The 142,326-nt window shown below is 49.4% G+C and overlaps 3 protein-coding genes across 5 annotated transcripts; 1 reads left to right on the top strand and 2 right to left on the bottom strand.

The window, feature by feature from the left end:
- The first annotated feature begins 3,651 nt into the window (after positions 1 to 3,651).
- RASGEF1A (RasGEF domain family member 1A) lies at positions 3,652 to 14,673 on the top strand. Its single transcript, XM_004432421.3, has 12 exons — positions 3,652 to 3,849; positions 6,351 to 6,473; positions 8,469 to 8,606; positions 9,483 to 9,704; positions 10,379 to 10,453; positions 10,890 to 10,982; positions 11,437 to 11,539; positions 11,626 to 11,705; positions 12,478 to 12,669; positions 13,531 to 13,654; positions 14,181 to 14,253; positions 14,583 to 14,673. Exons 1-12 carry the CDS (start codon positions 3,655 to 3,657, stop codon positions 14,605 to 14,607), a joined length of 1,443 nt encoding a protein of 480 aa, XP_004432478.2. The 5' UTR covers positions 3,652 to 3,654; the 3' UTR covers positions 14,608 to 14,673.
- Positions 14,674 to 22,835: 8,162 nt separating this feature from the next.
- Positions 22,836 to 65,853, bottom strand: CSGALNACT2 (chondroitin sulfate N-acetylgalactosaminyltransferase 2). Of its 2 annotated transcripts, XM_087431865.1 has the most exons (9): positions 65,762 to 65,853; positions 55,742 to 55,790; positions 52,645 to 53,580; positions 50,818 to 51,034; positions 49,338 to 49,439; positions 45,639 to 45,817; positions 43,965 to 44,059; positions 34,179 to 34,260; positions 22,836 to 26,114 (listed from the first exon to the last, which is right to left on the bottom strand). In XM_087431865.1, the coding sequence occupies exons 3-9, from the start codon at positions 53,303 to 53,305 to the stop codon at positions 25,822 to 25,824; spliced, it is 1,629 nt and encodes a 542-aa protein (XP_087287991.1). In that variant the 5' UTR covers positions 53,306 to 53,580; positions 55,742 to 55,790; positions 65,762 to 65,853; the 3' UTR covers positions 22,836 to 25,821. The 2 variants fall into 2 exon arrangements, with proteins under 2 accessions (XP_087287991.1, XP_004432480.1); XM_004432423.3 differs by lacking the exon at positions 55,742 to 55,790.
- Positions 65,854 to 77,498: 11,645 nt separating this feature from the next.
- Positions 77,499 to 134,538, bottom strand: RET (ret proto-oncogene). Of its 2 annotated transcripts, XM_014788968.2 has the most exons (20): positions 134,287 to 134,538; positions 107,155 to 107,418; positions 105,012 to 105,299; positions 102,553 to 102,794; positions 101,073 to 101,268; positions 99,600 to 99,799; positions 97,254 to 97,512; positions 96,375 to 96,500; positions 95,706 to 95,816; positions 94,996 to 95,118; positions 93,784 to 94,040; positions 90,903 to 91,050; positions 89,081 to 89,188; positions 87,754 to 87,968; positions 87,549 to 87,671; positions 85,322 to 85,392; positions 83,854 to 83,991; positions 82,631 to 82,730; positions 80,888 to 81,035; positions 77,499 to 79,537 (listed from the first exon to the last, which is right to left on the bottom strand). In XM_014788968.2, exons 1-20 carry the CDS (start codon positions 134,351 to 134,353, stop codon positions 79,380 to 79,382), a joined length of 3,342 nt encoding a protein of 1,113 aa, XP_014644454.2. In that variant the 5' UTR covers positions 134,354 to 134,538; the 3' UTR covers positions 77,499 to 79,379. The 2 variants fall into 2 exon arrangements, with proteins under 2 accessions (XP_014644454.2, XP_004432481.2); XM_004432424.3 differs by lacking the exon at positions 77,499 to 79,537 and having other exon boundaries at positions 80,145 to 81,035.
- Positions 134,539 to 142,326: the final 7,788 nt, after the last annotated feature.

Below are 142,326 nucleotides of genomic sequence, written 5' to 3'. Positions count from 1 at the left end.
ACCCCGAGCCAGTTAAATCAGAATCATTGGAGTGGGAGGTGGGCAAAGTGGTTTTTTAAGACTCCCCAGGTGATTCTGGTGTGCAGCCACAGCCGAGCGGCACTGACCGAGGGGAAGCTGGCTCTCCTCACCTGCAGGCCGAAACTCGCAACGGGACGAGCATGTTTGGTGAGGACACGGGCCTGACCCAGAAGGCCTGGGCTGGACCTCAGGGGCCTGCATTTTAATGACCGACCAGGTGATGGCGCTGCTGGTCCGGCCCGCACTCAGCAGCGAAGCTTTAGGAGAAGATCTAAAAGCCCTGAGAACGGGTGAGTTCTGACTCAGGAGAAGGGGACCTGCTGACAGATTTCCTCATGATGCTGATGCTGCGGCTGCGGCCCTGCGCTTTAGAGCATCTGCACAGGGTCTGGCTCTCTGGGGCCTCTGGGGCCAGTATGTCTAGAATAATCCAGTGCTTCTGTGTCCTGGGCACCCACGTGGCCTTTGGGGGCATGGAGCAGGCACGTCTGTGGGAGTTGGGTCCTCGGGGGGAGGTGATACCATGTCTAGTGAGCAGTGCTGTACACAGGGGGCTCATTTAATCCTTCCAGCAAATCTCTGAAGGGGCGCTCCCTGTGCCCATTTTACAGATGAGGAAATTCAGGTTCCGAGAGGTTGAGGATCCTGATAAAGCCACAAGTGGCTGAGCCTGGCTCAGACTCAGGCCTCCCTGCCTGCCTTTGCTGCCATCCTGGCACTGCTGCAGTCTAGCTGTGTGACCCGGGGCTTACTTAGCCTCTCTGTGCTTGCCCTCATCTGCAGCCTGCAGAGAATAACAGTTTCTCTCATGGGTTATTGTGAGGATTAAGCAGATGATCCAGCTCTAGCATTAGTGTTGCTGATGGTGCATACCAGGTGCTCAGGGTCTTAGCTGCTGTTTTCTTATTGTGATTGCTCTTGCTGTGTGTTTTCTCCCAAGATGGGAGCCCGGATTTCTGCTCTGACTGGCCAGAGAAGGGGGCCAGTTGTGGGCAATGGACACACAGGTGTGTGGCCAGAAGTCACTGTTCCTGCTTTTGCTGAGATGGAAGAAGAGGACCCTGCATGCAAGGACAGAGGGACCACAGGGCTGGGTGGGGTGGCAGCAGAGATGCCAGGCAGAGGGCTCAGAGGAGTGGTCCTGTCATCATCCCATTTAACAGCTGGGGAAATTGAGGCTGCTTAGACTTGTCCAGGAACAAGGAGCTAACCCATTGCAGAGCTGGGATTTGAACAGAGGGTGCTCTAGATTCCTGCTCAGGACGACCCACTTGGGGAACCTGCCGCCTCCCGCTTGGCCCTGAGCCTGGAGACCCTCCCCACAGTGCTCGTGGCTGGGCAGGGGTGGGCTCTGCTAGGGACTGAATGGGGGGCAAGGAAGGGGCTTGGGGGGTCCCCAGGACCCCGGGGGGCCTCAGTGCACAGAGGAGGGTGGAGAGGAGTGACATGTGGGCAGGAGACCTGGTCAGGGAGACCCAGCCCCGGGCAGCATCCCTGGGTGGGTCCTGTGGCCAGGGAGAGGCTGGGGTGGTCCTGTATGGTCCATGTGGGCCCTGCCCATTCTCCAAGGGGGTTCTGGGCCCCTGCCTTGAAGCCCACACTCACAGGTGACCCGCTAAATGGTGGTTGTGCTTCCGTCTGCAGGCCCAGCCCTGGGGCCTCTTTAACATGCTTTTGTATATAAAAAGTGCTGATTTCAAAACAGCCTCTGCGCTAAAAAACAGTTATTTAAAAAATGACAAAATAGAACCCCCGCAGGGCTTGTTAAAGCACAGGCGGAGGGCCCGCCCAAGTTTCTGACGCGGTTCTGACACGGTGGGGCCTGAGAGAGTGCAGAGGGCAGTGTTCTGTGGGTCTGAGCCCCGTCCTGGAGTGAGGGCAGCAGAGCCTGGGGCCGCCGACATTCCAACCCGGCGGTGTCCCGGGACTTGCCTTGAGCTCCTGTCCTTCTTGCAAAGGGTTTCCCGAGGATTCTACGGCAACCTTCTGGTGTGTGGCAGGGAAGCCAATGTCGTTTGGGCCGGGTGCCCTTTCCCCCTGGTGTGAGGCTCCATTGACGTGCTGTGGGTGGGAGTCAGCTCTGCTGTGAAGCTGCTGGAGGTCAGCGGCCCGGGGCCCTCTCGTGGCAGTGAAATCATCGTGGCTACCATTTGGTCTTCTGCAGAGTGGGGAAACTGAGGCCAGAATGGCTCAGAGGCTCACTCCAGTCAGGTCAGAGAGCAGACTGGGCTGAGAGCGGGGGTATCAATGCAAGGTCAGCACTGAGGGCCGTGGGAGTCCTCAGAGGGAGGGTGTGTGCACTTTCTAGGCCCCCAGGCATGAGGAGGCAGCCCCCGCCCCAAGAGGGAGGGCAGCATGGCTGCCAGGGGAGGCAGGTGCTGGGGCCATGGCACCTGCTGGCCGGTGACCTGAGAGGGCGCAGCCTGGCCGTGGCCCCACCAAGGCAGGGAGGCCCAGCCCCTCCAGCCCAACCTCAGCCAGCCTGCCCTCAGGGGTGGGACTAGCCGAACAAGTGGGGTGTCCACTGGCAGATAGCATCACGCCGATCCCCACGCAGCCCCTCCTGGGCGGCTGGCTGCCTTGGGCAATAGGAGGCCCGGAGGGCTGCAGACTCTCCCAGGCCTCCTGAGAGCTTCCAGGAGGGGCCCGCTGCAGTGTGAGTTAGAGACCCTCAGCCCCCCATCACAGCGGGCCAGGCCACCTTGGGCACCCCAGCTGTGGGAGCACCGGGCCGCCCAGACTGCTGTCTGACCTCTGTGGCTAGTAGGCATTTCAAATTCAGTATGTCCAAAGCAAGTTCCAGATCTTTCCTCAAACCCCACCCTCATGCTCTTCCCCATGCTGGTTAGTTGCTCAGGCCAGAGACCATCCTTCACAAAATTCAGAGTTGACCCTGCTCCCCGCCTCCTCTGCTACCACCTGACCTGAGCAATCTCTCCTTGGGTTATGGCAAAACCCACCAATTGGTTTTCACATCCCTCCCTTGCTGGTCTCCCCACGGCAGCCACAGTGACCGTCACCCTGAGTCAGGTGCTCAGAGCCCCCACACCTCCTGTCTCAGTTGAGACACAGCAGGCCACACCGTGGCCCTGGGTGGGCATGGCCCAGCCCATTACTCCTCAGACCACTCTGTCTGCTCATCCCCTCCACATACACTGGCCTCAGGACCTTGGCATCTGCTGTCCCTTACGCCTAGAATGTCCCTTTCTTATCCCAAGAAGCTGCACGGCTAACAACGTCAGTCTGTCCCAATGCCACCTACCTGAGGCTGCCTTGACCACCACCCTCGGGCTCCATGTCTTCCTCCTGGGCATTGTTTTTCTCTGTAGTTTCTCTTCTCCCACTGAGATATAACCCCAGGAGGCAGGGCTCTGTGTGTCCAGGCCTCTGGAACGAGGTCTGGTATGCATGGAGCAGGTGCTAAAGAAACATTTATCAGACACCCAGTGGCTGAGGGGCCACCGAGGAGCCTGCCCGCCCACCTGAGCTGCTGTCTAATGACGCCCCTCCTGGCCCTCGGGGGGCTCTCTCCATGCACCTGTGTGCATGCACATGGGCTGCAGGCCGGCCTGGGAGGAGGGCCTGATGGAGGCACCTTTGACGCCACATGGCCTTGTTCTGTCCCAGGAAACTATGCCCCAGACGTCCGTCGTCTTCTCCAGCATACTCGGGCCCAGCTGTAGTGGACAGGTGCAGCCCGGCATGGGGGAGCGTGGAGGCGGGGCCGGCGGCTCCGGGGACCTCATCTTTCAAGACGGACGCCTCATCTCTGGGTCGCTGGAGGCCTTGATGGAGCACCTGGTCCCCACAGTGGACTATTACCCCGATGTGAGTGCCTGGGGCCTGGAGAGGGGTGTGACTGGTGGGAGTGACCTGTGCTCCAGGGGAAACTGCTTCTGGGATGGGGAGGGAGGCCCAGACGGAGCTAGAGGGAGCAGCGGGGGAGGGCAGAGCAGCGGGGAGCCCCAGCCCCACCTCCCGTCCTCGCCTCCTGCTCTGCTCCCTGCCCCCAGCCTAGCTGAGAGGAACTGCAGTGACTTCCCTGCTGCCCCAGGCTGGTGGGAGGTGTCCCTTGTGGCACAAGGAAACAGACACACGAAGGGCAGAAGCAGGGGCCTGAGTTCTGGGCAGGACCCTAGGGGAGGAACAGGAGTCTCAAGGGCAAGGCCAGTGAGGGTCCTGGTGAGGGTCCACCCAGCACGTGTCCTGTCCCTGTACTGGGAAACTGCCATAGTCCAGGACCAAGAGGAGACAGCCCTGCCGGCATGCAGACCCCAGGGCACATGCCCACAGGCAGGACTGGCCTTCAACCACAATCCAGATCCTCCCTCGTCACCTCAGGATGGCATTGGTACAGACTTAGAAAGAGTTCCCTTGTTACGTGTGGCTTCCCTAATGTCTCCCGTAGGTGACGGCTCTTAGCAGCAGTGGCGTTGGGCCTGCTGTTCCCTTTGGAAAGTCGGGCTGCGCCAGCCCCCTCCTGGTGTCCCCTCCCTCCTGAGGGCAGAGCCATGAGGAATTGCCCTCCTCCACCCTCCAGCTTTTATCTGATGGCGCTGGAGTCAACTCAGCTTCCTAGGGTTCCTGGCCCACCCAACGTGTCAGGCTGCCTCCCTCCCTCCTGGGGCTCTGTCTGTCCTTTGTCTGTCCTTCTATCCATCCCGTAAACCCTCTCAGGACCTGTCTGGGGCTGGTGTTGGTGGTGTAGACATGGCAGCTGAGGGCCCAGTTGGCAGAGCCAGGAAGAGGAGACCCAAGGCCCTGAAGAAGCCCAGGGCAGGGCCCTCTCACCCCAGTGCTGGTCTTGGGGCAGTGGCCTTGTGGGAGGAGCCTCCCCTCTTTTAGGTGTGTCCCAGAGGGGCCTCCTAGCCAACTGTCACCCAGTATCATCCCCAAAACACTGTGCCCTGGGACCCTGCTTCCCAGGAGAGAACAAAGTGGTAGCAGGGGCCGACAGGTGGGGCCCGGAGAGTCCAGCTGGGTGTTGGCTCCTCCGCCAGCTCCTGGGTTTCCTGCCCTCCCTCACTGGTCCCCCCTGCTTACATGGGCAGCTGGGGACACAAGCACAGGGGTCAGTGTCCGTGCTTCTCCTGGGAAACTCATGGCTCCTCCCTGGGTTTTCTTCTTGTCTTTGGCTAAGAACTCCGAAGTGTGACACCTGGGTGCCTTTCTTCACATGGCTCAGCCGTCTGCTAGAAGGGGGACCACTGGCCAGCCGAGACCCCTGAGCACCCATGCGACACAGCCTGGGGACAGGGCTTGGGAAGTTTCGGGGTGTTAGAGGAACTGCTGCTGTTCCCGGGAGAGCCTCCCCCCATGGCCTCTGAGGGCTGCATGAGGGTAGTGAGGCCCTGAGTTCTGCTCCACGAGGCCTGTGCTCCCAGCAAACACGGCCCAGCTTGCTTCAGGCTGGAGCAAGGAAGACCTGCTCCTTTGGGCCTGGAGTCAGGGTGGAGGGTCCTGAGCCCACAGCCTGCAGCAGCCATGTGGGGGCAGAGCCCCCAGGAGAGCCCCAAGCAGCCTCCCCAGCCCCCAAGTCCACCCTGTCTGCAGGCAGGGCCCAGTGTGGAGATCCCACCAGCACTGACCCATATCTGACAAAAGGCTTCGGAGAACCCTCGGCCCTGGGCCCTGCTCTCTGCCACCTTTCATTCAGATCATGAGGAGCCCCCAGAGCCTGTGCCGTACAGCCCGGTGACGAGGGGCATGTGGACGTGGGACAGAGGGGCCCTGGTGTGGCAGGTGGGGACAAGACCCACAGCTGGGTAGCGACTGCACCAAGGCTTGCAACAGCCCCTGATGCTGGGTGCTGGGGCCAAGGAGGTCCTGCCCGCCCCACAGGTGAAGCCCCATCCCACTGGCCCTGGGGAGGCCAGTGAGGATCTGCAGAAGAAGTGGGCTTGGAGCCTGGCCCAGGGAGCACCCCTGCCCCAGTTGGGTTGAGCAGCGGGCTCACACAGGCCCAGAGTCCCGCCAACGTCCAAGACTGGGTTCAACTCCCATCATGTGGTAGGACTGAGGGCAGGGGAGAATCCTAGCAGAGAAAGACTGCTGGGAGCCCAGCTTGTCAGGGGAGGCCTCTTGAGAGCTGCTGCGAAGTGGGGTTTGCTCTGTGCCTTGCACGGTGGGCAGGATTTGGGAAGCAGTGAGAAAGAAGGAAGGGCATTCAAGGGGCAGTAAACCATGCAGGAGAAGGCATGGCCACTGGATGCTGATGTTGGGCCTGGGAGGTGGCTGGACCAGGTCGAGGAGTAGGCTATGACTATACCTGGGGGGCCACGTCAGGCCTGACCCAATCTTTGCCCTCTCTCCCTGTCTCTTTCCTTCAGAGGACGTACATCTTCACGTTTCTCTTGAGCTCCCGGGTCTTCATTCCCCCTCATGACCTGCTGGCCCGTGTGGGGCAGATCTGCCTGGAGCAGAGGCAGCAGCTGGAGGCTGGCTCTGAGAAGGTAAGGGCTGCTGATGGGAAGCTGCCCATCTCTGTGCCCCTGGCTACCCCTCTGGCTCATGCTGGGGAGAGAAGCATACTCAGAGAAAACTGGCAGGACAGGGTCTGGCTGAGCTGGCCCCAGGGCCCTCCATGGTGGAAGCAGGTCGGCTTGTCTCTGGCCTTGTGGCACACCTGGGGCATGGCTCCCCCGGGGTCTGGAGGGCTGCACACATAGCTGAGCACCCCTCCTGGGAGGCTGGAAGTAACTGCTGTTGGTGGGTACTGGCACCATCCCCACCCTCCAGCAGACAGCTCTGCCAGCTCTCCTGGTCTGTGCCAGGACCCCCAGAATGGAGGGTCTGGCTACAGCTGGTGGAAAAGAAGCCAGTGGGGCCTGGATCACTGCCCCTCTAAGCCAGATCAGGTGGCAGCATCCTTAGGCTGGCACCTGCTTATAAGAGGAGTTTTCAGTGACTCAGATAGGGCTGTTTGCCATTGTTGTCTCTTCTGATTGAGCCAGGCTTTGGGCAGTCAGGATGGTCAGGAAACCACAGCTCATCCCTGAGGCCCTGGGGGCCGGGGCTTGGGGTGAGGCTTTTAGAAGCCCAGGGTCTGGTGCAGAGGCAGGGGTGGTAGGCCTGCTGTCAAAGAGCTGGCAGGGCCTAGTCTGGGTTGAGGCTGAGCAGGGCCTGTCCTGGTTTGCTGATGACCTTCCCCTCCACCTTCCCTCCACCAGGCTGGGCCTCCTGCCCCTGGAAGTTTGCAGCAAAGGCTTGTGAACGCCCGTGCCCGCCTCAGAGTCTCCTCTCCAGAGGGGCCTGGCCAGGGTGCCACTGGGCAGGGATGAAGACAGGCACTGTCTGCAGCCTCGGGGTCAGGAAGGGCTCCTGAAGGGACGGGAGGAAATAAGCCAGAGCAGAGTGAGTGGGGAGATGAAATTCTAGGCAGAGGGTCAGTGTGGGGACAGTAGAAGCCTGAGAGGAGCTTGGGGTGAGCCGCCATCCTCTGTTCTGTGGTAACAGGCATTGAGGAGGGAGTGCTGGTCTCTGGCTCCTGCTCATTTGGGGGTACTGTGGCATCTGGGGCAAGTGTCAGGGCGGCCGCCTGGAATGGCGCGTGCACTGGACTCTGGCCAGGAGGACTGGCTGCAGGGAGCGAGGGGGCCATCTGGGAGAGGCTCCACAAGGCGTGGGAAGCCAACACTAGGGGACTCACGGGGGCGTGGGGCGGGGTCTGGGCTGGGGGCGTGGCCAGGCGGGAAGATGCAGGGATGGGGAGCTGTGTGGTGCGGGAGCCGGACCCTGAAGGCAGTCAAGGTCACCCCCGGGACCAGAACAGTCCAGGTCCAGCAGGCACGGGTGGGCAGAGAGCTGGTCAGGGCCGAGGAGGAGCCGCGGCGGGCACAGGAGGGATTTAGGCCCGCGTGGGCGTTTGGCGGGACAGTGCGGGGCTGGGCACTGAGCGTCCAGCTCCCCCTCCTCGGGCTGTATGTGCGTGTGGACCCGGGGCGACGGCGGGGGCGCCCGGACCGCCTTCCATGACGAAGTCTGGAGGAGGACGCCTCCGCTTCCGCGCCCTTCCCAGCACTTGCCAAGCTGCTTTTAACCGAGAGGGGGCAGGCGAGATTCTCGTTTAACGTTAATGATTTTGCTTGGTTTTTATTGTGTTCTTTTTTGTGGGTAACTTATAATTACAGCAAATGAAACTTGTTTTCTATGTCATGGTAGCGATAGGATAGGTTTTTTGAAAATGAATTTAAGTGAAAAAGAGAGCCGCCTTAAGGGGAATATGAAACAAAGCAGGTATGACAAAACCGCAGGTGGACAGGGTGGGGGCATGTCCCTACCCAGCGACCCTCACCCCAGCTTAGGGGGAATGGTGCAGGTCCTGCGGGGGGGATGAGTGGAGGGTGTTGCTGACGGGGGCGGAGGGGGGGATGACGACGAGGACTTGAACCACTTGTCATTTTGCCACCCACTCTGGAGGGTCACACCTCTATCCTCCGCTGCCCCAGGCCAAGCTGAAGTCCTTCTCAGCCAAGATCGTGCAGCTGCTAAAGGAGTGGACAGAGGTCTTCCCCTATGACTTCCAGGATGAGAAGGCCATGGCGGAACTGAAGGCCATCACCCACCGGGTCACACAGTGTGACGAGGTGAGGTCCTCCCTCCTTGGAGCCTGGCAGAGCTCCTTAGGGGTATGTCCGAGGGAGGGTCTACCCTCAGAGGAGGGTGGGTCTTCAGGGACAGCTCTGTATGTGGTCCCCTTTGCTCTTACTCCCCCAAGAGGAGTGCTGGGTGGCTCCATTTGGCCACCTTCCCCAGCCCCCCAAGAAAACAGCTCAGCTGGCCAGCAATGGGCCAGACTGGCCCTTGGTGCCCTCTGCAAGTGGGAGACCTTGTGGCCTGAGTGGTGGGCTGGAATGAGCCCAGGCTCCACCCTCTCCTGGCCTTTGGGTGGGTGGAGTGTGGGCCTCCTGAGAGGTTCTAAGAGCCTGCCTGCCTTTTTCTGGCTCCCACCTCACTCTTGGCCTTCAGTGGAGACAAGAAACTTGGAGAGCTGAGGGAGCCTCAGCTGGCTGGGCCTCCACAATGGAAGTGCTCCGTGTGCTCAGCAGCTGCTTCTGTGTGCCCAGAGGGCTCAGAAAGCCCAGGGAGAGCTTGAGAGAGGCCAGGGCTGCGTGCCACGGCCCCCCGCCCGCCCCCGGGGCAAAGGCTCCTGGTCTCAGAGGAAGCCCTTCCAGATGCTCTCATCCTACGGTGGGAAGGCCACAAGAAGTACCTCAATTGGCTGTTACTGGGAAAGCCACGCTTTTCAAACCCAAAAGCCTACCTCTGGCCCTCAGCTCCCTTCCCTCCACACTGTACCCCACTCTGTGTCATCAAAGGTCCAAGCACCCATGGCAGGTTTGGGTAGGGGATGTGGGTTCAAAGTTAGGCACATCCCTGGAGATGAGATGGGTCCCTCCAGAGAAGTGGCGGTCTTACTGCCAGCCCACGCAGGTGCCTTCATCACCCCCTGACCCCCACAGGAGAATGGCACAGTGAAGAAGGCCATCGCCCAAATGACGCAGAGCCTGCTGCTGTCCCTGGCTGCACGGAGCCAGCTTCAGGAGCTGCGGGAGAAGCTCCGCTCACCGGCCATGGACAAAGGGCCTGTCCTCAAGGCCAAGCCGCCAGCTGCTCAGAAGGACATCCTGGGCGTGTGCTGCGACCCCCTGGTGCTGGCCCAGCAGCTGACTCATATTGAGCTGGTCAGTGCTGCAGTGTGCCCTTCTCGGGACAGGGCTGGTGGTGCGTTCACTGATGCTGCAGGCCACTGGACCCTGGGCATGTTTCTCAACGTAGTGCTGCGGGGCGTCTCCTGCCAGTCAGACTGGGGTGTCAGGTGAAGCCCACTTGCCAGCTCCAACCACTGCCTCTGGCAGAGTGTGTCTACTTGAGCAATGTGTTTCTCTGTGCCTGGTGCCTCGGTCCCCAGGATCAAGGCAGTCCTGTATTAATGGGAGGGTCTGGGGTAATGGGGACCACAGTGGTCCCAGGATGAAGGACCAGCCTGGGAGGAGGTGAAGGGCTTCAAGAGGGAAGGCCACTTCCCCCGCCCTGTCACCTCATCCTGCCTGTGTCCTGGGCTGGGAAGGTACCCTGCACATAGCAGCCACTGCCTGGAGGCTTCCCCTTCACTCTCACACAGCCCTATCCCCTCTCTTCCCAGGGGAGGGTGTTCCAGACGCCTGGGGTACATTTGGGGGGTCCTGGGTAGGTCATACCCACTGGATGGGTGCTCTGATCAAGGAGCAGCTGTGGTGCATGTCTGCAGGGAGGTCCTGCCTGCTGCTCTGAACATGCCCTACACCCCGAGTGTGGGGCCTGCCTGAGGGTGGCAGGCTTGTCACCCCTCCTATGCTGTCTCCCCACTTCACCCCAGGAGAGGGTTGGCAGTATTCACCCTGAGGACCTGATGCAGATCGTCAGCCACATGGACTCTCGGGACAAGCACAGGGTGAGGGGCTGTGGTTGTTCTGGGTGGCCTGAGGGTGGGCCTGGCACCTACACCCCATGCAGGGTGGGTGGGGGCCTCATCTAGCATGCCCGAGCACCTCTAGAGTGTCGGGCCCACAACTTGATGGACGTGGGTTTGGCCTCCTGGCTCCTGCTTCAGGGGGTCAGTGGATGGCCATGCAGGGTGATGCATGCTTGGAGGGGGCCCAGCATTCCCAGGGGCCTGGGGAGCCAGCCTGGCCTCTAAGCCTAGCCCTGGGGGACCAGGAGGGCAGGCATCCTGGGAGACCTGGGCCAGCCAAGGGCGTCTGTCCCACTGCCCCCACTCCATCTCCTCCTCTGGCCACAGCTCCTGTTCCTTGGTTCTGGGGTTGGGGCTGGGACAGCACCTGCCGGCAGGGTCCTTGGGCTCCCCGTAATCTGCCGTGTTCCCCCAGTGCCGAGGGGACCTGACCAAGACCTACAGCCTGGAGGCCTATGACAACTGGTTCAACTGCCTCAGCATGCTAGTGGCCACTGAGGTGTGCCGGGTAAGCGCTGCACGGCAGACATGGGTCCGGGGATGCTGTCTCCTCCTCGACCCCACTGTGCTCCCCGAGGCTCCAACTCCTGCATGCCTCAGATGACTCTCAAAGTGGAGACAGGATGTCTCCATTGCCAGGGCCAACTCCCCACCTGCACGTCCAACATTGATGCCTTAAATTACAACAGAGACCCATCCATGGAGTGCACCTTGTGCCTAGCGTGGTCTACGAGCTCGTTCAGGGCTCCCTCGGTCCTCTCAGCCCACCCTCCTGCCTCTCTGCCCTGCATCGAAAATGCCACAGCTGCATTTCCTGTCTCTGCAGCCAGTGAGCATCCCCCACCCTGGGTCTGACAGCTCTGTGGGCCCAGGGCAGCTCCTGTCCAGGCTGCCCTTCAGGGACTGGTGCTGGGGGGGAGGAACCCCTGGTGGGGCTCACGCCAGGTCTGGCTGCCCTGTAGGTGGTGAAGAAGAAGCACCGGACCCGCATGCTGGAGTTCTTCATTGATGTGGCCCGGGAGTGTTTCAACATTGGGAACTTCAACTCCATGATGGCCATCATCTGTGAGTGTCTGGGCCCCAGAGGCTTCCCATCCAGTTTCTGCATGGCCTGCCTCCCCCGCCCTGACCCTATCTGCCATCCTCTGCAGCTGGCATGAACCTCAGTCCTGTGGCGAGGCTGAAGAAAACGTGGTCCAAAGTCAAGACAGCCAAGTTCGACGTCTTGGAGGTAGGTACCTCAGCCTCGTTCTGCACTGGCCTGAGGAGGGTGGGCCTCCCATCACGCTCTGCCCCCTTGCTCAGGACCCGCTGCCCACAGTGTGGTCTGGTGTCAGCTATGTCGAGCTGGCCCGGCCACCCTCAGGAGGCAGGTAGCTTAAGATGTCCTCGGGCCTTGGGACTTCAGTCAGAACCAGCATCGCCTAGAGCAAGTTCTGGGGAGGGGTTAATAAAGAGTCGACTAAATGGGCCCATGAGCCTCCCGTTGGGTGATGCTGACTAAGCAGAGACTGGCCTTCTCCTGGCCCAACTTCCCGTGGTGCTGGATTGTCTGGGTGGCCCAGGGACTGACAGGCATGTTCACGCTCAGATGTATTTGATCATAGAATCCATTTTTTGCCCAACTGTGTCTTGTGGTCAGGTTTGGGAGGTGTCAGTCTAAGCAGAGGGGCAAAGGAAGGTTTCGAAATGAAGGAGGTGAGACCCAGGCTTGGCAGGGCAGAGAAGAGGTGTGTGAGCTGTGAGACTTCTCTACAGCTTTCCCCGTGATGCTCAGACCCAAGCCTGGAAGGTCCTGGGCCTGGTGCTTGGCCAGGCGCCTCTGGGCTTCCCTCCCTGTGCTCACTCCTGGAAAGGAGGCCTCTTCTGGTGACAGTTTGGGACCACCCAGAGGGGAAGTACCTTCCCCATCAGCTGTTTCCCGCTCTGCAAAGGGGCGTCCTGAGCAGGTCTGAGAGGCACAGGGGGCGCGCAGCCCACCACATCCTACCATCTGCCCACAGCATCATATGGACCCATCCAGCAACTTCTGCAACTACCGCACGGCCCTGCAGGGGGCCACGCAGAGGTCCCAGATGGCCAACAGCAGCCGAGAGAAGATCGTCATCCCTGTGTTCAACCTTTTTGTTAAGGACATCTACTTCCTGCACAAAATCCACACCAACCACCTGCCCAACGGGCATATCAACTTCAAGGTGAGCTCAGCCCCCTTGTGGTCTGAGGGGAAGGACCAGGCTGTCCTAGCACAGGGCGGGCAGACCTCCTGGTCTCGCCTCAGGGCAGGCAGAATCCGTGCAAGCTGCAAGGCCATGGCCCTGTGGCACAAGGGCCTTTAGAACTGAAAGCTCCAGGTGGGTCATGGGTGCCATCTGAGGGGTGAGGGCAGCCTCAGCCCTTCTGGGTGGGTGATCTGGTTACAGGGCTGGGAGCCCTGTCCCAGTGCTAACCCCACCAGGTAGACAGAAAAGGGACCCCCCCCCGCTCCGGGGGTTTGGGGGTCAGGAAGGTTTGAAGCAAGAAGGCACATGGGCGTAGAGGAAGAGGCAGCAGAATTCCGGATGGAAGCTGAGGGAACCTGGCCAGGGCCGGGAGGGTAGGACAAAGGTGACTGCAGAGATGTGGGGGGAGCTGGGCTGCCCAGTGTTCACCTCACATAGGTGAGGGGTGGGAGGGAGTTAGATTCTTACACAGAGTGAGATCATGACGTGTTCTGGTTGGTGGTGCTGTGCTGGGCATGGCTGGGACGCCTGCCTCAGCCTGGAGTCGCCGATGGGGCCCTCTTGGGGTCCCTGCACAAGGGAGGCACAGACCGTCCTGCAGCCTTTTGGCCCAGGCAGAGGGCAGGACAGAGTGGCCTTGGGGACATCTGCTGGTTCTGATGCTGCACAAAGTGCTTCCATGGCCACGAAGTCAGCTATGCAGGGCCCCTGTCCCATCTCGTTGAGACCAGGGAAGTGAGCAGCAGACTGAAACCAGACTCTATGTCCCCTGCCCTAACCAAGAAGTTCAAGCTTAAGGTGATAAATGAACATCCAGTTGGTCTTCTGCCCCTTCAGAAATTTTGGGAGATCTCCAGACAGATCCACGAGTTCATGACATGGACACAAGTAGAGTGTCCCTTCGAGAAGGACAAGAAGATTCAGAGTTACCTGCTCACAGCACCCATCTACAGCGAAGAAGGTGAGGGCTGCCTCTCCACGGCAGTGTGCCCACCTCCCCACGCTGTACACGTCACCCTGATGCCCCCGAGTCCAGGGCCCGTGTAGCTCTTGTGGCTGCCCTTGGAGGCAGGCCTGATCATTATCCCCATGCTACACAGGGGAAGCTCAGCTCGTAGGAGTGCATGGGGAGGGGTGGGGGGGAGTGGGGTCGTGGGCAGATGACAGATGAAGAATAAGGACAAGAAGAGATGAGGCTCCAGAGGCCATTTGAGAGAGCCAGAACAGGGGTCAGTGCTGCAGAACTAGGAAACTTCTCAGAGTCCCCAGACAGGCAGCTGGGAGCTTTGGGCCGCATGGGGCCTGGAACCCCATACAGCAGAGACCTGTGGACGAGCTCAGGCCAGAGGTCACTGTCCCCTAGTCTGGGAGTTCCTTCCCGGGCCTAGCTGCACCCCAAGAAGGGATAGTTTGAGAAGGGATAACCGGTGCAGTAGGCAGACTGACTGCATGTGGACATGGGTTCTGAGGGGCTTCCCATCTCTCAGCTCTCTTCATCGCCTCCTTTGAAAGCGAAGGTCCGGAGAACCACATGGAAAAGGACAGCTGGAAGACCCTCAGGTAGGAGAACTCCAGGGACAGTCCTGTGAGCCCCCAAGACCAGCCCCATGCCTGAGTCTTCAAGGAAGGGAAAGGACTGAGGGCAGGGGAAGCATGATCTGCCCTCGTCAAAGGCGGTGAGGGCACCTCCGCACAGACCACGTGGGGGAAGGCATTCCCGGTGCAGGCTGCCAGTCAGTTGGATTGGGGGTTGAACGTCCCTGACTCCTCCCCTGGGTGGCCGGTTCTGGTCTGGGCATCCAAGCCCTCCCATAAAAGCACAGGCCTGCCCTCTGCCTGCTCAGGGAAAGGGCCTGCCAGCCACTTGACCATTTCCTGTGGTCCTTTAGGACCACTCTCCTTAACAGAGCCTGAAGGCACAGATGCATCCTGCAGACGCTGGATGAAGCACACACATGCACCGAGTTTTAATCTTGATTGATATGGGTTGAGATGAGGAGGCCTCACTGGTTGGGGTCCATTTTGTATATAACTTTTATGAAAAAAAAAAAAAGTAATTATTTCATGCATCAACCTTTGGCACTTATAAAGTTTTTTTTGTTTATTTTAAATAACAGGGCAGGGCCCTGCTTCGGGGAGGGGTGGGAAAAGAGTATCATGGGAGATGGCATCCATGATAACATCTTATTCTAATGAAATGTAGATTTTTATTTTCTACTTTTGATTATTAACATCTTAAAAAAATATTTTAAAAAAACCCAACCAAAACCAACGTGAGCCCTGCCTGCTCGGACGCCCTTCCAGCCAGTGTCTCTGATGTCGGGGTTAGTGCCTTAGAGGGTGCTGGAGGGCTGGTCCCGCTCCATTCTTCTAGCCAGCGGCCAGCCCATACTGCCGGGAGGCGCCGGGAAGGCTCTGTCCTGGGCCCACAAGGTGCCTGCCCTCAAAGCCTAGGCCAGAGAGGTTCCAGCAAGAAGGGCAGGGTGGCCAGGAGGTCTCATTTGCATACTTCTGAAGTGAACCTTGAGTGCGGCCTTTCCAAAGTTTACATTTTCATTTTCCTTTATCAGGGATTGAGGGGGTTGGGGAGGGGCAGGGGGACACCTGGCAGCATACTTTCTGTTGGAATAGGTCTGGCAAATGGTTCTTCAACTACATTTTAGGAAAAGAGAAAATTTAAAATAATGTAAGGGGGAGATGTGGAACTGTCATTTTTCCAAGCTGTAACTGAAAGACACACTTAGCTGTAATGAAGAGAATACAAAGCAGACTTGAGGATGGGGACATTTAAAGCCATTTTTGAAACCCAAGTACAAAGTGAAAAGAAACAACTCAGAAATCAGTATTCTAGTGGACTGCCACCTCCTTCCCTCTGGGTGAGGGGTTCCTCTTATGGAATCTGAAACACAGAAAATTAGCCAGGCCAGTAACTGCTGGAGCCCACTCACATAAAACTGCCCAACATGTGGAGGTATTTTCCACGCCTCAACTCGAGGAATACACTCTATTTTGTCTGACTTCCTGATTGTGGGAGGTGACAGCCCTGCTCCCTCGAAAGTCGGAGGTGGGCAATCCACGCTGACTCTCCCTCCCTCATAGTGGGGCTTTCGGTCTGCACAAGCAGATCTACTCAACCTTGTCTCTCTCTGCATGCCTGGCTTCCACAGGAGCCTCCAGTTGGGAGGCCTAGGTGAGGACGGGTCAGTTAGTTGCTAATTCCCAAAGCTCCTAGGGGAGCCTGCAGATGTGGAGGTGAGGCTCAGGAAGGAGGTGGCTCCGTGATCCGCCGCTGAAGTTGCCCTCAGCCCTGGGTGGAGCGAGAATATTTACACTGTATTGTCACAGTGTTTTTGCACTTTTCAGACGTTCTAGATAGTACATATTGTATATTGATAGTACATATTGCTTTGTTTACGTATTTGAGATAAAGGCTTAAAACTTGAGAATATATATTTGGAATACAATGTTAGAACACTTTCTGCACATGTGTTAAGGAGCTTTCACATCAGTGTGCACTTCACTGGGTCATCAGTTCTAGCACACAGTGTCTACATTTGCTACTTTATTTTCCCAATTTGATACGTACCCGATGATGTTTCGGTATTTGAAGATGAACGGTATTTGAAGATGAACTCGAGTATAAAGCTGTATCATAATGCAGGATGTCACTTGTTGGTGTGACTGGATGTACCTACATCAATAAAAGAACATGTTGCTCCCCTCGAGTGCCTGTTCTCTATGCGCAGCCAGCGAGGCTGGACGGCTCTGCTGCTGGCAGGAGGCGTGGGGCTGCCTGGGCCAGGGAGGAGGAGATTGCCAGGGCCCACCACGGCCTTTCAAACAAGGAGCAAGAAACTCGCATCTACATAACACATTCTGACAAAGGGCTTTTGAAATAAATAATGCAAAACAAGAGAAAGTTGTATAAGAGGTGTGTTCTAGGCCTGCTTTCCTCAAAGTAAGATCCAAGACGATGTTGCTAGCTGCTTGTATTACATGATCATGTAAGTTTGGGAAACCTAAAAAACAAGATTGTAAGGGTTCCTTCACTGCAGGACTAATCAGAACCTGCAGTATCCATGGGCACTGTGGGTCTCTCCTGGGGCGGGGGAGATTGGGGAGCACCTGCTGACATCTTTCTGCAGAGCAGTTTGCAGAATGCAGTTCTAGATGGGGCTCCTGTTGTAACAAGTCACACGCAAGAGCACTAAAGAAAAGAGATTTGTTGCGGGGCACATGACAGCTTGTGGAATTGAAGGAAAAAAGAACTGAGACACTAGAATGGAAGGCAAACTCCCACCTGCTTCTCTCCGGTCTGTCTCACCACCACCCTGTCAACAATGCCCAGGCCGGATGAGGTTCACTTGCTACAGCTCACTGAACCTTACACTGCTCTTTCAGAGCTAACTCAGCCCATTTTAATGTGTTCAGTGTCTGTCATGCCTACTAGATCAGCACTGTCCAACAGAAAACTTTCTGCAGTGATGGAATGTTCTGTATCTGCAGTGTCCAGTATGGTAGCTGCTAGTTACATATAGGTACTGAGCACTGACATGTGGCCAGTGTGACTGAGGATATAAGTTTAAATAGCTAGTGGCCACTGTACTGGACAGAAGGCTGGCCCTGCAGGGCCTTGTCACCTGCTGCTTCTCCAGGGCCTCATGGGGTGGAAGACACACAATAGGTGCTCAGGTGTTTGTGGAGCAAATGAGGACACCTGTGAGGGTGTGTGAGTTTTGCGTAAATGACAGCATCTGGTCTTTAAATTCAATGGCATCCTTAATTTCCTGGTCAAGTTAATTTTGGAAGTTTCTCCCTACCTCATCTGAAGAAGGGGCACCACATTATGTGGTCTATGCCTTGGACACAGAGCTTGAACTGGGAGCAGGAGGCGGGCTTGCTTGGCTAGCTGTGGCACTCTCCTTCACCCAGGGGATAGTCCCTCCAGTGCAGTGCTTCTCAAGGTATGGGACCTAGATCAGCAGCGGTGGCAGCAGCAGCAGCACTGGGAACTTGTTTGAAATGTACGCTCTCAGGGCCCCACTGCAGACCTGCTGAATGGGAAACACGTGGGAGCCCAGGTAAGTTTGAGAAGCTCTCCTGGCAGGTGAGGTTCTGCAGGAGTTGGCGCCTGCCTACCCTCACAGCCTTCCCCTCCCAGATGCACTCTACTTCTCAGGCGTACTAAACTCACACGCCACGCTCTGTGTACCTCCTTTAATATGTGTCTGATCCCATTCTCACACACTCATTCCTTGAGCCTCCTAATATCTTCCTGGTGAGTGATGCTCTGTGCTCCTCTCAGCCCTGCCCCTCCTTCCACATCACACTGCTGGCCTGTCTCATGCACTGAAGTCTCGGCTCTTTGTGTGTAGGAGCCACTTGTGTAGCTGTGTGGCCAGCGACCAGCATGGTGTGCCGTTGCTAAGAGCACCATATGATGACTGAATGCTACCTTTCTCTTCACACACATTTGTTTCAGGAACAAATCTATGTTAGAGCAGCAGAAGTGACAGGGAGGTAAGCTAAGGATCTCTACTAAGGTCATAGAGACTTCTGTGACAAAACCAAGATTATTTGTGAAATATACACCTATTACACCTATTTGTCAAATGTATGTCATGTTCCCAGGGAGGCAAGACAGGATAAGCATAAGAGTCCTAGTGTCCAATTCCCAGCTAGGTACACTTGGACAAGTTGTTTACCTTCTTAAGCCTCCATTTTCTCATGATTAAGATGGAATCACAATACTCTATCTCATGGGGCTGTTGCAATGTTACATGGCAGAAAGCACAGCACCTGGGTCATTAGAAGCAGCGTTAGCCGTGTCCTTGCAGTGGCACCCTGATGAAACTAAATGCCACTTCTGCAGAGAGCGGAATCGTCTGGGAAAAGTGAAACAAAGGATTATAAGTGCCCGTCTCAAAGGAAAAACTGAAGTCCTGGTCAGTACAAATATATGCTAACATTACCAAAGAATCATGTGTTAAATTTAACTAGCATGTAAACATATATGGGGGAAAATTCCCACAAATTTGGGATTCAAAACTACTTTCTAAATGAAAAACTTACTATCCACCTATAGGCTAGTCACTTTAGATCATTTTTTTCTATCTTTATTCTCATAAACGAAGTCATGATACTGTGAGGAAGGTGAGGGGCTGCCAAAACCCCCTACAAATACCCACCCCCAACACACCCAGGACTCACAGGTATGCGTCTTCAGCAACAATGCTGAGGAAACAATGCCATCAAGAATATAGGAAAGTAAGTTAGGCACCTGTCCATTTCTGGCAGCATGAAAGAATGAGTGCCTGCCTGCTGAAATCAATTGAAAAAGTTATGCAAAATTTAAAAACCCAAGTGAAGGCAGGAACCCACAGAGTCAGGGACGGTCTGAAGCCAGCTTTTGCCCTGAGGGCAGGGACCTTGAGCTTCCATTTTCACGGCCACAACCAAGACAGATAGAGAAGAAAGTTCAGGGCCTGCTCAAGAAGAGAGGTCAAATAGGAGATCCTAACCCATAAAGCCAGCATCCCAAAGAACCACCCCTCTGCATAACAGTTAACTTGAAATAAAATGCTCTGTCCCCAACCCCACCAAGGGGGTTAAGGAAAACTGCCGGTTTTGAACCTTGGCACTGCAGGTGGAAAAAATGTACCCCTGATAATTTGCAACCACAAGTCAGTGAGTTTCACCAAGTCTTGCAGCACAAATCACACTGGTCAAAAAAACTTAAGCTGAGGACTTCATGGCCCTGAATTGGTACTGCCCCTAAGTTACCCAGAAGCAAACCTTCTGACCTATATTACAGTTTTAAAAAACTCTCCTTACCTATGTCTCATCTTCTGATAAAGACATCTGCTGGATTTTAAAATTCATTTGCATTTCTAGATGCTCTATTTGGTTCTTTCCCAAATCCGTTTGGTCAAAATTCTGAAGAAATTACCAGAATGCAACACAGAGAGACAAAGATTGGAAAAGGTGAAACAGGTTAAGAGACGTGGAGGAAACAACAACAGGTTTAACTTGTTATGAGAGTTATAGAAGGAAAGAGAGAGAATGAAGCAGAAACAATGAAACTCTGACAGCTGAGAATCTTTCAGAATTGATAAAAGACAACAATCCACAGAGCCCAAAGATTCTCAAGCAGCACCAAAATAAAAGAAATCTGCACAGACACCTATCACGGTGATAGAGAACAGAGATAAAGAGATCTTAAAGACAGCCAGGGAAAAGAGAGTTGATTACTTTCAAAGAGTATCAACTGTTAAGCTGATAGCTCACTTCACAACAGAAATAACTGAGGCCAGAAGACAGTGGAATAACAACATCAATGTGCCAAAAGAACACTTCTCAACCTAGAATTCTACACCCTTCAAAAACATTTTTTAAATGAGATAAAATTTAGATTTACAAACTAAAATGGAGTTTGCTATCTGCAGACCTTCGCTAAATGAAGGATGAATCTCGACTCCTACTGCACACAATACACAAAAATTATTTCCAGATGCATCGTAGATCTAAATACAAAAGGCAATACAACAAAGTATCTAAAAGAAAATATGAAAATTTCTTCATTACTTTGGAGTAGGGAAAGGTTTCTTAAATTGGACACCAAAATCACTAGCCATAAAAGAAAGAAAATTGATAAACTGGACTTTATTAAAATTAAGAACTTCTGTGTATTAACAGATAACATTAAGAGAATGAAGAATAGTCCCCTGCCTGGGAGAAGATATTTGCAACATATAAATCTGACAAAACACGCACATTTGAGATACAGAACTCCTACAAATCAATTTTTTTAAAGCCAATTAAAAAAACGGCAAAAATTTTTAGTCATTTCACAAAAGAAGACATCCAAGTGCGCAATGAGCATATAAAAAGATACTCAACATCATTTCCCTGATGATAAACTAAACTAAAACCAAAATGAGATAGCTGCACACATCCAACAGAAATTAAAGAGTCTAAATTAAAGACACTGAAAATACTGTGTTAGGGAGGATGTGAAGCAACTGGATCTCTCATATGTGGCTGTAGGTGTCAGTTATTTGAAAGGACTGAAAAAAATCTGCCAATCTCTGGCAAGGCTAATCAAGAAAGAACAAAAGGCACAAATAATGTCAGGAATGAAAGAAGCAACTGGATCTCTCATATGTGGCTGTAGGTGTCAGTTATTTGAAAGGACTGAAAAAAATCTGCCAATCTCTGGCAAGGCTAATCAAGAAAGAACAAAAGGCACAAATAATGTCAGGAATGAAAGAAGGACTATCACTATAGATCCTCTACATATTACACAGATAACAAAAGGAGACTGCAAACAACTTTGTACATTTCATCTAAATTTTAAAATTTATCAGTATAAATTCCTAGAAATTTGCACCTTACCTGAAATAATCAAAACTGACTCTAGAAAAAATAGAAAATCTGAATAGTTATATGATCGTTAAACAAATTGAACCAGTGATAAGAAACCCTCACATATAGAAAAGTTCATGCCCAGGTAGCTTACAGGTAGTTCTGCCAAATATTCAAGGAAGAAATAATTCCAGTCTTAGAAAACTTTCCTAGAAACCAGAATAAGAGGGAACACCTATAACTTACGTTATAAGCTAGTATAACCTTAATAGAAAAGTCCAACAAGGAAGAGAAAGTTATATGCAATCTTACTCAGGAACATAGATGAAAAATACCTGAAATATACACATACCGCCCCCCCACATACCCCCCCCCCATACATACACAGGTCTTTAAATGAATGTGTGGGGGGGGAGGGGGGAGGGGGGAGAGAAGGGGAGAGAGGGGGAGAAACTGAATCCACCAATGTATAATAAGGATAATACATCATGACAAATGTATAATAAGGATAATACATTACAGATTGGAGTTTACTCTAGGAATGCAAAGGTACTTCAGAAAATCAGTCAACTCAATTCATCAATTTAACATATTAAAGATGGAAAAAAAATCATATGATCATTTCAACACATATAGTAAAGGTACTTGATAAACGCTCTTGAGGATAACAACTCAGCAAGTACTAATAGATGGTAACTTTGTTAACCTGATAAAGGGTATTTAAAAAACACCTCCAGCAAATACCATACTCACTGATGAAACACTGAGAGTGCTCCCCTTGAGATCAGAAAAATGAGCAGGAAGCCCACTCTTATCACTTCCAGTCAACACTGCACAACAAATCCTAACAAGCATAGGAAGATAAGAAAAATAAAGATACAAAAACTGAAAAGAAACAAAACTTTCACACTCATAAATATGTGATATAACAGAAAACATGCAAAAGAAACTAGAAATACATTACTGAAGTGTTTTTGCAAGTTTGTTGAACACAAAAAAGAACACACAAAAATCAATTTGATTTCTAAACACCAGCAATAGATAATAAAAATAAATAAAAGACAGTTCCAATGGCATTGAAAATGCAAAGTATCTAGGGAAAATCTAAAAAATAATACATGTCAGTCCACTGTGTGAAAAAAGTATAAAACTTAATTGAAAGACAATAAAGACCTAAATAATTATGTCATGTTCAAGCACTGGAAGACTCCATATCATAAAGATGTAAATTTTCCCCAAAGTGATCTTATAGATTCAATGAGATTCCAATCAAATTTATAAGGGTTCCTGTGAACCCTTAGAGCTTATTCTAAAATTTATATGACAGTACAAAGGCTATGAATAGCACAGCAATCTTGAAGAACAGGGTGAGTGGATTAGCTCTCAGAGATATCAACTTGTATAAAGGTACAGTAATTTAGACTGTGATGCAATGGCATGGTAACAGACAGAAAGCCTAATTGAACAGATGAGAGCCCAGAATCAGACCTGTGGCTGTATGGACACCTGAGGATGACAGAGTGGTTTTGCAGATCAGTGGGTAAAATATGGACTTATAGGTGACGCTGGAAAACAGTTAAATGCAATCCTTACCTCATGTCATACACAAAAATCTCTTCTACTTAGGTTAAAGACCTAATTGGGAAAAGCAAAGTTATGTATGAGGTATTCAGAAGATAACACAGAACAACAGCTTTAAGACATCCTTCCTTATTATGAGGTCATAAATCAATAATAAAAAGTAGAATACATGAAGGAAGACTAATTAATCACATTAAAGTTAATTTTTATTCATCAAAAAGTACCATCAAGAATGAGAAAAGACAAGCCATATTCTAGAAGATATTTGCAGACATTTAACCTACAAGAATTGGTATCCTGCACATATGAAGAATTGCTATGAACTGATAAAAATGGGCAAAAAGACTGGAAATGCAAATTATAACTACAATTCATGCCTAGAGCCCACTAGATAAGAATTAATAAGCCTGACAAAATTAAGTATTGCCAAGGGTACAAAGTAAACTTTCTCAGAGTGTTGGAGGTGGTCCTCTTCAGAAAGTTGAACATGCACACAACTGATGACTTAGCATTATTACTCCTAGAGAAATTCTCACACACTTAAGAGACATGTACAGGAGTATTCATGATAACACTGCTTCTGATGGCAAAAACAAACAAGCACACAACAAAAAATCACAAACAACTCAATCTATAAACAGTAGAATGAATAAATATCGTAGTATATTCATACAGTGAAAGACTAGTCAGTAATAGAAGTGAATTACTTTTGAGATTAACATCTCAAGTTGTTTTGAGGTGAACCTCAAAAATGATACTGAATGAAAAGTTACAGAATATATAATAAAATAATATGTATATGAATTCAAAAATAGGCAAAACTAAACCATCTATTGGGTAGAGATACATAGACAGTTGGGAAAACTGGGAAGAAAAATAAGTGAATTTATCACAAAAATCAGGATATTGGGGCTGGCCCAGTGGTGTAGTGGTTAAGTGTGTGTGCTCCACTTTGGCAGCCCGGGGTTCACGGGTTTGGATCCCACGCGCAGAACTACGCACTGCTCATCAAGCCGTGCTGCAGCAGCATCCCATATGTAAAGTAGAGGAAGATGGGCACGGATGTTAGCTCAGTGACAATCTTCCTCAAACAAAAAGAGGAGGATTGGCAACAGGTGTTAGCTCAGGGCCAATCTTCCTCACCAAGAAAATAAATAAATAAATAAATAAAAATCAGGATAGTGACTCTTATGGGGAGAGTGAGGGTATGTGACTGAGCAGGGCCACAGAGGCCTTTCACTGGTCAAGTTCTATATCTTAATCTGGGTAGCTGGTGCACTTGTGTTGGCTTTATTATTATTTAAAGTACACAACTGCATGTTATACACTTTTCTGTATTTATGATATTTTATAACAGAAAGAATTTATCACATTTTCGTTTAAGTTTTGGTAATAAAATACTTTATTGGTACCGTTTAACGTCAAAAACATAGTAATGTTTCCATTGCTTAGCTTCCATCTTTAAATTAAAAGCTAGTTTAAAAAAACAGGAGAAAAGGTCGTCATTTGATTTTGTCAAAGAACAAGCTGCAACTTACCTTTGCAAATAATTAGGTTCTCTCTCTCTTTAAATACCACAATTCACTGGTCTTCCTAATAAATAATTGTATATAAAAGGAGCCAATGGCCTGAATAATTTTGCAAAGAACATTTTACACATGTTTAAAATACAAGCCTAAATGCTACCCCAACTTAAAACTTGTAAGAATAATTAGTAAGAGTCATTGTAAAATTGAATTCATGTAGCACCAAGAAATTTGAGATTTGTAATATTTCAGATGGTATGATTTACTGAGCAAAAAGACTAACAATTTCTGTGATTTTTCAGGTGTTTATATACAAATAGAATTCAATATAGGTCCCTTTTAAAAGCCAAAGGTTCAAAAATCTATGCATGCCTTTCACCATATCTCCAATTTCTGGATAATTGACCCTATGGTAAAGATCCATGTGTGATAAATAACATAGGACAGTCCTATCTGAATATAATTATTCATCTTGTCTCATTAATATAATTTATATCTCAATTAAAACATCATTCTATCTGCAAGCAATATAATATATTTCTCTAAAATATTCTGTAATTCAGATTTCCATTCAGACTATCTTCCCTCCTCCTTTCTCAAATCAGTATGATCTTATGGTACGTCTCATGAAATTGTTTTTTCTCCCTTCAGTGAAACTCTCTTTCAACTCAAAGTATTATAATAATGCAAATATAGATGTAGCACACATTAACATATTAGGAAAAAGAGGATAATAAATACATATGGATCCATGCTAAATGAGACAATACAAAGCAAAAAAAATACACCACCACGCTATGCTCATCTATTCTGAATCACCACAAGAAGGCCCTGATAAGGCCCTGGCTCACGTAAACTAATGTTCCCAGACACCCCGAGTGTCCTGTACTCCAACATAATTAAGTGTTCTGTTAAAGATGTTTCCATGTTTGATTTCTGTTTATTCAAAACTGTCTACAGCAACTTTAACTACTAATCCTGAACATGATGATAAAGCAATAACACTGTATTTTTAATCAAGTCATAGATTCTAACCTAAGTATTTCCTATTATTACCCATTTGTTTAAAAACAGACATTTATGGGGCTAAGCAACATCAAGTTAAAGGGTTTTTATCTCTGCCTTCTCTTTGTTGGTTGAGGATTTCAGATGTGTCATTTAATTATCCTCTGCTTCAGTGAAAAAGGATTCTTCAAGCAATTGACCAAAGATCTTCATTTTAAAACCAAGCAGACTGACTCAGTGGTCGGCCAGTGAAGAACCCTTGTCCACACACTTCATCCTTACACTCCGTCCTCTCTGCAGGAACGGGGTGCTCCTGACCCGCCATCTGCATAGCACAATCCATCCCTCAGCCCACGTGCAACCAGGACACATCAGAACACGGGTGCTGGGTAGAAACTAACTCAAAACTACTTTTGGGACAACGCCAGATTTCAATCTGTCAATGATTCCATAACACAGTATTCTCACAAGACAGAGACTCTGCATTGAAGCACTTGCTTTGTCTTCAGTTCAACTGCTAAAGTAAAGTAATGTTAGAAAGAACACAAAAGATAAGCATGTCTTCTCTGAAAGAGGCACTGCATCTGGAATGGGAATTAAGGCTAAATAAATAGTGCTGGTTTCAGTTCAGACTAACGTGTCAATGAGTATGTTAGCCAACAGCTTCGCTATTTGTCCTGTACGCCTGTTTGTGAAGATGCGTCTCTATCTCCTCCCTGAAGACCAGCATTCCCAGGTGCGAGTGAGAGGCCTCATTCATGGCTTTGGACTGGATACACATGCGGTACTGCTCGGGGGTCAGCTCATCCGCACAGCGCTTCTCGTGCCAGAGGTGGAAAAGACCAGGAACTGGAGTCCGAATCACAATCAGGTCACCATGTAAGTATTTTCGATAAAGATGAACATCTTCTCCACCCCAACCTTTTACTTCCATGTCAAATCCACCTGCAGGATCAAAATTGACACTATAAGTAACTGCCTGGCGGCCAGAGCACAGTGAAACCTCATAAAGATTTAAACGTTCTGCTTCAAATCAGATGGTATGGTACAGCCCAAAGACACCTGACACAGAGGACTGACGTCCTGGTTTGGAAGTCCAGTTACCAGCTGACATCTAGGAGCTCAAGGTCTCTGCTGTTGAGAGTATTGAAATGAGATTAAATATTTGAGAATGCTTTGTAAACTTCAAGGTTCTATAGAAAATCTACAGAAAGTCAAATAAAAGAGAAGGAAATATAAATCAGCCACAATCTCACCACCACTAATATTTTGTTTTCTTTTTATCCTGTGAGATGCAAGTTTTACTGGGTCTAAGAAAATTTTCCAGAGGGGAAAAAAAAGAAATGATGAACCTGGAAATACAAATTTGAGAATGGACACACAGGTGATTTAAAGCCATAAGAATAGATGAAATTACCGAAGCAGTTCAGAAGAAACACAGGGCCCAGGTCTAAATGCTAAGAAAGGCCGATATCTAGAGGTTAAACAGAGGCAGAGAAAGTTAAGTAGCAAGAGACTTAGAAACGGCCCCAGAGAAGGGAGAAAATTCTGGAGAATGTGCTATCACAGTAGTCAAGTGAAGAAAGCATCTTAAGGAAGAAATGGTCAAGTATGTACTGCTCAATTAAGAACTTTAAAAGAACCAAGTAGACCTGGCAACATAAATGTCACTTACAACCTTACCTAGAACAAATATGATGGAACAATGGGGCAGAAGGCTAACTGAAGTGGGCAGACACATGAAATGGGAGATAAAGTTGAGAGTATTTTCAAACTGGTTTAAGTTGAACAACTAACTTTTTAAAGAAGCATGAACATAAACCATTTGGAATTTTTTTAAGAGCTAGAAAAGGGATTCTTAAAAACTGAGAAAAAATTACTTCTTTTATTAAGAGCTAGATTTCCAAATAATGTATTCTGTCAAATAATTCTATGCCACTTAATTTCACACATATAGGATGACAATAATCCTGAGATCTCTGAAAAGTATTACTTTAAATATTCACAGCTTTATTAAATGCTATGGCTGATATATGTTGGCTTTTCTTTCTGTAAACACAAATAAGCTCGTCTAATATTACAGATGATGTAGATACTTAAAGTAAATGGGGGACTTCCAGTTTCTGGTCCTGGAAGTTGTTACTCTGTCCTAACAAGTAAAAGCTGAACGGATTGAAAAATCAACAACTCTTCTCAGCTCCCTCAGAGAAGGTCACAGGGTAAATTGCTGCCCCTAAAATTGGAGAGACAGACAGGTGGGTAAGAGAGAATTACAACTTACTAGAGCAGAAACTCACAAGTAGAACTCTCTGGGGCAACCAGTACCATGGGTAGGAAAATCTGAACTGTAATTGACAAATGAAGGCTCAGCAGAAAAGTCTGAGAGTTAAAAACTCCAGTGGGGGTCAGTCACAGGGGATCTGCTACAGGTTTGTGAGTTTTACCTCTAGTAGCTCTACCAGGTTCTCACAGTGAAGATTGGAGAAAAATCCCCTAGTGCTTCTAGGAAGGGGAGGGGGAAAGTAACCATTTTGAAATATGCCAGAGCATTCTGCTCTTCTTAACAAGGCCTGCCCTCAGGAGAAATTATTTTACCAGAGTCTAACCTACCTGGGGGAAGGGATATAACCAACTCTAGCCCACTCCAACCATCCTGTCTCAATTAAGGTGGGGGCAGTGTCTGAGAAACATTTTTGAAAGTCACTGTCTAGACGCACAGGGTCCCTAAAGACTGAAACCTAATCGCAGGGCTAGAGCGTGCTTCCTGCCCTCCCACACCTCACCTCCATGTCATTAAAGGCCTTAGCGGCAGTTTCCTTTTACCTAGTACATCATGTTCAGCTATGAAGAAAAAATTAGGCATACTAAAAGGCCAAAAATACAGTTTGAAGAGAACCAGACTCAGACATGGCAGGGATGTTGGAATTACAGGCACACCTCAGATATTGCAGGTTCTGTCCAGACCACTGCAATAAAGCGAACATCGCAATAAAGCAAGTTGCACACATTTTTTGGTTTCTCAGCGAATATAAAAGTAATGTTTACACTATACTGTAGTCTATAAAGTATGCAATAGCATTATGTCTAGAAAACCATGTACTTAATTAGAAACACTCTATTACTAAAAATTGCTAACCATCATCTGAGCCTTCAGCGAGTTGTAACCTTTTTGCCCTCAATGTTGATGGCTGCTGACTGATCAGGGTGGTGGTTGCTGAAGATTGGAGTGGCTGTGGCAATTTCATTTTTTCTTTTTTTGTGTGTGAGGAAGACCAGCCCTGAGCTAACATCCAATGCCAATCTTCCTCTTTTTCGCTGAGGAAGACTGGCCCTGGGCTAACATCCATGCCCATCTTCCTCTACTTTATAATATGGGACGCCGCCACAGCATGGCTTGACAAGCAGTGCATCAGTGCGCGCCCAGGGTCCAACCCTGCGAACCCAGGCCACCAAAGTGGAGTGCGTGCACTTAACCACTGCACCACTGGGCCGGCTCCCATGGCAATTTCTTAAAATAAGACAACAATGAAGTTTGTCCCATCGATTGACTCTTCCATTCATGAATTTTTCTGTAGCATGCAATGCTGTTTGATAGCATTTTACTCACAATAGAACTGCTTTCAAAATTGGACTCAATCTTCTCAAGCCCTGTGACTGCTTTATCAACTAAGTTTATGTAATATTCTAAATCCTTTGTTGTCATTTTTATGATCTTCACAGCTTCTTCACCAGGAGTAGATTCCATCTCAAGAAACCACTTTCTTTGCTCATCCATAAGAAGTAACTCCTCATCCATTAAAGTTTTATCATGAGATTTCAGCAATGCAGTCACATCTTCAGGCTCCACTTCTAATTCTAGTTTCCACCACATCTGCAGTTACTTCTTCCACTGAAGTCTTAAACCCATCAAAGTCATCCATAGGAGTTGGAATCAACTTCTTCCAAACTTCTGTTAATGTTGATATTTTGACCTCTTCCCATGAATCATGAACGTTCTTAATGACATCTAGAATGGTAAATCCTTTCCAGAAGATTTTCAATTTACTTTGTCCATATCCATCAGAGGAATCACTACCTACGGCAGCTATAGTCTTACAAAATCCATTTCTTAAATAATAAGACTTGAAAGTTGAAATTACTCCTTGATCCATGGGCTGCAGAATGGATGTCATGTTAGTAGGCAAGAAAACAACATTAATCTTATTGTACATCAGACCAGGTGCATTGTCAATGAACAGTAATATTTTGAAAGGAATCTTTTTTTGAGCAGTAGCTCTCAACAGTGGGCTTTGCGGCCAGCCCGGTGGCACAAGCAGTTAAGTGTGCACGCTCCACTGCAGCAGCCCAGGGTTCGCCGGTTCACATCCTGGGCGCGCACCAACGCAACACCTGTTAAGCCATGCTGTGGCGGCGTCCCATATAAAGTAGAGGAAGATGGGCACAGATGTTAGCCCAGGGCCAGTCTTTCTCAGCAAAAAAGAGGAGGATTGGCATCGGATGTTAGCTCAGGGCTGGTATTCCTCAAAAAAAAAAAAGCAGTGGGCTTAAAATACTCAGTAAACCATGTTGTAAACAGACCTGCTGTCACCCAGGCTTTGTTGTTCCATTTATAGAGCACAGGCAGAGTAGATTTAACATAATTCTTAAGGGCTCTAGGATTTTAGAATGGTAAATGAGCCTTGGCTTCAACTTTAAGTCACCAGCTGCACTAGCCCCTAACAAGCGAGTCAGCCTGTCCTTTGAAGCTTTGAAGCCAGGCATTGACTTCTCCTCTCTAGCTATGAAAGTTCTAGATGGCATCTCCTCCCAATATAAGACTGTTTTCGTCTGCCTTGAAAATCTGTCATTTAGTGTGGCCTCCTTCATTAGTTATCTTAGCTAGAGCTTCTGGATAACTTGCTGCAGCTTCTACATCAGCACTTTTTGCTTCATCTTGCACTTTTATGTTATGGAGACAGCGTCTTTCCTTAAACCTCATGAACCAATCTTTGCTAGGTTCAAACTTTTCTTCTGCAGCTTCCTCACCTCTTAGAACTCACCTTCATAGAACTGAAGAGAGTTACGGCCTTGCTCTGGATTAGGCTTTGGTTTAAGGGAATGTTGTAGATGATTTGATCTTCTATCCAAACTGCTAAAACTTTCTCCATATCAGCAATAAGGCCATTTCACTTTCTTATCATTTGTGTGTTCACTGGAGTAGCACTTTTAATTTCTTTTAAGAACTTTCCCTTTGCATTCACAAGGTAGCTAACTGCTGCACATGAGGCCTAGCTTTCGGACTATCTCAGTTTTCAACATGTCTTCCTCACTAAGCTTAATCATTTCTAGCTTTTGATTTAAAGTGAGAGACATGCAACTCTTCCTTTCACTTGACTACTTAGAGGCCATTGTAGGGTTATTAATTGGCCTAATTTCAATACTGTTGTGTTTCAGGGAATAGGGAGGACTGAGGAGAGGGAGAGAGACAGGGGAACGGCCAGTTGGTGGAGGAGTCAGAACACATACAACATTTATTGATTAAGTTTGCCATCTTTACGTGGGCAGCGTCGTGGAACCCCAAAACAATTATAATAGAAACACCAAAGATCACTGATCACAGATCACCATAACAAAGATAATAATAATGAAAAAGTTTGAAATATTGCGAGAATTACCAAAACGTGAGACAGAGACACTAAGTGAGCCAATGCTGTTGGAAAAATGGCGCCAATAGACTTGCTTGACACAGGGTTGCCACAAACCTTTAATTTGTAAACAATGCAATATCTGCGAAGTGCAATAAAGTGAAGCACAATAAAACGAGGCATGCCTGTATCAGATCAGGAATTTAAAACAACTATGATTAATATGCTAAGGGCTTTAATGGAAAAAGTAGCATGCAAGAACAGATGGATAATGTGAGCAGAGAGAGAGATTCTAAGAAAGAAGAAAAAATAAATGTTAAAGATAAAAAACAATGTAACAAAAATGAGAAATGTCTTTGAGGCTCACTAGTAGACTGAACCTGAATGAGGAAAGAATCTCTGAGCTAGAGGACATGTCAATAGAAACTTCCAAAACTGAAAGCAAAGAGAAAGAAGACAAAAAAAACCAAAAACAGACAGAGTATCCAAGAACTACAGGATAACTACAAAAGGTGTAACATGTGTGTAATGGGAATATGAGAAAGAGACGAAAGAGAGAAAGGAATAGAATTTCCAGATGAAAGAAGCTCAATTCCAAACAAGTGCTGATGAGAGGGCAGGGGCTCCCTTTCTCACTAAGCCCCCGTTCATAGGGTAGAGGCTCCACTCTGGATGTGGCAGGACAATAATACTGGAGGCCCTTCTACCCCCACCCAGCACCCTGCTCATAAAGCAGGGGTGTCACTCTGAGAGAACTGTGCCACTGTCTCCACCCCCAGCACTGGAGCAGAGGCTCAGAGATTTTTTCCAGGAGAAGAGGAAGTCCATAAGAACAAACTGCTCCAAAGCTCTTCCCAAATAAACTGACTTTATTTGAAACAGAGTGTACAGAAGTTCAAGCCTAAGGGGCTCTTGAAAATAATGGAGATTTTGGGCCATCCCTGGTGGCCTAGTGGTTAAGTTTGGCGTGGTTCCCAGGTGTGGACCTACACTGCTCTGTTAGCAGCAGTGCTGTGCTGGCGGCCCACATACTAAAAAATGGAGCAAGACTGGCACAGATGTTAGCTCAGGGTGAATCTTCCTCAGCAAAAAAAAAAAGAAAATAATGAAGATTTTGATGGTAAGCAATTAAGAAGAGGCTGATAGCCCCAGCAGAGGACAAGCTAAAATACAGGCCAGCTAGTTTACCAGAGACAAACAGGGAAAGACACAGCTAAGAAGAGCCCTCCTGGGGTCAGAACAAACCTCAAAGACTTGCCTCAAAAACTACCTGCAAAAGGGCTCAATTTAATTGAGTCAGACTGTGGAGCAATTTATGCCCCAGAGGATTGTCAAAAGCAAGAGAGCTATTAGTGGAGCCTTAACAGGTGGCAGTGATACCAAGAGAGGCATGGAAAGAGACAAAGAGGGCCCTGCTAAATCCAGTGTCATCCCAGGATGACTGTGCACATGCCCTGAGGAGTGACATGAGAGGCTTCATACTGCTAAGGGATGGAGGGTGGGGAGATAGAATTCACTAAAACAGTAAAGTCAAGTCAATAAGTAAATAAACAAGCAAACAGAAAACAGAAAACAAGCCCTGGAGATAAGGGTAATCAATATCCAAAACTGACACAATATATTACCTAAAATTTTTACAAAAAAGAAATTATGAGGTATTAAAGAAACAGAAAAGTGTCATTTATATATCAGAAACAAAGCAGCAACAGAAACTCCCTGTGAGAGGGCCCAGATGTCATTTTAAAAAAGATTTCAAAACCACCATTATAAATATGTTCAAAGAATTAAAAGAAATCATGCTTAAAGAAGTAACAGAAGGTAAGATGACAATGTCTCATCAAATAGAGAATATTAATAAAGAGTCAGAAATTACATATGAAAAAAGAACCAAATGGGGGCCGGCCTCGTGGCGTAGCAGTTAAGAGCATGCACTCCGCTGCTGGCGGCCTGGGTTCGGATCCCGGGTGCGCACCAACACACCGCTTGTCAAGCCACGCTGTGGCGGTGTCCCATATAAAGTAGAGGCAGATGGGCATGGATGTTAGCTCAGGGCCAGTCTTCCTCAGCAAAAAGAGGAGAATTGGCATGGATGTTAGCTCAGGGCTGATCTTCCTCAAAAAAAAAAAAAAAGAACCAAATGGAAATTTTGGAGTTAAAAAAATACAATAACTCAAATGAAAAATTAATTAGTGCAGCTTAACAGTAGATCTGAACTAACAAAACAAAGAATTGGCAAACTTGAAGACAGATCCATGGAGATTATATAATCTGAAGAACAGAGGGAAAAAGAGTGAAGAAAAATGAACAGTCTCAGAGAAATGTGGGACATCATTAACTGCACCAACATATGTCTAATAGGAGTATGAGGAGAAAACAATGAGAAAGAAGCAGTGAGAAATAACAGAGGCCAGAAGGCAGTGATGTATCCTTACTGTTTTATTAAGCAAGAAATCAGGGAAAAGGACATTAGTTTAATTTAATAGTTCTTTTATTGCTATTTGCTGATTTTCTATTACTCAAGTGTTACAATGATAGAGACAAGGTAGAGGAATTTCCAAAACAAATGGCTGAGTATAAAAATCAACGTAAGATGGACCTAAAAAGTACATAAAATATGTTCTATCACCAAATATAAAAAAATATATACAAGTATATATATAAAATATTTCTAATATGCTGTGGAAACGTAGCTACTGAATGAAGCAGGAGACGTGGAATCAGGTTTCGGCCTCTTAAACTATGCTCTCACACTTTATTTTTTTGCTGGGTAATACTGAAGATGGGGTGGGGCAGGAAGCTTAGACCAGATTCTTCATGGTCATCTTTGGCTCAGAAGTGTGGATGACTAAGCCTGTGACTCCAAGTCCCCCACTCCAACTTCAACCACAGCTAGAAAGAGCAACTGTTTTTTCATTTGTTTTAAATACTGGGATTTTGCATAACAGTTCAATAGACAAAGGGGGTTTCATCTCTAAATAAAATGAAAGCCCACAGACTAGATAATCCAACATTACTTGCAGCTGTAACAATCTATGAGTACACCACCAAAGTTATGTAGAGACTTTTTACAAAAGTACTTGAAACAATTGCAAATATGGGTAACAAGCCAAACAGATGTTTTTAAAAACTACTGTTTTGATTTTAAAGAAACAAGTAAATATTATATTGCACTTTTATTTTATCTTTATGACCTCATTTTTGCTATTCAAAGACATTAATGATAAACTCACTTTGGCTTTCATATTTCCAAACTCCTCTTTTCAGGTAATCTCAGACATTCATAATTTAATAGGAAAACACTCAAATCTGAGACATTTTAGGAAAATGCCATAAGGTGTTATAGTAAATATGTCAAGTCCTATCCTTAAATGTCAGGTATACTTACCAATGGTCAAGAAATCTGATCGATACTGACAAGTCATTCCAAAGCCAAAATCTCGCCAAAAGCCAGAATCCTTTTTGTGAACCTTAAGTTAAAAAAAAATTCAATTTAATCCCTCAAGAACTAGAAGTTGTTTTCATCAACAATGAAACAAATTAAAATACTTTACATATAATACCTTTTCCTGTCATTTATGTGTCTGATAATGGATCACATGCATTTATATTATTAAATCCTTACAAAACCAACAAAAATACAGTAATTACCATGAGCAAAGAATTCTTGCCACTTTCAATTTAATTGAATTCAAGTCCTGTACAAGGTGCAAGCTAAGGCTACTAATAAGCAAACAGGACAACAGTTGCACAAACACATACTGTAATACACTGTGATCAGTTCTACACAGGAGACCTTATTTGGTGCCTACCCAGCATCCATTCCCCTGCCCCTTCCTGACTGTGTACAGTTTTGCTCTGGTAATTACCTGGCCCTAGGCAGCCCATGAGCCTTTCACCTGGAGCTTCAGATTGGGCTATGAGTACTCTATACCTCACTTACTATAGGAATTGGTTCACTAACAGCCATTAGACAAAATTCAGGCCAACATGCTAAAAGAGGGGAGTCATTGGGAACTTGGGAAAACAAAGCCCCCTCATTCTTCTGAGAGAGCTACTAGAAAAGACACTTGTACTTTTTGGATGGTGTAGGATAGGAATAAGCAAACTACAGCCTCCGGGCTAAATCTGGCCTGCCACTTGTTTTTTTTAATAATTTCAGTGAAACACAGCCACACTCATTTGTCTACAAATGGTCTGTGGGTGCTTTCATGGTACAATGGCAGAGGGGAGTAGCTGCAACAGGGACTGTACGGCCCGCAAAGCCTAAAATAGTTTCCATGCGGCTCTTTACAGAGTAAGTTTGCCAACCCCTGGTGTAGGGTATAGATGTGAAGCTTGGAACTGCTGCAGTCCTTTTCCACCCTGAGGGAAAACAGCTTTAAAACGAAGCTGTCACCACTGAAGTCCAAGCAGAGAAAGAAAAAGAAAATCAAGGCTTTGATGATATGGAGCCTCCAGAATCAAGTAAAAGTTGAGGCCTGATAAACCTCCTTTATCTTATTCACACATTCAACAAGTGTTTAATCAGTTGGACATGGTTCTGGGAGCTGGGACCCAGCAGTGAACAGAGGTGACAAAGTCCCTACCATCACAGAGCCTCCATTTTGATGGGAAAATAGCAAATAAATAAATATACACCTCAGGTGGTGATACATGCAGTAAGACAAGGGGAGAGCATGATAAAGAGAAAGCCTATCTTGGATATAATGGCCACAAAAGGCCTCTCTGAGGAGGTAACATTGGAGCAGGGACCCAATGAAACCAGGGAGTGAGCTGTGCAAATATCTGGAGGAGATCACTCCAGGCAAAGAGGCCAGCACGCACAATGGCTTGAGGCAGAAGCGTGCTTGCAGTGTGTGACAAACACTAAGAAACAACTGTGGCAAGAGCAGAGAAAGCAAGGGCAAGAGCAGAAGACTGAAGCCCCAGGGTCAAAAAAGGGCTATTGTATTTTTTAAAGATGAGTGATATTATAGTATTTTTGTATGCTTATAGTAACGATCTAGAAGAGGCAAAATGTTAGGATAGGAGAGAATGAAGAATGGCAGGAGGGGTGTCCTTGTTTAGGCACAAGGGATGAGCTCTATCTAGTTCACTACAAAAGGACAGGCTGGCCTTACGAAGGGACATGGAGATGGAGAGAGGCCAAGGATGTGGTACAGAGGCAGTGAGGATCTCACGATAGAATGAGGAAGTGAACATCTGACTGCTTCTCTTTTCTAAGTGAAATACGAAGCAGGATATATGGAGAGTGAGGAGTGGTGACAGGTACTGGGAGGTGCGAGAAGACGGACAGCGTGGCTGGCTTGGAGGACAGAGAGTGGGGAGATTAGGGTAAGGCGCAGGACTTCAGGGCAGCCCGGGACCCCTGAGGCCCGTGGTCATATATTTAACGCAATGTCACATAGTGGGGCTGTGTGCTTCTTACTCTCCATACTCTGCTGCTCTGGGGCCTTAACCAGGCCCCAGACAGAATTGCTCTTAATCAGGTTGGAGTTCTAAGAGAAAACACCAGAAGGAGTGAGGGATGAAGAAGGTGAGCATATAGCAAAGAGGCTGTGGATAATGACTGACCACGGAGTCTGAGTTGTGTAGGGAGGGAAGTGAGGAAAGTGCCAGACAGGAGAAAGACGCACCTCATCCAAACAGCAGCATCCTGAGATAGCTCCCTTGAAGAAATGAAGTTGGAGCTGGGATCTGAGAGATTAGTAGGAGTTAGCCAAGTGAAAGAAAATGTGCTGGGAGAAAGTTCCAGGCAGAAGAACAGTTTGTGCGAAGGCCTGGAGATGGGAGAGAGAACTGTGGGTGAAGGATGGTGGGACTAAACATTGGAGTCAGAAGTAGAGGCGCCCACAAATGTAGACCAGGGCTCAGCAAACTTCTCCTATAAAAGACTAGGTAGTAAATATTTTAGGCTCTGTGGAACATAGGGTCTCTGTCTCAACTACTCAACTCTGCCATTGTAGTGTGAAAGCAGTCATTAACAACAAATAATCAAATGAACACACTGTGTTCCAATAAACTTTACTTATGGACACTGAAATTTGAATTTCATGTAACTTTTAAGTGCCATGAAATATTATTTTTTTAAAAGTATTTTTCAACCATTCTGAACTTGTGGGCCATACAAAACTAGGCAGCAGGCTGGATATGGCCTGCAGGCCACAGACTGCTGACCTCTGGCCTAGAGGGATCTACAGGGCCACAGAGAGAACCAGGTGTGGCTGGTCATGTGGTTTGGGTTTTATCCTAATGGCAATGAGAATTCTCTGAAGAGTCAGAGCAGAAGGAGTAACGTGATCAGATGATGTTTTTGGAAGATCACTCTGGCTGGAGTATAGAGAAGAGATAAGAAGGGAGGAGGGAGGCTGATTAAGAGGCAACAGTTATAAAAAAAATAAATAAATATAACAGAATGGCAAGCTAGCAGTGTAGATTACCATACGTACAGAAAGAAAAAATGGATGGATGTAAAGAAGATTTAGCACACAGAATTGACAGAAGTCAGCAAGTGACTGAACGGGCAGAAATGGGGGATGAGAGGGAAGGATCACCCAAGGATGACAGCAGGCTGCCACCCTGAACAACAGGTATGTGATGGTGCCATCCTGCGAGAGTAGGGGCACAGAGGAAAGGAATGATGCAGAGCTGGGTTCTGGACATAAGGAATTTCAGGGATGCGTAGGGCAACCACATGGAAATTCCTATGGAGAGCAGGAATATAGGGAATATTCAGGTCTGTAGAGGAGGCAAATTTTCAGAAGAGTGGGAACAGTTTGAAAAAGCTGCTTTGCAGAATGGGAGAACTGACTGGAAAACAGAATGAACCAAGCAGCACTGAGGACTTGGCTCAAGTTGGAGCTAATAAATGAGATACGGATTTTCCTTTTCTTTTTTTTTTTTTGTGGGGGGGAGGGCTTCTTCCCTTCTAGAATGTAAAGTTCCCTGAGGGCAGGACTTTTTGCTGATTTTGATCACTGGTCTATCCCAAGCACCTAGAACCATGCCACGCACAGGGTAAGCTTTCAATAAATATTGGTTGAATGAATAAATAAGTTTATAGAGGCATAATTTTTGTGGCAAAACCAAGACTAGACTCTAATATTCTGATCTCCTTAGTCAAAATATAACCCTGGTGCAAAGCATTAAAACAAAACACTCATTCTGACATTTCTACCCCATGACAATTCTGACTTTACAAATATTATGACTTCATTTATAACTTAGTTTCTTTAAAAATTCTTCAAATATTATCAGACTCAGGGAAGGGAGTCATTGGTTTGGTTTGATTTTTGAAGCCACACATTTTCACTGAGGAAAGTAGAGGGAAATTCAGATTGTCTATAATCCTTGAATGTTAGTATTTATACTGCATTTCTATCAGTCCTTTCCTAAGCATGTGGGGGCCACAGCTGTCTACACCTTACCTACATCTCCAGCCCTCAGCCCCTCACAGAGACCAGGTTCACAAATCCCACTGGCAAGCTGGCACCTTTCCTCGGATGTCTAATAAACAATACACGCCCACCATGCTCAAGTTGAAGTCCTGATCTCTCCTCTTGCCACTGTCTTTCCCTCACTTTCCACATCTAATCCTCTAGCAAGCTGTGTCAGCTCTGTCTCCAAATCATACCCAACCTTTCTCCACAATCACCACCCTCACCCAAGCCGTAGTCACCTCCCCTGGTCTACTGCAAAAGCCGAACTGGCGACTTGCAGCTGGAGCCACACACAATCCATTCTTCACCGAATCAAAACTCTCCGAAGGCTTTCTATCACACTTAGCACAAAGTTCAAACTCCTTATAGGGGTGTAACAAGCTCTACATGACCTGGCCCAGCTTTTTGCCCCTTGCCTGCTGTGCTTTTAGGAAACCCACTAGCTGTTCCTTCTGCCTGGAACTGCCCTTCCCCAGCCACTGCGCAGCAAGTTCCTTCCCATCATTCAGACGGCCCCTCCAACAGCCCATCTCAGAAAGGCCTTTCTGACCAAACACATGGAAACCACCTAATTACTCTTCACAATTCAGCCTATTTTAATGATCTGCATGAGATTTTTTAATTGATTTTATTTTCTCTCTTCCTACCAGAATAAAGACTCCTGTGAAGAATAACTCTGCCTGTATGATTTTATAGTGGTGAATAGTGGCTGGCATAGAACAGACCCTTACCATTTGATGAATTAATATAACAGAGGCAGTCTATGCAGTGGACAAGAGGTGGAGACATGGAGCCACACTACCCAGGCTCCTGGCCCCACCCTGGCCAGCCGTGCATTTGGCGGGCACTCAACCACTGCACAGCTGTGTCCTCATTTGTAAAATAGGGGTAATAATAGCACCCACCTCAGAGGTTGTTACAAGGATTACATGAGTTAACATGTATGAAAAACAGAATAATACTTCACACATAGAAAAGGGTACATGAAAATATTAGTTGTTATTAGCACTGTAGTATCTAAAATACATATATACCATTTCCCATTTTATCTTTACATTTTCACTGCTGTATTTATTTATATTTCATGAACATTTTCTTCTTGATACATAATATTCATCACAGCATATACTATAATTCAATTTATTATTTTATTATTAGAGTTTTGCTTGCTTTTAATGTTGTCAATATTATGCATATTGCTACTCTACAGTTCTGATTATTTCCTCAAGAGAGACTCCTGGGAGTGGAAATTACATCAGAGGGATGAATGTGTTTGAAAACTCCTGACCCAAAAAGCTGGCCTGCCATGTCCACACCACCAGCAGGGATGGAAAAGCCCCATCCCACCAGCTTCACTCGCATGGTCATTTTTAAAAACAGCGATTGTACAGCAGAAAAAAGTACTGTCACTGCTGTTTTAATTTATTCTTAGTAAGACTGACTATGTAAATACGTTTATTGTTATTATCAATTTTACCTATTTTTTTCTATTACGTGTATTTCCTATTTACTTTTAATATATCTTTAAATATTAAAGAGAGCAAACTTTTGTCTTGTGTTTTAAGTGAGGACACTGAAGCTTAGAAAGGCTGAGTAATTCACAAAGGTTACAAAATGTTGAAACTAGCACTTGAAGTGGAAGTACTTATTTTTCTACACAATATCTAGAATAAATCTGCATTCAAATCATTCTTTGCCCACATCCTCCCAAACCAGACAAGAATATTAGCATGCTTTTACATTCCCCTTTTCACTCTCATATGGTGAGTCCATTTGGCACTTTTTTTTGGTTTGTTTTTCAAGAATTTTTTTTAATAAACTTTTAATTTGAAATAATTTTAGAGTTACAGAAAAGGTACAAAATACTAAAGAGTTCCCATATATCTCTCACCTAGTTTTAGCTTCCCCTAAATGCTATTATCTTACATTGTTGTGGTACATTTATCAAAACTAAGAAACCAATACTAGTACATTACTGTTAACTAAACTCCAGACTTTATTTGGATTCCACCAGTTTTTCCTTTAATGTCCTTTTTTCTGTTCTAGGATCCAGCCCAGGGCACCACATTGCATTTAGATGTTATGTCTTAGTCTCCTGAGAAACTGTGACAATTTCTCAGTCTTCTGGTTTTTGTTGATCTTGACAGTTTTGAGGAGTACTGGTCAGGCATTTTGTAGAATGTCCCCCAATTTGGGTTTATCTCAAGTTTTTATCATAATTAGGTTGGGGTTATAGGTTCTTGGAAGACCACAGAGGTGAAATGTTCTTGTTACATCATATCAGGGATGCATGACAACACTGGTGATGTTAATCTTCATTACTTGGCTTAAGGTGGTGTTTCCCAGGTTTCTCTGTTGAAAAGTTAGTTTTTCTTTTTCCATACTCATTTCTCTGGAAGTGAGTCACCTAGCTCCACCTTTTGGAAAAGGGAGTATCTAGAAAAGTTACTTAGAATTCTATAAGGAAGATGTCTCTTTCCCCCTATCTAATCTATCTCATCTAATCGAATCAATCTATCTATCCATTCATTTATTATTATTTATCTATTTACTCACTCATTTATTTATATCAATATGGATTCATGGATATTTCATGCTTGGGGTTATAATCCAGTACTATGTTATTTATTCTGTTGCTCAGGTTGGTCCAGCTTTGCCACTGGGAGCTCTTTCATGCTCCTGTTTCCCTTTGACATACCCCCATCCTTTTGTTGTTTGAGTATTTCCCTACTTTCTGGAGCTACAAGATGCTCCAGGCTCCTCTATTTCCTGTCCCAGCACTAAGGTCTGGGAGCTGGGTATGCTTGTTACTCTTGGGATATCACTGCTCCTGGGCCCTCTCAGCAGACAGAGCTAGGTAATACATGTATGTATACCATGTATATGACTTTTTAATCGCTAATTGCTATTAATTTCTTGTTTATTATGTGTTTCATCAACAACTGTTTAAACAAAAGTTTTACTGGGTTTTTGTTGTTTTTGTTGACCACTCTTTTATTCTCAGGTCTTCCTCTTTCAATGCGTTCATTTCTCATTCTGCTGAACTAGAAAAGGTCTGTGAGAAATAAACTTTCAGTCCTTGAATGTTCAAAAATATCTATTTTGCCCTCAAATAGTAGATCAAATATAGATTCTAGAATCAAAGTTATTTTTCTTCAGAGTGTTTAAAGTATTGCGTTATTGTTTCCTAGCACCAGTATTATCAAAAAGAACGTGAATGCCAATCTGATTCTTAACCCTTTGTAGACAAGCTAGGTTTTGCTATTTTTGATGTCTCTGCAAGCTATTAGGATTGTCCCTTAACTGCTGTTCTCGAATGCCAGAAGACTTGTTTTCCGTAGTTCTTTGAAGTTTTCTTCCATTTCCTCCCCTCTCCATTCTATTCTCTTCTCTCCCTTCTGGAACTTCTATCAAACAAATTGGGAGCTTCTGGATTGATTTCCCGTGTCTCAATTTTTCTCTCATTATCTCATTATCTCTTGGTCTTTACGTGCCCAGTTGGCTTGTCTTCTAGTTTACAAATCTGTTTCAACTGTGACCATGCTGCTATTCAGCCATTTACTGAGTTTTATATTTTCTCAATATCTAAGTTCTGACTCTTTTTTAACAATGAATATTGTTTTATGAATTTAATTTTTTCTCTAATCTCCCTAAAGATATATTTATTTTAAAGTTGCGTTCTATCTGTATTCATATTATCATGTGTTGATTTTCGTTTATTAAAATTTGGTGCTTCTCTTTCACACTGTTGGTTTACCTCAAATGTTTGACTAGTTTTGGTTAACTGCTACTCATTTTTGTTTCAAAAATCATTGTTCAAACACCCACGGCTGTTAACTATGATTACGGGGCTTATCCCCAGTAATTGCGGAGGAAGGGCCAGACGTAGTCTCAGGCAGAAAGTGCCAACAGCAGCTCATCCTTGGAGTCTGGGGCTCCCTATCCACCTTACAACTCAATATTCCCAGGACCTTACCCTGCCCCTCTAGCTCCAGGGACCACCCATACTGCCTCAGCATGTGGGTCAATCCCTGTGATGACTGCTGCTCAACACACCCCCAGAGAAGCACATATACTCCACCACTCCCTGTCTTCTATGAACTCAGAGGATGCAAGGCAGCCTCAGAGAAGCACATATACTCCACCACTCCCTGTCTTCTATGAACTCAGAGGATGCAAGTCAGCCTCATCTTCAGTGTTGTCCTGAATACGTTCCAGACAGTTCTCTCTTCCATTAATCCTATGCCAACTACTGCCACCTTACAGAAATTTCTCAAAATTCAGATCTACTAATGGCACTTCTCTCACTTTCCAACACTAATATAACTTTTTCTTTTTAATAATTCATTTTTACAAAGGATTTAGTCAGATAAGGTAGATGAGGGTGCTTGGTTTGTCACTTGATCCCATTTGGTAGAGGGCATCTTTTTGGTAGAGATAAGGTAGAGGGGTATGTGTGTAGGTGCTCTGCCACAGGTTGGTATGAAGATAATGCTGGCCTCAGAAAATATATTAAGTAGATCATATGGCACTAATATTACTGTTCTTTGAAAGTTTGGAAAAACTCACCATTGAAATATCGTATCTATGCACCTGCAGGGTAATTTTTTGTAACTGTTCTTTTTAAACAGCTCTTGGTCTCTCCAGAGCTTCTATCTTTTATTTATAAAATACTAACATGAGCTTTTATAAAATACTAACATAAACTTAGCTCATGTTAGTATTTCATAAATTCTCAAATCTTTCCTTTTATTTAGAATTTTTAAAACTTATTATATAAAATTGATTTCTCTCAATGTTTTCTTATTCTAATTTCCAATGTCATGTTTTCCTTTTCACCCTGAATCTGCCCACTTTATGATTAAAAAAATTTTTTTGCACATAAAGAAGAAGCTCCTATATTTGTCAACCTATTATTTTTGGTTCATTAATTTCTGCCTTCATTTTTATTTCTTTCCTTGGAGTTATTTTTTTTAACATCTTAAATTAACTTCTTAGTTCATTTGTTCCCATTTTTTCTTAATGTTAACAATAAAGATCAGGCTAAACACAATATACTATCCTGGACTGGATCCTGGAACAGAAAAAAGGCATTAGTAGAAAAACTGGTGAAATCCTAATAAAATCTATAGTGTAGTTAGTAGCAACTTACCAATGTTAATTTCTTAATTTTGAAAAATGTACCACGGTCATGTAAGATGTTAACATTAGGGGAAACTGGATGGAGTATAGGAACTCTCTGTACTATCTTTCCAACTTTTCTGTAAATCTAAATTATTCCAACATAATAAGTTCATTTAAAATTTTTTAAAGACTTATATAAGCATAACTTTGTCAATATACGGCCCCCCAATGCCATGACTTTCTAAGTAATTTCCTATAGTATGTTATTCCTTCTTAGTTATTTAGTAGTTTTAATTTCTAGCTGGTTAAGGCTTTTAAAATTTATTTTTAGCATTACTAAAAATAAGTTAGCAGAAATGACTGTACAATTTTCATGTTCTGAAACATGAAGTTTTTCTCTGCAGCCTAAACTTTTCTTTTACCCCCCAGAATGACACTTAATTCTAAAACAATAAATGTGAAAGCATTTGGGGTGGGGAGAGACTATGAAAATGTGTTTATAATAACTACAGTTATTTTACTGAAACTTTGTTTTCTACTTGTGAAACACACAAAGGCACCTAGCAAGGATCTTTGAGGCCTTTTACAACTGACAGTAAGAGTCTTACCAGCTGCTGTTCCACAGGCGGTGGCACATCCTGATTGGCGTAAACAATGGCAGGGTTGTAAAGACTGAACACCACAGGGTAAAACACCTTCTTACCTAGAAATTAAAATATGTGTTTACATCACACAAAGAAGTCATAAAATGAAGAACTGATCTTTGCTGCAATATCTACTAAGACTTTATATTAAAGTCTCTTTGTCACATATGATTTTATCAATATTCAAGCTACTGAATATCATGTTGATTTGATGAACATGATGATTTTATAACATATCAGTAAGTAGCTATGAAACTAAAACTTTGCAGAAGAACAGAAAAAAATAGACTAAAGGGTGCTACACATGTTTATTCCCTTTGACTTGGGGGAGATGCACAAAGGTATTCTCTCAGCTACTCATTAGGTGAGCCATTTATTACTCATTATTTCACTAATTAGCAGTAATAGATATAGGTTAACTTCTGATAATCACCAAGAAACTTAGAAACTTCCGTTAAACATGCTCTTCAAAATGAATCACAGAAACAGTAAATCCAAAGAATACTGTACAATGAATAGATATATAGAGAATAATTAAAATATAGAACTGCAGACAGATTTGAACAAGATCTGAAAGAGTTGGGAGATTAAGAGGTAAAAATACTTGATGTAAGGCCCCTGCAGAAGGCCTTGTCATCAGCTTTCAAATTGTTAGCACTGAAGGTCCTATAAAGGCTAACTAGTCCATCTCCCCTCAATAGAGAACCTTTGCTAAGATTGGCCTCAATCCGAAGTGATAATGTGAAATGTTCAGTAATTGTCAAGGACCCTGTAAGTAATGTGGCAGCCTTTTGATTACAAGATCCCTAGCAGATGTTCATCTTACCTTCCTTAAAACATACTTAAGGATGGGGAGATCAATTTCCCAGAGGCAGATCTATTTCTGGATATAAAAATTTTCTTTTACATTGAGCAAATATGCCTCCTTCAACTTCCACATTCTGAACTTTATGCTGTCTGGTGTAACAAAGGTAAACTTAACCCTCATTTACTCACTAGGCTCTCAGCGAGTTCCTGACAACTATTCCTACCAAACTGATTAATAAGAAGATAATAATTTGCATGATATGAATAGTTCTACATAAAAGACACTTACTATGAGATTTTTCAATACAGAAAACTTCCTTTTCACATTTAAAATAAGATTTTATTTATAAAAATGTCATTTGCTCTTACATTTTCAAAAAATATCTACAACATAAAGCAAAGTATAGTAAATCATCCCAAAATGTATAGTCTGGAGACCAAGCACCATCTGTATCTAGACCTCTGCGAGCGTGCGTGCGTGTGCTGGCTCCATCTGCCTGAGGTAGGGTGCTTCTGACTCGCACACATCACCAGGCCATTCTGCTTGGCTCTTTTTCTGACAGCTGCTGCTTCCTCCTTGTCAATTTCAAGACTTTTTATTTCTTTGCATTTGTTTACTTGGATTCAAATACAGACATTGGAATTTGGCCACAAGAGAACAAAGGGTATGAACTTCAGAGGCACAAGTTTTCACTTTTCTATTTAATATCCCAGTTAAATTACGCCTACTATAACTTTAAAAACAAACATAATTAACTTGACTCAAAATATGGGATGTGCTGACACTGTTCTAAATTCTACACTCAGCTCATCTACCAATATTTTACGCACCTGGTTCAGCATTTAACCGGCAGCTGTTAAGGAATTCGGCTGAGAAATATATATCAACATCACAGAAAAACATCAAGACCTCTCCCTTGTCCCAAGCTCGGGCACCCACATTTAGTCCTCGTCCACGATTAAATTCTTCATTCAATGAGACCAAGGTGTAATTGTGAAAATTAGACTCACTATGAGGAAAGCACATACAACAAATGATAAGTCCCACTTAAAGATTAACAACTCTCTTCCTTCAACACAACTTACAAAATATGTTTTATACTTCAGATATTTTATTATGCTGGTTCTGTATTCATACAGGGAAAGCAAACCATCAGCTTCATGTGTATGATTGTCATCAGGGAAACATATTAACTAAATGCCCACATTTGAGGCAACACATGCTGGTGGTGTGAGGTTAATAAATGTTGAGGGGCCACTGCCCTTCACGATCTTAAAAACCTATTGGGGAGATAAAAAATACACATAAAAAATATACATATGGGAAAAATAGCCATAATGTCTGGTAATAAATAATGCATTCCACATGAATGATACATACAAAGAGCGCTCTTCTCTAGAGTTCTTCAGATCTTTGCTCAAATGTCCTCTTATCAGAGAGACTCCTCTCATACCATATGTGAAGCGACCCCAACCTCCCCTCTCATTAATCTCTATCCCCTTGCCTGGCTTTGTTTTCCTCAGTACCACCAGACCTGTTTGTTTGAGTGTCTCCCCCACTGGAATGTAAGCTCCATGAGGGCAGGGATGTTGTTTTGTTCATTATTGTGGACACAGTGTCCCTCATAGACTAGGAGTTCAGTAAATATTTGCTGAATGAACGAATGAACAGCAGTTCTGAGAAAAAAAGATTGTCTTTATCTGGAGTAGTTAGAGAAGATGTTAGAAGCGGAATTAAGTTATGCCTTGGTTAAAGTCTTGAATTCAGTGGCAAGTGTGAAGGTCATTCCAATTAATTATTCTTAAAGGAAAAGAGGTAAGAAGGTAGAATGCATTTTAGAGAACAGGGATCAGACAAATCAGAGAAAACAGAGGGATCCTAAAATGGGAACAATGAGAGAAGACCATAAAAGCATCAGACTGAGGATCACCTTCCATGAGAAGTTAAAGAACTTGGTCAGTGTCCTAAAGACGAGGAGGAGTCAGGGTTTTCTGGCCAGGGCAGTGGTTCTCACAGTGAAGTCCCTGTACCCACAGCATCAGCTTCCCCTGGGAACTTGTCAGAAATGCAAATTCTCGGACCCCACCCGACCCCTGAATCAGATACTAGGGGTGGAGCTGAGCATCTGTGTCTCTCTTAGGACAAGTCACTCCAGGTGACTCTGACGTTAAAGCTGGAGAACCGCTGCACTAGGGTATAGCCGGATCAAAAAAGGAACATTTTAGGAAGATTACTCTTTTTTTTTTTTTTTTTTAAAGATTTTATTTATTTATTTTTCCCCCAAAGCCCCAGTACATAGTTGTCTGTCATAGCTGCACATCCTTCTAGTTGCTGTATGTGGGACACGGCCTCAGCATGGCTGGAGGAGTGGTGCCTCGGTGCGCACCCGGGATCCGAACCCGGGCCGCCAGCAGCGGAGCGCACGCACTTAACCACTAAGCCACGGGGCCGGCCCGGAAGATTACTCTTAAAATAGTATAGAATGGGAAATGGAGAGATGGAAGCAAAGGCTCAAATAGCGCACGGAGTGCCCTCCAAGGACTCTGAGTGCCCACACTCCCCTTCTTATGGGATATAAATCTCTCTCTTCTTTTGGGGAAACTGCCAATTCATCTCACACTCCCAGCACCAAGTGGAAGAATAATCATAGAATACCCCAACCACAGTAATTTCCTAGGGGCATGGACCAGACTCAAGCTGGGCCAATCACAATACTCCCACCCCACCTGGCCAAAGTCACTGGCTCAAGAGTGGGCAAAAGTCCTTCCCTGGGATTTTCTCAACTGGATATGGGAGAAAGCTCTTTCCTCTCTGATAGCAAAGTCGAGAAGATGTAAGCCCACAGACGCCAACAGCCACATACCTCACATGTGGAAGAAGCTAATCTGCAATAGGAGAATGAAGTCAACATGCAGAGAAAAACAGACAAGAAGACAACAAGAGAATTTTGATGGTATTCAAGTCTCTGGTTTCAGTCCCTAAGATACCAAAGCTGTTTTGGTTTTCTTCCTCAAATTTGCTTGTAATAATCCCTTTAATTTTGGGAGTTATCCAAGATTCTTCAATAATACTCCCATTTTCCTTAAGCAAGTTCAAGATAGGTTTCCATCATTTGCCACAGAGGAGTCTTGATTAATGCAGGGACAACCTCAGTAATACTAATGTGCGTGCTTAGCACTTAGTAGGTGACCTGAAAATGGTAAAGAGGGAAGAGAAGAAGGGAAGAAAAGGAGGGAGGGAGAACCTGGGTTAGGGTGGTGGCAGCAGCAAGGAACAGACAGAAAAGAGGTCCTGTGCAGCAAGCAGGAACTGACTAATTAGACGTAAAGAATGAGGGAAAGAGGCTGGCTCTCAGTCATCAAGTCCAGGGGATCACAGGAATGGTCTTAGTCTGAACTGAAAAGAAGGCCATCAGGAGGAGGAACTGGCGTAGGGGGAGCAGAAGACAATGTTTGTTTTTTATACACCAGTGCTGTGAGAGTCCCTTCGGGGTAGGGACTGCAACTCCCTCCTCTGTGCCCAGTCCTATTTCAACCACCCCAGTCAGAACCCGAGCAGTGTACCTGGAACAGAGTCGGTGGGACTCGAATGTTAGTTGAACGATTCAAGAAGAATGGCCGGCCAAATCTGGACTCTTAGGGAATGGCCACCACTAGCAGAAAGGTAAAGAAGCAAGTAAAGGATACAGAGTTGGTGTGGTCAGAAAAGACAATCAACCTAGTATCTTACATCATAACATATTTACATTTACAAAATATTTACATTTTACAAACATCAGAGGAAAGTTTCAAGAAGTAAGTACTGGTTAGGTGTCAAATGTAAAAAAAGTGATCAAAGAGGACGACAGAGAAAAGGCTGTCAGTTAGGCAGTTAGATCATACCTTTGGGCCAAAAACTTAGAGATGAAAAGGCTGAGAAGCTACAGAATTAATAATGGAGTATTAAGGAATTACTAATTCATTCATTCAAACCTCTGAGCACCTACTATGTGCCAGGTACTACATGAGTTGCTTGGTTAGAGAACTACTGTTCTGTGAGGTTTAGCTGTGAAAGGACAGAAACCTAACAGTAGCTACTGGGTACTGTAGAGTCAGGTGGGAGTTTCTTTAGGATAGGGGAGACTTAAGCATCATTTGCAAGGCAAGAAGGAACTTGGGGAAATGGAAGGAAAGAAAGGTGACAAGAGACAAGCTCAGGAGATGATATCAAAGTGAAGGGATTAGATTTAGAAAAAGGGAAAGAGTTCAACAGAATGAAGAAATGGAGGCAAATACATAGAAGGTGAATGGGCCACAGAGCGAGTGCCCTGATCATGCCAGGCTGTCTGCTAAGAGGTTAAGGGAAGACAAGTCATTTAGAGTTGCATGAGCGAACCCAGGGGTAAAATGAACTTCTGATCACCACCACTCACATGGTCAGCCAACTTTTAAATAGCAGCTATTCAAAATTATTAACTCATTAAATATCTGAAATTCTCATTCTTCTAATGTTATATATTAAGGACTTCAATGTAGACATGGTTCACCAACCTTGTGACAGATTCTAGGATAGACTTGACTTTAGATAGTCCTTCTTTACCAAAATACACCACTGTGAGATGAATTCTCTTGTCCTGATGAATACATACATCCCTAACAGAATTGAGAAACAAAGTTCGTTCAAGAAAATACATAAAGCACTATTCATTCAGAAAGCAATCACACGAAGCTTTAACAAGAGAACAAATGAGACATTACTCACTTAGAAGGAAATCACATGAAGCTTTAAGTAAATACAAAAGTGGCAATATTGTTAAATTATTAAAGGCATCACAGCAAACACATAACGTATATGTCTAAATGAATGCAACCCTTGGAGGGCCATAGAAGCAGTCCAAGAAGTTACCATATTTCAAAACATTTTTGGAACTTTTGCTTTGGTATTGCCTTCAGAAGTAAATTATAAGCTACTTAAGGAAATAAGTCCAATCAGTTCAAAACCAAGTAAATAAATATTCAAGTTTTGGGTCAAAAGTTATTTTGTCTTCAGACTGGCTAATTCCAGAAATCACAACTATCATCAAGGAATAAATCTTTGCCATGACTGAGGTTACTTAGTATAAAGAATAAGGAAGCATCTGAAGGCAATTCCAAGAAAGGCAATAAAAAAATGATTTAGGAAATCAGATCTCAAGTGAGCTATTTTAAACAGGCAAAACTCATTTGGAAGCATGACTTCTAGATATTCTGCTACAGGACAGTGTTAACTAACTTTTAAATCCAACAATTTTAATATGAAAATAAAGATTGAGATTACAAAGCATTAAAACTAGCATATCAAAGTATTAAAAACATGGCAATTGTTAAAACAAAAAAGCAAAACTTTCCTTAGACACTCTAATATGTAGTTGTTAATTCTTCAACACTTCAGTATTTTAAAACATCCAAATTTAATGACAAAAAAAGAAAAAATTCCTCTAAAAACTGTTATTAAAGTCTCTGCTTCCCAAGATGAAATAACTTTCTCTCATTTTTAGTTGAATGTGTGTATTTCTAAAATTTATCTCAATTCTAAAGTTCAAATTGTTCTCGAAGGAATTTTCTGAGGAGATAGCAATGCTCTATATCTTGATCGGGGAGGCAGTTACATGAGTATATACATTTGTCAAATGATATGAAATCTCCATCCTTAGAATATGTAGATTTTATTGTATGCAAATTATGCCTCAATAAAGTTATTTTTAAAAAATTCAACTTATCCTAAAATGAATTCACACACAATTATAAAGGTCATCAAATTTAGTTTCTAATAGTTGTCACCTTCAATTTACTTCATAGTTCAAATGATCAATAATACAATATACTGAACATGCTTTAAGAAAAAAGAGAATATCAAAAAATAAAGTTCCCCAAAGCCTATAAAATTATTCTGTAATTCTAAATAATCATACTCAGTGAAGATAAATCAAGTAAATCTGCATGAATGTGATTTTTTTAGGAGCACTTAGCTAAATTAAGCCCTGACAGTTACCTGAAGTTCTGCATAAACTGTGCAAAGGCTTCAGTTCTTTCAGCAAGTGGCACAATGATGTTAATAATTGATCTTGTAATGTCAATCATCTCACTCTTCACTTTCATGAGAGGTCCAAAAGGGCGGAAGAGGGTCACGTGTCTATATTCCATAAGGTCTGCTTTCTTAAAAAAGAGTTCATACTGTGTGCCTTTATCTCTTTCGGTGCGATAATAACCTAAAGGAAAGAGTTAGCAACAAAGATGTCTCCATGGCAAAGTTTACAAATTCAATGTGAATAATGATTTTACTCAAAGATCAAAAGTATGAAACCAGACTTGTAGTGTTTTTATTTATTTCTGAAAATATTTATCCCCATTGTACAGTCAGTAACAAATACTTCTTTAAAAGAAAAGGAGAGCTTAAAAAAAATGTTTACCGCTCTGCTATATTAGTATTCAAGACATAAAATATGCTCCAAATGACAATTATTCCTTTCTACATATGACTTTTTTAATAGTAGAGCCTATCAACACTGTAACCATAGGATGAAAATAAAGAAATAGTTTCTAGCAATACTAAATTCTAGACCTGAGAGTAAAGACTTCTGTTGCTCGGTTCAGCTCAACAAAAATGAATTGAGTGCCTTTGTGTCAGTCACTGGTGTATAAAGAGGGCTACATGGTCCCAGTTTTGAGGAAGGGTCAGTCTAGTGAGGGAGACAGAAAAATAAAGAAATAATACAGTGATATATACACACACACACACACACACACACTCTCTCTCTGAATAGAGTGAATTCAGACAAAAAAATTTAGTACAGATTTAAACACAGTGATTTGAGATGTCTTTGAAAGAAAAGTATGGAAGTTTGCAGAAAAATTAGAAGAGTTTTGAGAGAAACAATCCATCAAAAATTGCAGGAAGTGACAGCAGAAAAAAGAGGTGGCTACAGGGAGAAGACAGCTGAAATGCCACAGAGAAGCACAATGCCCTCCCTGATGGCCCCCAAAGGCCTCAAAGTATTATATTATAGTACAGCAAGTGATATCCAAGATGAATTAGGGTCAAAAAAACTACATGTAGTATACTGTTGATAGACTCAAGCAAAGAGAACTTTCAAGAAATACTTATATCCAAAATGGTTTTAAGCTGCAATTAAATATCTATCAGGAGGTATTAAGATGGAGATGAGTGGGGATCTACAATCATTCCTGTTTATATCAATCAACAAATATCCTAAATTTATAGATATGTTCCTCAATTTCTGAGTCATGTCCCATCTTGATATAAAAATCCCATGCCCTTTCTGCAGTCTATATTAGGAAAATAGGTTTATTTCTTTACTTTTTCAAATGCCAAATATGCTTTTCAAACTATGTATGCCTCCTTGATGTTGTGACATGTGCTTCTCCTCCCCCCAAAATAGAGAATAACCACTAATCTACTAAATTAGATTCTTTGTCTTCCCTTTATTAAATGGTTTTCAAATCTTGAGCCTTAGTTCACACATTTTAAAAAATATAAAAAAAGAACATCAAGATTACTTAAGAGAAGAATGCAAATACCTATACAGGCAAATACACACACAGCCCTAAGAGCCCTTCAACTGGAGTAGTATTCTATATAAGCTTAGATTTATTCTATTTCCCTCGTCCTTACTCTCTATTTTATTACGATCACATTATAACTTTTTCTAAAAAGCCACTTCAAATTCTTGGTGGAATGAAGTGGATAAAAACTTATATGTTTTAAACTGTGGACAACGACTAACTTATATTACCAGCATACAATAATAGCATTTTGTCACACTAACACAACTATGGACCAACACATTTTTCACATTACCTTCTATGAAGTCATTTTCATTAAATATCAGTTTCTCTCCAAGGGGACCATCCTCATCTTCCTGTTCATCATCTTCATCAGGATTATTAATGACCTCCAAGCCGGCTTCAATAACTTCTACCAATTCATCTCGCTTGTCTTTTCTAACTGGCTTTTCCTCAGGATGGCGAGTAAGACCCATTTCCAACTGGAATACTTTCATTAAGGTAAAACTTTCAAAGGGAATGACTCCATACTCACTGGGTAGTTTGGCTCCTATGCTAACTTCAGCTTTGTCAATTTGGGAATGAAGAAACTCTAAAAGATCGCTAGGTGCTTGTTCTTTGTTGCCTTGATAGCCTATGCCGTTACCCCCCACATTCTTTCTCTCTTGCAATGACCTCATCTTCTCACTCATTTCTTGTAATTCTTGTTTTAGTTGGGCAATTTGGCGTTTCAGACTAGTTGCTCTGGTTTGATAATGTTCTTCTTGCTCCTGTAGCAGGGCTTGATAATACTCTTTACCATAATTCTCCCCAATGACACCAGGAAGAGACGCATTTCCATCAGTCTGGGGGGCACATTCCAGAAGGTACAAAAATAATACCAAACTGCAGAGTAAAGCGAGACCCAACAGCAGCCAGTGGGTCCGGGTCTGAAGAATCAATCCTCTTCTAGGCATTCTTATAAATGTGGACTTGCCTAACAAGGTAAGTTCTTTGCTTGCTCATACCTTTAGCAAAATGTTATCAAAAACTGAAAACAAAATCAGGATTTCCATAAAAGGCACGAAAACGAAATCTGCTGTAGCTTAAAAAATTTCTTCCTTCAGCAGTGAAGACTACTTGCAGAAATAAGAAATAATGTGTATTTCCTGTATTGTTACCATGAAATCCGGAATAAAGAAATCTGATCTACAGAATCAGATAAAATTCCATTATATGGGTGGTGACTTTTCTGAAAGAAACAGATCAGAATCAATCAGAATTTTGTTTCCTTCAGTATTATCAAATTGTTGGCAGCTTCAGTAAACTTAGCTACGTGACTACTATATGTAGAGCACCATGAGAGGTGCTAATGTAATTCAGAATATTCAGTAAATGCTGGGAGAAAGTATTAAGAAAAATACCTTACAAAACACTAAAATATGATATGTAATACTTTTAACCAGAATGTCTACAAATCTATAACCTACTGAATGAATCAAAGAAATACTAAAATTACGTTGTAGTTTGTGTTACATAGATTCTACTGTCTCTAATTATTTGAAAATTATGTCACTTATAACTCTTTATTAACATAATATTTGATTAACACACCATTTCCCACCTACAGCATATCACCATTTGGGAAATGAGTTTCTATAAATTATTTTTCTTATAGTGATAATGGTTTACTAGAGAGAGATATTTTCTTCCAGTTTATTCAATTCAAGCATTCTACTTCATTAATTTCTATGGCTCAACTCAGTCAATCTAAGAGCCTTAAAATTAAGTTGGGGCGGGGGGGGGGGAAACAATTTCAAAAAGTCACAGACATCTGGAAAACACATTAAGAAACATTTTTATATCCAGAGTCCTCCAGTAGATTATTTGAGCATTACATCACATAATTCTTTCCACTGTATTACACAGCAACAGATTTCCTACAAGTCTAGAAAGGTCTGGAGTCTACATGAAGAAAAAACGTGAACATTTTAACGTTTATCTGCAAGGAAAAAAATTCAAAAACCATTTATAAATTTATAAAATTACATGCTATCGTTCATACTACAACCAGTTGTGTGAGCTCTTCTGTGTTTCTTTCTAAACTGAGGACCTTTATTTCTAGAAATAGAGAAGGTTAAACTTAGGAGACAGGAGGCAGAGGAGGCCTCTACTGCAGAGAGAACTTCCACTCTAACAAAGTGTTTGTCAAGAAGTATATGTGATACCACAAAAGGCTTTTAACCAAGATGGTTTCCACCAGTGCAGCAGAACCTACAGAAGACAATCACGAGGGCACATCAGGCTAGTCACTTTCTTAGTGATTAGGAACGCCTGGATGCCTTCTGTGAAAAATGCTGCACTGTGCGTTTTCTGTGGCACACATCTATATAAAATGTAGGACAGATTCAAACTTCTTATGGTTAGTAGACCACAATGGACTTAACTACCTTTAGCCATTTATTACTTTAGTTAACCAAATGATAACCAAGTATCCTGAAAAATTTAATTCACAAGGAAGTTTTACTATGATGGCATCTGTTTTACTGACTGTAAATCTTGTTCTATTTTAAGTGATGTAGAAAAAAATTTTTGTATTATGAAAACGATCTAATTAAAAAATAAGGATGCAAAGCTAATATTACTTCCAGGACTTTACCATGCTGCAACACCGTAACTCTTAGCAAAAAAAACCACTTCATTATTTAAAAGATAAAACTTAGAGGTATCTCTTTTAACTATTTCTAAGCTATTACTAGCCCATTTATTAGGGAAAAGAAAGGCTAAAACTGAAAATGTGGAGACAATCTTGTATAAATTATTAATAAAGTTATACATATTTAACTATACTATACTCAAACTGTTTTGAAGTGAAACTTGATAACAGAACTAACAGTATGTAATCTAAGTACCTATACCTTTTATTAATATGGTACCTCATAGTTTTTTTCTTTATACAGACAAAATATTTTAAACTGTGAGATATGACCCATTAACGGATCACTAGCAAAGGTTTATTTTTCAGTGAAACAGAACAGGAAGTATCAGCGTATACCACATAAAGTAGTAAGTTTTGTGTTGCAATTGTGTGTGTGTGTGTGTGTGTGTGTGTGTGTGTGTGTGTGTGTGTGTGTACGTATGAGATCTCCACATAAGATGTATTTATAAGTGGGTTATGGTCCAAAAATCCTAAAAAATACTGATTTATAAAGTATTTTTATGTATTTCCCATGCCATCTTTTCAGAGTAGTGTTGATATTATCTTCATTTTGTATAGGAAAAATAGGCTGAGAAACTTAAAAATTTAAATAAGGTTACATAACTATTACACAGTAGAATTAAAAAGAATTTAATTTAAAAATTAAATTCTTTCTCCTTCCTTTAAGCAAAATATAGGTTTTGAGATATCTTACATGTTTTGAATATCTTATAGTTGAATATCTTGCAGTTAAATAGTATCCACTGAAATGAAAGAAAAGTTGCTGTAATTACTTCAGAACATGAATGTTAGTTGCATAGTTCTGCGGTTATTAAAAATATAAGATTCCAATTAAAGTCTTACTTGCCTAGTTCCTGAAGGAACTCTTTAACCACATTCTAGAACATTAGATTATAACAACTCTAAATATGTTAAGAATATTAGAAAAAAAACATCCATTTTCTGCTGTTACACCTTAATTGCCATCATTCTATGTAATATGTTTGTATCATAAACAAGGTTCATTCATAAACCTGAGTTAATCTCATGCAACCTTCTAAGCACCAACAGCAGATAGTTAAGTGTTCTGAGGAGAATGGGATACTGTAGAGATGGGAAAATGAGCTGTTAAAGGTATGGAATACAAAATCAAAGATCTCAAAGTTGAAAGAAACCTTAGAAGCCATCAATTCTTACTCTTTAAAAAAGAGACTAAAGGGACCTCCTCTTACAGCCAAGATGGAATAACAGGGACCAGATTTACCCGTGAACTTAAAACAACCAAAAACAAACAAACAAAATCCAAAAAAACACCACTCCAAAATACGACAACAGTTTTCAAGATACCGAACATTAGGCAATAAAGGACAGGGATCCCTGGAAAAACAAGAAACAAATGATTGCCCAGCTTACTACCTTAGTTTCCAGGCCATAGCACAGGGAGTTCCCTCCTAACCAGGGCCCAGCTGACTCCCACAGTTGATGACATAAAGCTGACAGCCTGAGGAGACTAAGGCAGCTAGGTTCAAAGTATACAGAGGAGAGAGCTGCACAGACAGGGATCTGAAGAGGACACTCTTTGGATATTCAGCAGAGCACTGATCAGTTCAGGCATATGAAGAAACTAAGGCTAAGGAAAGAACCACACAAAAAATTAGAAGACAGAACTCAGCATGTTCCCACCAGACAGACTGGAAAACCTCAAAATTCATGGGGCATTGGGTAGAGTACTCAAAAAGGTCCTGCCTCAGTAGTGGGAAATACTTAGCTCTAGACTAAACATGGCTCTGGGTCCTGTCTAACAAATCTTAAAAGCAAGACCTGAAAAGATCAAACTGTTTCCAAGTAACTGCACAAGCCTCAAAAATATTTATAGGAATATAAAAATATTCAGCACCCAGTAAAATAAAAAAAAAAAAAAATTGACAACGTCTGACATCCAAACAAAAATGATCAGGCATACAAAGAAAAAGAAAAATACAACCATTAATGAGAAAAATCAATGATTGAAACTGACCTAGAACTGACACAGATGCTGGAATTCACAGAATATTAAAACAGTTATTATAATTATATTTAAAAAGATGTTCACATTGAAAAAACTGAGTAGAGACATGGATGACATAAAAAAGATTCACACTGAACTTCAGGAGACAAAAGCTTCAATATCTGAGATGAAGAATACACTAAATGGGATTATCAGCAGATTAGATATCTTAGAACAAAATATTAATGAATTGAAGACATAGAAATAGAAATTATGCAAAATGCAGAAGGAAAAAAGAATGAAAAACATGAATAGAGCACCTGGTAAGCTGTGTGACAACTTCAAGTAGCCTAATATATATGTAATTAGAGTCTTCAAAGAAAAAGGAGGGAGCTAGGAGAAACATTTCAAGAAATAAGGCTGAAAATTTTCCAATTTGATGAAAACTATCAACATATAGATTGAAGAAGCTCAACAAATACCAAATACAAGAGCCACAAAGAGAACTAAAGCAAGGCATATGATAATCAAATTGCTCAAAGCCCATGATAAATAGAAAATCTTACAAGTGGCCAGAGGAAACCCACATATCACATAGAAGAAACAAAGATTGTAGAGTGATATCTTTACAGAACTAAAAAGAAGAATATGTCAACCTAGAATTCTATACTCAGAAAAAGTATCTTTTAAGAACAAAGGCAAAATACTTTTTTTAGACATTAAAAAGCCAGAAGACTTCATCACCATCAGATCTGCACTACAAGTCCTTTAGGCAGAAGGAAAATGATACCAAATGGAAATGTGGATCTACACAAAGCAGTGAAGAAACCAGAAATGATAACTACATGGATAATTACAAGGTTTTTGTTATTATTTAAATCCCAAAGACAAAATAAATAAATTGGACTTCATTAACATTAAAACTTTTGTGCTGCAAAGGATATCATCAAGAAGTGAAAAGACAACAACAGAATTGGAGAAAATACTTGTAGATCATATATCTCTGATAGGGATCTGCATCTAGAATGCACAAAGAACTCTTACAACCCAATATTAAAAAGATAATGCAGTGGGCAAAAGATCTGAATAGACATTTCTCTAAAGAAGATGAAGAGCAATCTATAAGTCCATGGAAAGATGCTCAACATCACTAGCCAATAGGGAAATGCAAATCAAAACCACAATGAGATACCACTTCACATCCACTAGAATATAATTCAAAATGAATCACAGATCTAAATGAAAAACCTAAAGCTATAAAACTAGAAGAAAGCATAGGAGAAACTCTTTGTGGCCTTGAGTTAGGTAAAGATTTCTTTGATATGATGCGAACAGCATAACTGATAAATTGGACTTCATAAAAATTTGTAACTTGTGCTCCTTGAAAGACACTGTTAAGAGAAAGAAAAGGCAAGTCACAGACCTGGAGAAAATATGTGCAAAGCATATATCTGATGAAGGACTTGTATTCAGAATAATTTTAAAAACTGTGAAAATACAATAACAAAATAAATACAACTCAATTAAAAATTGGCAAAAGATTTGAACAAACACTTCAAATAAGCACATGAAAAAAATGCTCCACGTTGTTAGTCATTAGGAAAATGCAAATTCAAACCACAAGGAGATACTATTACACCAAATGGCTAATTTTAGAAAGGCTAAAATTAAAAAATCTAACACGTTGGTAACAATGTGGAGGAACTAGAACTTTCATACAGTGCTGGTGGGAATCTAAGATGGTTTTGCAGTTTCGTAACAAGTTAAACACAAGCCTACCATATGATCAAGTCATTCCATTCCCAGATATTTATTCAAGAGAAATGAAAGCATATGTCCATACAAAGACTTGTACACAAACGTTCATAGCAGCTTTATATGTAACAGCCAAAAACTGGAAACAACTCAAAGGTCCATTAACAGGTGAATGGATAAACAAACTGTAGTACAGCCACACAATGGAACACTGCTCAGCAATAAAAAGGAATAAACTACTGATATATGCTTCACATGGTGTATCTCATTAACTACTCTGAGTGATAGAAGCCCAACAACAAAAGAGTAAGATTCCATTTATATAAAACTAGAAAATGTAAGGTAATCTGTAGTGACAGAAAGCAGTTGAGTCAATGGTTGCCTGGGGCAGGGTGGGGGTGGAGGAGGTGGTACCAGGAAGGAATTATAAAAGGGAACAAGGAAACTTTTGGGAGTGGATCTGTCCATCATTTTGATTGTGGTGATGATTTCACAGGTGTATACATATGTTCAAATTATCAAATTGTACACTTTAAATATGCGTAGTTTACTGTACGTCAATTATACCTCAATGAAGCTATTTAAAAAATAAAACCAAATCAGATTTAGTTCCAGTAGTAGCTCCAAAGAAAACTTCATTTTGTTCACTAAGACAAGCATGAAAATTTGTGGACTGCAAGTTTGGATTTAAAAAACAAAACTAAGCATCCTCCCCACTCCCCCCAAAAAAGGAGAACTCAGATTACTCTGAAGGTCTCATTACATCTCTTCTATTTGCCTTGTGATTTTTGGGACAAGAGAAGAGTGCTAAAGGTAGTTTATTTTACAGCATTGATCCCTACTCAATCTTTAAGCAGGTTCTACACAATCTTTTGATTCTATAATTTTATGATACTACTAACACATACTTCATACGTCATTTCCAGGATACTGACACTGCAGTGTGCCAAACTAACTTCCGCAATAAGAGTAACTTACTGCCTTCTGCAAAATACAAACGATCCATTTGAATCTTATTTTTAAAGTTCTATTCTGTATAATCTTAAATTTTTTTGCACAGAATATTTTTATTAAAGTTTTCAAAACCTAAATTTACAATTTTGAGTTCATTTTTTACACAACAAAAACAAAGTCACAAAATTATTTGGAAAACATAACCGCTGTCAGAAAAATGAAACTAAAATATTATGAAGTATACATATTTGTGAAGGAGAGAATTAGAACCTTTTACTTCTTGAGCAATTGATGATATTATAACGATACATGGATTCTTTAACATGTCATTGAATAAATGGTTTGTAAGTATTTAGAAATAAAAGTGCTTATCACCAGAAGGCAGCACTCATTCAACAATTTACGTACCTACTGTGTGTCAGGCACCGCAATGGACTGAATGTTTCTTTCCCCCCAAATTCACATGTTCAAATCCTAACCCCTAATGTGATAGTATCAGGAGCTGGGACTAGGGAGGTAATTAGGTCCTGAGGTGGAGCCCTCATGAATGGGATTAGTGCCCTCATGAAAGAGACCCCAGAGAGCTATGAAGCCCTCTTTCTGCCATGTGAAGATACAATGAGAAGTCGGCAATCTACATCCCAGAAGAGGGCCCTCACCAGAACCCAACCATGGTGGCACCCTGATCTCAGACTGTGAGAAATAAATTTCTGCTGTTTATAAGCCACTCAGTCTATAGTACTTTGTTACAGCCACCCAAACTAAGTCAGGCAGTGTGTTGGGTGCCAAGAACAAGTCATACCAGATCAGTCATTTTGACAAGTGTTTCTGGGGAAAACTATACTCATGGTACTCAAACTTCAGCAAGACACACAAGAGTAATACTCATGGTATCATTACAGGCAAAGCAGAAAAATATGCCAAAGGCAGCCTGTGGCACAGTAAAAACAACTCAAAGAGTCAAGTGTAATAGCTACTTAATAGCTATGTAATCTTGGGCATAATATTAACCTCTCTGAGCTTCTTCTATAAAATGAGGTAGTTTGCCTGGATGCCAAAGTTCCTTCCAAGATGTTACAATTCCTTTGATTAAAGAGATACTAAAAATACACATACACACTCTTCTTATTTTTTGGAGGACAAATTTGATTTAAATGCACATGTCCTTTAATCCAGCAATCTGCAATTCCACTTTTAAGATTCTATACTACAGAAATATTCATACTACTATATAAAGTCACATGCATACGATGTTTACTAGTGTCGTGTAACAGCAAAATAAAAATAAAAGCAACTTAAAGTCCATCAATAGAGGAAAAGCTAAGTAACTGCAGAGATTTATACAACAGAATGTTTAAAAGGAATGAGGTAGATCCAGATGTGCTGACACAGATAATACCTATAAAATGATATTTGATTACAAATACTTCTCTGTTTGTCTCGTCTGTATAATAGTCTTGGGAACCAGACGGCCTAAATTCACCTATCTGTTCTACCACTTTGTAACTCTTCATTACAGACAAATTCCTTAACCTCTATAAGCTTCAGTTTTCTCATCTTTAAGTGAGGATAATTACAGAATCTACCTTGGAGTGTTACTGTAACAATTAATCAAGTAAAACATGACAAGCATTAAGCGCTCACTAAGTGTTAGGTGTTACTTCCCATTACGCAAAGTTTTGTTTTGTTGTTAACGGCGTTAAATCTATCAATCTTTTCCTTCGTGCCTTTCGATTCTAGCTTCCCTACCAGAAATAATCCTAAAAGAAAATTTACTTCTTCAAATAGACAGTCAATTCTTACCATTTATTAAACAATCTATGCTCTTGTCACTACTTTGAAAGGCCACTTTTTTTTTTTTTTTTTTTGGCAAGGAAGATTAGCCGTGAGCCAACATTCGCTGCTAATCCTCTTCTTTTTGCTGAGGAAGATCGGCCCTGGGCTAACATCCGTGCCCATATCTCTCTACTTCATATGTGGGATGCCTGCCACAGCATGGCTTGATAAGTGGTGCATGGGTCTGCGCCACGGATCCGAACCTGCAAACCCTGGGCAGCCCAAGAAGAGTGCAAACTTCACCACCACACCACCAGGCCAGCCCCTGAAAGACCACCTGTATCATAAGCAAAATTCCTACATATATGGAGGTCTATTTCTGGCCTCTAAACCAGGGCTTAGCAAACATTTTAGGTAAAGGGTCAGACAGTAAATATTACAACCTGTCAACTCTGCCTTGTAGCACAAAAGCAGTCATGGACATGGACGATGTGTAAATGAATGAGCACAGCTGTGTTCCAATTTGAACTTCATATAATTTCCATGTCACAAAGTATTCTTCTTTTGGTTTTTCTTCAAGCATTTAAAAATATAAAAGCCATTCTTAGGTCACAGATCATACTAAAATAGGTGGTCAGCCAGATTTGGCAACCTGTGCTCTAAATCCTTACATGTTTTTTACACTCCTAAAATCTTTTCATATTTCTAAAGTTCCACAAAATAAATACATGTGATAAAAAGGTTAATCATGATATAAGGGCATACAGTGAAACCTCTCCCTTTTATCCCAGAGGCCCAAATCCCCTCTCCAGTTTTTGTGTATCCTTCCAAATCTATTGCCACTATTAAACATCTCAGCATAAATAGCATTATATATACATGACTTTCCACATATGTTATTTCATCTATAAGATAAATCCCTGGAAATAGAAGTTCTCAGTTAAGTTTCCTTAAAGTATTCATTCCAACACGTAATTAGTCAGTACCTATAGCTTCTCCTTTGCTCAGGACAAGCCTTCCAACATGCCTTTACCTATTTTCTACCTTCCCAACCAACTCTATATCTGTTCCAGATTATAGACTTTAAAACTATACCTACTTTGGTTTATGAATCCTTCCTAGGCACTGTGTTAAATTTTTTAGCTATAGTTATCAATGGCTTGGAGTTAAGAAATAAGTTTTACTGTTTTCTTCCATCACTGTTTCTTGAATTCCACATCTGTTTTTCTTGGATAAATTTTTCATTTGTCATAGTATATCCTGGGGTATTCCTAGTGGGTATGGGTGAGAATGACTTTATTTTGCCCACTTTGAATGACAGTTTAGTTAGGGATAAGATTCTGAGTTCAAACTATGTCCCATGAGCACTTTTCAAACATGGCTCCACTGTCATCTCACATTCCACATACCAGATTAGAAGTCTAATTGCAAGTCTGATTTCCACTCCTTTATAGGTAACCATATGTTTCTCTTCGGAAGCTATGAGACTATATTTATCCAAGAAGTTCATAAATTTCATCAGAGTGTATCTAGGTGTGTCTATCAATATTCTTTTAAGACTCTCAGCATGTCTATTCCATTCACAAACTCATATACTTCTACTCAGAGAAATTTCCTTGTTTTCTTCCTTTGCCCCCTTGACACAGTATTTTGCTTCCATTTCTACTGTAAGGTAGGAATGGGAAATCTGGCATCCACTGCGAGTTGCGTGTGGAGGAGAATGGGGAACAGTAGCAGTTAACACAGCCACAAACCCTCAATCTGTGCCACATCTTTCCACAAGCTCTCTGAAAAGGTATACTTCCTGATAGTCTCCACCACACAGATGAAGAATTGGAGAGCATAGAGAAGAGTTGATTTATATTTGCCAGTACTTTCTCTCTTAACTGATATATCTTTTCTGTTTGGCTCTGGCCGCCCAAGACTCTGCCTGGATACTCCTACCCTTGTGATTTCCGTTATCTCTGTGGTTATTTCTCCTCTGCAATTTCCATTCCCTCCTGGAACTCCTATTAGATGTACTTTGGCTCTTTTGGATCTATTTTCCATGTTATGGTTAGTTTTTCCTACTTTCTATGTTTTAATATTCAAGAACTGACTGCTCTTTTTCAGGGCGGCCTGTATATGTTCAATAGGCACGATACACTCCCCAATCTGAGCATACTAATATTTATTTTAAAGTTTTCTTCTGTTTATTACATTAACTCCATTGCTTCAGGTCTAGTTCTTGTATTTGTTCAGTCTGGGGCATCTCTTAGATGCTACTGATTTTCCACAAATGTTTAGTAATTTTTGTTATCTGTTCCCACTATAAATGTATCAGTATCTCAGCACACATGGAAATCACTGTACTCCTGTAATAAAATCACATTTGTAACTAACCTATAACTCAATTTTACATTTATACTTAGTTGTTGTGTAAGTTCTTTGGCTTGCAATCCCATGATTCTTCAATCCATTTTTAGTCATAACCTTTCGGTGTTTCGTTTCCCCTAACAACCACTAACTTGAGTAACACAGTTCTTACCTAAGTATTATACAACAAGCTTCAGGGACAGATCATCACCAGTTCCATCTAACAGACTCGTCTAACAGACAGTTGAATAAGTAATGACACTCTGGAAGAAGACTGTCATAGCTGTGCAATCCAAGGAGTAAATAATAATACGGTAACGAATCATCTAAGTCTTCGAGTCATAATAGTTATGCTTTTTACCAATTTTTAATGTTATAGAAGTTAAAATAACAAATTCTATTAGAAAAAAAGAGGAAGGCTCCATTTTGGTTAAAACGTAATTTTCTACCTACCTTATGATTCAGCCATTCCACAGCTGACAGAAATGCATACAGATGTTCACCAAGACATTTACAAGAATGTTCACAGCATTCTTCAAAATACATAATATACAAATATTGGAAACACAAATATCCATCAACAGAAGAGTAATCATACAAAGGAATACTACACAGCAATAAAAAAGAATGAACTACTGATACACGAAACACCATAGGTGAATCTCAGAAGCAATGTGCTGAGCATACTGTATGATTTCATTAATACCAAGGCCAAAATACACAAAACTAATAGATGATGACAGAAATCAGAATGCTGATGAGGGGGGCGGGGCAGGGGTATCACTGACTTGGAAGAAGCAGAGGGAAAATCCTGGGAGGATGAAAATGTTCTATAGGTATAATTTGATCTAGCTGGTGGTTACACAAGTTAATAAATAAGTATTCATTGAGCTGTACAATTAAGATTTATGCACTTGATGACTTCATACATATTTGATACCTCAATAAAAAAGTTAAGAAAGAAAAAAAATCTAATTTCCAAATTGGAACCAAAACTGTGCTTATTTATGTCAAAATTCTCTGAGCCATAAATACTGGAAATCCAACATCCTTTTTACATTCTTTTAGTCACATGACAATTTTAAATAAATGGTATCAGAATAATAAAACAAAATGAACGTTAACATTCTCAGTCATAAAATACTTGGTTTCCCCCTTCTAAGTTCGAAAGTACTATTTTAATATAACATTAATTCCACCAGAAATGAAGGCCCAGTTTCTGAGAACCTTCAGTGATGGGTAAATGTCCAGACACCCCATATAAATCTCAAGAGCAGGCTGAAGGATAAAAACTTAAGATTTATAATCAAACAACAAATAACATCACCATAAATAAAAGCATCACTATTGCATTTACAAATTATGTCTCAGCCAGTTGCTCAGGAATAGTGCAATTTTCAAGACGAAGTCTGAAAATGCAAGAGCCTCCCCGTCCCGCGGTCTCCGGGCCCCACCAATTCCTACCCAAAGGTGCATTTTTAAAGGGCCTGGCATCTGGCAGAAACAGAGGGGCTGCCCTCGGAGGATACTACTCTAAAGCAAATAAAGAGCTAACAGCTGACTACGAAGTTTATCCCCTGAGAGCAGCAGAAATAGTGGCGAGTTGGTTAAAACAAAAAAGTGATAAAAATAAAACACACGCAAACCAACGGTCTCTGGCAACACCGTTCTCAAAAGAAAACTCAAAACGCTCCGAAAAACCGCAGCTTTGCCTGACACCGGGGCAGACTCCGGAGGGCTTGTCCGTGAGGCGACGCCACGGGGACAGGACCCCCGGGGGTCTCGTCCGAGAGGTGACCCGAACCGGACAGGGACCCACAGCCCCCGCCCGCGCCCGGGCGCCCGCACTGCCCGGGCCCGAGCGGTGGGAGCCGCGGGCGGGCGAGACCGGATGGGCCGCGTACTCACCGCGCTCTCCGTCCGCGCAGCGCAGCCGCCGCCCAGCCACCTCCTCCCCGGCCGCGGGCACACCCCGGCGGAGTCCCCTGCACTGAGGCCGCCACCGCCTCACCAGCCCCCTCCCGGCGCGCCGCCGCGCCGACAACGGCCACTTCCGGCGCGCATGAGGAAATGAGGCAGCCGCCGCGCGCGCCCGCGACGCCCCGCCCGTGCCCGCCCCAGCCACGCCCACGCCCCCGCCCCAGCCACGCCCGCGCCCAGCGCCTGCCATACACAGCTCCATGATTGGCATACAGTACTGATGAATCTGTTCAAAATATGCATGTGTGTGTAGCTCAAAAAACGATTTGTGGAGGCTAGGAGAGTGCCCCCGGCAGGAAACTGCTCCTGCCGGAGCAAGCGTCTGCAGGGTACGTGAATACCAGCTCAGGCCGGACCCCCGGCTTTGCAGGAGAGAGGGACTCGGCCGGGGATGGCAGCACTGTCCTGCGCGGGAGTCCTGTCCTTGGGAGCCCGAAGGGGCGATGAGTGCCTGCGTAGGCACTGAGCTAAGGACTGATAGGTCACCGGAGCTGTGAGAGCATCCTCCGGAGTGCTGGGCTGCGCATGAGGCCCTAGCAAGGGAGCCCTGGGCTGCCAGTGACCTTAGGCTAGTCACTCCATTTCTTTGGACCTGAGTTCCCTTATATATGGAACGAGGGAGTTGAGGTAGGCATTCTGGAAAACGGCTTCGCGGTCTGACGTTGCATGATTTTAGTGAGTGGAAAAAAGAAAAGCCTTCTCTGACATCCCCTCCACTTGACTGCTTATTCCAGGGACATCACCAAGGCACTTTGTCCTGCCCTGGGGAGTAACGGCTTGCAGTCAAGAGGATGCCGGGCTGCACCAGCCCCTGCCTGTGTCTGGGCGGGACGTGGCGGTACTAAGAGTGGCTCTGAGGTCAACCTTCCACCGGCTCTGCCTCCCATCGGGGTCTGCTTTCCTCACGGAGCTACCTTGGCAGGCAATCTGGGCTTTGCCTCTCTAAGCTTCAGTTTCCTCAGCTGTATTGGGCCAATAACAATAGCGTGTGCTTCCTAAGATTGTTGTGAGGATTATACACAATTTTGTATTTGAAGTGTTTGGCGTTGTGTCTGGCAGATGACAGGCAGTCGGAGCTCATTGTCATCATTAAGTGCATTAGTTAGAGCAGAAGGCTGGGATGACTATGGGATGTGTCCTGTAGAAGAGGCATTCCAGGAGGGGAGGATTTGTTCCTAATCACAGCTGTCTTCATTGGACGATGGTTGTTGGGATGTCTTTAACCCAGATGTTCTCCTTGGATATGTCCTGTGGGAAATCCTGTGAGTGAGAGGGTCTGGACAGTCTACTTCTAAGCCAGGCTTGCTGAATGTCCAGTCTTTTCCCAACTTCAAAGTTTCCCTTCTCTCTCATGTCATTTCTGAGCACTTGTAAACATTTATAGTTCTAACACTACTTCCCCCCAACCTGGCCCAAGAGTAAAGAATTCATCTAGTCATAGATTCCATGGGTCTGTGAGCTCCTGAAGATAAGGATCATGTCTTTTCATCTGCCAGTACTTTGCACATAGTAAGTGTTCAATAACTATGAATTGAATTGATTAAAATAAGAACATGCAAGGGTCCTTCCCTTGTCCAGAATCTCTGCCACTTGACCAGCTTCTTGAGCAGACAGTGTGCCTGACTAAATTTACTGCCTGTCATAAGTAAGCTCTCTGTCTGGTTGGCTGGTTATGCGTTAGTATGGAGATCAGCTTTGTGTGAGTCTACTTAGTGTAAATTAGTTCTGTGGAGTCTAAACCTGCCATGAGTGTTTATCCTGTAAGTTGAGGACCCAACTTGGGTGTGTGAATGCAAAGGTGAGGTATTCTCTCTTGGGAGAATTAGAGAGTGGGGAAACTCTGGCAAATGGTACAGAGCACAGCATTGATGGATTTAAGAGGATAAAACAAAGTTCTTTAAATACTTAAGGCATTACTACAAGTAAATATAAATGGCAGATCACTGAACTATCAGGGGATTATGTTACCAGGTTGGCAGCTTTGAAGCTCTCAATCCAAGTCTAAGTCCACCGTATGTCCTTCGTTAAGATGCTGTAATCAGCCCATACTTGACATCCTGCTGATGGCCCTTAGGAAGTCCACAAATTCAGGGGCATCTGGACCTTGTCCTCTAGCCTCACATCTAGTAATGGCAAATGCTTAGGCTGCTCTTTCCTTCTGCTGTCCCTGGACACTTTAAATTGGACAGGACTGTCTGCTCCATGAGGGCAGGGATGCGGCCTCTCCTATTCTCTCTGGCACCCTAAGCCAGGCATGGGGCCTGACCCATTATAGGTGCTCACTGCATACCCATGGATATGTGATTGAGCGAATGCTGGTAAATCCTACAGCTCTAACTTTTCTCTAGTGGGGGCCAAAGTGATAGCAAACATAAGTCTGTTCCTCCACTAACCACATGCAAAACAGCTTCCCTTCCTACCAGGCTGCAGCACACAGTAGAACCACTCCTGCCATGTCAAACATTCTCTTCTTTGTCCTCCTCTGCTAGCCCTATAAGTGCCGGGTTTTCTTTTTCATTTATAGCCTTTGTTTTTCACCCTGTATCCTCCACTTCCCTTCTGATCATGCTGTGTAGCCACATCTGGCACAAACAGGGCATGCACTCAGCAGCGGGTGCTTCTCCCAGCTCCCTCTGTTTTTACCCTTTTAATCCTCTCGACCTCCCTGTGGAGTAGGTTATGGTCCTCAGTTTACAGTGGAGAAAACAGAAGTTCAGAGAGGAAACTGCAGAGGCTCTCCCAGGACAGGGCCTGATGTGAAATCGAAGCAGTGGGGTTAGGGTTGGTTGTCCCTTCTTGTAAACTGTTATTTGAATCCTTTGTTAGAATTGTTTTTAAAATAATTGAGGTTCTGCCATCGCTGGATTTAAACTATTAGTTTTTTATTATTTTTTAATTGCTAACAAATACTAAGTGCATGTAATTTGAATTTGGAGAGAAGATAATGCATAATTCAAATTCTATGGCAGATAAGGGTGATTAACCAGGGTTTATAAAATAAGTAATTCCCTTGGAGAAAATACTAAAGTAACTTTAACTGTGGTATGATTAATATCAGAAGAAGGTAGTTTTTTTTTTAACTAAGTTTTTTCCCAACAATCTCCAATCTGAGGCTTTTCTTTTTCTTTTTTAAACTATAAAGCTTTTCCCGTCCCCTAGCCTGCCTTTGAGTCTCTGCCAAGTGCACGCGATGGGGGCTGACTCTCTTGCCATAGCAAGCTCTGAATAAATAGCCTTTGCCTGTTTTCGTGTGGGTGATCTTCATGTGTCTCCACAGTTTTCCTGGTGGCCCCACCAAGATGTGGTCTTCACTGCTTGTTGCCTCAGACCACAGCCTTCAATGAGGTACAGTACACACAGAGGCCCTTATGCCTTGCTGTTCTTGGCTTATCAAGTCTGCAAGGATGTGGTAGGCTGGCATTGGGTCTGACTTCTGCTCTCTTTGTGTTGAGTTCCTTACTATCTATTCTCAGTTTGGAAGTCCGGTTTTGTACTGATTCCCATTTGTTTGGCATCTTTGATGAAATCAGGCCATTCCTTTCATCTCTTTTTGCTGTCTTTTGTGTTACTTTTTTGTGTGCTGTCTAAAAGTGTTGTTTGTCATGACAAGGAGAATCATAGGGTCGAACACAGGCACAGGTCCTAGAACCCTGTTGCTCGAGCCACCCTCACAGTGTTGTGAGTTTGGGGTTTCCACCAGACCAGCATCCATTCTCACATGGTATTCTCCCCTGTGTCTTCCTTGTGGTCAAATTTCCCTCTTCTTATAAGGACATCAATCATTGAATTAGGCCCCACTCTAATCCAGTATGACCTCATCTGAACTTAATTGCATCTACAAAGACCCTATTTTCAAATAAGGTTAAATTCACAGGTTCTAGGGGTAAGGACTTGAACATATCTTTTGGTGGACATAATTCTACCCCCTATAGATGGCAACCTCATCAATTTCTGGTAGATTCAGGCGCTGCTCTTTCTGCACTACACCCTGCCACTTTTGCTCAACTTTTTCCTGGGAGTAAACACACAACACAGGTGGTAAGCATTTCAGATAACCCATAGATTTTCTCTATTTCCTAGACCTTAAATGTAAGCCTCGAGGCGTTGGTTGCAAAACATTCCTTCCTGCTCTGTGATACCACTTCTGCAAATTTAACAGGAAGAGACTTAAATGCACTCCCGAGTATTTGGGACTATTAGTGAGATTCCAGAGGACTCCTCTGTTCATAAGCAAGTTGATCTGCTCAGGATCTACCTTTGCCTCCTGCATTATACTTGATGCATACCCCAGATAAGTATCTTGACACTGTACCTGATACTCCATGGGCTAAAAATCCCACTGATATGGGAAAAATAATTGGAGCAGAACTTATTAAAGTTCAGATAGATCCTACCAAACCATTACCCAAACTTCCCCAATATCACTTGAAGCCAGAGGCAAGGAAGGGATTAAACCTACAGTTGAAAGCCTTATATCCAAAGGTCTTCTCATACTCTGCCCTTGTAATACACCCATTTTGGTGGTAAAGAAACCAAGTGGACAGGGATATCCATTTGTTTAAGACCTCAAGGCCATCAACAACATTGTTATTCCTCACTTCCTAACCCAAATACCATCCTGCAAGCCACTTATAGTGAATCTTTGCTCAGCTTTTTTCAATGTGCTTCTAGAACAGTCAATAATTTTTTTTGTGCTAATGGCAAGATATCCACAACATAAAATTTACCATTTTAACCATTTTTAGGTGTACAGTTCAGTGGCATTAAGTACATCCACATTGTTTTACAACCATCACCACTATCCATCTTCAGAACTTTTTCATCATCACAAACTGAAACTCTATACCCGTTAAACACTAACTTCCAACTTCCCCTTCCCCTAGCCCCTGGCAACCACCATTCTACTTTCTGTCTCTATAAATTTGACTACTCTGAGTACCTCATGTAAATGGAATCATACAGTATTTGTCTTTTTGTGTTTGGCTCATTTCACTTAGCATAATGTCCTCAAGGTTCATCCATGTTGTAGCATGTGTCAGAATTTCATTCCTTTTTAAGGCTGAATAATGACAGTCAATACCTTTTTTGCCTTCACTGGGGAGAACAACAGTCCTCCTGGACAGTCATGGCCTAGGGGTTCACTGAAGCTCCCTGCTGTTTTTACCAGGTCTTTAATCAAGATTTATCTGATCTAAATTTCTCTTGTGATTCAGTTCTGATAACAATATGTAGATGATCTCCTACTCTGCTCAGAGAAAAGGGATTCCATTTACTTATTCTCAGCCTTAGAAAAAAAGATTCATAAAGTTTCAAAAGATAAATTACAGTTTTGCCAAAATGCTGTCCATTATTTAAGGCATGGCACATCTCCAGGGGGAAAAAACATTCTCTTCTGATAGGCTAAAACCTATCCAAATCTATCCTAGACCCTTCACAAAGTGACATTTGAGAGGATTTCAAGGTTTAACTAGATATTGCAGACAATGGGTGCCAAATTTTTCTGCAATTGTGACACCTCTTTATGAATTGCCTAAGTTCTCAGTAAGAGATGAACAGGCCTTCTGGAATCTGAAGGCAGCTTCCTTCCCTAGACGTCCATAACAACAGAAAATCCTTTTGTCTACTTGTGCATGAGCAATCTGGACAAGCCCTTGGAGTTTCCTGGGAACCATCCCAAACCCATCACTTACTACAGCCTTCCCCTGACCTGGTGCAAAGGCTTATCTCCCTAGTCTTAGGGCAGGTGCTCTGCTGCAAAACTTGTTGACGCTTCTGCTGATCTAGTTCTAGGCTCCCTCCCTGACCTCATAGTTCTTCCTGCAGTACAGACATTACTAGTGACTGAGAACACAACACTTTTCAGCCAGCCAATTAACCTCTCATGAAATTCTATTACTGCTCTCCCCCTCACATTACTATTCATTGCAGCAACACCCTGAATCCTGCCACTCTCCTTCCCCTGTCAGAAGATGGGGAGCCTTCTGATTATGTTACTTCAAATAACTAGGGAACTCTCTGCACCTCACTCAGATTTATTAGAGTCTCCTACTGAGAACCCTAACCTAATACTGTTTGTTGATGGATCATTCCTGAAGCTGAAGTTATCAAGCAGCATATACTACTGCTAATTTAAAGTCTCCTTTAGAATATAGTCCTCTACCTGAGATAAAATCAGCCCAGATGGCAGAACTTATTGCATTCACTAGAGCTTGTGAACCAGCCAAAGACTAGAGAATAAATAAATATACAGATAACAAATATTCTTTTGGAGTAGTACATGACTTTGTGATGCTAGAACCCCCACTAAAATGGACAGCAAGTTAAGCAACTTTTAGATGCACTCTACTTCCTGGAGAGGTGGCTATTATAAAGGCTGAGAACCACGCAAAAAGAGATAACGTTGAAGCTAAAAGAAATGCTCTAGTAGATCATCATGCCAAACAAGCAGCCTTAACCAAGATTATGGCCCTATCTAAACCCTCAAAAGATAAGTCTCTGCAGCAACTGAAAGAGGCCGTTATATAATATCAACATTTAGTCCCTGATTCTGAAAAGGAAGAGTGGGAAGAATCTGACTGTGCTCTTCATTTAGATAACCTCTGGTGTCCCCAAGACAGTCACTTGGTAGCACCAGATGATTTCAAATGGGTATTAGCTACATTTTTCCATGAAACTACTCATAGAGTACAAATTGATTTCTATCTTAAATCAACTCTGGAAGAGAATATTTAAAGAGACAGCTGAGGTTATTTTAGGGTTATGTGTCACCTGTCAACAACGTAATCCTGGAAAAACTATAAAGATGGGACATGGCCAAGAAACAAAGCCTCAAGGGCCCTTTGAACACTTTCAGTTTTTATCAGATTTTATCCAGTTTCCACCCTCTGTGGGATTTGAATATGTTTTAGATTTAAATGTGTTACAGCAATGAAACTTTAGGGCATCAATCCTTGGGTTCACGTTTTACAACTAAAGAAGCAATCTGGAATTCCACACAACAGGAGGGCTACTCCAATAGGGGATCTCAAACTGAGGATTCTCAGAGATCCTCTAAAAGCAGCTGATCTTCAGAAGCAGACAGCTGACTCAAGACCTTTAGAACAAGCAGATGACCTAGGATAGCGGACAATTTCTGCCCAAGACGTTGGACCAGGACCCCTGTCTAATTCCTGTTTTGTTTTTTTATCTGCTTGCTTATAACCATTCTTCTCATTTTCTACAGACCGCTGGTTGTCATGACCCTTTTCCTCTCTTGTCTTTACTGTTTATTACAATTGTTAGGTCAGAACATTGCTAATTCTAATGCCATTGTTAGATTATCCCAAACAGTAGCCACTGCCCTAGATCTTACTGCCTGCTGAATCTGCCATCCGCCACCAGACCCCCATGATGAAAACATCTGGGAAATTCAGTCTCATCAAAGAGGGCAATAGGGAATTATAGCTCATGGCAGCACCATTTGCAGCAACATGTACCAATGACTTTAAACAAGTGATTGTGCTAGTATCCTTCTCTCCCAGAAAAAGAACCAATTATTACAATCTATTGATCACACCCTAGGTAATTCTAAATTTGAATTCAACAACCTTCATAGGATGATGAGTCAAATACTTGCCACCTATAAGAGATCATTACAGATCTAAATATGTAATCCAGCTAATGCAGTTCTGGCCTTCTGTCATGAACAACTTCTTTCATCCTAGATCTCCATGTATCCCTACCAGATACGACATCTTCTGTGGTCAGGATGCCTGGTCCTGTTTCCTTCAGATTAACATCTCATGTATGTTAGGAATAATATTCCAAGACTTGCCTATGCACAGAGACACAGAAACCCTATAAATCAACAAGGCTGAAAATTCCAACTCAGACTTGAGCTCCAAAACGAAGTCACCCTTGATTATTCAGCAGTCTACCCGAGGGAATTACTGACTCATTGTTTATGAGAACAATCAGAGCAGCGTTCCCATTGGTGGGAATCATACATTCAGGATAGTAAGAAATTTATCACTAACTCTGGCAGAAGTCATTAGCGATACTATCTCTTCTCTAGGTGGAACACAGATCAGTCTCAACTCGTTGGCATGAGTAGTGATGGACAGTTGCATTGCTCTAAATATCATGTTGGTTAGTTATGGTCTATGACATTCCTAATACTGTTGTTGGATCAGTGAAACAGGACAGGTGAGACAGGCTATACAAGGCAAAGCTACTTGGCCCTCTTAGGTTGATCCTCATGGACTATATGGGATTTATCCTTGGCCTGGGTTGAGATTCTTGGTTCAAAGCATCTTACAGGGATTATTAATTGTTCTTGTTTTTGTCATAGTGGTCATGATGCTGGTCCATTGCATTCTATCCAGGGTTTGAAATGCTTCTGTACAGCCAGTTCCTCATCAGATGATCACCATGATGATACAACAGAAAGGTCAAGAAGACAGTTGGCCATGGAGATGACTGAACCAGCAATCTCTAAGTAGTGAAGATCTGGATTTCTAGACTTCCCTGAATTCGTCAACCTCTCACAAGCAAAAGTGACCAAAAGGGTGGACTGAGTATGCAAACAGACAGTGACCAGACCACACAAACCAAAGAACTCTGACCCACAACCTCTGCAGTAAATAGCCCAGAATGGTCAGGACTTGGTCAATGAATGCTGGCTTCCCTGTTTTTTGCCGCCATTTCCAACTCAGGACCAATCCGAGAAAGCCAAATATGTTCCCCAAGTGAATCACATAAGACACCTGGCTTCTAGTTAACATGTTTCTAGCTTCCCCATGCCAACAACCTTGAATCACAGGACACCTGAAGCCTCCCCTCCACCCCCTTTTTTTTACTATAAAGCTTTCCCACTCCGCTGCCTGCCTTTGAGTTTCTGCCAAAAACAAGTGATGATGGCTGACTCCCTTGCTATAGCAAGTTCAGAATAAGTAACTTCTGCTTGTTCTCATTTGGGTGGTCTTTATTTATGTCTACAAAGCTAATGATTCTAGATAATTGGACCTCTCTTAAAAAATATAATTTTCTACCACAACACTTCTTTCACTTCTTTCATTGACTCTCTTGTGAGAGACCAGAATCCTTTCATTCTCTATGTCACTCCTATTCTTAAAAAGTCACTTCCTATAATCTTACTTTTCTTTCCAGACACTCATAATGTCCCCCAAACCCTTGGTGTGCTCCTGGCCTCTCAGGCCCCGCGGCCATAGAGCCAAGAGGAAAATTTTCAAGCTCTTTAAAACTCTCAGGAGAAAGGCACAAAATATACTCCTGAGTGAGAGGAGCCTCCGAGGACAGAGGCTGTGACACAGGTACCACACTGGCTTCCCGCAGACCTCCGGTCAAAGTCCTGCCTCAAGTAGCAAGAGGCAGCCTCATGTTCTGCCTTCTCCTGGGCTGGACCCTTCTCGACTCACAGGAATGACTTTCCTCCGTGGGGAAAATGACAAGTGCAGAAAAAGACTGGAGTGCCAGTTAGAAACAAGAGCAGCCAACAAGGATAGGGTTTACTCTGGTACTGTCTACAAAATTGACAAAGATAAATAAAAACATGGACACTTAAAATGAACTGCACATTTTTATTCAAGAAATTGACAGTTTGCACAGTAAATATTATCTGTGTATGAAATATCAAAATGGTTTCCTTCCCAAAAAATGAAAAAAGGCTTTTTTTTTTTAGTTTTAGAATGCACTTTCCTTACCTTGCCTAATTTACCTCACACTAATTTTGAACTTGAATTGCTCAGTGTTGTCTGAAAGGACGCAGGATCATGGTCTCTCCTGGTGTGGCACAGACCTCCTGAAGTCATAGTGGTTGAGGTGGTCTTGGGTCGCAACTCCCTCCATGCTGCCTGGCCCTGTTCTCTCTGACACTGACGTCCCTGTAGCTGCGGAGAAGGCCTCCTTGTCACAGCTCCCTGGCCTGGGCTCCCACTGAGAGATCTCAATTGGCCACGTCCTGTGATTTAGCACATCCCAGAAACATCTGCAAAAACATCTTGTCGCTTGACATAGCAATCAAAACCTGAGTTGCAAAGATTAACTGTGATTTCTTTCAGACGTTCACAACATGTGCCTCTTTAACTCTGAAGGTGAAGCTTATTCTCCTAGCTGTCACACAGCCACCCATCCGGCCCAGGCTGCAGGACACGGCAGTGTGCCCCAAACTGAAACGCTCTCTACATACAGGTTCTAGTTTCTCACGATCTCAGCTAAGAATCCTTCATGTGAGTTCCAGCTCCCTAAAGAGGTGGGCGACTTAACAAAGTTCTCACAAGGCCTCCAAGGCTGCCGCCGTGGAGAAGGGAGAGGGCCAGGGCAGGGAGCCTCGGTGGAGAGGGGCGTTTTCTGTCTGTGTGGGCGCAGGAGCAGAGGACAAGCTCTGCACACATTTTCATGCTGAAGATCAGAGGGGTGCGCACCCCCCGCTGCACATGTCCCTCAGACCCACCCTTACTACCTCTTTTCCAGGGCCACAGAGGGAAGGATTTCTTAGGCACTTCCTAGAACCACCCTAAATACCACCAGCTAAATATCCTATGTGAATATGGTTGAAGGAGGAGAGGAAACCATTCACTGCTCTGCCGGGGGGAAATTATACTTTCCCTTCTAATTTTCTTTTGTATATAAAGTATTTGTCCAAGCCCTGTTCTCAGATATTACACTCAACTACATTTCCACCCAAATAAGCTGGCCTTATTGATGGGAAGGAATCCTTTGTGGAGGCTAGTGGAGAATGTGCTTTTTAAGAAGAATAAACCAAACACACCCACACAAACACTCCTAATGGAAGTTCTATGCTCTGGAAAAAGGGGCTTTTAGTATTTTACTATTAGCTTTTCTCAGCACGGGTTTCTAAACATTCAGAGGGAGAGGCGGTAGCAAATAACTGACCCTAGAAATCACATTTATTTCCAGTCCCTGTGGTCCAGGTTGAAGGAGGAAGCCGAGAGCAGATGCAGGCGCTGAGGGCCAGGAGCTGTGGCACCTCGGGCCTGGGACAGCCCCTGTGTGTGCAGATGCATAGGTATGCACCCAGGAAATGACACGGGCCCTCTGCATTCAATGCACAAGGCAACTGTAAATCAGAATTTATGTTGGTGACAACTTGTGTTTGCCGACTCACTCACCTGCTCCTTGCCAGGCATTTGAGGAGGAGCTCACAGAATTTCTACACAACCCAACAGGAAGACATAAACAGAAGTGTTTAGTATTTTAAGCTTCAGAGTGGTTCAGGGCAAATTTTTTCCTCCAACTTCTAATGGACCCTCTAGTCATGACTATGTATTTTACATTCTCTCTCCCACAACCGTCCAACTCCAGCTTCAAGGAATGAGCAGCAAGCAAATTGCTAGAGAACTGCAAATACCTGAACTCGACCTTGGCTGCTGCTCTGGTCTAGGGAAGGAATTCCCCAGTGGCAGAACTAGCTGAGTTTTTAACAGTTACTATAAATGTGCCTATTCACATACATATTGTGCAAGACAAATCAACAACATCACCAAAAGCCTCCCAGTCTTTTGGTCCCTATTACTTCCTCAGTGGTTACCACAACAGATTCCCTTGTGATATTTGAATCCTTGTATTGAAACTTCAAAATCAGAAGCCTGATGTTTCCAACTAGGAAGTTAAAAAGAGAAAAGAAGTTTACACATTTTATGATACGTGATTTTATTTACATAACTGAAATTATTTTATTAGTCACCTTGATTACAAAAACAAATTAACATGGTACGGTTTAATAAGCTTTCATAAATAGATTTTACAAATTTTAATAACTGACACATTGCTACTCAGTAATACTTAACACTTAGTAACTTCTGCATATATGCATATGAAAATTCTGTCTGCTAGGACTAATAACTATGAGTACTTTTATAACTCAGGAATACAGAGATTATTAGTCAAGAGTTAATTCCCCGTCACTGGGTCAGCCAGTTGGACCTGGAGTTCTCACCCTGCCGAGAACAAACCTGCTGTAGCAACTCACTTATTGGGTAGGCATTTTTAATAATTTGACAGAGTTTGTCCTTATTTCTGCATTTAATAAGACTATGATTAAGCACATCTGAAAACCAAAAGTTTACCACAACTAGATATTTTTAAAAGAAGTTATCACAGTGTATCTGAAAAATGGCCCCAACCTAAAGCCACGTTACATCTCCAGTAAGTGTTTTTCCAGCTCTCTCTCCGGGTGTGTGTACACATTCACACACACACACACACACACACACACACACACATCTCATGAGGCTCCGACATATACTCAACCAAGCCTTCTTGGCTACAAAAATGCCATGATCTTACTGCTTTTGTGAAATGCCTATAAAATACAGTATTTTAATGAGACTACTGTAAGTCCTTTCACAGTGCTTTAAGTCTGAAGACTAGGCAGTGTTTTGGTAACTGACCCTCTCCTGCAAAGTTACAGTGCTGAGACAGACAGAAGCGCTGCTGGGACTTCCCGAAAGCCACCCTCACCAGATGGGAGGAGTGCTGAGTGTCTGTGACCACAAACGAGCTCTGAAGAATGACAAGAAGGTTATGAGTCATGGTCAGACTCTAAGAAACAAAAACGTCTTGCTATAGCAGCATTAAGTTACAGACACAGGAAGAGCGGATACATGGACCTTTTCACACAAGCTCTATAAGAGCCAAAACATTGTCTTTTCCACATCAGAATTGTAATCAGAGGTGTAGCAATCTTTGGTCATTGTCAATGCTACTTCTAACATAACTAGCTGAACTGCCCCTTTAAACTGAGCACTAGCTCCACCCTCTCCCAGTGTGTGAGATGAGCCACCACCTTTTGGCGCTGGACGCGTGTGGTGTACCAAAGGCAGGCGGGGGTGGGGGTCACAGCAGCCGAGTCTCTGCTGTCAACAATCCTCGGACTGGAGGCCACTCCACTCAAACGCCCCTTTTCTTTGCGCTGTTCTCACCTGTTCACTCAGTGAAGGGGACAAATGTGACTTGGGGGCCCTCTCCCCTCACACCGCCGATCTACTAGCAAATATGGCATCCGATCTCTCCATTGTGCTAAATTGAAGAATTATCTTAATCATGATAAAAATCAAATGTCTTCCTAAGAAAAGGTTATGTGATTTTAAAAAACCGTTCCTAGGATCTCAAATGCTGAGCCAAGGCCTGTTGCACAGTCCCCTCTTCCCCTCCAGCCCCGGCAGGGCTCTGACACCACTATGAGGCCTTGCTGGGCTGTCATTCTGTCGCTTTGGCCAGTTTTTTTCCTGCTGCCTTGTGTGTGTGTGCTTCATGTTTAAATCTTGTTGCCTTGATTGCTGGCAACCAGAAAAATTAAACAGTTCAGGTAGTGAGTCAGGGACCCACATGTGTGAGCACACAGTGTATGGTGGTCACTGATGAACACAGACCAACACTGGGCGCTGCCGAGGGCTGAAGAGAAAGGAGTCCCTGATCGTTGGACTCAGAACTCTTGTCCAGGGCGCTACGTCTGCTAAGGGCCGGCAGACTTTCTGTTCTTGGCATGTTTTCCCCTTGTGAGTCCATTACCTTTCACAAAGAAATGTTAACTATCAAACGCGTCCATTAACTGTGCCGCTGAGGGTGAAATCATCCAGTTAGCATATACACTATCATTTGCATATCTCGGACACCCAGTGTTAGTGCCATCGGCTCTCGTGGGTGGTACAGGACTCTCTTCAGGCCAGTTCGGGTCTGACATGCCTAAAAATGAAAACAGATCATTTGTTCTGCACTGAAGAACCAAAATTTCATGTGCAGACAGTAAGGCCTTGGCAAAACTCCCTTTGAGGTTCAAACCAAACTTCTGGTTTCTGCGCCAATTACATGAATGGTTTCTTGCTCCAGGTTTCCAAAACACTGTTATATTTAGGGGAAATATCACGTGCAATCTTGGTAACTGTAATGTAACAGAAACTACCAATTTTGATTTTTATGAGCTTCAAACTCTCAAATATGATAAATATATTTGTTGACCTGTTTAACTCTTTTTCGAAGGCAGCATAAAGCATCAGCACATTGCTGTACTAAATGGCTTACTGCAGCAGGAAGCTTCTATAAAAAGTTCTCTAACTTAAAGAAGCCTACTTGTCTTCCATCCAAGCCTACCACGGAGGAGAGGATCTTCCAAAAGAAGGGTGCACGCAGGCAAGCCCCACAGCGTCGACATGACACATGGCGTGTAGCCCTAGACCCAAAGCCAGCAAGGAATCCGTGACTCAGGAGGCATGCAAAAGGAACCAGCTCGGCTGAGAAAGGTTTGAAACTTCAAGATTTCAAAACAATCAGTGATAAAGTTAGGAAACAGAAAAAAATTTCAAGTATTTAATCGAAGACAAAAGAAGGAGTTTTGGCAAGAACCGTATTTACTGTCCATTGCAAGACCACAGCACCACAGACTACGTTCTTTCAAAAAGCATTTGCTTTAGCTTTTAGCACTGACTTCATAAGTGACAACCATCATGACAGTGTGTAATGCAAAGGATGTGAAAACAGCAGTCTGCGTGTCCTCCCTGATGGAGGACATGTGGCTGAGGCCAAGGCTGGACCAGCCACTGTTCCCCAGCACCGGTGGCCTCCAAGAGCCGCCTGCCCGCCCAGATGGGATCTAGGGGGACCATGGGCTGTGCTCTCAGTGCAGGCAGGGTGTGCTGACTACTCCTTTCTAAATTAAATGCCTCCCTAGATTGGGTAAATTTATCCCAGTAGTTAAATTAGAAGTACTATGACTTGATACCCACCCCAGAAATACTTATTCATCGTTTTCTCAATATCCCCTGAGAGGTATGCCCTGCTCTCTTTCTTCTCCATCATCTTAAATTGCTGGGCAGTGTGGTTATTACACTTATTTTCACATCCTTTTAAAAAAAACATTGTTGCAAAAATGCCTGAATGTAAACAGATGCAAAGTCAGACATTTACAAAGAAAAAGGTTCAGAGCAGACTTTGGTTTCATTCAGACCAGAAACACTCTTAAAAAGCATTACAGAGAGTAAGGATAGTGCAGAGAGGAACAATGTGGCTAGAATCTAGTAAATGCATGTGAAATTCTACCATAGAGTTTGTTTTCAATCCACGTGGAGGGGAGGGTGCGAGGGAGGGGAGCATTATTACAGTCCACCAGGGGCGTCTCCTCCTCCGAGAGGCCGTCGTCGTAGAGCAAGGAGTCAGATGGGGTGGACGCGGCCAGATCCAAGTAGTCCTGGAAGAGAGAGATGGCCGGTCACCACCCTGGCATAGGCCACTACTAGACATGCCTCCGGCCTCTCCCGACCCGAGGGCAGAAGACCTGGCTGAGGCCCATCCCACATCGGCCTACTGGCCTCTCAGGAAGACCTGAGCCCCTCGCCAGAGAGAAGCACTGAGCTCCCCTAGTCCCTGCCTCGCCTGGCCCTGCTCCACAGTCCTCATGGCTCCCCCTAGAAAGTCACCTCGTCGGGGGCAGAAATGTGCTCCTTCACCATCCTAGTCCTATCTCTGCAGCACTGAGTGAGGGCACCATGCTCAGCAGTAGGGAACGAGCCTGTTGACAAAACTCAAGGCTCTGGGAGAGCCAGCTGCAGCCCCATTACTCATGCAGGGGTGCTGAGAAGCATCCCCGATCTGCTGGACACTTTTCAGTTTTCTCCAAGGACCCCTGCCGTTTAGAACATCATGTCAGGACCCAGAAATATGAAGCCATTGATGTGGGTTCTGCACAGGATGCTGCTATAGGCTTCAGCTCCCAAGCGTGACGATTCTCAAGTGTGTACTACTTCCAGTGCCCTGGTTAAATGTGTAAGAGAACAGTGCCAACGTTTTTCTGGCTGTTTCTCAATACTATCCTAGGAAGGCCAGCTCTCTTGGCATCAGCTATTACTTTTTTTAGGACAACCCTGCATTCACAGGATTCAGAGGCTTTGCCCAAGCGATACACTGATGTTAGGTTTTATTACAAGCGGCCTAGACCATGTATCTTGCTTTTTGTGTTTGAAGAAATAACAACTTTTAGTAAATGTGTCAATGTAAGGACGAAACCCTGAGGGCAAGGTCTGTGCCTGTCTTGTTTACTTGTATCCCCAACATCTAAGACAGAATACGGTATGCAGCAATTGCTCAAGAAACATGAGTTAAAACTTTGTCAACTTTCTCATTTAGCTACAGGTTGTAAACTGTAGGCACGTGGCTGAATCTAGCCTCCCAGATGTGTTTTGTTTGGCTCACACTGAGCTTTTGGGAATTTAAATGAGTTGCTAAGATTAAAAACTGGAAACTTAACATAAATATCCCTTAAAATTCAGAAGACCTGGCACGCTGGCACTCATATTCCTATAGGTTACATGCGGCTATAGTGAGGGGTCCTCTACAGGGAGCTGGTGTGCTCCTGTTTGCCACAGTCCCCACCACTCCCTAGTCCCTTCCCACTCCCAGCCGGGTCCCTCATTAGCATCTGAATTTAGGACACCCATTTCAACTCTACTTTCTCATGTTCCATTACTGAAAATGATTTTAGTTGGCTTTGGAATATTGTCCTCCTACACCTGTCTGTGGAGAGCTCTTCCTAAGCTGCAAACTAAGAATCCTGGTTTCTTCATGGTTTGAAAAAAAGCCCCAGGGGCCTGGCTGAAGGAGAAGGGTTTAGTCGCTGGCTCCTCTCCGGGGCCAGCATGACCATCTCCCTCTGCACGGCTTTGCTCTACCCTTGCACTGGAAGCTCCATAGACCTAAAACCATTGCCTTGGGCTGAGGCTGGCATCCGCCCACCGCCACCTTCAGCCAGTGGGTGGCCAGCACCAGGAATCGGCTCCAGGTACTCACTCTGCTCTTAACCATCATCTTCTCCAGGTCTTTACTGATGTCGGCAAACACCGGCCTCTTGTCCGGCTCCTGCTTCCAGCACTGCAGCATCAGACCGTACCTGGTGGGAAGCGCAAACAGGAGGTTATGACCCAGCAAGGACCACCCAATCATGGCCACCACACCCAGCACAGGGCCCTGAGCCCAGGAGGTCTCTTCCCAGACCCCAAAGCTGTTTCTGCATCGCTGACATCCTTCTCTGAGCTGGGGCAGGGTCTGAGGTGTCACTGGAAGCTCTGGGTGCCCGGTGCTGTGGTCCAGCATCCTGGAAGCTTCCCTTCTCTTGAGAGAGATGTGTTTTCACTTCCCTTTCAGGGACACTGGTAAATAGCTGACAGGATGCTGCGCCCACTGTGGTGGCTGAGGGGGAAATGCCAGTCCTTAAAACTCTTATGAAGGATGAACTGGGTGTGGAAACAAACAAAAACTTTTGCCAATCATACCTCTAGCACAGCTGCAGGGCCTCCAGGGCTGCTGTGTGGGTGCACGCTGGGCCAGCAGATTGTCAGCCCAGGCCACCCAGGGAGGCAGCACCCACTCACCCTTGCATTCCCCCATCTAGCCCTGAGCCTGGCATGTGGCAGGTGCACAATAGACGTTGCAGAATGAATGGACCAGCATGTCTCCGCCTGTGGATAGCCCCTTTCTCATGTGTTCTAAACCTGTCCTCCAAGAATCATCTGATGAACCAGAACCATCCAGAACCACTGTGTGTGAAGATTGATGCCCTCGAAGTCTAGGCTTCCTCTGCCTGCCTTTGTGCTTCCACTTGGGCACTCCCCAGCATGCGCCCCTTGGGCTATTCCGAATTACCTGCCCCTCCCCAAGCGTCCTGTGGGGACAGGTCTCTGGCCTGAGGCTCCAGCGGCTCCCTCAGTCTGAAGTGCCCTCTCATCCTTCATACCTGAGCCCTGCTCCCCCTCATCCTCTTAAGTCCCACTAGGAAGCCCACCCAGCCCCCAGTGGGGTCAGGGTCTCCAGTATCTGCCATCATGTCCAAGGGTGGTTCTCAGACTCCTGCCCCATCATGCTCTGCTCTGTCACTACCCACCACCCAGCTCACCCCGGGCCAGCACCCAGGGCCGCACAGGAGTGGGGAGGAAATGAGCACATGTGTCCCTTCCCCTCCAAAACCCAGCGTGTTCATGTCCGAGGGAGGCTGGGCCAAGGCAAAGCCTGCTCACATCTCCTCGCTGCAGTTGTCCGGCCTCTCCATCCGGTAGCCTGTCTTCAGGAGGTTGAAGAGCCGCTCCGGAGGGATCCCAGGGTAAGGGTTTCCCCCCAGGGTCACAATCTCCCACAGCAAGACACCGAAGGACCACCTGTGGGGAGCAAGGTGACCAGTGAGTGGCTGCACCCGGCTTGTGGCGCCCTCCGTGCAGCCCAGACGTCCGGCCCCCCAGGAGCTGCTGACTCCTTCAGTCCCCAGTACAGAGAGCAGCCCAGGCCCAAGCGCTCACGGGTTTCGGCCTAGGCCCCACTGCACAGATGGATGTGGAATGGAGGTGGGTAGGAGCATCTGCCTGCCCCACCCCCGCCCCTTTGATGCTGAAGCACTGCCAAGCCACTGCCCGAGGTTGGCCCCCACACCCACAAGGGGCACGCAGCTGGCCTTGAGGTGACGTGCCAAAGGCCCAGAGATGGCACAGAGCAGCCAAACATGAGGCGAGGACCTAGGCCATGGGGCACAGGGCTTCCTGCGCAATTCCTTCACCTGTTCTGCGTGCTTGGGAATTTTCATAAAATCTTGGGAAAAAAAGCACTGCTACGGAAAAATATTTAACTGTGAGGGAAAATTTACTATGAAGTAGGCACAAAATTATATCACAAAACAGCATTATCATACAAGCCCACTTACAGTAATAAAAAACATCTAGCTGCACACTACGGAAAACACTAGAAGGCCGTGCCTGTGAGGGCCAGCACTAGTTACCTACGGGTGGTGGGATCCAAGTGACTTTTAATCTCTTCATTTTGCTTTTCTCTGCATTTTCCATTGTCTTACAGTCAACTTTTGTAATCAGAAAACAGTTGTTTAAAACTGTTTAAGAACTGCCTTTTCACCCCCTACGTCATTCAAGATATGCACGTCTGTTGATGGCAAAACACTCAGAAACAAGTCTGCTGTGTTTCTGAAAACCATCAAGTTTTGTACTTTGACCTGGAAGACTGAGTTTTGGTTCCCGTCTTTGAGCAGTTTGGGGCCCACCAGCCCAGAAACTCTCTCAAGGCCACCCCCGCCTATGGGTGGGGCCCAGTCCCCGGGGGACCTGCCTGAGCCCAGCCCATGCTCAGGCCCACAGGAATGGAACTGTGTGGTTGGGCCTGTGTGTCACTAAGAAGCCAAGAGAGGAGAGGGAAGGAGAGAGGAGGGAAGGGGACAGGAAGACAGGGGAGGCGAGGGGGATCTGCGGCCACCCGCTCACTGCTCTCACGCATTCCACTGCGGCTCTCAGAACTACTGCCTGGGCCCCGGCCATCTGTTGAATGAATACACAAGGCCCCCTCAGCTCAGGGGGGTCACTGTGGATGGCTGGCATGAGCTGACAGGCACTCAGGGCTAGTGCTGTTCCCCAGCCGAGCTGCCCGAAAGGCACCATGGCTCCCGAGGCATATAATTTCCACCCCAGGAAAGGCAACACCCATACTTACACATCACTTTGGGTGGTGTAGATATGATCGAAAAGGGACTCAATTGCCATCCATTTGACTGGAATCCGACCCTAAAGAGGGAGTAAAAGAAAGGCATTAATGTTGCTCTGACACCCTGGGAACTGGGGGTAGGGGATGTGGAGGAGGGTAGGGCCATGTCCCACCCACTCCCAGCTCTGGGGGAATGCTGAGTAATGACGCCCAGAATGCTCCTAGGTACAGAACTGGCAGCACAGTCTCAGAGGGGCTGTAGCTCCAGCCTGGTCCTCCCAGGCAAGGCTGAGATGCTGAGGGAGTCAGCTGGCCTGCCCACAGCTACACAGGGCACGCTTGTCACACACCACATCCCTGCTGATAAGAAACCCAAGGAATTGAGACCAAGTCCAAGCCAGGTCGCCCTACGACAGCATCTGGGGATCCCTGGGGCACCCTGGGTAGTGCTGCCCAACATGTGGGCCAAGATCTCCCCTGACCTCTGAGGGCGAACGCATTTGGGAAACCAACATCTAGTGTTTCCATCCTGGGGACTTTTGACACAAACTAACACACTAAAGGCTCTTCTGAGAAGCTCTGAGGCAAGAAATCTGTTTACACCCCTTGGGGCTGGTGTTTTCCTCTTATTTTATCCAGGGCTCTTTTGCATCCTCTGAAAGAGTGCCCTCCGCCACAGAGGTGCTGGCATCAGACCTAACAAATCCTTTCCAATGCAACTTGAGAATAGCTTTTCAATAGGTTAAGTCTTAAGGAACAAATCAATAAAAAAATGAGTGCATTGGGTTTTAATGCAACATTTATTGTAATTCATTTTTCTTTAAAGCATTCCTTAGGATTTATATCCTTAAGAAGGTTAAGTTTGTGTATTCCGTTTTGGCAGCCCGGGGTTCGCAGGTTCAGTCCCAGGCGTGGACTGACACACTGCTTGTCAAGCCATGCTGTGGCGGCGTCCCATATAAAGTAGAGGAAGATGGGCACGGATGTTAGCTCAGGGCCAATCTTCCTCTTCAAAAAGAGGAGGATTGGCATCAGATGTTAGCTCAGGGCTAATCTTCCTCACAAAAAAAAAAAAAAAAAGAGGCGTGACTGTTTCTGGGGCGTGTGTCTGTAAGAACACTGCCTGTGGCCTGTGCTTTCCAGGGGCTGAGGTGGCCCTTATACTCGGACACCTTGTGCTTCTCTGCGCCGTGACACAGGGCCTTCTTGGAGGACAGTGCGCCCACAGGAAGGCTCTGTCCATGCCCCTCCATGGGAGAGGAGCAGCCCTCTCCACTTCCCTTTCAGCAGTTCTGAGATGTGCTGTCACCACAGAAACCCCAGAAGAAACGAAACATCGTCCTCACAGCCCTTGGCAACACATGGGCTTCTCCTGACTGCTCAGAGTAGAGCTGGAGCGTAAGTGGTTTCTTTTTGTGTTTTTCTTTGTCGAGCAGCATCTGTTCTGACTGCCGGGTCAGCTATGACTCCTGTGCGCTGGCCCTGTCTGGTCTGTCACAGGGAGGCTGCAGGAGAGGGACTGAGAGGGCAACAGAACTAAGAAGGTCAAGGCCAATGCCACAGGGAACTGGACAATGCCAGGGAACCAGATGTCCCCAGAAGGGCCCCAGACCACCTACTGCAGAGAAAGCTTCAGAGAACCCTATGCCGCATCTCTGGACCCCATCTCCAGGGCATCCCTCTGTGCCTTCCAAACTCACACAGCCAGGGTTCCTAGGCCCCCAATCCTGGGGAACCCCCACCTGTAAAGCAGTTCATTCCCTTCTGCAAAGAATGATTGCCAAGCTTGGGTTTATGGCATTTTACTCTCCTCTGAGCAAAGAGCTAAAGTTACACAGAAAAGAAACAGTGACCTTTTACTCTGTAGAAGCAAGAAGAACAACCGCGGAGAAGAGAATCGTTATTTCCGCAGCATTAGGTGACCTTCAAAAGTGATTGTTCTTAAACACAAGAGAGGCTGTGGGGCCCCAGCTCCCTGGCCAGTGGCTCTGGAAGGGCGGGTGTGGCCCTCAGGAGGAGAAGGAACAGACCTGGGGATGAGTCCTGAACTGGCTCTCTGGGGACTCAAGATCAGGGAAGGATTTGGGGATGAGGGCTAGAAGTTTATACTCTAAAAATCTGCTGTATCCTCTCCAGAGGCTCTAGGAGTCCCCCCCCCCCACCCCTGTGGGCACCCTGACTGCTGCCTCCCACCCAGCCCAGGAGCCTCGAGCCAGCACACCCCGGGACCTGGTACCTTGCTCCTCTTCACATAGGAATCCTCCTCATAAACATCTCGGGACAGGCCAAAATCTGAAATCTTCATCTTCCGCCCCTCAGCTACTAGGACATTTCTGGCTGCCAAGTCCCGATGGACAAGCTGCGAGAAAGACAACAGCAGGAACCCCTGACACCTGGGCCCCATTGCAGGCAGTAGGGGGCCGGGCTGGGGTGGCACATACTTTCATCTCAGCCAGGTACTGCATCCCTCGAGAGATCTGCCACGCGAAGGAAATGAGGTCGCCCATGGTCAGGGCCCGCTCCTCGGGGTTGTCCAGGTAGCTGGAGTTGCGGCTGCCTCCACTGCCCACGTAGCCGGGCCCTGCCTTGCGGCTCTCCCGGAGGAAGCCCCGCAGGGAGCCGTACTTGGCGTACTCCACGATGAGGAGCAGCGGCCCTGGGGGCAGACAGCAAGCTGTGGGCTGGCTGCCTGCGGGGTCCTGGGCAGGCAGAAGTCAGGCCAGCTCTGGGTGCTTCCTAGAGCATGGGGGAGGCTGCAGGGCCCCCGGGCAGGCTCTGCACCCTACTAGTAAGTGGGCAGATGGACACAGCCCTGCCCTGGGTGGCAAGTGCCTGGGTTCCGGGCAGCACAAGGACTTGTTTAAGTCCCGGCTCACTCTCACATCACTTGCTCTCCGTGTTGTGCTGCCTGTGCCAAAGCCGACCTTCTCCCGGGGTGCCCACAGCAGACTGCCATTGCGCTCAGTGCTGCCCGGAGAGGCACCCCTGCTGCTAGGATGTCATGCTTTTCTACATCCTTGGTCCTGCTGCAGCACGGGCTGGGGATGGCTGATGGAGGCAGAGAGTCTGGATCTGCACATGGCCATGGCCACCTGCTCCCTGCTCCTGCCGGCTCTCAGCAGCTCTCGGGCTGTAGTCCTGCCCTAGGCCCAGCCCTGAATCCTGCTGGTGCTGATCTGCGTCACTGCTGCTCTCTCTCTGCTTGCTCCCTATCTCCCTTGCACCCTCAATGCACGCATGCACACACAACGCGTGCACATACAGCGAGAGGCCCCTGAGTAGCATGGTGGGTTTGGAAAATCAACAGACCAGGCTGTTTTCCTGTGTCCTGTGAGAAATGGTGACATGTCTTTGCCATACAAGGCTGGAGTTGGGGTCACCTGGAGATTATGGCACACTTAGTCCCCATTAGGTGCCCAGGAGGCACTGTCCATTTCTGGAGCCCCCCTGCCCTGGGGGCTCCACCTGGAGCGGGGTGCTGACAATCTGGATGTCACCAGAGACCTCTGAGCAGCCCCGGCAGGCCCAGGAAGTGCTCGGAGCAGAGGCCTCATGTGCGAACTCCTATAGTAGCCCCTCCCAACCCTTTCACTGACACAGGAGGATGCAACCTCCAGGCAGGGGCCAGAACCAGACACCATGCTTCCAGGAGGATAGAGAACAGGGACCAGAGAAGGAGAGGACAGGGAAGAGGGAGGAGGAAGAACGGAGCAGCCCAGAGCCCCCTGGCCTGTGCCCGGCAGCTGCCCATCCCTTGGCCGGCCTTACCGTCCTGGCTGCAGGCCCCGTACAGCTTGATGACCTGAGGGTGGTTGACCTGCTTCAGGAGGTTGAACTCGGACAGCAGGTCCCGCAGCTCGCTTGGGGAGGCATTCTCTGAAATGCACAGAAACAGAGCAGGTTGCAACTGATCCCTCCTAGAAGCCCCTTCTGTGACCATGCTGGGTTACACGACCCCCACAAGGGGTCTGCACAGACCACAGTTATCTCCTTCACAGACACCCTGCCCAGTTTCAGATCGAGGCCCGCAAAGACTCTGTGTGATGGTTGACAGAGACCTTATCTGCCTCTGGGGAATAAGAACCCTGAAGAGCAAACTTCCAGGTGAGCAGGATCTTTCCACGGAAAGCCTCCCAGGGCTGGGCTGTGTGTGTATGTGGCATTATTTCCCTGCAACTGCCATGTTTTAAAGACAGTGGTGTGCAGAGACCCCCCCCCCCAACACCATTAATCCTTCTGGGAAGGTAAGGGGACTCCTTGATGTCCCCAAACATCCGATAACCAAGCACTCAACAGAGGGGGGCGAGGCCTGGAGAAAGGGAAAGACCACGAGACTTCATTGAAGTCCTCTTGCAGCTGAGCACATGTGTCCTGAGGGCAGGAGGAGTTGTACTCGGGCTCCCACCAGGAGCCTGGGTGTGGAGGTGTCTGGAGTCAGAAGCTGTGGCTAAATAGCCCTCCTGGGTCAGCTGCCACAGAGCCCACTGCCCAGCTGTGCTACGCCACCTCCTCTGGCTGCAGACTTGTCTGGAAATGAGAAGACAGCTGGGAGATGGGGCACTGGGACCCCATGGACCACATGTGGGTGGCCCGGGGCCAGTCTCACTGTGTTCCCTTAGGGCCTGGGGTCTCATAGGCAAGGGGCAACCCCAGTCTGAGGTCCTGGGTAAGCATCCAGAAGCACTCTGCGCTGTGTGGCCCCGACTGCTGCACTAGAACCTGCGTGTGCACCAGCCAACTTGCCCCTACCGCACGACTGCTGGGCCCTCAGTCGGTCCACTTGGGCAGGAGTCAGGCAATGGCAGAGGCCACCCGCCCAGTCTCTGCTGAGAAACATGGGTGAGTGTGTGTGTGTGCACACGTGCCCACTCAGAGCCAAACTGTGGCATGACTGGTCACTTGTGACAAGACTTAGGTGGGACAGGCCCACTGGGGGCCACTGGGGATTGGGCAAGGCAGGGCCTAGGGGACAGGGGCCAGTCCTTACAGGCAGCCTCCTCACAAGGACCCCAATGGATGCTTGGCTGAGAGGAATGAATGGGGCAGACTGGGGTGGAGAGAGCTGGCAGTTCAAAACCAAAAGGGCTTTTAATTTTTTATTTATTTATTTATTTTCCCCCAAAGCCCCAGTAGATAGTTGTATGTCATAGCTGCACATCCTTCTAGTTGCTCTACGTGGGACGCGGCCTCAGCATGGCTGGAGAAGTGGTGCGTCGGTGTGCGCCTGGGATCCGAACCCAGACCACCAGTAGCGGAGCGCGTGCACTTAACTGCTAAGCCACGGGGCCAGCCCAAGGGCTTTTAATTTTTTAAAAACTCAGATCTTTACCCAACATTGGTATAGAAGTAGCACCACTCTAGAACCTTCTAAGGGAAGAAACTCCTTGCCCTGCTTCCCATCATCGTAGCCCACGTCATCCATGGTGGGGCTCCCCAGACTTTGGCCACTCAGAACAGCAATAGGAGGCTCTTCGGGAGGTGCAAGGCTGGCTGCCAGGCCCCTGGCTTTTGGGGTGGCTTCATCCACCCCTTGGAGATCCTGCAGGTGGACGTGACAAGAGCCACCTGTGCGCACCACCTAGACAGGTACCTTTCAGCATCTTCACAGCCACGGTCGTGTACCCAGCTTTGCCTTTCAGCCGGAAGGCCGTTGCCTCAACCACTTTTCCAAATTCACCTTCTCCGAGAGTTTTTCCAAGAACCAAGTTCTTCCGAGGAAATTCCCACTTTGGATCCTCCTACATTGGGGTTGAAGGAAGGGAGAGAAGAGGAGAGGGGAGAAAGATAGTAAGAGTAAGAGGCAAGGAAGAGGCAAGACCCATAAACGAGCCCCCGGTGGCCAAGCTCCAGTGTGCAGAGAACTGACTGTCATCTGAACCAGTAGGCGATGGTCACCCATGTCCACCAAGGGGAGAACCCCTAAGGTGCCGCTACATGACGAGTCTCCTCAATGGGAAGGCAGGTGTTGCTAATGACTGGTCTGGACTCTGGATGCTCATACTCTTGCTAGTCCTTGGTCTACCGAACACGCGCTGGGCCACCCCAGGCCCATGTCTTTGTCTCTCAAGGGCTTACTCAGCATCCACAGGTGCTCATGTGGGAGCACGGTCTCTTCACTGGAGTCAGGGCCAAGCCTCTGGGTGCTGTCTCCACTCTGGACACTAGGCCCATAAAGGGGCTGACTGGCCTACAGCCCAGGCCCTGATGTGCCCTCTCCAGAGATCCCCAGGACCCCCAAGAGGACCAAATTGGCCCCAGTGGCCCAAGTTGCCTCCCAGCCCAAGACCCTCAGCTACAGGTGGAAGTGTCCAGGGCAACTTCCCTGCACGGAAGCCCCTGGAAATGCACCACTGTGCTCCTTGGGACCCTCCACCTCGACGTGTGGAAGAGGCTGCTACTTGCATGGGGCCGGCTATCACCCTGAACCAGCACACACCTGCTCACCACTCTCCCCTCCACCTCCTGCCTTCCCATTGAAGTCCCATCCACACACCAGGCCCACTGAAGACCACTCTGGCGCCCGTTCCCAGAACCCCAGCTGGGCTCCGTGTTCTTGAACTCTGACTGGGGATGCCAAAGCCTGTCTGGAACCTCCCCTCCTATGCCAGCAGTGGGCATCCATTTCCCCAAGTCTCCTTGCAGCAGGGCATGGGTGAGGCTTTGGGGTGCTGCTCATGACGTGCCCTGCCAGGCTCACCCAACCCACAGGGATGACACCACTGGGGACCGGCTGCCCCCGGACGATCAGAGCCATGCTTTCTGATGTCTGGGTGCAGAGGCAGCCGCCTCTCAGCACCGTGGCCACGGGCGCTGTCCAGCTAGCTCCTAGGCGTCCTGGTGTTGTCTCAGGTTCCTCCAGAACCCACAGTCAGGGTCAGAGTTGACAACCTCGTCATCTCCACCCTGGGGTCCTCACCGCCACACTGCACTGGATAACTGTTTACTGCACACAGAGACGCACTAAGAATGTGTGAATATCACCGATTTGATCCTTTTAAAAATGTTAAAAATCATTCTCCCCACTTTATGTAAGAGAAAACTGAGACTGAGTGGTTGAGTAATGTGTCCAAGACCTCAGAGCTGCTCAGTGGGGCCCTCAGGCCTCAGGCTGGGCTCTGGCCGCTCTGCCCTCTAGGCCAGCAGCAACACGGGCCAAGGGTGGTACGTGTCCACCCGCCAGCATTGCTCTTCCTGTGCGCCTCACTGCAGACCACCAGGGTATATAAAGAATCAAATGGCTCATCCTAGAGGCCTGCTGTGAAGACTGACATACTGCTGGTGGTGAGGGTTGTAGACCCTCTGCCTGCTGAGGGATTGGAACTAGGAAAGCTGGGAGGGAGGCTACAGTGGCCACCACGTCTGGGAACTGCCTCCACGGCCCAGACCTTCACCGACGGGTGAGCACTCCTTGGGTGGCACCTCCTATGAACTCCAGCCTCCTCCTAGCCTGGGCTGGGGACTGCCCTGTGGCCCCCGGGTGCTGAGCTTCCTGCCTGGAGGTCTCTGCCTAGCTGCACACATTGCAGTGCTCCCTGCCCAGCCTCATGGGTGGAACTTCTGTTCTCACGCACCCTCAGCTCTGAGCACTTTCCTCTGTCCCTCCCAGAACCCGGCTTCCAACTCCTCGGGCAGTTCCCAGTGAGATCGCCAAAGGTAGAGAGGCCTGCCCAGGATGGGAGGCTCTGAGCAGCACAGGCTGACCACAGGCCCAGGCCCTCCCGTGGAGAAGGGGGCTCGGAAAGCCTGCTGGCTCTGGCTGGCACTCTCTGTCAGCCAGCTCGTCACAGAGCCGCTGGGCCTGGCTCCACCTCCACCGCAGGTGCCCCAGAGGCCCCTCAGCACTCCCTCCCTCCATGCGACAGACTTCCCTCCCACTGCTGCCATCCTGGCCAAGCCCCCACCTGCTGCCGTCTCTCACCTGGATGGGGACAGCACCTCATCACGAGGCTCCCACTTCTGCACCCCACACAGACTGCCCAGCAGAGTGGCCCACGCAAATGAAGGCAAAACATGGGCTTCCTCTACCCAACTCCCAACCCTCAGGGACCCCACTCTCTGAGAATAAAATCCACATTCTTCCTCAGGGCCTCCCCCTAGCCCTTGGGGTGTCTGTAGGACAGTTCCTCTGTCAGGTACGGCATGGCCTGCCCTCCTGGTATCCCCATAGCCCAAATCTCAGTCCATCTAAATCAGCACCCATCGGTCTGCACCCGCTAAATGGCCTCCACGCTCTCCGCCCCACCTGCCCTCTGCCCTCGCTGGAAGGCAGCCCCGGGAAGGCAGGGGGGTTGCTGGAACGCTTGCGGTGTCCTCCAGGTGGGCGAGGATGCATTAGCCTCTCGTGGGCTGCAGGACACATGCAGCGGGAGCCCTGCGTGCCCCCTCCCCTCTGCACCTCCCAGCTGCCAGAGACCAGAGGCCAGCGCCACCTGCAGGGCCTCCGGGAGGGGCTGCCTCCCGTGGAAGCTCACCGGAATCTTGAAGGCGTCCACAGAAACCTGGTTCTCCATGGAGTCCAGCGAGGGCCGGCGGGCACCAGATGAGGAGTAGCTGACCGGGAAGGCCTGGGCGGGCCGGCGGAAGGTCATCTCGGCAGAGGCAATGGGCGGCTTGTGGGCGTTCTTGTGGTAGCGGTGGATGCAGAAGGTGGAGAGCAGCACGGAGACGATGAAGGAGAAGAGCACGGCAGCCGCGATCACCGTGCGGCACAGCTCGTCACACAGCAGGGCTGCGGGCAGGGGCGCGTGAGGGACCACATGCCGGGAGGGGCCCCCAGTGCAGCCAGTCCTCCAGCCTGCCAGGTTCACGGCAGCCTGGTAGTAGTGGCTGTAACAAATTTTGTGCAGCCAGCAAGTGCAGCTGGCGTGAAGGTATGAGAAAAACTGCCAACACTCCAACAGCACTGATGTGTGGCAAGTACTGTCAGGCACAGTTTCCCTATGGGAGATGGTTACCACCCTCTTACAGAAGGACCGAGAAGCACAGAAAGTTTAAGCAGCCTGCCTGAGGTCACACAGCAGAGGCAGTGCACCCACTGCACCAGCTGCGGAAGGCAGCACTACAGCCAGCGGCCCTGGAGGGCAGGCAGGAGGTGAAGTCCTTCCTCTGTGTTCCCCACGTCTTTTGTATTTTCTTCATTAAAAAGGGGGAGTGGAGGAACGTGGCTCAGGACCATGCAACACCTCAAATACCAGAAAAGTGTCCCTGGGCTCAGGTAGGAGAGCTCCCCGTGAGCTCAGTGGAGCCCACGCCGCCCAGCACTTGCTGCCCCAGAAGAAGCTCCTGGAGGCTCTGGCGGGGGGAGAGGACCCAGCGTGACAGTGCTGTGAGTCCAGCAAAGGCCCTACACAGGGACAATCTGAGCAGATGCTGAGTTACTTGTTGGAAGAACTAATTTTCCAGCCCAGTTTTTATAGTAGAACTTTGGGCCAGAAGGCACTCTATAGAAGATCCGACCTAGCTCCCTGTCTGCACAGATGGGGGAACCGAGGCCCAAAGGGAAGGAGGAGGGTCTCCCGGGTTTCACTCGCCTTCCTGCAATTTCCTCCTTGGCTCGCTGGGGCTCAGGGAGTGTGGGGAGCCTTGCCCCGTGCATGGCCCCAGCCGGCGACCCCCACCCACTCATCCTGTCTGTCTTCCCCCCATCCTGCTCACCCTGGCTGTCTTCCCCCCATCCTGCTCACCCTGGCTGTCTTCGGGCTCGCAGAAACACTTCTTCTCCTCGGGGAAGCAGTTGCAGATGCCAAAGCCGGCTTTAATCCCCCGGCGCTCCCCTGGCTCGTGCCCACCAATGATGCTGCCGCCCCCTGGTGACAGAAACAGCCTCTCAGCAGCCCACTCAGCTCTCCAGGGTGACCTGACACGCGGGGACCACTCATACAGGAGTGCGAAATGCCCCTCCTCGCCTGAGGTCAGCATGCTCAGGCCCAGGGAGGGCAGTGAGCTCAGAAGTCTGGGTCCCCTGGGCAGGAGTCTCAGCACAACCTGTCTCCAAGCCAGTTCCCAGGCTACAGCAGGTGGGAGGAGGAACCACAGGCTGCCCAGGGCCCTTGCTGAGGTCCACACACAGTTACTTTTCAGAAGCAGAGAAGGGGCAGCAGGGGCTGCAGGGAGCCAGTAGAATGGGGGGCAGGGAGCTGCCTCCATGTGAGTTGGCCAGAGTGACAATGGAGAGTGTAGGTCAGGGCACCAGGCTCCACAGTTCTGGGAGTGGGGGGCAGAGCCCTTTGTTCAAATGAAATGTTAGAAAAAAGTTTGGGACATAAAACCCAGGAGCTCGGCCGGTCTGGATGAAGTACAGGTGGGAGTCCAAGCGTCTCCCACTCGCTACCCCCACCCACCCCAAGGCGCGACCCGGCTCAAGTGGACCTTGCAGGCCCAGCAGGCTGCTTACGGAGGCAGTCCTGGGGGCAGATGTTGGCATCTCTGCTCTCCACAGCATCACAGTGGCCGTCAGGGCAGGTCCTGATGCTGGGGGAGCAGGTGGAGAAGTTCCTGGTGATCCCTACAACACATAGTGGGCTGGTCACCGCCACGTGGGAGTGCCTGCCCTGGTCAGACTCCCAGAGCCACGAGGGTGGCACCCCAGTGCCTCCCGGGCCAACCCTGCCCCTCCAAGGAGCAAACCAAGCAGAGAAACTGTGAGAGGGACCCTTGTGGTGGGCACGGCTTAGAGTTGGCTGCTGTCCACACCCAAGCCAGCTGTGGCCCCTCCTTCCCCTGGGATACATCCTCTGGCCTGGGACCTCCCAGGTAGAGCCTTTCTGTCCCCCACACCTCCTAACTTTGGCCCAGACCTTCCCAAGCCCAAAGGAGTCCAGCCCCGGGCGCCTGTGGCCCCACGGTGATGAACAGCCTGACTGTCCTCATGCTGCCCACACTCTGTGCCCCTGCCCACTGTCTTCCGACACTGGGAGCCACAATGGGGGACAAGGCACTGGGGAACAGACTCTGAGTGGGGAAGGCCATCACAGAGGCTAGAAGGGCCTACACATCTCCACTCAGCCATCACCACCCCTCTCGATCGCCTGACCACAGGCCCCTGGCTCTGCATGGGGCCTACCTTTGCCGTCTCCCTGTCTCCACTCGCACCTGCCCATCAGAGCGCCCAGGCCACCACACTCCTCACACTCCGGTCGCCTCTTGCTGACTGCGCAGGACAGGGGACAGCCTGGCTCCTCAGCCATGTCTGGGGGTGGCAGAAAGCGGGTCACAGGGGCCCAGTTTGGGCCCAGTGTCCAGCCAGCACCCACGGACACGGGGCAGCACTGGCTGAGCTGCTCCCATGGGCAGAGCCCAGAGGGGCAAGGGTGACTCAGCACCAGGGCGCAGGGCAGCGATGGGGCCCGCTGGGGGAGGGTGTGGGCACCATAGTCACAGAGTCAGGGCAGCTACTGGACTGGGATAAGTATGGAGGGAGGATGTAAGGTGGCCAGACTCAGCCAGTGACACACAGGACGCCCAGTTAAATCTGAATTTTAAACAAAGAGTGAATACTCGCTTTGTGTCAGTCAGTCCCTAATATTGAGGGGACATGCTTGGAAGTTTGTCTTCTAAGAGAGCCTGCAAAGGTTGCATGGGACATACTGACACCAAGAAATTGCTTGTTGTTTACCTGAAATTCAAATTTAACCCTGGTCCTATATTTCATCTGGCAGCCCTGAAGCAAGTGCACGTGCAGAATGTGTGACAGTGGTGATGGGGAGTAGCGACATTTTCCTACACTGTCATTTTGGGCTAAGCTGTTTCCCACTTCCCCCTTGTCCTTCCAGCTCGACCATGTGGCGTGCACCGTGATTCTCATTTTACAGGGAAGGAGACCCAGGCTCAGCGAAGCTGCCAGTAGATGCAGGGAGCAGGACCAGGCCCCTTCCGTGCGGGGGAAGTCCGCGGCCCCACCACACCCCGCCCATCCCGACCCTCACGGGGCCCTGGCACTCACACGTCCCCTCCACGGTGACAAGCAGTGGGGCCTGGGCCTGCCTGCGGGTCGGCCGGTCAGCGGCGACCACTGTGTACTGGAGCTGGGTACACTCGGGCCGCCGTAGGGCCTCCGTGTCATTCACGAACAGGGTCCCCGAGGTGTCCTCGGCCGAGGTGACCACCCCCAGGGCACTGCAGTTGGCGCTGGAGAGCTGCAGCTTATACTGCACGTGGATGCCGCTGAACTCCTGGCAGTTCTCCACACAGACTTTCCCAATCTAGGCGCGGGGCACAGGGAACGCCTTAGCTGGTGGCTGGACCCACCTGTGGTGGCGGCTGGAGGGGCTCCCGGGCAGCCCCAGTCCTGGAACAGTCCCCTACTCGGCCCAGGGATGGCAGCTCCTCCTGAACTCCCCATCCTCCATGCCCCGGAACCTGCAGACCCATCCACCTGCCTGGCCCTACCCAGGCCATCACACCGCCATCCGCCCCTTCTCCTGGGAGCTGGAGGTGAAAGCAACTTAGGGCACTGAGGTTTGGTTTAGGGGCTGGCCCTGCAGGGATGTGCAGGCTAGCCCAGCTCATTCCTCATAAGCTTACTCATTCAGCACAAAGTCCACCTGGATCCCTCCTATGCACTTCCCTCGCTTCTTCTAGCCAGTTCTTCTAGCCAGTTTTGCTTTGGGGACCACTAGGCCCCATCCCACTAGGGTCCACCCCCTGCCCAGGTCACCCGCCTGGTCAGCCAGAGCGCTGCACCCGGCTCACATGATTCGTGCAGTGTGGTTGCCTCTTCCACATAGGATTCGGGGCCCTCCTGGGACTTGGGCTGGAGCCCCTGGGAAAGAGGGGATGCTTCTCCCCGGGATGCCAGGCTGGCGCTGCCATAGCTGGGGCCTGGAGCTGGGCAGTTGAACTCTCCTTTTTACCCCTCGGCCACTCGAGTTAGAGTTAGGGTTGCAGTGGCTTGAAACCAGGAGCTCTGACTGGTCAAGGCTTGGGGCGGGGGGGGGGGGCTGGGGGGGTTAGGGCGGGGCTCTGCCTACAGCTACACAGCAGGTCTTTCCTCAGCCCAGCTCAGGCCCAGGGCAGAGCCAGGCTCCTCTCAGCCCACACCTGACACCACAACAAAACCAGCCTCCTGGGTCTCCCAGCACCTCCCTGTACAAAGTGTGCTCATTTCCACTCTCATGTGATCCCCAAACACCCAAGGTCACTATCTTCCATTTACAATCGTATAACTGGGGAGGCGGTGAGAGACCATAGTGAGTCTGGGGCTGGACGGGAACTCAGGTCCCTGTGGTCTCCTGAGTCTGTTGCAGCACAGGTGACCCACCTCCAGAAATGTCTGCTCCCACTCAGCCGCCTTTGGAGACCCCTCAGGCCCCTCTGTCTCATCACCTCCCACCATCCTTGACTCTTGCCTTCATGAAAAGGGCCTGGGGGTGGGTGGCAGGTCAAGGAGCTTGGATATGTCTAAGGGTGGAGTCCTTTGTATGCTGGACCCGAGTGGCTGCCAGGAGTGGAGTGGGCATGGGAACCAACCACAGAAGCTGGCAAAACCTCTGGGACAATAAAAGAAGGCCCTAAACATGACGTTCTGAAGAGGATGTATCCACAGCTGCTCCACTAGGAGAGAGCAGTACGTTAAATCATATGCATGCTGTAATTACAAGTAAACTTTAAAAAGTGCCAAGAGAAACATTCTAGAAAGAACTGCACCAAAATGCTAAACACTAATTGTTATGGGAAGAAGGGATCACTCCTCTCTATCACTTATCTTCTTTGATGGATACTTATTACTTTTAGTTTTTCCACTTCTAATCATATTTTCCAATGACAAATGCAAGATAAGCTCTAGGAAACTTACTTGCAGTTAAGTAAAAAGTAGAAGCGCTCCCAAACTCTCCCCACAGAGGGCGCCACTGTTAACTGCTGCCTGCATTTACAGGCTCGCAAATTCCCATCAATGAAGATTTGCCTTTGAACATATGGAGCCACGTGAGACCAATATTTCTGCAAACCACTTTTTCACCTAATCCACCAGGAACGTTTTTCCAAGTCAGCATATGTAGATTTACCTGGAGTTGCTCTTACATTAGCAGAAAACATGTTTTGAAGTTACCAAGAAGGGAGAGGGTAAAAAAGAGCCCACCAGCCCTGCCTGTGTGACTGTCCCACTCTCCCATGGCCCCAGCCTCCCAGGCCCTGGGCCTGGGGCTGCCCCTGGGCCACTCTGTGAACAGTTAGCCCAGGGAGGGGGCGTCACCCACCCCCAGGCCTGCTTGCTATCAACTAAACGGAGTGCCCCACCCTGGGTCCCCCGGGCCTCCACGCCCTTCCCCAGGCAGGCAGCGGGCCTCACCTGGGCAAAGCGGCGGGCCCGCCTGCTCACGGTGAAGGAGTAAGCGCTGGGCAAGTGCAGGCTGACGGGAAGCACAGACACATTGAAGTGGAGGAGGAGGACGCCCTCCCCCGGGCCCTGGAAGTCCGAGTCGTTGACCAGCACGGCCAGCTGCAGCTCGCGGCTCTCCGAGATGGGGAGGCTCCTGTTGAGAACCAGCCCTGCGGGTGGGGGCAAGATGATGACTGCCTAGCTGATCCGGGCCCAGGACCACTCCCCACGCCACTGCATGCCTCCTCCCAGACGCATGCCCTGACCACACATGCACATGTGTGCAAACATATACCACTTTCACACCACAGATAACAGACCTGACAGGCAGGGCTTAGTTAGAACCACTGTTAAAACATTAGCTGTTGTGCTGAGCTGGAAGTCCAGAGAACTCTTCTCAGCTGGGAGGTAGTGTGTGTGTATGTGTGCGTGCGTTGTGTATGGGGGGTGTGTGTGTGGACTGCGTGTGTGTGTGGTGTGTATGGGGTGTGTGTGTAGGGTGTGGGCACACACGAGGTAAAGAACCCCCACCACTGAGGCCCTGGGAAGACTGTGCTGGCCCTCCAGTCCCCCAGAGAACTCTCAACAGCAGCAGCCTTCAGTGGACCCCTGGACTCCACAGGCCTCCAGCACCTGGGAGCTTACACACTTCTGTGCACCTGCCATGTGCCAAGGCTATGGTTCTGGTTTAGTAGAGACAGAAGGATGGCGGGGGCCCCTCTGGTACACACGGCGTATAGATCAGGCCAAGCAGAAAGGCGTAAAGGCACCAGTGATCCTGGGTTCCCCCAGAAGCAGATCCTAAAACAAGGATCCAAGTGCAAGTGGGGTATTCGGAAGGTGATTCCAGAAAACATGGCAGGAAGGCCGGGGAGGGAGGCAAATCAGCTGATGAAGATGCCCCATCCTGCAAGTGAGCATGGTGGGAACCTGGAGCCTAGTAGCCCTGTGGGTGCATTCCAGGAACCAGACAGGACAGTCATCTCAGAATCCTCCTACTCGAGGCCACAGGGCTGCTATTGCATACCAACCCCTGTTAACGGAGAGTGGCTGGCGGAGAAGCAATAATCTCCAAGCACTCAGACACCTGGGGGGTGGCAAAGCAGGTGCCAGGGACCAGAGGAAGGCCTCAGGCGATGACATAGGTGTTTGCAGTGGGCAGTGAGCCCTGGCGTGGTCAGCAGGGGGAGGTGTGGTGGGGTCTTGCAAGGGTCGGCCACAGGGTAGTTCAGAGAGAGAGGACAGCCTGTGAAATCCCACCAAGGTGGCCACGGTGAGTCCAGCAGAGACAAGGGAGGGCTGGGTGGAGGGGAGGAAGGGGCGGCTGCCTTGGGCTCAGAGGGCCAGGACAGGTGTCTGTGTGTGCAGGGTGCTGCCCTGCCAACAAGAGTGGGCTGCCAGTTCCCTCGGGGGCCCAGCCAGGCCACACTTGGCCCCTCTTACTGTAGTCATGCACGGTAGCCCGCACAAAGCTGCCGTTGGCCTGGACCAGGGTCTCATTGGGTGAGTGCTCTACACGGAAGGTCTGGAGGGCCCAGGCGTCTCCAGGAAGCAGCATGCTTGTGTACCGCCTCAGGAGCTCCGCGGACGCTGGCACCACATCCGCATCGAAGACACGTAGCGTGGCCACCACAGTGCCCTGCAGAGAACAAGGGGTGCCAGTCAGAGCTGGTGAGAGAGACCCTTCAGAGCCCCCGCAGCCCAAGACCATAAGAGGGCACATGCCCCACAGGTGGACCAGGTGTGCACAGTCAGAGCCGGCTCTAGGGACAGACTGACCTGGTTTGAGTTTCTATGGGGCCCCTTCCAGCCTGGTGCAGTCACCCTCCCTGGGCTGCTGTGCCTCATCTGAGCAACAGAGGTGACAGGCATCTAGAGACTTCCCGTCAGGATGGATTAGAGCAGGTGCCCTGGCGCTCTGCTGGCAGGCCTCATCTAGGTCTCCATAGAGCAGAGTACCCCCACTCTCCCCTGAGGAAGCTGGGCCCCACTGGGTGGAGGGGTTAGCTTGGTGTCACAGCGATAGACGGCAGAGCCAGGACCCCCCCCCCAGGTGTATACCAGAATGCTCTCCTCCAAGCATCTTCTGTACACCAGGCCAGAAGGGTCATGAGGAAGGCTCTGAGCAGAGTCAGAGGATACCTCTGCTCTCTCTACTAACCAGGCTCCCTGCTGTCACTCCAAAGCGGCCCTGCCAAGCTCACGCGACATTTTCCCACAAGATGTGCTTTTCTCCCGTCCACCCGTCCACCAAACCTGCTCCTGGGGTGCCCAGAAAAGCACGAAAAGACAACAAGCTACACGTACCCCACCTTCCCACTGCGCCCGCTGGCCTGCCGGCTGCAGGACTCCCCGATGCCCAGCAGGTGGCAGTCACACTCCGCTCCCCCTGGGAGCACCAGAGAGGGGCGGGGCCGGGAGGGGCGGGGCGGCGCAGGGAGATCCCCACCGGATCCTGCTTTTCTTCACTCCCAAGCACCGTGCCGGACGTCAAGGGCCCTTCCTTGAAGGGCTGACACCCGGGGGAAGGGAGTGCCCTCCCTGAAGATGTCCTCTCCCCTCCTCGGGGCGGCGCGCCGCGCCCTCCCAGCAGCACAGATGCGCCCCTAGACGCACCTGTGGTCAGACAAAGGCAGGGCACCCAGGGCCCCTGCCTCCCAGGTCAGGGGTCAGCTGGGTGCCAGCGGGGCTCGCCTCCTCTCTCCTTCTCAGCTGCCTTGGAGGCAGACAAAAAACCCCGATAGACAGACGGACGGACAAATGAAAGACGAATAACTAGACGGATGGTCGGCCACATGGCTGGATGGCTGGACGGCCGGACGGCCAGCTGAATAGACCAAGCAATAAATGGCGGATGGAGAGGAAGACACCGACCACTCAGACGGACGAACGACAACAGACACACACACGGGCGAATAGGCACCTCCTTTCGCTTGAACTCCACCACGGCGCTAGCGGTGTCGATGCCCCCAAGGAAGGTGGGCGCCGAGTCGTCCTCGTCGTACACGGTCACGGGGAAGGGCACCATCACCTCCTCCTCACGCGCGCCGATGCGCACCGTGCATTCGGCCACCAGCTCGTACTTCTCCCGCCGCTCGCGGTCCAGGGCCCAGCGCGTGCTCACTTCCAGGCTGTCCGGGGCGCAGCGGAAGGGCAGACTCTCACCTGCGCACCAAGCGGACCAGGCACCCCGGCGTGACCCCGGGCCGGGGACAGGGTCAGCTGCCCTCCTCAGGGGCCCACCAGGAGTGGCGGCGTGGGAGGGGACTCGGGGAATAGAGCGGGGGTGCATGCTGGCCGCGGGGCCCGCTCTCCCCCCAACTCCTTGGCTCCGCGGGGGCACAGCACTCCACAGTTGCAGTGATGAGGGTACTGAGCTTTCCTGTGGCTGCAGCCGTCACTCGTGCTGATGGGGCAGAGCGGGGACCAGGAGTCTTGCATCGGGTCCTCACCCTGACCACCTGGGGAGGGCTGGTGGCCCCTTCGCCCACCTTATCTCTGCTGTGGGGTGGGGTAGCACCAGCTCAGCCAGGCTGCAGGCCCGGAGATTCAGTTCCAAGCATTTGCTGGTTTTTGAAAAAATAATGTTAGGATTTTTTTTTTTTTTTAACTGTGGAAGCAATAGGTGTTCATGTTAGAGAATGGGAGAAATAAAGGCACAATTCTACCACTTGAAAACAAACATGGTGGACACTGGTGTATGATTTTATGTTCACACACAAATATTTCTGACTGCTGGTTCAAATCCCTGCTTTCCATCTCCTGGCTGTGTGGCCCCAGGCTGGTTGTTCTGTCTCTCTGTGCCTCCGCGTCCTCACTAGAGGATGGGACGATGAAGGCTGAAGGGCCTGTTCTTCACCAGGCACTGCTGTAGGTTCAGCGACTCTCATATCTTCCCACAACCCTGTGAGCGGAGGACCAGTAACCAACACGCTTCACCCCAAGCCTGTCCTAGAATTCATCCTCCAGATATAACCCAGAAAAGGAGAAATGCTGAAGGCCTGAAGGTCAGCACTGACCACCCTCACAGCCAACCGCGGGACATTACACGTCTTTCACATCCCACATGTTACACATGAATCACACGTGTGGGAAACACTTATCATATACTGTTTCCCTCTATTGTTTATGGTTACAAAAACACGCTCAACAATATTTAATTATGTAATTTTTAGTGAAAAAGGGCAGCGTGCTAAACCGTATGCTTTGCCGGCAATCTTGCACAAAGACACCTGTCCCCGCTGCAGGGCAAATGAAAGGGTGCTGGTGTGTGTGACTTCTCACTTTCTGGAGATTTCCTTCAGCATTATTGCCGTGTGTGCGCAATAAACCTGGTGTGAATCCATGTTCTACTTACTAGCAGTCCAGCTAGAAAATGTCCCTTTTGAGTCCCAGTTCCTTGCCTTTAAATGGTTTAATGGCACTTGACATGTGGCCGCTCAGCTGCCTTCTCTCATCCCTCCCTCTGCCCACGCCTGTGCTCTTGGCCTCCCCAGGACCATCTTGAGGCAGGGCCATCTCGTGACAAGGTCGGCTGTCCTTGCAGCTGGTCAGGCAGAATCCTGGAACCATGCTTGGTCCCCTCTTTCCCTCAACACCCTACATCCAACTTGTCAGGAATCTTCCCTCAAAACATGCCCAGAAGCCGCCTGCTTCTTGTTGCCCCGTGGCTTCCACCCTCGGCCCATTCCTTATCCTCTCGCTCAGGGATTTCTCAGTAGCCTCCTAAGCATTTCCCTGCTTCCACCCTAAACTGCCCCACCCCAAATCATTCCCAACACAGCAGCCAGACTAATCCTTTAAAGGTAAGTCAGGAAGTGTCGACGACCCCCCGAAAAGCCTTCTGTGACTCCCCGGTTCCTCAATGGGAAACCCTGCTCCTCCTCAGGAGCTTCTCTGTTCTCATCAGCCTCCACCCTCCCTGTCGCTCACTGTGCTCCGGCTACGGGGTCCCCCCTTGGTGCTCTGGAAGGAGCTAGCCCTGCTTGCCTGACGCCCTCCCACCTTTGCTCTAGTGCCCTCTTCCCCAGCCACCCAACTGAAGACAGTGGTCTCCACCGCTCCATGCCCTCTCGGCTTTTCTTCCCCGCTGGCCCCTTCAGAGGCCGCCTGATTTCCTTAGCACTTGCGTGGTCTCCATCTCCCACGGGAATGGAAGCTCCAGGCAGGCAGGATTTTGGCCTGATTTGTTCACTCTCACATCCTTGGTCTCTAGAACAGAACCTGGTCCATGGCAGCCACACAAGAGATATTTCTGGAATGTTAAATGAACGGATGGTGTGGTGGTGAAGAGTAAACCAGATGGCTCATGTCGAGGGCTTGCAGCACCGTGCCTGGCACACAGCAGGCACCAAGGAATGGCCCGGTGAGGCCAGCACTCACCTCCCAGCAGCCTGTAGGCCACGCTGACGTTGGGGCAGAGGAACTGCATGGGCAGCAGGCGGAACTGGTGGAAGGTGCCAGGAGGCCTGTTCTCCCGAATGCGGAAGGAGAGGCCTGTCTCAGGGAAGCAGAGCTCCCGGGGTTTGAGGGAGCCACAGGCTGGGAAGGAGGTGTTGATGAAGGAGAAGTACACACGGGCACAGCCCGGCCACTGGCACTCGCCCTCCCGCTGGGACGCGGGTGACAGGAAGACCTGGAGGTAGACTGTGAGCAGGGGGAAGCCACCGTCTGCAGAGAGAGAAGAGGTCAGGCGGGTGGGGCGTCAGCCACCCCTGCCAGGTGCTGGGGAATGGAACGGAGAGGGGGCAGGAGCTCCAGGGCTGCTGTGAAGCCTAGTCCTCACCGTGGTCCACAGGGCTCCACTGTGCTCTCTGCCCTGGCCTGCCACCTCCCGCTTGCCCCTGAGTGCCCCGGACCTGGGGTCTGTCTCTGCCTCAGGGCCCTGTGGTTCTGCTCCCTCTGCCTGGAGGTGCCTCCCAGGCCCACCTCTCTTGTCATTCAGGTCTCAGCTCAAATAGCCTCCTCAGTGCCCTGAGTGCTGGGTCTAAGGCTCCCCTGGATCCCCCACCAGCCTCTATCACATCACTGCCCCCCTCAGAGGGGAGCCTGGAGCCCCGGCTCTAACACCAGGCTGAGAGCTTCCCCAGAACCAGCTCCTACCGCATGTGGAGACCAGCGGCCCACACCCTCCACAGGCACTTTCATCATGACACCTCTGCAGAGACACACCCCATGGACAGATTTCCCTGGCACCTAGAGGGGGGACTTCCAGGAAATTCCATCATGGAGGACCACAGCGACTTCCCCTCCAGCGGGGTCTGGAGGGGTGGGGCTCTTCCTGCGCCCTCTATCTCAGCCCTAAGGTAGCGGCTGCTCCTCACACCTGCTCTTCCTGTATTCATTAGAGTTCTCCTTGCTTCTCACTAGCCTGTCCTTTCAGTACTACTGGGTGTGCGATCACCATTGCTCCAATCCCGTTGTACTTAATAATTCTCTATGCAAACTTTCCTGTTCAAGTTACTATGTGGTTTCTCTCCTGACTGGACCCGACAGGTGCATGAGGCCACTCTCCAAGCACAAAGAGAACAGGCCTCGTATGAAACGCAGACCCTCAGCAATTCCACTCTGGCCTCCCCTCCAAGGACTTTAGTTCTTCAGGTTCCCCACTGGGGCTTGGGATGAAGATGAAGCAACCGTGTGTGTGGAACCAAGACCCATCTTAGCTGCCACCTCCTCCAGGAACCATCTGGGGTGACCTGGTGGGGGGCCCCATCATGTGACCCTGGCTTTACTTGGTAGATAGGTGCAGTCATTCTGCCCCTGCGGGGCAGTGCTGCCCACTCTTTGTTCACAGGCACACTGCTTGCCTCTCACCCTCTCACCTCTCACAAGGGGGCTCAGGGCTGGTTTGAGGGTCCAGTGAAGCCAGGTCTCTGGAGGAGGTGCTCAGAGGTGGGGAGTACTACTGCATGTGCGATCACCATTTCATGCCACAAGGCAGAACTCTGCTCCATGCCCCCTCCCTGGTCCCCTAGGACCAAGGTCACAGGTAGCCTTCGCTCCGGCTCTGACCTCTGCTCTAAGGAGCTGGCCAGGTCTTCCTTCTGCTCCACTCTCCTCCCTGGAGGGAGGCCCAAGTCCCCACAGGTGCCAAGGGCAGCTTGCTGCTGATGGGAAGACAGGCTTTCTGTGGGAACTGCTGCTTTTCCAGCAAGTTCCAGATCATTTGCTAAACCAAAACTTTGATTTAGCAATCAGCCCCTCTTAACCCCTCTCTCACAACCCTAAATAAATCCTTGTTAACCCAACTGGAAAAGGCATCAGGGTCCAGCAAGGAGAGAGCACCCAAATCCTTCACATGGGTTCTCCAAAATCCCAAGAAGGCCCAAGGGTCATCAGTGTCCCCCACACTCGTCCTGGCTCCCTCACCAGGCTGGACACAGAGGCAGCCCAGCCTCATCTCACTGTTTCCACTCTCACATAGCAGGAGTCCTGGGGAAGCCGCCCTCTGGGCCTCGGTGTGAGGGGGCTTGTTGGGGAATAAGATGAGGGGTGGGGCGTGGGGTCTGGGCTGCTCCCTTACTGCGGACGCTGAGCTTCTCCCAGGAGCCGTGGTCCAGGCTCCGGTTAAGGTAGAGGAGACCCGTGTCCTCTTGGATGCGGATCCAGTCATTCTCATGCAGTCGTGTGCGGTAGGTGCCGTAGAGGTGCTGGCCCAGGTGGAAACTGGGCACCTCCTCTGGGACGTCACGCAGCGCGTGGACATAGAGCAGGGGCGTGCCGGCCGGCTGGTCCACGTACAGCTTCTCCCAGTAAGCATCCCTTGAGAAGTAGAGTCCCAGGGGGGCTGCAGGAAGCAAGGAAGCGTGTGAGGGAGGGAGGGGTGGTGACCAAGCTGGAGCCTGAGCAGGCCTCCCAGGCAGACCACCCTCCCCAGTGGCTTTATTTCACACTTTGATAAAAGCTTCTTCGTGGACAAAAAAAAAAATTCACTAATTTAAAATTGTGACCTTAGTAGGACTTTCTCATTTGTAGTCCTAAGAACCTCAACACACAATTATTTGTATAGCTAAACGCTAGCTGGAAAATACACTGCCTTAAAATAGAAAAAGAAAAAGGAGGAAGAGGAGGCAGTATACAACAGCTGCAAAACCGATCTCAGTTACCTGTTGGATAAGCACGTGACTACACAGAGCCGGGAGTTCCCCCAGGCTTCTGAACACAGTACCTGAAGCCCGCGTTCTCAAGCGGGCAAGACCTTGCCAGACAAGCAGAGCAGGCAGTAGTCGCCAAAAACGAACACGTACTTTATCAGAAAGTAACAAATCTTTATTTGAAGTTAAACACACTCCTACCATAGGATCCAGAAATTCCACTCCATTTATCCAAGAGAAATGAAAACATACGTCCATCAAATGACTTATTCATAAATGGCAGGGGTATTCATAGCTGAGAACTGGAAACAGCCCAGATGCCCTTCAGGGGAGGAACAGATAAGCAAACTGTGGTCTCTCACACCGTGGAATCCTATGCAGCAATAAAAAGGGATGAGCCGTTGATACACACAACAACCTGGATGGATCTCACAGACATCATGCCAAGTGGAAGAAGCCAGGCACAAAAGAAGACACGTGGCATGATTCTAGACTGACTTTAGGTGACAGAAACCAGACCAGCTGCCTATTGGGGGTGGGGGAGGCACAGACTGGGAAGGGCAGGAGGGAACGTTCTGGAGATAGGGGTGTGGGTCACATGGGCACATCCATTTGTCAACCATGTGCAGCCAAGATTTGTGCATTTCAAACTAGGTAAATTTTGCCTAAAAAACAGATCACCGACGAGCCATGGGTAGAGACGTAAATGCCATGAGGAAGGGGATGCTGACCATGGCTGTGCTGGGCAAGCCCACGTGGGAAGTCATCCTACTGCTCTGATGACTGTGTGTATGTTCAACATTTTTCATAATAAAAAGTTTTTAAGAATAGTAAGAATTTTTTAAAAGATGGATAAATAGGCAAACAATGCTTAAAACCATAAAAAAATCTACAAATATACTCTATAATGCACACAAAATACCAACACACAAGGCAAACATTAGGAATCCTGCACTTGTGTGTAACCAATTTCTCTTTTCAATCAGTTTGTCTTCACCTACATCCCACTTTCCTCACGGCTGGCAGGGTGAGCGGCCGGTCCAGTCTGCACCAGCAGAGGACAGCCCTGGGGCTGCCTGGGTCCTCGAGGACATACTTTGGTGTGGGAAACAATCAAGTGCCAACTGCAGTCAGACCAAGAGAACAAGTAAGACCTTTGGGATCCCGAAGTGGTAAAACAGTAAGAGAACTGGAAGGCTGCTTGCACTGAGGAATGTTTCCCAAGGGCAACCTCAAAGGCAGCCAGGCTGCGAACGCCAACTTGGAGGGAAGTGTGCCTTTGGTCCTGCCTGCCCTAGGGTGGACGCTGACCTGCCAGACAGGCCTGGCCACCAAGGAGGGAGGAGGAGAGAGAGGGAGAGAGAGATAGAGAAGGAGGGAGGGAAGGAGGAAGGAAGGGAAGCAGGGAGAGAAGGAGGAAAGGAGGGAGGGAGGGGAGAGAGAGAGACAAAAGGGAAGGAGGGGGAGAGAGAGAGAGAGGGAGAGAGAGGAAGCAAGGGAGAAAGGAAAGAAGAAGAGAGAGCGGGAGAGAAATGGGGTGGGGGGTGGGGAGAGAAGCTCTGGTCAAAGCCGAAGGCCTGGCCCAGCACACACAAGTTAAATGCAGAGATGGTGGGAAGGGGGCCACAGGTATGTTGTTGACCTTCCAGACCATTGTTCTGAAAGCCCCTCCCTATGAGAGCTGTCCTTGGAGTGGGACTTAGAATTACTGGGTCCCTGCTGGTGTAGTTCCTGGAGGGGCAGGCTAGGACCTCCAAGGAGCCAGGCTCTGTGCCATGGCCTTCCTGCTGTGCAGCCTCTTGGGGGAGGGATCCACCCCAAAGTGTCACACTGTCTGCTATCCTAGGGGAGGCAGCTATTGGAATCCCATGAAGAAGTCACATTGGGGAATTCTGGGGAGGAGCGCTGAGACCCCACCCTGGGGTCTCACTGGCAAAGACCACAGGCAGGCGCTGCCCACGCATGGCTGAATGCCACCTTCCTCTCCCTACACCCTCCCCATCAGAAGGACACAGGCTCCCCCGAGACGCTGCACTCAGGGCTGATCTGTTTCGGATTTAGCAGCTGACCCTAGCAGGGATGGTAGGCAGGTCAGAGGGCTGTGTCGGCCCCAAAGGGCCACAAGGCCGGCCTCTTGCTGCTCTTGTTAAAGGGCAGCAGATGGCACGGCTCTGAGCAGGCCTTGGGCGAGCGGGGCTGAGTGACGGGCCGTGGCTCACAGGTCCCCGTGGGTCCAGCACAACTAGGATCCACTCTGCAGGCTTGTTCTTCCTGGGAGAAGTACCTACACTCCTCACAGTTTCGGGGCCCAGAGAGGACCCTACCAACATCGCTCATCAGGGAGGCTCTTGAGACAAAGACAGGTGTCTCCCCACCCACAGGGAGGGGAGGGACAGCTGCAGAGGGATCTCTGATGGGGTTTGGCAGCCTCTTCCCACCAGGAATGTGCTGGAGCCCCCACCTGCAGAATAACTTTGGGCCTTCTCTCCTTAGTGGGGCCACCCAGCCTCCCTTGCAGAAATCAGAAATCAGAGGGGCTCCCAGCCCATGGCATTGCCCCACCCTACCCAACATGGCACCAAGCACAGCCGAGTCCGGGAAAGCAGGCTCAGAAGGGGGATCAGAGCCAGGCACAGCACTGCTGCCCCACAAGGGCCTCGATCACGAGCAGCAGTCAAGTTTCCTTCTCCAACATTCCATGAAGGTTCTGAGTCAGAGGGTCCAGCGGGAGCTCTGGTGGGGGGCTGGGGAAGCTGATGCTCATTGCCTTATAGACAGGAAGACCGACTCCTTTCCCTCCACCACCACCCGCCCCCAAGACCCTCTCAGAGGAGCTGGCCCACTGCAGCCTGGGCTGCCTCTCACAGGTGGGGTGTAGGGTGAGCACAGCCCCACTGCACGGCTCTGGGAGGCTCCTGCCTCCAACAGAGCCCAAGGCCAAGCCCCCAGGCATACACACTGATCCTCTGTCCTCTCCACAGCCCCAGATAAGGAGCTGTTGGGACCATCACTTTGCAAACACAGACGCTGAGGCAGAAAGAAATAAAGTCATTCCATTTGCTTGAGGGCACACACACAGACAAAAGTACTGGAATTCGTAAAGGAGCTTTTCCAGAGGCACATCCTTCACCAGCCCACTTAGCCTGTGTCACAGTGCGTGAGCTCCGCAGCAGTGTGCCTTTGATGCTCAGCTGACTTAGCCTGGGTGAGGCTCTGCTCCCCCACCAAGTCCTGAGGGATCAGGAACCCCAGCTAGCAGTGGAAGGCAGCCCTGAAGCGTCTCTGGAAGCTTGCCTTTCTGGTCACGAAGAGACTGTAACTCCTAGAGACTTCAAACGGTGGTGGCGGGGGCAGCCCAGGCTTGTGACATCACACCCATAGGGAGAGGCCTTAGCCAGTACCAGCACCGCCAACCTCCTCCCCACCCTGGCGGAAGGTCGAGCACCAACCACCAGTGATCTGAGATGCTGCCAGTGGGCCCAACTCCCAGAGCCGTGGGAACTCTGCTGGTGTGGGCAGGGCGGGAGAGGGTCTACAAGCCGGCACCCAGACCAGGGCAGCCTGTGTCTTCCAGAGCCTGCCAGGCCCCCAGCTCTCCTCAGTGTGCCTGAACCCTTCACAGTGAGGTGGGGTCTGCGTTCTCACCCCCAGAGTACCAGTGAGGGGATGATGTGTGACGACCGAGCTCTTGTCATGAGAGGCAATACAGCTTCTGCTGCCTTGTTCTCTCGGGACACACATCCGGGCCCTGGTCAGCCATGTAAGACCAGGCTGCCCTTGGGGCCACCAGCCAGGAGGACCTTGTGGGGTGGCTCTGGTGATACTTGGGGGCTTCAGAAGAGCAAACAGGTATTGTCTGGGGGGAGATGCTTTGCCCAGAGCGCCCCACCTGCCAGTAGGTAGGAGCAGATCCAGAAGGAGGCTCCTCCTCTGGGGGGCCTCCTACAATGCACACACTTTTAGTGCTCCAGGCGCTGGGAGGTGGATGGGCCCAGGCTCCTAAGAGGCCCCACCTCCAAGCTGGTCTAGTCCCCACCACACAGAACACATATGCAGGGGAGAATGGGCCCTGCCCACTCTCGTCTCACGGAGCCCAGCCCTATAGGATCCATGTGGGGCCCAGTCTGTTGCTGCCAAAAGGGATTTGTGGGTCAGGCAATGATTATGAGCAGAAACAGATTTAAATGCACTTAAAATGCCTCCGAGGTGGTCCCTGCAGCAGGGCATGGCCGGCTTAATGCTCTTCCTTGTCACAAACACTTTTAGATTAAAAAACACATGGTCCGAGGGGGGGAACTGAGGAGGTGGGTGAAGGACCGGCCTCAGGCAGGTGCAGCCTGGGCAGTTCCAAAGGGCCCTATGCTTGGTTTAATGCTGTCACTGTCTTGAAATTCTTCATAATTCTAGAACAAGGGGCCCCCATTTTTATCCTATACTGGGCCCCACAAATGATGTAGCCAATCCCAGTGGATGAATGAGGAGAGCCTGGGGTGGGCCATGGGTGTCCAGTTTCACAGGGCTGTGCAGCCTCTGCAGTAGACTGGCCTCCACTGGGCCTCAGTTTCTCCAGCTGTGAACCAGAGGAGGGCATGCTGGGGAGGGGAGGAGCAGCCAGTGCAGTGCAGACAGGCTTCACCTCTGCATAGGTATGTATTGTATGAAGCTCTCACTTCAGATTTACAACTGCTGTGTACAGATCCCTTCACCACCCCATTTCACAGTCAAGAACACTGAGGCTGGGAGGTGAGAAGCCTTACCGATGCCAACCGGCTGGAGGTTCTGCATCTTGGGTTTTGGTACAATGGCTAACAAAGTGGTGACAGGAGTCAGGTTAAGGGCAGACACTGAGCCCACCAGGAGGCCATATCCCCTCACTGCTGGCACCTTTCTGCCCGGAATGGCTGCCCAGCCGTAGGCTCAGACCTGCCTCTGGTGAGAGCCACCACTGGCGATTTGGGTAGGTCAACACAGCAGGACTTGCAAAGGCTTTCCCACCCATGCCTTCCACCTCTGAATGCCACAGGGGGACATAATCCTTCCCCCACACCTAGTGTCACATTTCTGCCTGGACAGGCTTGGCCAGCATCATCTCCCAGTGGCAGCTTGTGGTTCTGGTTCCTCAGGATGTCGGGTGCCCTGGCACCACGCCGAGGGGTGAGGAGCTGGCCTTTCCTCGCACAGGATGCACAGGTCCTGCACTGCTCGTGGCACACCTGCCAAAGACCCAAGTTACTGCTTACATTCGGAGAGACCCCAGGAAGCTTCACAGCCCGTGTGCGTGTGTGCGCATGGGCACACGCATGCATGGGCATGCAGGAGATGGAAACAGACACCGAGGCACACCGGCCCAAGCCCCTCTGCGTCCACCCTGCCCAACTCCAGCAGGGAAAAGAGGAGGAACTAAGGTTTAAGGGGGGTGAAGTGCTGTCCTGCTCTCAGCAGGGCCTCCTCCGACAGCTCCTGTACAGGTAAACCCATTGTGGTGGCTACCGCTTCACCGCTGGGCACGATGGTTTCATCCGGGGCATGCAGTCACCCAGCCAGGATTTGGCTTCTCCCTTTACCTTCTCATAGCCTGGCAAGGCAGTTTTCCACTCTCCATCCTTGGTTGGGATGTTTAACTTATTCACATTCAGATGCAGATGGAACCAGGCCTGAGTCTCCTCCTGCCTCTCCTTCATTCAGCCCTTCACAAGAGCACACATGTGTACACACTCCGTCAAGTGCACACATTCTTGCGCACACACGGGACTCTTTGAGCGCTCTCCTATGAGTGAGCAGGAAGCTGATCTTTGTCGGTGGAGGATGCTGCAGGCAGACAAAGGCTTTGCTCCTGCTTCTGGTGTCACACCTTGCTTTCTCTGGCTCCTGCTGCCCAGGCAGGAGTGTGGGGACATCCTGCATCCGCCCCAACTGCATGCTTAAAGCAACCCATGCCTGAGCCCAGCGATCACCTTCCCAAAGCCCCCCAGACACAGACCCCTCTGTGTGCCCATCCACAGCCTGGGTTCCCCTGTGCCCTGGAGGGTTACCTCCTGCTGGCCTCTTGGCTATGAGCCAGCCTTAGCCAGGGCAACCCAGCCAACTTCTCCATGCACAGTGGGCTGCAACCCAGCTCCTCCAGCGTGCCCTGACCCCAGCCCGGCGAGGGGGCTCCTTCCCTGGGTGCCCTCCCTCAGCTCTCAGAGCTCCCTAAGCCTCACTGTTCTCTCATCACAGCTTAGTAACTCTTATGTTAACTTCTCCTACTTCAATTGCTGTGTGGGTGCTGTCTCCTGATTGGACCCAGACTGATACACATATCTCTCTCTCTCTCTCACACACACATGGTTACACATTCACACATTCTCTCACACTGTTGCACACTCACTGTCCCCACACACACATTCCCTTGCTCACTTAGTGCAGACCCACTGAGCCTGGCCCTGGCCCTGACCGTGGCCTCACCTTTGCCAGCTCTCCACGGTCCTGGCCAGCACTGGATCTCAGATCACCTGAGCTTCCTTCAACCTCCTTGCTGCCCTCTGTGGCGGATGTGCAGTCATCTGACCATGCCAGTCCTGATTGGACAGGCACTTCTTGGCCAGGAGCCTTGGTCTCTCACCACACCTCTGGGCCTGTCCTCCTGACCACTCTGAGCATCAGTGAGTCACACTCACTGTGATCTCTCTGCCAGGGAAATGCAGAGCCCCAAACAACTAAAAATGTCCTAGGCCTGCAACATGAGAGCCGGAATCTGGGGTTCTCAAGAAAGAAAACAAGCTGAGGGGCTGGCCCCGTGGCTTAGCAGTTAAGTGCGCGCACTCCGCTACTGGCGGCCTGGGGTTCGGATCCCGGGCGCGCACCGACGCACCGCTTGTCCGGCCATGCTGAGGCCGCGTCCCACATACAGCAACTAGAAGGATGTGCAGCTATGATATACAACTATCTACTGGGGCTTTGGGGAGAAAAAGGGGAAAAAAAAAAGGAGGAGGATTGGCAATAGATGTTAGCTCAGGGCTCGTCTTCCTCAGCAAAAAGAGGAGGATTGGCATGGATATTATCTCAGGGCTGATCCTCCTCACAAAAAAAAAAAAAAAAAAAAAGAAAAAGAAAACAAGTTGAGAAGTGGTACAATCCGAGAACGGTGTGCGGTTGGCAGCAACGCCTGCATCTGTGTGCAGGGCAGGCCCTTCCCGCAGAATCCACTCACCGGGCAGCCCTGGCTCCTGCCCTTGACGAGCGCCAGACCGTGCAAATGACAGTTTTATTATGGGCCAGCAGAATTTCCTTAACAGACGATTTCCTAATGCCATCATCTTTGCTGGAAATGGAAAACAGACCCCACGACTCCTCCCCGGGGCAGCACCTCCCCCTGCAGGCCAGCTGTCCCTGTGGGGGGTCCCTCCAGCCCCAACCCAGGGCCCAGACCCCAGTGCTTGGCACCATCACTCTCTCAGGATGTGGCCTGTCCACCCCACGGCCCCTCCTCCCATACCCCATTCACGTTTTCCCTTTATTCTAGTTGAATGTTTGATACATACAAAGAAGACATTTTGCACAACATTTACGTTGAAAGTAAACACTACAACCACCACCTATGATCCCACGGCCAACCTAACAGGACACAGCCATGCTGCCGCCCTCACACGTCCCCACCTTCCATTCCATCCCACTCACAGCAAACATGAACCTAGGTCTTGTGTTTCTCTTCCTTTTTTCCCCTTCCTTTTTTCCCAAACACTACCTCCATCTTGCAGGCACTTTTGTGGGGTAGAGAATTCTGGAGGACGCTTATTTCCTCTCAGTCCTTCAGAGACACAATTGCACTGTCTTTTTGCTTCTGCTGCTGCTGCTGAGAACTCTGCTCATTCTAATTGTCACTCCTTGGATTTCCCTCTTCTCTCTGGCTGCTTTTAGGACCTCCTGTCTGGTGTTCTCCAGTTTCATGACGATTTCAAAGCTTGCTCACCTCCTGTGCCGGTTTCCTCCCCCTCGGCCTATCCTCTAGGTGTTGGGAGCTCCCCGTCCTGGCTCCATACTCCCCCTAGCAAACGGCAGCCGCTCCCATGGCTTTAATTGCTGCCTCTGTGCTGAGGACTGCAACATTTGCCAGCCCTGATCTCGTCCTGAGTGCCACATGCATATGGATGGACCACCTTGCTCCATCTACCCTATCTCAGTCTAACTTAGAGGATGACCCAGCCTTGCCCACCCAGCCTGCTCCTCCCACTCTTCCCACTCCAGTCAAGGCACCACCCAGCTCACTGTTCAGGCCATACACCTCAGACTCACCCTGAGCCCTTCTGTCTTCCACCCTTCACACCAGCCCAGAGACTGCCCTCTGCTGCCCCCCAGCCCAAGCTGACCTGCTCCCTCACCTCCCTCACCTGGACGACACCACGCTCAACCAGTCTCCCTGTGCCCACTCTTGACCCCCCAGGCCACTTGCCTCAGAGCAGCCAAGGTCAGCTGGATCGGTCACCCTCTGTCTGAAGCTCTGCATTAACTGTCCACTGCCTGCAGAATAAAACACGGCTCCTCACCAGGGGTGAGGCCCCATCTGCCCCCCCAACTCACCTCCTTCCCACTCTCCTGGGCACCCGCCTTCCAGCCACATGGGCCAATTCACTGTATATGAGCTGAAAGAATGAACTAATGAGTGAGCCAATAAATGAAGGAACAAGCTAATAAAAATGGTTTCGTGAACAGGGGTGTGAAATGGCTGGGCACATTGGGGAAGTGGTCAGAATTTGGGATAGGAGATGGGGAGCAGGACAGGAGAGGGGTGGGGCAGGGAAGTGGGTGAGATCAGACTTGGCTAAGATACTCTGGCTTGTCTGATGGGCGCTGGGACCACAGGTGGACGGTCAGCAGCAGGATGACAAGGCTCGTGTGGGGCACGCAGGGCCCTCTAGTGCACCGGCCGCCTTGGTGAGGCCGGCAGTTGGTGTTGAGCAAATAGCCGTCAGGCTGAGAACAAAACCACTGACCCCAGCTCAGGAAACAATTACTGGTGACTGAGAAACACTGCCCATTGGTACATGTTAGCAGAACATGTGTGCTCACTCACACACACACACACGTGTGCACGCACAGGCAGGGTCACCCTGCAGTATGCTTCACAGCCCCTGCAATCGCTATGCTCTGTCCCAGCTGGAGGCTGCTTTTGCAAGGGATTGTAACGTAATTTTGCTTTTAGGAAAAAAAGCACAGATCAGAGGCGGCTCTAGTGTAAATAACAAATTGGGGGGGGGTGTATAAAGGGGATCGCAGTTCCCAGTTTTTAAATTAATTGTGGTAAAATACACATAACATTTACCATCTTAATCATTTTTGAGTGTACAGTTCAGTGGCATCAAATATTTTGCAATGATCACCACCATCCATCTCCAGAACTCTTTCATCTTACAAAACTGAACGATTCAACGCCAACTCCCTATTCCTCCCTCCAGCCCCTGGCAACCACCATTCTGCTCTCTGTCTCTATGATTCTGACTACTCTAGGTACTGCATATGAGTGGAATCATATAGTATTTGTCTTTTTATCACTGGCTTAATTGCACTTACCATAATGTTCTCAGGGTTCATCCATGTTGTAGCATATGTTAATTTCCTCCTTTTTTAAGATTGAATAATATTCCACTGTATGGATATGCCACATTTTGTTTATCCATTCCTATGTCAATGGACATTTGGGTTGCTTCCACCTTTTGTCTATCGTGAATAGTGCTGCTATGAATGTGAGTATACAAATATCTCTTTGAGACTCTGATTTCAATTCTTTTGAACATATACCCAGAAGTGAAATTGCTGGATCATATGCTAGCTCTATTTTTAATTTTTTGAGGAACTTCCATACTGTTTTCTATTGTGGCTGCACCATTTTATATTCCCACCAACAGTGCACCAGGGTTCCAATTTCTCTATATTCTTGTCAACACTTGTGATTTTCTGTTTTTTTGATAGTGGCCATCCTAATGGGTGTGAAGTGGTATCTCACTGTGGTTTTGATTTGCATTTCCCTGATGACGAGTGATGTGGAGCAGCATCTTTTCACGTGCTTATTGGCTAGTTGTATATCTTTGAAGAAATGTCTATTCAAGTCCTTTGCCCATTTTCGAATTGGGCTTTTTGTTATTGTGGTGAGTTGTAGGAATTCTTTATGTATTCTGGATATTAACCCTTTATCAGATATATGATTTGAAAATATTTTTTCCCATTTCACAGGTTGCCTTTTCACTGTGTTGATTGTGCCCACTGACGCACCAAAGTTTTTAATTTTGATGTAGTCCAGTTTATCTATTTTTCCTTCTGTTGCTCGTGCTTTTGGTGTCATTTTTTTATGTTTTGAAAATGTGCTTCAGTTTTAAAGATGTGCCCACAGCTCTATCTTTAGCCAGAACCAGGCGGTACAGAACCGTAGGTTCTTGGCCTCATCTGGCATCCCACCACTGCTGCCCCAGCTGCCTGCCACGGGCCAGGTAAACACCTGGGCACTGTTGGTTTCTGCTACAGTTCCGCCCTCGGCTGCCAGTTACTCACAGGACCACAGTGCCTAGGCACAGGAGAGACATGAATGGCTGGGGAGCTCGCCATCCCACGGGTGAGGGCACACAGGTGCCAGGGTCCCAGGCGGTCTCCGCTCCCCACAGGCACCAACACTGGGGATCCTGGCTTTGGGCCTTGTGCTCACTCCACCCAGCCTTGCCCAGGGCTCCTGGGTGCATGGTCCTCCCACGTCCTCTCTCCAAGGTGAGCCCCCACTCAGCTCAGCCCTTTCTCCCATGCCCCACCCCCAACCTCATTGACCTTTGCTCTCTTAACTCTGAGAGCACTTACCTGAAGCTAACAGAAGCAGAGGCTGACGCTCCCCAGGCACCAGGCCCTGCTCTCAGCACAGCGGCACCTGCTCCACCTCATTGCACCTGCACCATCACAACCTCCCAGGGGCTACTCTCATTAGCCCAATTTTGTGGGTGAGGAAGCTGAGACCAGAGAGCTCAGGGACCTGGCCAGCCCCGCTGAGGGGTCAGGAGAGGTAGGGCAGGCCTCAGCTCAGGTGTGAGCTGTGGTTGGAGGGGCTGCTTCCTCAGCCACCCTGCCTGTGAGCACAGAGGAGGGCCCAGCAGGCGGCCGCTGTGGCCCTGAATAGATGGGGCTGACCAGGTGCTCGGTGCCTCCCCAGGTGGGGGGTATGTCCACACAACTGGGGGTGGGCTCCCTGACAGCCCTGGCACACGGCAGGGGTACCCCAGCCAGGGCCTCCCAGCCCCACCTCTCAACAATGCCCCCCAGGATCCTTGGGAGCACTCTACAGAAACAACGGGTGCCCATTACCCCTGCTGCCTGCCTGCCTCTGGAAAAGTGACAGCGAATGCTTTCTCAGTGCTTTGGCAGACCCCGAGCCAGGCAGGAAAGACAGACACAGGCCGACTGCCACCAGGCCACTCACAGTCTTGGGCTCACAGGCCAGCCAGCCCCTTCCCTGAGAGTAATCCTGGCTTTTGGATCTTGAGGTTGGAAACATTGAGATGCCCACCACCCGCCGGCAGGAATGTCAGGAAAGCCAACTTGGGGGGAGGGACATGTGCACCTTCCCTAGTGTCACCCCTGACCAAGGGACACAGTAGCAGTGAGGGGTGAGCCTGGTCAGCGCCAGGCCAGCAGGGCAGGCCTATGTTGTCACACACCTTCCTGCTGAGGGGATGTGGGCTGCCCCATCTAAAAGGGCCCCAATCCTGGGTGGAGAAGTGTCCCTGGAGGAGGCTGGGGCCTGAAGTGGGGGGCTCAGGACAGTGGGGAAGGAGACAAATCCTAAGGAGAGAGAGTATCCCAGGCCTCTGGATGCACTGCAAGGGCACAGGGACACCTCCCCAAAGCATCCTCCCCAAGCGGGTGGTTCCAAGATGGCTGGGGCTGGGGGCTGGGCAGGGCACTGTGGGCACCAAGGACGCCCTGAGGGATGGAGGCCAGCTCTGGGAGATGGGACTCAGGCCTCAGGAGCCATGCCTACCTGTGCATGTGGCATGCACAGGGAGAGTGTGGTGAGTGTGGGAAGCCAGTGTGTTCTGTGGTGTGGGGGGCACGTCTGTTATACGTGTGGTGCAGTGTGTGGGGTGGTACCTTGTTGGTTCAGCATGGCCCTGCTGTGTTTATTGGCTGCTCTGGCATGGTTTAAAAATAATCCTATCCCTCAGGGGCTCAGGGAGAACTAAACCGCCCCTTTCGAAAAAATATCTGAACTGAGCGAGAGGCAGGAGGGCTGGGGTGAGCTGGGAGGGCCCAGGCTAGATGCTGCAGATGGGCAAATGGAGGCCAGAGGGGGAAGGGGTGGTCCTACGGAGGCCAGCCACTGAGCAGGAGACAGTGCCCTGGCAGGACACAGGGACAAGAGGAGGGCGGTCTGAGGGGCACTGGCCGGCTGGGGCGGGCTTGGCCTTGAAGGCAGAGGAGAGTAAAAGCAGGGGCAGTTCTGGCTGAGAGACAGTGTCAGAAAAGAGCTGGGGGTGGGGGGAACACGGCTGGAGACAGGAAGTCCAGCTCTGCGGGGCCAAGAGGTCATGAACTTGGAAAGCCTGGCAGAAGAGACAGGTTGAGCCAGCTTGTGAATGCTGGGCAAAAGACTGTGGACTTGATCCAGGGCAACAGAAAGCACTGTGTTTGTGTAGGGGAGGTGTGGGGACACCAGCCTGGGTGACTGACATAAGTTCTGTGCCTCAGTTTTCTCCCCTGTATCTAAGGATAATAAGAGTACTCACCTCAGCATTGTTGGGAGGCTAAAATGACTTAATGCACGTGAAGCACTCAGAACAGTGGCTAGCAGCCAGTAAAGTTCAGTGAAGGTGGCTACACCACTGCAACCACCAGCACCACCATTCTCCAACCCCCGTCACTACCCCCATCACCACCACCTACACCATCATCTACACTATCACCACCACCACCTACACCATCATCTACACTATCACCACCACCACCTACACCATCATCTACACTATCACCACCACCACCTACACCATCATCTACACTATCACCACCACCACCTACACCATCATCTACACTATCACCACCACCACCTACACCATCATCTACACTATCACCACCACCACCTACACCATCATCTACACTATCACCACCACCACCTACACCATCATCTACACTATCACCACCACCACCTACACCATCATCTACACTATCACCACCACCACCTACACCATCATCTACACTATCACCACCACCACCTACACCATCATCTACACTATCACCACCACCACCTACACCATCATCTACACTATCACCACCACCACCTACACCATCATCTACACTATCACCACCACCACCTACACCATCATCTACACTATCACCACCACCACCTACACCATCATCTACACTATCACCACCACCACCTACACCATCATCTACACTATCACCACCACCACCTACACCATCATCTACACTATCACCACCACCACCTACACCATCATCTACACTATCACCACCACCACCTACACCATCATCTACACTATCACCACCACCACCTACACCATCATCCCTATCACCATCATCACCACCTTCACCACCACCACCACCACATCACCACCACCTACACCAACACCACTAGCATAATCACCATCTTCACCACAACCATCATCACCGCCATCATCACTTTCACCCCACCACCCTTCACTACCACCATCCCCACAATCACCACCTACACCATCACTGCCACCTACATCACCACCACCACCATCACTATCACCATCATCACCACTTTCACCAGCATCATCATCATTCCCACCATCGCTTTACCAACCATCCTGAGGCTTCCAAATGAAAGCGGCTTTGCCACGTTGGACCCACACAAGCCAGGTGAGGAAAGCTGGGCTGTAAAGGCCCACAGGGCCGGCAGTGGACCTGTCTTGCTCACTGTCGTATCCCGAGAACCTCGCCTGATGCCTGGCACAGAGCAGGTGTGAGGGGAAGGCCTGGGGCAGGCTCTAGTGATCTGACACTCCACAGGGCCTCACCGTGAGAGCCAGCTGCCTCTGCTCATGCATCCTTGGCTCAGCTCAGCTGCGCTTACTCACAAGCCAACGCCTCCTTCGGAGGAAATCTGACAGCTTGTCCCAGTCCTGATGCCCTGAATTTAAGTCTCTGTCTGCAAAACCATCAAGAAAACTCTGACCTCTGCCGGTGTGCCCAACAGATGGAAAGCTTAGTGCACACACTGTGGACTCGAATGCCAGGGCCAGCTACTTCGCTGGGGCCCACTGAGGACACTAGATACCATCACAGCAGTGCAGTCTCAGTTCCAGTCTGAAATTCCTCCTCCCCCAAATGCTGCCAGTAGCCCTCAGCGGGCAGCATGTGCCACAGTGGCCACAAGGCCGAGTGGCCTTCCTGGTCTGGTCGGTCTGGTCTGGGCATACAGCAAGGGCAAGCTAGATGGGCCCAGCACATGGGAAGGAGTGAGTGGCCATCCTGGTACACACTGGGTCCTGGGCTTCCCAGGGTGAGCTTTTAGGGCTCTTCATGCTCCTGAAGGTTTTATCTAGCATAGAGCCTAGGGCTTGTACCTGCCTGTCTGGGGGGCAGCTTCACACACAGCACAGCTCTCAAGGCCCTTCCCACCGTCATCCCTCTAGCCTGAACCCACTCTGTGGTCCATGGCGGGGGAGGGCAGGGGACCCAATGTGGGGTTCAGTGTCTCCCCTGACACCTGTCCTCTTGGGTCCTGGCTGGGCAGGGGGGTGGCCAGTGGCCAGGAAGAGCAGCTGGATGAAGGAGGAGAGACCCAGGGACCAGCCCTCGCTGTCTGTAGGCACCACTCACCCTACATACACAGGCACATCCCTCCACCCACCTTTGCGAAAAGCTCTTCCTTGCACACCTCACCTGAGCTCTTGCTGTGGGCCAGAGACACAACTCTCCCCATTTAACACTGGGAAACAGAAGCCCAGAATTCACCTCTAGCACTCATGGTGGAACTGCAACCAGGACCCAGGTCTCCTGACACCCCTACGTCACCCATGTGGCCCTCTGCTGAGGTTTGGGGGAGTGAGGTGAACAACTGACAGCTGCAGCCTGGCAGCATGGGAGCCAGCAGCCCAGACTCAGCCTCTATACACAGGCCCCGCCTTCTGCTCCGGGGGGTCTGGGCCCGGGCTGCATCCAGCATGTACCCGCGGCCATTGCCCATACTTCCACAACCATCCCAACCAGCTGCAGTGGCCTCGCTGAGATGATGGACACTCCCTGCCCAAATGTGATTTCCCAGCTGCTGCCCAGTTAATCACCAGCCTCGCTGGCAGTTCCTTCCGGCTTCTGTGCTAAGGAAACTGCCAATTAGGTTACAATTAATTTCTTACCCGGGGCAAAGCCTGGCTGGAAAAAGACTGGCCACCCAAGTGGCCTGCCGATGACCGTGTGTGGGTCACCAGGCCCCCTTGGCCCCAGGGCTCTTGTGCCCTCTGTCCCAGCTGACTACAACTGCGGGTGTGCTGGCCCTGGCCTGGGGGTGACGGGCCAGGACGTCATCGGCTTTAACCCTGGTGCCTCTGCCGGGGTAACTGTCCCCCATGTACCCAGTAGGGCACCGTGACTCAGACTTAAACACATGTGTCACCCCACCCATCTTGAGCTCTTTGAACAGAGATGGTCCTGCCCATTTTTGACCCCAGCACCCTTCTCGCCTAAGTTCAACATTAACCGAGAGCCTTCTATGGTGTATTCTTCGTGAGGGGCCCTAGCTTAAGTGCTTCACACACATCGTCCACTTAATCAACACAACAACTGCCAGAGGTAGGGACAATTAGGACTCCTGTCTTACAGGGGGGAAACCGAGGCAGAGAGAGGCTAAGTACTTTGCCATAAGGCCACTACAGACAGTGAGGCAGGAAGAGGGTCCCTCCTGGGCCACTGTGTGTGGCCACTGGGCTCCTCTGCTTGGTGACGGCTATGCACACACATGCAGAGAAGCCAGGGCACTGTGACCCAGGATCCCTGGCCACCCACCCATCTGCTTGCAGGCTAGGCCGAAAATGCTGCCATAAATAACCATCCATGGCCTCCCTCAGCTTCCTCTAAAAGGTAGGTGCCCCTAAAAGCTTCCTTGCATAAATTCGCTCTTCAACATTTCAGTGAAATGAGGTAAAGGCTCAGGAAGGCATGACCAGGTGGAATTTTGCTCAGGCAGCACCCACCTGACAGGGACAGATGAAGCATTGGTTGCCATGTGTGGCGGGAGCACCTGCCAGGTGCTCACTGATGCTAGGGGCCTGACATGCCCATCCCCTCTGGACACAGAAGTGAGCCTCGAGGGGTCCTTCTCTCCCCTTGTTGGGTCCTAGTACCACCAAACACTTGAGAAGGTGGGACAGGCAAAGTCCGGTACAGAAAAGTGCTTCTGCACGAGGATGGTGACCCATGACTTGTACCTCCTGGGAGGGGGTCAGGGCAGTCCCAGGAGAGCAGCAACCACATGGGGCCACCCACCTGGGGTGACCAGGACAAAGGCATCTCCGTGAGCCCCCGGCTCAGAGTCTGTCGGTCAGAGCTGGGCCTCGCTGGGCCCTGCTGCAGCCTGAGGGGGTCTGGAAGGCCAGCCTGCAGTCTGGCTGCACCTCCTTGTCAAGTTTAAGAGGAACAGAGTGGGGCAGACTTGGCCCTCTCAGGGGAGCCCCTTTTACTCGGGTGCTCAGGGACTCAGCCGAGCTGGCCTGCCCTCCTGGCCCTGGTGTGCACTCCCTCCTGCGTGGGGCGGGCTCAGCATGTCACAGTGCTGTTGGGAGCCCCCTGTGCCTCTCCCCACAGCTTCAGGCCTGCTGTCCTCTCTTCTCCTTACTCCTGCCGCGTATGCGGGGGGGCGCAGCCAGGGCAGATGCAGGCAGGACCCCCAGGCAGGGCCACTACAGTCCCTGAAGCAGAAGCTGGGCCCTCCCTGGGGAGTGTGGGGGACCTCAAAGAAGGCCTGAGGGTCTGCGCTGCCTGGAGGGTGGAGGGAAGAGAGCTGGGGAAGCCTCAGAGAGAGGCAGGTTCTGGCACAGCGTGGACGTGGGGCCAGACTAGTCAGCAAGTCACGAAGGCCCCACCGCAGCCCAGGCAGACTGGTGCAGGGCACACGTGCCCCTCGCATTTGGATGCTGTTATCAAGCCTGACCTCAAGCTGGACCGGACCGCAAAGACCTCCAATTCAAGAGTAAAAAGGAACCCAACTCCAGGGCTAGAGCAGCCGTGTGGAGAAAGGGTCATGGCAACCAAGTCTTCAACTGATGCCTCCCCAACCAGTGACAACTTATGCCTCCCTCCGGGCCTCAGTGTCCCTATCTGTAAAAATGAGAGGGTTGCACCTGATGCTGAGGCTCCTTTCAGATTAAATTCTGATTCCCCTATGAGTTGATGTGATGTCTGTGCAGGAGCATTCACGGAATGACCTTCCTGACCAGGGGCCAAGAGGCAGGACAGTGGGCATGAAGGAAATTGGGGTGGGCTTTGGCCTAGGTAACCCCTGGGGAGTGAGGGACGTAGGGCCGGAACAGGATTAGGACCACACATGTCCTCCTTGGCCACTGATGATAAGGCAAGAAGACAGCAGCCTAGACCCAAAGGAGAGATTTCAGCGTGATGTGAGGAAGCAGAAAGACAAGGGCAGAGCCCGGCCTGAACCCACGGTCCTTCATGGCCTTGCTGTGTGACTGGCTCAGCTCTCGGCCTCTCTGGTCTGTTCCCAGCTGTGAATAGGGAGAGGAACTCCTCCCTGGAAGCGCTGCTGGGACAGCCCAGGGACAGAGCACCTGCTGACTGAAGCTAGTTCTCCTTTCTCCCTCCCTCAACTCTGGAATCGGATCTGCCTGGGCCCACAAAGGCTTCCAGCTACCCCTCAGTCAAGGCCTTCCCACCCCATGCTGGCCCCCAGCACTCGTGTAGCTTCTGGGTGCGGGGACGGGGGGCCCCTGCCTCTGCACATACCACTGTCCCAGGAAAATGGCTTCATGGGACTGGCAGCATGACATCATGCAGCCACAATTATGGTAATCAACTTACACCAGATCTGCCTGGTTATTTTTAGAGTCTGGACTGAGGTTTAGCAAGACAGGGCAGCCCTGGGCTCCCCTGCTGCTGAGTCCCGCCTTGTCAGGTGGGCCAGGTGGGTGGCTGGTTCCTGGCACCCCTCCTCCCCTGTCCTTCACAGTGCAGTCTCTGGGCATCGGTGTCTCACACACAAGTTATGACACCATCGCTCTGGGACGTTGGAGCTCAATGTGGCTTTAGGGTCCAGGTCTTCTGAGAATGTCCTCAGGGTCCCAGTGGGGTCATGGTGACTCAACCCCCACAGGAGGACATCAGATGAATCCACATCCTCCTCAAAAGGGATCTGGGGCTCAGACACTGACAGAAATGCCACTGGATGAAACCGCTTCTCAGCAATACTTGGTGGAGATTTGATAAAGCAAAGTACACCCAACACAGAGCGACATTCCACCCAATTAAACATGGGCAAAGGACCTGAACAGACATTTCTCCAAAGAAGATGCAAATGGCCAATAGGCACATGAAAAGATGTTCAACATCACTAATTACTAGGAAAATGCAAATCAAAACCACAAAATGAAAAATCACTTTGTACCAACTAGGGTGACTATAATTAAAAAAAGAAAAGAACCAATGTTGATGAGGATGTGGTAAAATGGGACCCTCACACACCACTGGTGGGAATGTAAAATGGTTCAGCTGCTGTGGAAAACAGCTTGGCAATTCCTCAAAAAATAAAACGTAGAATCACCATATGGCCCAGCAATTCCACTCCTAGCAATATACCTAAGAGAACTAAAAACAGGGACTCCAACAGATACTTGCACGTGAATGTTCATGGCAGCATTATTCACAATAGCCAAAAGGTGGAAACAACCCAAATGTCCATAAACAGATGAATGGGTAAATAAACATGGTCTATACGTACAATGAAATATTACTCACCCTTAAAAAGAAATGAAGTACTGACACATGCTACAACATAGATGCACCTCGAAAACATTATGTTACCGGAAAAACGCCAGACACAAAGGCCCATTTATACGAAATATCCAAAATGGACAAATCCATAGAGACAGGATGCAGAGTGGGGCTGGGGTGGGGGAAGAGACAGCATTGCCTAATGGGTACGGGGTTTCCTTTGGTGGTGATGAAAATGATTTGGAATTACACGGAGGTGATGCTTATGCAACACTGTGAATGTACTACACGCCACTGAATCGTTCACTTCAAAACAGTTGATTTCACGTTATGTGAATTTTACCTCAAGAAAAAGTAAATTGTAATTATTTGCCACGCCATCCTGCCTCACCCCCAGCTGCTAGGCCTGACACAGGGCCCTGCTGTGCTGCCCCAGCAGGGCCTAACTGGAACAGCAGGGGCACAAGTCTGGAGAGCGGACCCCGAGGAGCGTGTGCAGGTGCCCCGGCGTGCACCTCCTCACCTGCCGTGCTCTCCTCTGCACTCCAGGCCTCTCTTGCAGAGAGAGGGCCGTCTGACGGGATTCCAGCCTGTGGAACATGGGCAGAGAGCCCCGGGCCCCTCCAGGCCTGGCTGCTCAGAGCTCAGCACACCTCCCTGTGCACACAGCGGGGCATGGAGTGGCTGACGGCAGGCGCCACGAGCTGGAGACAGACAGACTGCGTTGGGTTACTGAGACTGTGGGGGTTTCTGTTATCAAGCACAGTCCCGCCTGCCCTCGTAGATACAGGTGGGTGTGAGGCTGTGAAGCAAAGATTTGAGTGGGTCCTCGGTGAAGACTTTTCAAGGCTCTGTGGAGTCACGTCTGCGGTCCTGCTGCACGAGTGGCCTGCAAAGACCACCTGCAGGCTGCCCACCTGACAAGGCTCAACCCCTCCCGGTGGCAAAGCCCATCCCCACAGCACCAAGTGCGTGTTAACCCTGCTTCCATAGGCACGGAGAGGCGGGCGGCTGCGCAGGGACCTGCCCAGAGCCACTTCATGGCTAAGTGGCGGCTGGAACGGAGCCCTACTCCCGACTCCACCCTTTCTCCTCTCCAGAACGGAGAGAACGGAAAGCAGTGGACGCCCCACAGGCAATGATGGGCAAGGAGAAAGCCCCTGGCTTCTATCTTTCACCGTTTCTCTGTTTCTGTGTCTTGGCCTCTTTTACTGGCAAGAAAAGTTGGAGGAAGGAACTCCATGGTCTCTCTCCCTCCACTCAGACGCCCACCACCACTCTGTGTACCCCTGGCTCATCCCCCACACTCACCCACCCTGAGTCCTGGCATACAGAGCGCATCCTCCCCAGCATTTTCCAGGCCATTAACTCAATTTTAGGAAATGACATTTTTTCTTTCTCCCTTTCTAGAAGAGTGAGAATCATCAGAATTTTCTGGTGCTCACACAGGCATATGAGGAGCACTGGAACCAGTCTGATGACCATGATCTTGCCAGCGGTTTGCTGACTTATTTTAGCAGCAGAACCCTTTCTCCAATCAGAGTGTAGGCTGGTGCTCTGGGGGAAGAGGCTGGGCTCAAAGCCTCACCTCCCCTGCCTCCCCCTCCCCGGCCACACTGCCCCTCAGGCACTTCTCTGGAGACCCGGGCCCTGCAGAACCCAGACATCAGCACCGTATGTCACAAAGGAGCGGGGAGGCTCCAGACTGCAACGAGGAGCAGCTGCCGGAACTCGAATCTGGGTGGAGGGGGCTGGGGCCCCAGGACCTGGGCCTGCAGGGGCATAGGCGTCTCCCCTGAGCAGGTCCCAGAAATGGACGCTGCCTGCTGCAGAGCCCCAGCCCCGGCCCCACTGGGCATCACTGATGTCATGGAGAGCCTGCACCTGCCGGCCCAGCAGGTGGGCACACACCTGTCCAGGTGCACAGGTGACCTTTCTGCACGCTGCCCTGGCTGCTATACTTTGTGGAGCCACCCACAAGGCTAAAGCAAACAGAAGTGTTTGCTCAGGGCTGGCCACCTGCTCTCCTTGAGGGCCCATGTGGTGCCTGAACTGCTACCCTCAGGTCCCACCGGCGTCATCCGCCCCACAACCACACTTTCTAGGGGGCATCGGCTCCAACAGGGGACAAGCTAAGGGAACAGCGGCACCCTGCTGCCACCTCTCACCCCACCCTTGCCAGGGTCTCAGACAATAGCTCAGGGGTCCACTGGCTTCACAGGCTCCAGCCTCAGGGGCAGAGGGGGTCCCAGAGGCTCCCACAATTACATGCTGTGAGGCCAGAGCTCTATGGAAGCCCAGGCCTCATCTGGCCGCAGAGCTCAGGGAAGGTGGACAGTACGAGGACCACTAGGGAGGGAGGACAGAAGGAGGGCCCAGTCTGCAGGGGCTCCCAAGTGTCCTGGAGCCTCGGCCCCAAGAAGGCCCTGTCCTCTATGGTCCTCGGAGATGAGGCGGAGCCCTGCCTCAGGAGTCACAGCCTCCTCTAAGCCTCCAAATACCAGTGGCCCTGGGCTGCTGCTCTGGGGTGAGGAAGGGAAGGGCAAGTGGGCTCTGGGAGGCCTGAGCCTTATCACCCCTTCAAGGCTCCCCAGGAACACGTCCCCAGGCCCCCAGAGGGACACCCTGGTCCTGACCTTTTTGAGTTGTACTCACTGCCCGGCCTTCTAGGGGCCAAAGCACCCCCACCCCATAAAGCATGGAAGAGGGCCCTTGCAGACCCAGGGAAGGCAAATGAGAGGGAGGGAGGGAAGGGGAGGGAGACAGGCAGGGAGACAGAAGACCCCCCACTGCCATCACCCCCCTTCAGCCCACGCCCACGGACAAGAGGGCCACTTCCCTGCCTGGCTGCCCACTGCCTCCTGCCCCCACCACCAGCCCCTTAGCCTGCCTCCTGCCTGCACCTCCATCTGAAGTTACACACACACACTTGACATAAATGACGGCTTAGTGCTTCCTTTACTGCCTGTCCCTCCCTGCAGAGTGACAGCTCTGAGGTCAAAGGGTGCTCTGTTGTCTCCCCAAGTGCATCCCCAGCCCTGGAGAAGCTCCCCAGGCAGCAGGTAGTCCCTGGGGGAGTGTTTGTGGGCTGAAAACTATTACCGTTACTGTTACTATTAAGTCACTCACTCAGAAAAACAATTGCAGAAACAAGGAGGGGGAGGGGGAGGAGGACGGCGACACGAGGGGCCTGAGCTGAGTGGCCGCCAAGGTCAGGAGCCAAGGTCAGGAGCCCAAGCACAACCCCCACACCAGGAAGTGTCCTCCCCGACACCCACGGGAAGGGGGAGGGGGTTCCACAGTGGAAATGTAGCCACTTCCACAGGATGGAAGGACGAGCTCCTGCGGGGGGAGCACTTCTCCAGCTCTGCCTTTTGTCCTGGGTGCTGGGTCTCTGGAGCCCTGGGGAGGGGAAGCGGGACCTGTCCTGGATGAGGAGACACAGCTGCACCCACGACCCTGAAGCCCAGCTCCCACCCCCCCGCACAGTAGCTTCTGTCATGTGCTGGGTCCCCAGGCAGAGGGTGCGTGCAAGGGCCACACCAGAGCACGCACGCCCCTCTCCTGGGGCGGCTATGACAGGGCCATGCCTGGTGGTGCCCCCACACCCACACGACTCCCAGATATCAGCTAAAGCAGCAGTCCCACACAGAGGAGCTCCTGTTCAGGTGTCTGAGCACAGCGCCACACTTCACTCCCATACCTGGGCCGGGCTGTCCCCTGGAGCCCAGAGCAGGTGAGTCACCGATGAGTGAGTGGGCTCAGGGCCACCTTTCCCTCCCAGGACTCCTCCTCAGCCCCACTCCTGGTCCCCACCACCGCTGGCCCAGAGAAGGGGCTTGCTGAAAGCCAGAGGACCAGGAGTGGGGAGTCACTAAGTCCTCTCTACAGGCTATGGGAGCCTCAGTTTCCTCACCTGTGAAATGGGAAAACAAGGCCACGACTCTTGGGGTTTCAGAAGGATACAGTGAGCTAGCAGATAGGCAATGCTCAGCACTGGACCGCAGGCTGTGAGCCCCCTTTGGGGTGGCGGCTGCTGGCATCAGCCGTATCCAGTTAAGACCAGGGGACGGAGGAGTCCTCTCTGAGGTCGCAGAGCGGGGGAAGGCCTCAGGGGAGGTGGCAGCTTCCGGGCCCTCCTTTCCCCTTGGCACCCCAGGTTCTGTTTTAACAGATACCATAATTTTTAATTAGTTTTCTCCTCCCCTGGCTAAAAGGCCATTAGCTCCCCATTAGGTGAATGCATCCCATTTTCTTCACACCACCAAGGAAACAGTGACTTACTTAGCCGTCCCTAAAGCAATTGTGCAGAATAAAGGCAATTTAGCAATGGGCTCAATAAACTTCCCCATTTGCTCTCTGCTCGCAGACCCCACCCCTAGGAGCCCACCAGCTGGCCCAGTCCCTCTGTCCCTGGGTAAGTTGGGCCCTGTGGGGACCCAGGGCAGCCAGTGTGGGATGCAGGCAGCTCCCAGAGGCCAGAGGGCTTAGCGGGCTGGAGTGGACGAGAAAGACAGCAGGGCCCAGGTGAGCCTGGGGAAGAAGGCCATGTCCTCCACTACTCCCCAGCCAAAAAGGGGGTTGGAGAGACAAAAGAGAAAGGAAGAAGTAGGTGGAGCAGTGGAGCAGCCTTCCCAGTCAGGGGCTGCTCTGGCACCTGCTGGTCCAGGCAGAAGTGGCCACCTAGGCCCCACTGCAGAGGGGGCCTGTCAAGTCATGGCAAGTTTCCCCTTCTTTGGTACCCGGGAGTGAAAGGCCCAGGGGGTCCGCAGGCAGAGAGGGCAGGTCCTTCCTTGCAGCCAGAGGTGTTGGGCAAAATGGGACCCAAGAAGCCAGGCCAGGGAGACGAGAGACGTGAGACCTGCTGAGAGCTGCAGGAAGTCAGGGGACGGTGCCAGGTGAGGGGTCAGCCTGAGACACGCAGGGGGAGCCCCAGGAGCTGGGATTCCAATTCCTCATCCAGGCAACAGGGATGGCTGTACCTGGGCTGAGCAGCAAAACTCTTCTAAGAACAACTTTTAGATGGAGGTTCCCTTGCTCTGGTTCCAGGACACCTGGGGCTGATGGGTCTGCCCTGAGTGTATGAGGTGGTGAGGGGCAGGTGCCTCTGTGTGCCTGAGTGGCAGGGAGAGACGCTGAGTTCCTGGGGTGGGGGTGGGGTGGAGTGTGAGGGGCCAGGTCACGCTGAGGGAGTGGGTGTGTGTCCACAGGCCTCATGATCACATATCCTTGAGGAAGGGCACGAGTGTGTCCTGGTGATGACCGAGTGTGAGTGTGAGCATAGATGTGAGGGTGTGTATGTGCGCGTGCACAGATACGAGGGTGTGAGGGAGGAGTCCTGTCCTACTCTGGGAGCCTGTGTTTCGACTGGCACCTTTTTCTGAAGGTTTGTGTGGTCACACACAGTGAGAGTGTGCACACGGGGGTGAGCGGGGACATGGGGTCTGTTTATGTCCCATGGCCTTGCTCTGGGCATCCCTGGGCCCTCCAGCCCACCCCTGCCAGCCCTGAGGCAGCTGCTTCTGCCCCTGCGCTCTGGTCTCACCCACTGCCTCTTCATCTGGGTCACCTCCCTGCCCCTCCTGCCATCTCACCTGGCACAGAAGGGAGCTTCCTGTCTTGGGGAGGTGTCTGGCCCAGCAGGGGACCGCCTTCATCCTCTGGAGACCCAGCCCATCCCCCAGGCAACAGGCCCTGCCACTGGAGCACTGCGTCCACAAGAGGGCGCCCCCAGGCCGAGCTGCGCCCAGTCTGGGAGGGTCGGGGTGCAGCAGCCGGGCTTAGCAGTGGCAGTCTGGAGCAGCGCACCCAGAGCAAGGCTCACCAGCTCCAGGGTTGCTGCTTTTGGTAAAGGGCCCCCCAAGGCCTCTCCAAAGACCCCAGCTGCCTCTCCCTGGATGCTGCAGGACCACCTCTCCAATCTCAGTGCCACCAATCATGGTTTCTTTGTCATCACAAGGGAAGGGTGGATGGGTGGGGGCTCACTTTCCCTGGGTTGGAGAGCCTGTCTTCTGCCACCCAACACCATGGGCCAGGGGTGTGGAAAAGCCACCTGCATTCCTGCCAAGGGCCACAGGCCAACCCTCAATTCAGCCTCCCACAGCCTCACTGGGCCCCCAGGCTAAGTGCAAGGCAGTGGAAGGGTACGGGGAAATCCTCTGTAGGCTGCTGAGGCCAGCACAGGCTGCCCAGCGCCACAGGCTTCGGGCTCACACCTGACCACACACCCACAACTACAAAGTTGCAACCCAGAGTTACAAGAGACTTTCAGAACACCTTGTTTGTGTTTACTTCTGCCCTGCCTTCAGCCTCCCGCCTGTCTTCCCCCTGCAGCACTGTGATCCGGGAGTCCCAATACTCGAAACAGACTCTCTCTGTCTATTCTTCCCCAGGGCAAGGAAAGGGTCTCTCTCCTGTCCTCCCTAGGATGGACTGAGGACCCCATTCTGGCTTCAGTAGGTGCTCCTTGAGCCCCGGATCCAGCCACACAAACGAAGACTTGGGCAGGCCTGTGAATCCAGAGTCTGGGCAGGACCGGGGGCTAGTGGCAGGGGACCACAACTCTCGGGTGACCAAAGGCCATAGGGAGAGAAAGCCCTTTGTAAGCAGTGGGGGAAGGTGGCCTGGCTCCTTCCCCACAGACGGAGACTTGGTGCACACATAGTACTGCAGGAGGGGAGCAAGTCAGGGCGGGTTTGAGGGACCGTGGTGTAGCCAAGGCGTCAGAGATTCTACTGCCTTGGGGTTCATCCTGTCAGGGTTTGGGGGTGCGGGCAGTGACCAGCTTTTGCAAGGCCACATCTAATGCTCCCAGCACCGACGCTGGCGGCACACAGCCCTACCCGACCCCAAGCAGGTCAAAAGCTCTTAGTAAAGGTTGGCCCAGAGCCGTCATATGGTCCTAACAGGCCGCAGCTTCAGGTGCCCCTGCCCGGCAGCGGCGCGCGACTCTAAAGCTGCCGGGTGTGATTTGGCCCATGGAGGGCCCTCAGCCGGCTGCGCCGGGCCAGTCTGAGCGGGCCCTCGAGGGCAGGCTCCCCAGAAACCACAGGCTTTAGGTTTTTTAAAGACTAGTGCGGCAAAAAATGCACAAGGGACAAGCAACCTTTTATAAAAGGGCAGATCCTCTTCGCACCCCGCGGCGGGCCAGGGTATCAGAGCTGAAGGACGAACGCGAGCGCGGACGTGGAGCGCGAAAAGGAAACCAGACGGGGCACTCTTCTGCAGAAATGGAACTCCTCGCGCAAGTCGCAGGCTTTCTAGGGCTACCTCACCCGTCCTCCCCTACCTGCGCCCAAACGGCGACAAGATCCGTCCAGTTCGCTCCAAGACGCGGCTGCGGCGTGAGGCGCGACCAGGCTGGGACGCGCAGTTGCGGCTCGGGCCCTGGGCACCGATTCCGGCCGCCCAGCGCGTCCCGCGTCCCGCTCCGGCCCGAGACCCGCCCTGCCCGGCTCCGAGGCGCCCTGCCCGCCGCACCACCTCGCTCCCTGCCGAGCCCGGGCGGCTGGCAACTGCGCAGCCCGCTGCCCGCGGCACACAGAAGGCGTTTCCGAACGCGTCCACTCCGCTGCTCGGCTCCAACTTCGCCCTGGATGTTGCGGGCACCAGCCGCCGGCAAGACTTACCTTCGCCGAGTAGCGGCAGCAACAGCAGCAACCGCAGCCCCGCGGCGCCGGCCGTCGCCTTCCCCATCGCCCGTGCGCGCCGGGGCCGCAGCCAGAGGGATGGTGGCTTGGGCTGGCTGGTCTCGGCGGCGGGGTGCGGCGCTCAGCCTGGCCGCCCCATGCCCGCCCGGGACGCGGCGGACGCGGCAGACACTGCGGGCGCGGAGCGTCGGGGCGCGGACTCCGGGGCGCTCTCCGTTGCTGTGCGCCGGGCTCGGGTCGCGGGACTGAGGCGGGGAGGGCGCGGACTGCGCCGGAGGAGCGGGCAGGGGCGGGGCGGGGCGGTGAGGGGGACGGCGGGAGGGCCGGGCGGCAGGCCGGGCGGGGCCAGGGTGCGGGCGGGGTGCGGGGTAGGGGCGGGGCTCGAGGGTACCCGGTCCGGCTGCACCGGTTGCGGGTCCGGCGGGGCGCGGGTAGGAGACGAGCGCTGGACGCGGGGGGCGGGCTGGGCGGGGCGCGAGTAGGAACGAGGTGCCGGACGCGGGATGCGGGCCTGCCACGCGCAGCCCCAATCCGTGCACCTCCGCACGCACAGCCACTCTTTCTCATCCTGTGCACCCGCTCGCGGTTCTTGCGCTTCGCCCTTCCCAGCCGCCCAGACAGGGCAGGGAAACCTCGCCGGGATGCGGAGTCTGGGCGGACTGGCTGGGTGTGCGCCCGAGAGGACATGGAGACTAGGCGGGTGCCCCGCCTCCAGGTTCTTGGCACGGCGCGGAGCGCATCCTCCGCCATTTCTCAGAGGGAGGGAGGCGCGGTGGGAGCGCGGCCTGTCCTGGGACCCGAGGCGGGAAGAGCGGAAGAGCCGGGGCAAGGGAAAGGAGGCCGGAGCGCTTTCTGCGCACCCCTGGGGCGAGCCTGGCGCGTGGCTTACGTACGATGTTGGCGGTCGCGCTGGGGGAGAGGGTAGGAAGGCTGGTTTGTGAGCCCTCTCTTTAGGGCTGGTCCAACCAAAGGGGGCAGGAAACTTGGTGCCTGGCACGCCTTTCAGAGAGACCTGGCGCTGGTGGCCTAATGGGGTGCTTGGAGGATGGGTACCCTTTCCCCCTTCCAAATAGAACTCTTAGGAAGAGGGACTGATTGGGTAGGAGAGAGTAGCAGGGAGGAACTGGATCCCCAAAGAATTTAATTTTTGCCGAAAGAAATGATGACCATAAACACATGCAATCCTAAGGAGGAGAAGACTCTGGACCTCTAACTTGGAGGGTCCTGGGGTGAGCTTGGAAGTGTGTTCCAGACCTCTGTGGGAAAAGTCTGCTGTTCTCCTCCTATCCTCTAGCTGCCTTTTGAGGTCTGGCCTCCACCAGGGTGCAGAGGAATGGAAACCCATGGGGCCTTGGGGTGGGATGGTCCAGTGTACCTTGGCCTGGGGTGTCCTCTTCCTCCTGTGCACAGAGCCCCGCCCTCTTGCCTGGCTGGGCTCAGAGCTGAATAAGAGATCTGCAAAGTGAAGTCACCCTCGCGGGGAGGAGGAGGAGCTGCCAAGACAGAGGCTGGCGGTGGGGTCTGCCAGCCAAGATGTCCAGAGCGGACCTGCTGGCAAGAGGCCAGGGCACAGTGCTCCCAGCTCAGGAGAGCCACCCTGTGGCCGCCAGACCCTCTGTTGCCTGCCACACACCCTCAGGGCCTCCAGCCCTCTGATTTATGGGGCTGGTGCAGATAGGGCCTACCTCAGGTGCTAATGGCTACCAAGGCTGCTGAGTAGGAAGGGAGAGGCTGAGGGGGACTTTTTGGTTACAAACAGGCTCCTGTGGCTGCCACTACTGCATTCAGGAGAATGCAGAAGGAAAAGGGGTAGCCTGGCCCACTCTTCCAACCAGCCCCACCCCCGTGCCTCACAGGGACCACCATGGCCAGACCTTGGCTGACACTGGACAGGCTGGATGTCTGGCTGGGCTCTACATGACCCACTGAGGTGGCACTCCTGCCTGGGTCTCCTCAGGCCTTTCCACCCTCTCTCCACCACCACCCTTGGGGTCTTGAGTGGACACCTGACACCATGGTGGGGGCATTGCCCTCTTCTTAGAAAAAGATGTGGGGGGGCCTCACATGTATACCCCTGCACGCACATGTATATGCACACATGCATGTTCACATGCGTGGGCATGGGTGCATACCCCCCCCCACTGTGCATGCCCAGGGACTGACCAGAGGGGCATCCAATAGAGGGCAGAGGTGAGGCTCTGGGCTTGCTGGCCTCAGGACTGCAGGGAAGGGAGTGACTCAGCCCTGCCTGGGCCTGGGCGTTGGCTCAGGATCCAGAATATCAGAGCAGCAGGAAGGAGCTTCCTCACCCAGCAGAGAGGAAATGGATGTGGCCTCCCTGAGGTCCCACAGGGGAGGTCAGAGGGTAGATCCCAGCTGTGCCAGTCTGTGAGTCCCCGGGAAGCCCCTCCCCTTTCTTCTCTGCATCCCAGGGAGACAGGAGTCTGCAGGAGGTTCCTGCTTCCTATCTTGGCTTCCCCTAGTCATCTCTGTCTGAGCCTCAGTTTCCCCAACTGTAAACATCCCCCTCTCAGAAGGAAGAGTGAGAGTAAAAAGAGGGAGCACATGTGAGGGTGGAGCTCAGTGCCAGCACACAGTAGGTGCTCAGTAAATCATAGCTACAGGTGCTGAGAGCTCTCTGGGAGTTGGGGGAGGGGGCGCATCACAGCGTGGTCAGTGCCCCCCACCCCTGCCTGCAGGCCCCCTTGGAGTATCGCCAGGGCAGCTTTTATCCATACGTAGATTCCTGAGCCCACCTGTGTAAAAATCTACATTTTTTAAAAAAGTTCCCTGAGAGGTTCTGATATGGGATTCTGCTTTGCTGTGAGTCAGACCTGAGTTTGAAATTTGTCACTTATAGTCATGTGACATTGCACAAGTCATTTTACCTCTCTGAGCCTCAGTTTTGTCATCTGTAAAATGGGGGCCAAAATAGTGTGTCCCTCCCTCAGGTGGCTGTGAGGAGTGACTAAAATAGTTTGCAAAGCCCCGCCCCCAGCGCAGGATAGGGTGCTCCCTGCAGCATTCCTTGCTTCTGAGCAGGTGAGGCCCGCCTGGAGCCCCTTGGATCTGGCCCCAAAGCACAGCACAGGGCGGGGAGGGTGGAGGTCAGCCCAGCACAAACACGGATCCCAGCACGGATCCAAGCCACACAGCCTTGCCCAGGTGGGGAGGAGCTGCCGCTGGGGGTAAGAAGTAGGGCAGGATGCTCTGCGACCATGGATCCCGATGGCTGAGGGGACTCAGGGAGAAGGCAGCTGTTGGGAGTGGAGGCTGAGTGTAGGGACGGGAAACCCTGGCCCTGGGGGCCTTTCAGGGAGGAGCACAGGGCAGTCCTGGGGGCACTGGAAAGCCAGGCAGCATTCTGGGGACTGCTGACCAAGGCTTCTCAGGCCCCTGCCTGGGGCCAGACATGGTCAGAGCCTGTGTGGGAAGGGGTCGAAGTGCCCCCTGCAGGCAGTGTGATGCAGAGGCTGGAGGCAGACTTGGTGCCTCAGTTTCCCCTCTGTAATGGGGGTAATAATAGTTACCACTGCACTCTGCTACCCCAGTGGGGTGTTGAGGTGGAGGAGGGTCTATTGCTGCCCCTGGTTTTCCCTCCTCTAGGTACAACTGCAAGGAAAGCCAATGCCCACCAGTTGGCTGGGACACCCACAGCGGGGCTCCCTGCCCACCCACCCCGAGGTCAAATATGCTCTCCTGTAACATACTCACAGCACACCAGGCCTGGGCCCGCAGGGTGCGGCCCAGGGACACTCTTCACCTAACTCTGTGGAGGCCCCACCTGCCTGCCTCGTACCCACAGCTGGTGGTCACAGACAGGGCCTCAGCCCGGCTGGTGAGAAGACCCTCCCTCCGGCGTGACAGGGAGCTGGGTGCCTGGGGCCTGAGCCCAGCACCTTGGAGTGCAAGGAACTGGATCCTGCATGTCCTGTGAGGCTCAGACAAAGCCCACCTCCACCCAGAGGGTCTGATCTTAACTCTTTCCCCCAACTCACCTTTTCAAGGCCCCCCAACAGATTTGTTTTCTTTTCTGCATTTCGTCCCCCATCCTCTTCCCCTTCCCCCACTCCCCCTCCTCCCTTTCCTCCTCTGTTCTCCCCTCTCCCCTTCTCTGGGAGGAATCTCACCTCCATTCCTTTCACCCAGCCTGAGAACCAGGCCAGCTGCTTCGCTGGAGTTCAATTCTTCATCCGGAACATGGGAATAATAACAGCAATTGCCTTGCTGTGTTGTGACTCTAAACCCAAGTGAAGATGGACAGGTCAGCACAGTGCTGGCCCAGCAGACAATGGGTATTTTCCTCACTCTTCTTCCAAGGTCCTCTCAAGTCCAGGGAGCAGCTGTCTGGGTGGCAAACAGGGGGCAGTGGTGTGGTGTGAGGGTTGCAAGTGGGTTCTGAGTTGTGTCCTGGCTGTGTGTCTTGTCTTTGTGACCTCGGCTTGTTCCCGGCATCTCAGTGAGAAAGCAGAGTCCCTTCCCCACTACCCCAGTGCCTGAGGATGAGAGGACAAGCGATTCCCCACGGCAGTCAGTATGAGCTGTCATTGATTCCCATCAGCTGTAGGAGCTGAGGCCAAGAGGCCAAGGCGATGTCAGTGAACAATGCTGAAGTAGCACAGAAAACCAGTGGCCCCTGAATCCCAGCTGTCTGCTTCCCTCTGCTCTGGCTCCCCACCTGCACAGGTAACAATTCACACCCGTACTGGGGATGGCAGCCAAACTGGGACTGGCTGCAGCTGTCTTTGCCCTCCCCACTTGACCCGCAGCCTTCTCAGGGGAAGGAGAGAGGGCTCTGGAACCCCAGAGTCCTCTTTGCTGCAGCAGCATTTATCTGACTGGGTAATTACACATTCAGGAGTGCTGGGCTGATTAATGCCTGCTCCCTGGGCCCCTGAGGGCTTTGCTCACACGAGTCCCCAGCCTGAGGGCACCACTGGCCTTAGGCTGGCTGGAGCCTGATGAGGCCTCAGGCCTGACAGTGCCCACCTCTTGCATCATCCGGACGCCAAGGAGAAGGCCCATCCTGGCTCACAAGCAAACCGTGGAGATATCTGGGAGCTGGAATTGGCAAGTCCGGCAAATATGGCCTGAATGCTTTTTAGAAAAAACATCTCCCAAGGCAGTTTCATAATCTGCCTTGTAATGCAGATTTAGACAACTTTTTACGAATGCACTTTTTAAAATAGGTCTTAATGGATCCTTTGCAGTAGTTACAGTCCATTGTGTAAATGCAAACAGAAGGCTTTTTGAAAACATGTATTATTGATCAGAAAGGCAGCAGCAATTAGAAGCCAGTGTGTCATATCATTCAATACACTCTTCCTATATAGCCCTGCCTGGACGCACTCATAACTTTCTGACAAATTATCCTGTCACTAGGAAGCCCTTTCTTTCCCTTTTGCTTCTGGAAGTGAAGGAGGACCTCCCCTCCAGTTATTAGCTGGAGGTGAATGAAAAATTAAGCTTACCTTTACCATCGCAAAACCTATTTACGACTTCTCCTCTAGTTTCAAGACTCAAATGGCAAAACCTTCAGGGAAGATGGATGATGCTTCTCGATTTGGTCTCTGGCCCACAATGAAAATAAAACTGGTGGCAAGGGAGCAGGTGTGCTGCCGGAAGGCAAAATCACAAAGCCAGGAGGTCTGAGCTGGAGGCTCAGGGAAGCCTGCTTTGTGGGAAGGATGCTGAGGGAAAGGGGAGAAGCAACTCCACGAGGGTCAACAGGGAGGGGTCCACCTGGCCCCAATGTCCCCAACTTTTTCGTTTCCCCTCCCCAAGTCATAGAACCTAAAATGATCAGCTGAACATAAAGCTGAGACTTGTCTTTGCTCAAAAACTCATGTATGAGTCTATATTTCACCCAATTTGCACATTTCCCATTCGCCCTTCTTCTTGAAGATTTCATTTATTTAACAAGTATTTACTGGGTGCTTACTACATTCCAGGCACCAAAAGCGTATCCCAAAGTGACCCAAATGGGAAGGGGTGTGGACCAGGGTGTCTGTTGGGGTTGGGGGCCCTGGGGAGCTGACTTTTGGCAAAGAAGATGGAGCTGTGGGAACAGCGCTGCCCTCGCTGGAGACTGGGTGGGGGGAAGGCGGCAGGACAGGCCTTGGAGTTCCCCACACTGCCCCAGCAGGGATGAGGGGCCGTTGTTCTTCTCTCCAGAAGGGCGTCACTCCTGCCCCTCTGGAAGCTGCAGCTCTGGTCTCTGAAAGCGTTACAGCCTGCAAGATCTGCAGAGTGGATACTCTGGCCTGGATGGTCTGTGGGAGTCGAAAAAACCTGCTGTGCTGTTGGAATGCTGACAAATAGGAAGTCCATTGACTTAATGCCCCATAATGGCTTCCAAAGGCTCCTTGCCTGGGATGGCGTGGGCTGCAGGTCCAGGCACGGTGTGCAACTTGCAGATCCGTCTCAGGCTGTGTGCTGAGGCGGTGTGCTGTGTGCTGGAAGGGTAGGGTAGAGGGCCCCACTGCCTCTGGGCAGAGGGAGAGCATGGAGGTACAGCCAGGGCAGCTCCCCCAGCCCCTGTGTTTGCAGACAGGCCCAGGAGCACAGCTATTAGGAGCACTTATTTGACCTCCCACCCCAGCAGCGACCCTGCAGACCTCTCCCAGCTATTTCAGAAGCCCTGGGGGGCTGGTCTCAGGTAGATTGTGGGTGCCCTCATTGCTTCCTCTCCAGCACCTTCCTGAGGTCGCTACCTGAGCCTAGGCCTGCCCAGGGCTCCCGACCTTGCTGCAGACCCCTCACCCAGCCCAGGTGGGGCCCCTTCCCTTCTTGCTGAGAAGCTGGCCAGCCTGGCCTTCATCCCCTAGAAGAGTGCTGCCAGTGGAACATTCTGCAGTGATGGAAACATTCTACTCTGTGCTGTCCAATGTGATGGCCACTAGCCAAGTGTGGCTAGTGAGCACTTGAAATGTGGCTAGTATGACTGAGGAACTGAATTTTTCATTTTATTGAATTTGACATAAAATTGAATATTCACATGTGGCTAGTATACTTACTGGTCAGTGAAGCTCTAAGAAACAGCTCCCCAGCCTCTCCCTGGGGCTCCTGGGGGCAGGGCAGGCTCCCAGCACAAACATCCCCACTGGAGTGAGAGCAGACAAACCAGAGCCTGCTGACTCGCCGGGCCCTGTGGGCGTCTGCGTGGCCCCAGGGGGCTCTCTGATCCAGCAGCTGTCACTCTGTTTCCTGGTAGTTTGAAGATGCCAAAACCCCCAGGAGAAGGGTGGCATTGCTGGGGTACAGCCTGGACACCCCCCTCACCCTGGGGAATCTTCTGTTCCCCTTCAGGCCCAGCCCCAGGCCTGACCACACCGCCTGAAGTCCCTGCCCGCTCAGCGCTGCTGTAGAGCCCTGCTCTCAGGGGCCTCTTTGTAAAGGGGCTGATGAGTGCGTGCATATTAAGATGCGGTGATGAAGGACTGTCAGGGGACTCTGTACAGCAGCCTGAGACCCAAGGGCCTGCTCGCTAATGCTGGGAGCTCAGCACCTGGCCCTCTCCATAGCCCTCGTCCCTCTGTTTCCAAGCCCCCCCACCGTCCAATGGACCCAGACTCCCCACGTGCTCTCTGGCCACCTTTCCACTGGCTGTTCCTTCTGCCTGGAAAGCTCTTCCCACCTCCTCCTGGCCTCATGTGTTGTTCAGCTCCTATTCATCACTCAGAATTCTCAGCTCCAAGGTACCCCACTTCCCAACCCATGCTCCGATGCTCCGTGTGGACACTCTGAAGGGGGCCCAGTGTGCCTCCTTGTGTAACTGTGCTGGATTCATCACCGAGCCCTTTGTGTGGGACCCAGTGAGGATTCAGAGCACTGGTCAAATGTCCTGCTGTGAGAAACGGCCTCCAGGAGGAGGGGACGGCCTGGGCAAAGGCAGAGGGTGGGTGGGGAAGTGAGTGCAGGGCCACCTGCTGAGAGGGCACCAGTCCTCTGCCCCCCATGGGCACAATCCCATCCCACTCTGGGCCCTCCTTCCTCTGGGCTGCCTCGCTTCACGTGAAT

This window comes from Ceratotherium simum, chromosome 6, assembly GCF_057802395.1.
Source record: "Ceratotherium simum simum isolate JZ-2026a chromosome 6, ASM5780239v1, whole genome shotgun sequence".
NCBI lineage: Eukaryota > Metazoa > Chordata > Mammalia > Perissodactyla > Rhinocerotidae > Ceratotherium > Ceratotherium simum.
This window is presented reverse-complemented; position numbering and strand designations above follow the sequence as displayed.

Excerpts from the sequence above, each read along its gene's own strand:
- RASGEF1A (XM_004432421.3), top strand. The coding sequence starts at position 3,655 with ATGCCCCAGACGTCCGTCGTCTTCTCCAGCATACTCGGGCCCAGCTGT. Across the intron at positions 8,607-9,482 it reads GGGTCACACAGTGTGACGAG|GAGAATGGCACAGTGAAGAA; the intron begins GTGAGGTCCTCC and ends TGACCCCCACAG. Across the intron at positions 11,540-11,625 it reads CTCCATGATGGCCATCATCT|CTGGCATGAACCTCAGTCCT; the intron begins GTGAGTGTCTGG and ends CATCCTCTGCAG.
- RET (XM_014788968.2), bottom strand. The coding sequence starts at position 134,353 with ATGGGGAAGGCGACGGCCGGCGCCGCGGGGCTGCGGTTGCTGCTGTTG. Across the intron at positions 87,672-87,753 it reads AGTACCTGGCTGAGATGAAA|CTTGTCCATCGGGACTTGGC; the intron begins GTATGTGCCACC and ends TCTTTCTCGCAG. Across the intron at positions 85,393-87,548 it reads CCTATGTGAAGAGGAGCAAG|GGTCGGATTCCAGTCAAATG; the intron begins GTACCAGGTCCC and ends CTCCCTCTTTAG.
- CSGALNACT2 (XM_087431865.1), bottom strand. The coding sequence starts at position 53,305 with ATGCCTAGAAGAGGATTGATTCTTCAGACCCGGACCCACTGGCTGCTG. Across the intron at positions 34,261-43,964 it reads CGCCTGTGGAACAGCAGCTG|GTTCACAAAAAGGATTCTGG; the intron begins GTAAGACTCTTA and ends TTTTAACTTAAG. Across the intron at positions 26,115-34,178 it reads ATCAGATTTCTTGACCATTG|GTGGATTTGACATGGAAGTA; the intron begins GTAAGTATACCT and ends TTGATCCTGCAG.